Source organism: Cynocephalus volans, chromosome 8 (genome assembly GCF_027409185.1).
Source record: "Cynocephalus volans isolate mCynVol1 chromosome 8, mCynVol1.pri, whole genome shotgun sequence".
NCBI lineage: Eukaryota > Metazoa > Chordata > Mammalia > Dermoptera > Cynocephalidae > Cynocephalus > Cynocephalus volans.
Genome location: NC_084467.1, coordinates 138,283,249 through 138,397,287, shown reverse-complemented (window position 1 = coordinate 138,397,287; position 114,039 = coordinate 138,283,249). Strand labels below are relative to the sequence as shown.

Below are 114,039 nucleotides of genomic sequence, written 5' to 3'. Positions count from 1 at the left end.
GGGGAAGAAAAAGAAAGAAAGAAAAGGAAAAGAAAAAGCCCTAGTTACATGTAACAAGTTCTCCCAAGGACATAGCATAGCTTTTTGTTTCTCTTTATTTTTGTAATGTTAGCAAGAATATCATATCCTAATGGAAGTCACACTTTAATATATGCAAAATCAAGTAGTTCAGTACCCAAAGGTATAGGTCATAAGGTTTAAACGCATGAGCAAACTATTGTTTGTATAAATGTGGTAATATAAAGCGATTTCTTGTAGTAGTGTGTTAGGGTTTGGTAAGAAGCAGATGCTAAAATGGGATGAGATGTGCAAGAGACTTCTTGGGGTAGGGAGCCAGAGAAGGCAGGAATAGCCTTCAGACTGTGATGCAGGGCTGACACCAGTGGAAGGAGAGATGGGGGAAAAGAGGGTAGGATACGAAGAGTCTCATTGGAATGGGGTGGGGGTGCATCACACGATCCACTCTATGCCCTTTAGAAACTCAGCCTATACTGTGAATTGTGGGGGAGACACTGATCTTTAAAAATATGGTAAGTCCAGAGATATAGCAACACCGAAGGGGGACTCTAATTTGGGCTGAGGGGCTTGAGTGTGTGTGTGTTTGTGAGTGTGTGTGTGTGTGTGTGTGTGAGAGAGAGAGAGAGAGAGAGAGAGAGAGAGATGAGGCAGGCAGGAGAGTGTGTCAGAAAAGTCTTCCTGGGGGACATGGCACCCGATCTAAGCCTCAGACAAGTAGGGCTTAGAAGAGAAAGGCAGTAAGAGGCTTAGTACTGGGCTTCAGTCCTCTAACTCTTTTTTGATAAGTGGAAAGGGCTCTGGGACATTTCTTCTATTGTTATGCAGTATCATACAATCATCATTACTTAACTTTTTCTGCTTTTATTTCTTGCTCTCCATTTCACTGCAGTGTTCAAGGCAGGCACCATGTCCTGTTCCTTTGTTTTTCCACAGTGCAGAGCATAGTGCCTAACATCTTCAGACCAAGAAGGTGGGATTTGAACATTTTACTCCCTTCAATTCTCCTTTGTTTTTTAAAAAAATATATCAAGGTTTTACATTAGATTTTGTTTGAGGCAATTCAAGTTTGAAACTAACAGGCATAAGGGAAAGAGCTTGGAAGATATGGTGCACTGTAATTGGTCAGACTGGCCACATGTACCATATGGAGCAGAAGGTGGAGCCCCCGGCTCCTGAAATGTGAGTGAGAGGTGGTCCCCAAAAGAAACTCCCTTTACCTTCTGGTAAGGATGTCCTTATCAGAAAAGAAGAAATAGATTTTATACAGCTGAAACACTGCTGCACTAGGGAACACCCATAAAGGAAGGAGATCTAAGTGAGATTTTGAAGTGTTGCTATCCATTGTGGACCAAAAAAAGGTCTGTCAATAGGCAAACAAGAGTCCTTTCCATTCAGTGTGAAGAACAAATAAGCAGGTCATAGTTATAAGAGTTACTTCTGGAAATTCTGGCTTGTCTGGGTGTGTCAGTGGGACTTGTGGAAAAGCTGGGGTTTATTTTTGCATCAAAGTCCAGAGATCTTCAAAGAAGGGAGCAAGCCATGAGTAGGTGACTAGGCTCCCAGGACAAAGACCTTTCCCCTTTAGGGTCTACCTTCTAAAGGCAAATGCCAACTAGTAGAGGGACATCTCTTTAGGGGAGAAAAGTCCTAAATTTGGTTTCAGAGATCCCTTTGGGGTCCCTTTGAAAACCTTTTGGGAAGGGACAGTTTTGAGGGCAGAATAGTGCAGTCATGCTGAACTGTCCCCTGTCTCCTCCTTTAGTGAACCCATACAAGGTTCCTAAGGAGAAGGGGCTCGAAAGAAAAAATGAATTGGACAGAAGAAATGCACTTCCATATTTGGCATTCGTAACCTGTGATCTGTGACGCCAGGTTTTTTGTTTTTTTTGTTTTTTTGTTTTTAAATAGCAGCTTTATTGAGATATGACTCACAGAGGTCTGAGTGCAGTGGTATTTACAATTAATTGATCACAACCGGTTACAGATTTCTTTGTCCCTTCTCTACTCCCACTGCTTCACTTGACTAGCCTACAAGAAAAGAAAAGAGGTAATTCACATACCATACCATTCACCTATTTTAAGTATACCGTAGTTCAGTGGCTTTTAGTATGTTCAGAGTTGTGCAACCATTGTCACAATCAACTTTGACACATTTTCATCACTCCTTGCAGGACCCATTAGCAGTCACTCCCCTTTCCACTCTCCCTCCCAACCCCAGCCTAAGCAACCACTAATCTCCCGTTTCCATAGAGTTTCCTATTCTGGACATTTCGTATAAATGGGATCATACACTATGTAGTCTTTTAAAAAAATTTTTGTTTTGATTGGCACATGATAATTGCACATATTTATGGGGTACAATGTGATGTTTCAATACAAAAGTACACTGCGTAAAAATCAAATCCGAGTATTCTCTCTTCCAGCTATTTTAAAATATATACGATACAGTATTGTCAAGCACTTGATATTCTTTCCTTCCTTGGATCTCCCACTGCCTTGGAAACTAGATAATTAAACCAGTTAGAAATATATGTAAAGTAAAAGTGAATAGGCCTGAAGGGCTGGCCCACAAGGAGCCTGTAAGAGCACAGATTCCTTCACCCCCATTTTCATGTTACAGTAGCCCCATTGCACACCTCTTCAGTTTATGTTGTGTCCCAGACAGATGAGTGTCTCATACCACTGAGTTCCAAGCAAGTGAAGTGCAATGAAACTTGTTAGAAGCAAGACACACACACACGCACGATTTTTATTTTCTCACTGGTGTTGACCTACCACACTTAAAAATTTCCATCAGACTCAAAAATTAATTTTATTTCTGAAGAAAAGAAATATTTGAAATATCCATTTAGTACCCATTTAGTTTTTGTTTATACTGTTCTATTGTGAAGAGGTTTTTTTTTCCCATAATGGAATGTGTTTTGGGTTCAGCCATTGCAAAAACCTTTGCTACACATTTGCATAGACTTGTCATTGATAAATCTTTCCTTAAAAATAATAGAACATGAGCACAACTTTGAGTTTTAATGTTCTAGAGCCTCGATGCTTCATGTATAAAGTGCAGGTCAGTAAAAACTAAAAGGAAATAATATAGTGTCATTGGCTTAACTCACGACAAAGGATGGCTGTTATTTGAACATGAATTCAATTGAAATTCCAATAGAACAATACCAGTAACAATGTATTTACTATGTAGCTTAAAACATTTCTTACTCGCATTTCCTTATCTACTCAGTGGGAATTAAAGCTAGCCTGTTAGGCTGCCTGACAAGACCACTGAATGTTGGTAGTCAGCTATATTCTATCCTCTCAATGAACAGATGGCAAATGGAGGTCCAGGGAGTTTGTGAAATTTGCCCACAGACAGACATCTACTTTGGTGGCTGAGCCAAGTCTAGGACCAGGGCTCTTTAAATCAATACAAATGTCTCTTTCATTTACATGGCCCTTCATGTTTACAAAGTGCCTCGTCAGCTCCATAACCTTGTTTATTATACTACATCATGTGGCTTATGGAAAAGGCATTTTTTTTTTCTTTCTTGTCTTTGGGAGATTTTTTTACCTTCTCAGACCTGTGTTTCAACAGCTGATTCTATACTGAGCCTTAAATTATTTTATTTATACACACACACACGTGCGTGTGTATGTGCACATACATATGAATATGTAAGTCTCCTGGATAACTCAGTGCGGGCCACATCCTGGCAGTCACAAAATACAAATGGGGCATGGTCTTCCCATCTGAGTTGCTTCTGACAGTTCAATGCTAAAGGGCACAAAAGTGTTTATTTTTTGAAAGAGACCTGGGAACTCTTTTTTAAAAATTTTATTATTTATTATTAGGATATTCATTCTTACAAATCGCAAGATATTTCTTTATGCCCTTTGCCTGACCTATCATTTCCCAACCCCCCTCCCTCCCTTTCCCCCAGGGTGCCCTTTAATGAGTCTCATTTTGAAACAGAATGGCAGGGTTGGCCAGCTGCTCTTCATGTAGTTTTTGCAGTAAATCCTTCAAAGAATGAAGAGAAAAGACAATTCATTTCTCCTGGAAGTTTTCCTTATTATGTTTCTTTTTGTAAGGTTGTTATATAAATAAAAGATAAGGGATAAAACCCCAAAATCCTGAAATTAAAAATCAGAACTTGGGGCGGGTAGGAAGCAATACATTCATTTCACGGAGCTGTTACATACAATGCAACTGCCCTCAAAAGCAGGAATGGCAAGAAAAAGACACTCGGCTGCAGAATGAAGCTGGGGTCTTGGCCTGATAGCTTTTAATGTCTTTAAAATTGGGCTGGGCATCAAGTACCTTTTATGGAATAGGCCAAGGAAGGTAAGTTCAATTTATTTTTTGTTTGTTTGTTTGGTGGCTGGATGGTACAGGGATCCGAACCCATGACCTTGGTGTTATAACACCACACTCTAACTAACTGAGCTAACCAGCCAGCCCGCATTTTGGGTTTTGATATTTCAGTGAGCTCTGTGGCCAGCAGCTCATAGAGGGACACACTGTTGTGGGAGCACACACGGTTTTTCCCAGTCTGGTCATAATTCTTGGGTCCACTGGATAGAGAAGATAACCAGATGTGCTTGTTTGGGGTCTGCTTGTTGATCACTAGGTTTCTAGATCCCTACCCAGTTTAACTGTTAAGACACCACTCCCAAAGGAGACATCATAGTCCTCAAATGTGGAAAGCTTGTCTGCAAGGTCTTCAAAAAACTCTTCCAAGGAGTCCAGTGTTTCCTCTGTCAGTCTTTCATAGGTTGTCTTGTCTAGAGAACCTGGGTTGCCCCAAATTCCCAATTTCCTCCAATTCATCAGATAGACACTCTGCTTTTTTCCATTCAGAATTTGATTGAGGCAATGGAGGTTCAGATTGGCTTGAATGCAAAGGCCCTGGTGGCCACAGAGTAGGACAAACTCCTCTGGCCATGGGTCTGGACTGGTCTGGGGCACGAACTGGGTGGCCGACTGGGTCAGGACAGTGGCCACTACATAGTCTTTTGTGTCTGGCTTCTTTCACTTAACATAATGTTTTCAAGGTTCATCCATATTGTAGCATGAGTCAGTACTTTATTCCTTTTTATAGCCAAATAATACAGTCATGCATCACTTAAAGATGGGGATAAGTTCTGAGAAATACCTCATTAGGCAATTTTGCCCTTGCATGAACATCTTAGAGCGTACTTACACAAACCTAGATGGTACAGACTACTACACACCCGGGCTCTATGGGATAGCCACCAACGTATATACAGTCCATTGTTTTCTGAAAGGTTATTAGGTGGCATATGACTGTATTTCATTGTATGGATATACCACATTTTATTTATCCATTTCTCAGTTGATAGACATTTGAGTTGTTTCCACTTTTTGGCTATTATGAATAATGCTTCTATAGCAACTGCAGATTTTAACCTCCTGGAATTTTGTGGTGTCCTTTATTTGGTGGAGTTAGTTTATAGCATTCTGGACTCTGTTCAGTTCCTCAGAAGTCTCAAGTCCTTACCACGATCACTGCTTTTACATGAGCCCAGAATGCTCTTCATCTGGCTGACTACTACTCATCCTTCAGATCTTGGCTCAAATGCAGCCTTCCTAAGAGGAACCTTACGCAGATCCCCCCGAGCTAAGTGACATTCTCCTCCTAACACCCAGTTCTTTCCCTTCCGTTCACAACTTATTAGTGTGTTTGTGGTCTGTTTGTTCTGTTCTGTGTGGCATACGTAGTGCCTGTACTCCATAAATAGTTGAAATAGTATGGAATGCAGAGTGGATATTGATAACTGAGGGCAGTGTGCTAGCTCTGTGGCCTGAATGTAGACCTCATCATGGGAGAAGGCTGCTCCCCTGATGACTGGTGTTAACAGAGGAACCTATCTGGCCAAGAGGGATGGTGTCACACAGAGAGTGGGAAATGAGAAAGCAACTGAGACACAGGACTGGAGGAACAGGACTATCATGCCTCTTTGAGAGCACGAATGGAGGGATTCCTGGATTAAACCTGGGAAACATTGCCCCTTTGCTGACTTGTGACCCTGACTTCCTGAATTGTATCTCTAGACTGATGTGGCCAATGGGTTACATATATTTTTTTGTCACCACCTAATAATGGGGAAAACCTTTGAAAATTTGGGCCTAGTTTGACTATCAGCAAAGTCAACTATAAGGGTACCACAGATTGTACAGAAGAGAAAGGTAATAAAATTAGTTTTGCTTAGCAGGGCTTCTTGAATAATATTCAAATAATTACAGAGGCAAAACTTCCTTTTGAAGGATGTATTAGCTATTGCCTGCATGAGCATTAGGGCTTTGGAAAGCACACAAGTGAGTTATATTGTACTTGTGACAATACCATAAAAGATTCCCTGGAGGACCTCAAAGAGTAATAAATGAGTCTTCTAAAAACATCCCAAAGCTCAATAGCTGCTCATATTATGACTAAGGCACAAACCCACCACTAGGTGACAGTCTATCAGCAGAAATTGCTTTCTCTTTTATGAGTTTTTTCCAAACTGAAAGTTTCTGGGAACATCAGGAAGTAATAAAAATATTAGATAGTATATATATATATATTTTAAATATTTTATTTTATTTTATTTTGTCGATATACAACGTGGTTGATTATTGTGGCCAACTACCGAAATAGATAATATTTTTCTGCTCCCATTCCCCATCCTCCTCCTCAAAAATCTGTGCAGTTTACATTTTCAATTTTAAATGTTCTTCTTCATTCTTTCTCTCTGTCAATACTAAAATAACAAAATACTGATGTATAGAAACATAGAAATCAGACAAAGAAAATGAAGTATCCCCCACTCCCAAATACTGATTCTTTGGGTCTTAAAGATAAAGATGGCTATAAAAAGAGTACACCTGGTGGTCTTGACTTTTTGATATATAGATTATGCTTAAAAATCTTGTTCAAGTTTAGTTAATAAGTATTTTCTCTCTCATAAATAAAACACTATGCTTCCTTCAGCATTTGAGGTAAAGATGAGACAATTAAGAGAAATATATTTTAGCTGTTTTATGAAGAATTTCATTTTGTGCCCCTTTTGAATTGAGGGAAAATTTCCTGGAAAGAATTCAGTGAGGTAAGTGAAATTGAAAATTTAATTTGCTTCCACCCAAGGCTGGTTTGATTCTGAGTAACAGCTGAATTTGGCTGCTAGTAGTCTGGGCTCTGGGAGGCTTGGGTCCCTCCTGGGCACCCAGGCAGATCTTATTGATCTAGTCCTTCCTCTGCTTTCTTCTAAGACTCCAGGGCACAGCCAGCCTGAACTAGTGCATTCAGATTCCAGCCTTCAGAGTCAATTCCACTGTCCCTAACAGCCAGGTTCATGTGGGCCTAATGGAAAGCTCCCAGAGCTTATTCCAAAGTCTCACTCTTTATTTCTGTGCCCCATTCCTCAGGTTAGGCGTCTTAGCTATAGTCTGAATTATGTTATCTCTGAAAGAAAAACATGCACTCTGTATTTGGCCATGCATTTAAAGGTGTACCAAGGAGGCTCAAAAAAGCAAAACGCAGAAGAGTATTTATTCAGTTATTTCATTGGTATTAAAAGGAAAAAAGAGAGACATGTGGGAATATATCTGTATATGCATAGATATCTCTGGAAGGAAAACAGTGATGTTCAAAAAATTTCACAACTGGTTCAGCATTGGCAAGCAGGGATGGATGCTGGCCTTACAGCTGGATGGATCCTGGAGGTCCCCTAATGTCTATGCTTTGACCCTTTAATGATAGATGGAAGCTCTGGGGACAGCACTCCAGGGGCTTGAAGCAGTGGCTATTTACCACCCTGTCAGGAAGTACTGAAATATTCAACAACTGTGTGGGTCTCTACTGGTGCATGCCACCAGCTACCAAACATTTCTCTAGGAAAGGGGACTGCCGGCAGGAGGGACTTATTTTTCATTGTGCCCTTTAATACCGTTTGAAACGTCTTTTGTTTGTTTGTTTGAATTTTATTTAAGCAGGTGCATGTAGGTGGAATTTCATATTGTTCAGCTTGGGGGATAAGTCTCATTTTTAGAATTTGGTTCTTGACATTTCTGCCAAGTTATCTGACTTCAGTCTGTCTCCAGCCTCAGGGCCGTTTCCTTTAGCTCCATCTTGCTGGATCCTCCACTGAGAGCTTTCCTGAAGCTCCTCTACTTGTGGGGAAGCGGACGCCTGGCTGAACTCCCCCTCACAATCACTCGGTCCCCCCAACCCCCAATGTTGGGGTGAATCTCCTTTTGTCACTTATCTTGGGCTTCTTGTCTCTCCATCTACCAGACCTCAATTCCATCATTAACCAGTATAGACATCACTCTGCTTAATCTTGTGACCAGAAATAAGCACTTCGTATGTGTGTGTGTTCCCACAACTTGTGTGTGTACAGAACCTGCATTTCCTATGGGTTGAATTGTGTCCCCCAAATTTTCATGCATTAGAAACTTAATCCCCACTGTGGCAGTGTTAAGAGGGTGGGAAATTCTGTTATAGTAATTGAAAGGTGGGGCCTTGAAGAGGTGGTAAGATCGTGAGGACCATGCCCTAGTAAATGAATTAATCCATTGATGGTTTAATGGTGATCATGGGCATGATTCTGGTGGCTTTAAAAGAGAGCAAGTGAGAAGCTTAGCTCTCTCTTGCTCAGCTGATTCTCACCGTGCAATACCCTGCCTTGCTATATATGGAGTTACACCAGGAAAAGGCCCTCACCAGATGTGTTCCTTGGACTTTGGACTTCGGACTTCCCAGCCTCTGAAACTGTAAGCAATAAATATCGTTTCTTTACTGAAAAAAAAAAAAAAAAAAAAGAGCCTGCGTTTCCTTCGGTTGTATCTACACAGCAGCGCTGATAGGAGGAGTTATTAGGTTAGTGTATAACTCACATTGCATTGGCTGTGCCTCCACCTGCCTCGTGCAGAACCCCTCCCTCCCCTCTCCACATTATTTCTGGGAGATACAGTGGTACCTCCAGTGTGCTGCCTCCCATCCTTTCCTGCTTGCACTCTGAGCTCCTTGTAGATGTCCCCTGCCATGAGGCCACTGGGGGGCAGTGTCTCACCTCAGTCACTCTCAGCCAAGGCTCCTCTAGCCCAATGCTCCCAAGGCTGTCAACCACACTGTCCTTAAGTTTGTGGCAAGAAGCTCCTTTTCTTCTACTTTGCCTCACATTTTTTCACGTGGGTCCAAAAGCAGCAAGTCTTGTGTTCATTGTCTCACTGAGCCCCTTCCCTTTACTCGCAGGTTCTCTGGCAGTAGGGTTCAGACATGAGTCTATGACAGAGAACCAAAGGTGGTGGTGGTGGGCACTCTGGGCTCAAGCCGATACCCCTGCCTCACATATTCTATTCACGTCTGTATCCTCTGTGGGAATTGTCTGCTGGCATGTCTGCTTCCCCATTAGACTGTGGGTTCCTTGAGTGTGTGAATTTGATTTCCTCACTGTGTGGTATTCATCTTTGTATCTCCAGCATGTAGTCCCCTGCCTGTTACACAGTCAACCTTGATAAAATTTTTTGAAAGAATAAGTGAACACAGCCAAGTAGCATAGACACTCAACAGGAAATGGCCCATTGTAAAGAAACTCAGACAACACATGCGGAGGGAGAGAACCTATTCTTTCTTTTTCTTTTTTTAGGGCTGGTTGACTTGAAGGAATTTAGTTAACCTTTATGAGCTTCTGTCAATTGAAAATATAATAGTACCTGCCTCACAGGGTAGTTCAGAGGTTTAAAATGAGATGACCCATGAGATAAAGCATTTCTTGTGGGTACTGAGGTTGGGACTGTTGTTTCTGCTGAGCAGGCCTTGGGGGCCAGAAAGCCCCCAGGCAGAGTCACTTGCTGTCACGTGAGTGTGTGTGGCCTGCTACAGCTGCATTTCTGCACCCCTATTAGATGATGTGAGTGATGGGGGACTGTTCTGAGAAGTGTGTAAACACCACTAAGAATTCTCAAAACCTCTGGAGAGGGAAATCCTTGGAAAAGACTAGATAGACTTCCTGAAGAGCTGGCAGGCATGGACGTGGAGCCATTGTGATGTGGGGTTTTATGCCAACGGTCCTGGCCATCCTCCCAGAGGGCTGACCCTGTAATGTGACTACCCCTCACTGAGGTTACGCTGTGCACAGAGCTCTCTCCCCTCTCCTGGGCAACACAGTTCAGCGAACGTTTCCTCACACAATTAAATACTCTCTGGACTTCCATCTTACCCTTTTGCTTTCTCGACGTCACGCATGGGGCTTGGTTATTTTAAAGAGAGATGATTCAGTTAAAATTTATTTTGCAACTCTGAGGTGTTGACAAACCTGAACAGCGAATCCCAACTATTTTAACTCAAAAGTAATAAGGCTTAAGGTATTAAAAGTACTCTACAATTTAAACACTTTCCATTTTATTTTATTTATTTTTTAAATTATTTATTATTTATTATTAGCATATTAATTATTGCAAATTTTGATTTTTCTTTATGTCCTTTACCTGACCTATCACCCCCAAGCCTCCTCCCTTCTCCCCCCTCATCTCTAGCTTCCTTAGGTTTGTTCCCTCCTTCTGTAAGTTCAATGTATTGTAGTGGTCTTTCTTTCTTTCTTTCTTTCCTTGTTTCTTACTTTCTGCCCAGCAAAGGAAACAATCAACAGAGCAGAAAAACAACCCGCAGAATGGGAGAAAACATTTGCAAACTATACATCCAACAAGGGATTAATATCCAGAATATACAAAGAACTCAAACAACTATACAATAAAAAAAAAGTAATCCCATTAACAAATGGACAAAGGAGATGAATAGACACTTTTGAAAGGAAGACATACAAATGGCCAACAGGTACATGAAAAAATGCTCAGTGGGTCGAGCCCGTGGCGCACTTGGGAGAGTGCAGCGCTAGGAGCGCAGCAACGCTCCCGCCGCGGGTTCGGATCCTATATAGGAATGGCTGGTGCACTCACTGGCTGAGTGCCGGTCACGAAAAAGACAAAAAAAAAAAAAAAAGACAAAAAAAAAGAAAAAATGCTCAGCATCACTAGTCATCAGAGAAATGCAAATCAAAACCACATTGAGATATCATCTCACCCCAGTTAGACTGGCCATTATCAACAAGGCCAAGAATAACAAATGCCGGCGAGGATGTGGGAAAAGGGGAACTCTTCTACACTGTTGGTGGGACTGTAAATTAGCACAGCCATTATGGAAAACAGTATGGAGATTCCTCAAACAACTACAGATAGAGCTACCATATGATCCAGCAATGCTACTACTGGATATATATCCGAAGGAATGGAAATCATCATGTTGAAGGGACACCTTCACTCCCTTGTTCATTGCAGCTCTATTTACAATAGCCAAAATAAGCAACCAAGCTAGTGTCCATCAACAGATGACTGGATAACAAAAATGTGGTATATATACACAATGGAATACTACTCAGCCATAAAAACGATGAATTTCTGCCATTTGCAGCAACATGGATGAGTCTGGAGAAAATTATCTTAAGTGAAATAAGCCAGACAAGAAAAGAGAGAAGCTATTCTTAAGGAGAATCCTCTATCTTACAAAGTAACCGTTCAAGTTTCTCAAGGCTCCTTGGGTCCGCAGGAATAGAGAAGACCCAGGGTTATAGCACCACTTACAAGAGGAGCTTAATTGATCTTATTTTGAGAGAATAACATGTTCAACAACTATTTGACTAGTTAAATTTTATTGTGTACCTGACAGTTGACAAAACAAGGACAAAAACATGAAAGGGTACAGTACAGCAAAACATATTGATCAGAAGGGGGGAAGGCAGATGACAAAGGGACAGAACATTTTATTTGTATCAACCCAAGTTCAGAGAAATATGGCTAACTCAGTGCTCAGTTCACCTAAATGTTTAGAGCAGAAGTAAAAGTGACAGACTAAGGCATGGATTTGTTAATGCTGGGTATTGGGTGTTCTCTTATTATATTTTTACTAGAAATAAATGTGATGTCATGTGATAGACCACTGGTGTAAATGACTTCAACCGGAAAGATAAATTGTGCAACTCTATTTGACTTTATTGTCCACATTTACTGAGAAGCAAACCCATGAATCACAGCCTTGGCAGACACTGTTCAGGTGGTGTGGGAGACAGACAGAGGTACTAATTGTATTTACTATGTTAGTAATAATACTTAACATTTCCAGGCATGATAGTTGCAGAAATTGGGAAAAATAAGAATACTCCAGCAGACTTATGGAGACTCAGTGGCAGTATCACAAATAATCACAGTCATTGGGATAATTTCAGCAAATAGCAATCAGAGTTTGAGAGAGATAGAGAAAGAGAGAGAAAGAGAAGTTAAACAATTCATTGAAAATCACACAGCAGGTAAGAAGTCGCTCTAATTCCAAAACATGACTTCTTTCCTCTACACAGAAATGCCTCCCCAGTTGAAGAATGTTATAATGTAAAATCTTCAGATGAAAAACATGTGCTTCCACATGATTTTAAAAACAGTATTGTCTGGTGACTCATTTTGGTTTCCCTGTTCTATATACAAAGAAAAACTTAGGTAGAAACTAAATGAGCTGCTGGGTAACAAAAGATGTCAGACTGAAGGACAGTGGCTGGAATGGCTATGGTGCCCAAGTCCTCTGTCACCCAGCACCTTATCTATTTCCTGCACTAGGTTCTAGATAACTCAGCCTACCTAAAGCCCATCACGAAGTCAATCTCCCAACCTAACCACCCACCCACCTACCAACCAATAAACCCACCAGCATTTGTTGAAACTCTACTTTCTTGTGCCTGGCCCAGTGTTTGGTGCCATGGGGAATGGCAAAGAAGGACCAGGCAGGGGCCCTGCCACCCTGGTGCTTGTAATCTAGGTGGAGTGATAAGATAAAAATACATGACACAATTACAGAATCTGACAGAATGTAATAAAGTGCTAAATTGTGTGGTACAGACAATTAGAGAATAAGACAGTATATAATAATGTGCTAATTGTGTGGTGCAGACAATAAGTATAATAGGAGTTCAGTGGAGGGATGGATGAGTGTGGGCTGCAGTCTTCAGGGAAGGCTTCTCATCATGTCAGCGCTGCTGTGTTTATCCAGTGCATGATGAGAAATGGAATATGAAATAGAAGACGGATTAAGAGCAGAATAATGGTGCTGCACCGTGGTATCTCTTCTCAGACTGGATGAGGATAGAAAGAGAAAGAGTCATTTGAGAGGTGGCATTTTCCATTAAAAAAAGTCAAATAGAGAAATACATTATTTTCTTTATTAGTTGTGTTACAGAAAATTTCCACAGAAACTTAAAATCATGTTTTAAATTGAATAATGTTTTAAGCGTACTGGGAGAACTCACTGTTTAAAGGAACCATGTCACAAATTTTTTTCATATACAGAGAATAATTTTGCATTATAGATAATTACTTAGTTTATCTTTATACAAGATTCCTCAAAGCAAATACTAAATAGGTGCTCTTTTACACACTGGTGGGATTGATAAACCTTTTCAAGTTAATTTAGCAATGTGTACCTTAAATCTTGAAAATGTGCATGTTCTTCAGCCTATTAGTTCCACTTCTGGGCATTTATCCTAAGGATGTGATAATCATGGCTGGCTGCAAGAATAACTTTTCTACAAGTGCAGGGGAATTGTAGAAAAATATAACTTTAATATATGCAGTTTTGTAACAAATGCTTGCTAAAAACATTTTAAGTAAAGCAGCTTCTAAGGGGCCATATAAAGGTCAGGCAGGGTTGAGCACACTAAACATTCCAGGAAGCGAATGACCCCCACCCGGCTCCAGGAACTGACTAGTTCCTTATCTAAAGGCCACCTGGCCAGACCCCGGGGAAGATAAACGATTGAGAAATGCGCTGTTCCTTATCGGGGTGCCAGCCAGCCTGCTAAAACCTACCTGTAAATCTAAAGGCGCCACAGATAACCAACAACTCATCCTGTCACAAAAAACTGTATAAAAAGTGCTTGTATTGTCCAGGAGACTAAGTGACCCCAGCATGCTGGAATAAAACTCCTCTTGCCTGATTGCAGCGGTCTCTGTCTCATGGTCTTTGTGGAGTGAGCCATCCCTGCGTGTGTGGGATTTGTGCATGGTGCACAGGTCTTACACAACAATAATTACCACAGAGTTAAGAGAAACTGGGGACAATCTAAATGGCCCCAAACAGAGGACTGATTAAATGAACACATTTATGAAATGGAAAGTGTAGTCACTAAAATGGTACCATAGAAAAATATTTAATGTGGTGAAAAATGTTCACAATTTATATATAAGTGAGAAAAGTAAGTTCTAAAACTTGTAGAGTATGATTCCATTTTTGTTAAAAATGTGTTTTATGCCGAAAAACACATTTTATTCAGAGAAACATCTAAGTGGTGAGTCGATATGTGATTTCTACTTTATGCTTTTTCCAAATGTTTTCCAAGTTACATAGTTTACTTTGTAATAAAACATATATTAAAATCCTATAGTTTACTGATTTAATTTCTTTTGAGAGTTTAGGTAAGTCATAATTTAGACTGTCAGCCAGAGTTTTCTTAGAGTGGGGTGGACCTAGGGGCAGTACTCCCTCTAGGAGTACTCCAGACCCAGGAGGTGGAGATGGGTTAGAGCCAAAGATCTCATGGAACGAATAGGTTCTGGGTCTAGGGATAAGTGTCAGAAGCATTATTCCATTCTCTTTTGAATTATAAATAATTCCTATTAGCAGAATGTGAACTCATATCCATGTGGGAACTGTTTGGGAGGGATACACATGCTTCAAGGCTTACACAATGTGAATTTTTAGCAGCAGAGCCTGACAGAGGGGCAGAGAGCCTAGGGCACTGATCAATTTTTAAGACTTCTGAAATATTAAAAAAAAGAAAAAATTAGATGTATCAAAAGAGAATTTCAAAAATTGTGGTATATTTAAAATGTTTATCTTGAACAACCTGATACTTTTAACACACAGAATATGAGAACAGAAAGTAAAACTTCATTGTGAGATTGTATCAAGGGTCTGAATTTGAGATTGTTGGTGAATATGGGATCCAGGCCAAATTGGGCTCTGCCTGGAAACCATGTGAAGGATGTGGAATTACTGAAAAAAGTAAAAAAATATGTGGAGAGGATTTTGGAATTTTGGGTTCACGGGATTTTCCAAATCTAAAATGAAAACAAGTCTTCTGTTCCGGGAACTTGTAGAACTGTTTTGAAAGGAGCCTTTCTCTGAAGCATTTCAATACAAAACCACTGTATTTTTTCCTATGACTCGGTGTCTTTCATTTTCTAGGTTTTTGACTAATTTAAAGTCTTAGAATGAACCTGTTTCAACCTGTTTTAGTTAATCATTTTCTATTTTAACCTCATCATCTAGCTTCTTATCTTTTCGTTGGCCCAGTGGAAATAAAAATGCAGGAAGTCGAAGTCAGAATTTTACTTCCTTTCTTATGCCTAAAGAATAAAAAGAAGATCCTTGAATATTCATATTTTGGGGAAGTCAAACCTTAGCTAAAACTGGGACATGTTTGTCTCTCTTTGAAGAATCCATTCTGTAGAAAACTTCCTTTTGCTGAGATGGGCAAAAGTCATGAAGACTTGTTCCTGGGCATTCCCTTGTCATTCAATTAATTTGGGTGAATTAACTGCTCCCTGCTACAGTTTTTTTTTTTTTTTTTTTTTTTCCCATTGGACGGCATAGTACAGTGCTTAGCTGGATGATGAGGGCCGTGTATAAAGTAATTAAAATATTTCTGACAACGTGGCAGACTAACTGACATGGAGAAGCCTTCCCTCCTACCACTGTCACTTAGAAAATCTAGATAAAATGTGGCAGCAATTTAAAATGTACAACCATTATTGAGAAAAGTAAGGAAAATATTCCCATTCTCAGTGTGAAAAGGGAACTCAGAGCCGGAGTGATAACTGTAGTTGAAGTTGCTGGGATTGCATCCAGGTGTCAGGATCTGGGGGCTGGGCGGTTGAGGCCCATGTGGGTATAGGTCATGTGGTCTCAGGCCATGTTTAGGCCAGGCTCTATGAATAGGATTGTCAGCTTTAGCAAATAAAATACAGGAAGCCCAGTTAAATTTGCATTTCAGATAAACAGTGAATCATCTTTTAGTGTATGTCCCACAAGTTGAATGGGGCATACTTATACTAAAATGTGTTGTTAGTATTTGACATTGACATTTAACTGAGTTTCCTGTATTTTATCTGGTAATCCTGTGACAGGGTTCTGTCAATAAACTCTGGAGCCCAGGTGGAGGGTTGCCTCATTCATGAAGAAGGGACCGGAGGAAACACTGACAATTGTAGTGGGGAAGGAGGAAGGAAGCTTGTAGTTGGTCTGGGACTGCGGGTGGGAAAAATGTAATTGTCCCCAGGCCTTATCACGAGTAGATGTAGTATTCAAATTTATGCTACTTGGGAGATATAGAAATCTCAACCTGAGAAATTACCATAAAAATTGGCCCAGGACCTTTGAACCCTCAGAATTTCACTAGAAACAAACTGCTGTGTTTGCACAATTTAAGCACACAAGTATCCATTGGGATAACCAGTCCTGCTAAAGATATACTCTTAATAAAAAAATTGTAAACCAAATGAGGAAATGAATCACCTTGAAGGGGAACCTGAAGATAAAAAACAGGAAAATTAGCAACCCAAGAGCTGTGTTAATTTAAAAAATCTGAAAGAAGCTGTGAAATAAGTATTGTCTTAGTCCGTTCAGGCTGCTATAACAGAATACCATAAACTGGGTGGCTTATAAACAACAGAAATTTATTTCTCACAGTTCTGAAGGCTGGGAATCTAAGATCAAGTCACCAATGGATTTGGTGTTTGGTGGGGGTCCTCTTCCTGGTTCTCACTGTATTCTCACATGGACAAAGGGCTGAAGGAACTCTCTAGTGTCCCTTTTATATGGACACTAATTCCTAATCAACTACCAAAGGCCCACCTTCTAGTACCATCACATTGGGGGTTGGCTTTCAACATATGAATTTTGGGGGTACGTAAACATTCAGTCTATTGCAAGTATCTCTTAAATGTCAGAGACATAAGGAAGGAATAGAATGAAAGAATAGTTTTGAAAGAAAGTAAGTCGAGATGCTGGGTACCTTTCAAGCTTTATTAAAGAAAGAAATCTGCCCTGAAAATGGGGGACAGCTGGAAGAATGGGTTTTCGAGAGTTTATATTAGTTTTTGGGTGCAAAATGTACGAGGGGAGGGACCATTAGGTTGATGTAACTGGGTGGAGAACGGCGCTGATGCAGAAGCTGGAAAGTTGTTTCTAAGTCAGGAGGCTTCTTATAAAGGAAAGGAGAGAGGGGCTTGGTGCTGGAGTGGAAGATGGGCCGGTGGCTATTTTGTGCTGGTGCTTATTTTGTGCACAATGGTGCCAGCCACGTCCAAAATCCATCAAGTTTATTGTGAAAAAAAAAATAACAGATTTATTTGAAAAAGAACCAGATAGAAAGTGTAGAGATTAAAAATATATTTGTTAACATTAGAAACTCTAAGGGACATGTTAAATAGCACATTAAACATCTGGAGAGAACAAATGAACTAGAAGAAAGAACTAAGGCAATCACCCAGTATGCAGGACAGAGAAATAAAGAGATAGAAAAATATATGAATAGGAGAAATAAAAGTTAGAATGTGAAGGTCACATGTCCACTTATGTATACACACACATACATATTAAGGAAAGAATAAAAAAGGGGGAGAGTAGAGAGAATAGGGATACAATTATTAAGATGATAAAAGTTACTGAGAGAGAGAGAGAGAGAAAGAGAGAGAGAGAGAGAGAGAGAGAGCGAGAGAGCGAGAGAGAAAGATCCCAAAGTATAAAAGCTTAAACAAGACAGAAGTTTATTTCTTTCCCATATAACAGTCTAGAAGTCAGGGGCTGGTAGAGTGGCTCTGTTATTCTCAATTTGTGGTTTCTGTTTCAGAATCCCACATGCCTAATTTAGCTCTGGTCCTCAGGTCTGCATCCCAGGCAAGGGTGCAATGGGAGGAGTTTGCAAGGATTACAAAAGGCGCATACAAGCCCATATCTTTTAAAGGTATTATCCAGAGAAGCACATATCACTCCTCATATCTCAAAAGCATTAGAGAGAGGTTCTATCCATGTTCCCAGAAAAAAAATCTGATAGTTCTATTCTTAAAGGAAAAATAGAGAAAAATGGGCATTGGAGGGCAACTAGCAGTTTATCTCAGAGAGGTGAGTCAATATTAGAAGAGATTATGACTGAGCATTATCTAGAACTGATCAAAGACAAGGGTACTAAAAATGAAAATCAGAGCATGTTCCAAGCAAGATAAATAAGAACAAATCTTACATTTGGGTAATACTGAAGACCATCAAAGTAAAATTAAAATATTAAAAATAACTAGAGGAAAAAACAGATTAACCACAAAAGAAGGATATAGGTAGATCAATATCAAACTTCTTATCAGCCACAACAGAGACCAGAAAACAATGAAATAATATCCTGAAAGAGTGGACAAAAAATAATTTTCAGCCTAGAATGTATATCTAAGTAAGCTACCATTCAGGAATGAAGGAAAAATAAAGGCATTTTCTGATAAATAATTTAAAAAACAGACCCTCGCTGAGAGAATTATTAAAGGATACTTCAGTAAGACAGAAATGAAGTACAGAAATAAGGTGTGTGATGCAAGAAATAGTGGTAATCTTCTTTCTCTATAATATTCTTGAACCTAAATGCACTTAAAAATTAGTCTGAAAATACATAAAGCAAACAGTGACAGGATTATGAAGACGAGAAGGCATCACTGAAAGCACTTCATATTACAGATCAGAAGATTTGGATTGTCACCTCTGCTTTGACACTTTATTGCTCAGAGCTTCAGGTTAGACTAGATACTTCTATAATTTATTCCAATTTTAAAAAACCTCAACTCTGACTCAGTTTTATGACCTTGTGGTTATACTCTTTCTGGTTTAGAATGTGGGCTTTGCATTATGACAGCCCGGGTTCAAATCCCTGATCTGTCTTTGACTAACTTTGTGATCTTGAGCAATTTGACCTCTCAAAGCATCAGTTTCCACATCTGAGAAATAGGAAATGTAATTGTATTAGAGTTCTTGGCTCCAAACAACAGAAGCTGATTCTTGCTGAATAAAATCACTGTACAGTTTCATGCATTTCAGTGCTATAGAGCCCCCCAAAAGCAGATTCCTAATGAAAAGTTTTGTCTCATGAAAACCTGCAAGGCTTTTTTTCCCCTCAACTTCCTGAGAACTTGCTAATTTAAATGAAACGGAGGCAGAGACATTCTTTTCAGCCCTTGAATGAGAAAGATGAAGTGGCTTCTGCTCAAGGTGGGAACCCATTCTGTGAATTCATGGGTGGAGGAGACTTTCTCAACTATATAGGATAATTTATTACATTTATATGGCATTTTATAGGTTTTTTTCCTTCTGATTGTCTATTTTAAAAAGAAGAAAGTGAGCTCATCAAATGGAAGACCTGAGATTTGATTCTTTGGATTCCGAATCTGGTGCTCTCCCCATTGCTCCACACTGCCTTCCCAAGGCAGCCAGAGACTTTCCTGGTTCCCCTTCCACAACCCAGCTCAGACAGGATGTTTTCCTTTCACTGCCAGGAAGCTTCTTATTTCATCATCCTTTTTCACTTTCACAAGGAGAAATTCCCTTGGCCTTTGATGGACTTGCTATTTTTAGTGTCTTCTTGGATCACATTCCTGCCAAGGCCTTTCTCCACTTGCAGATTGACTCTGAGTAACCCCTTGCAGATCTCTTCTGGGAGCTGGGATGTCCCACATCCCATATCCCAGCAAGACCAGAGGGATACAGTGCTTGAGAATTACCAAAGGAAACTAAGTTTATCTCTACAGGTGACATGTGCTGCCATTCCAGTAATAACATTTATCCACTTTGTTAATATTGCTAATAATGAATTTTTATGATAACAGTGATTATTGTAGTCTCTGAGATAGCTCAAAACCTTACCTCATTTGGCTTTAGAAGCAGCCACAGCCACAGCCATCACTTAACAGTTTCATATAAAGAGGGGAAAATACCAACTGCATGGGAAGCTTGGAAAGCTCAAATAGCAATTAATTAATGAATTCATACATTAACCAAATGTTTATTGTGTGTCTACCATGTTCATGGTTTTATTGTAAGGCCTGAAGACTCTAAGGGTCAAATAACTGCCTTTGCATTCCTTATACTTTGGCACAGTGGCGAGGCAGATGTACACACTGACAGTGTAATTGAGTGTGATATGTACTACAAAGGAGACAAGTGTTAGCATGGAAGAGGAGGTGTGTGTCTCTGCCCAGGGGAGTAAAAGAACCTCCACAAGTGTTGAAAGCAGGTACTAGGACTTGAAGGACAGTAATAACACCAATTATGTCATGCTTACTAGGTACCAGAAACCGTCCTATTCTATGCATTTTCCAAATATTAACCTATTTAATTTTCCCCAAACCCCACAAGTTTGCTACAATTATTATCCCTATAGGAACCTGAGTCACGGAGAAGTGAAATATCTTGCCCAATGTCTCTCAGCCCGGGAAACGTGAGCTGGGATTTGAACCCAACTGCTAACCTCAGCACTACATTACCATGACTTATACTGCTGGGATTGTGGGGTTGGTTAGGGGTGGAGGGGTGGAGGACATTCCAAACTGAGGGAACACTATGGACAAAGGCCCAAAGATGTGAGAAAATATGGCATGTTTGTGATTTTTGTTTTGAATTTCAAAAGGCAACATAAGGGCATTGATCATTCATGCATCATTTTTCTTTTATCACAGAAATTTTTCTAGATAATATTTGGAAAATGATTTATCAATGCCATTTTTTAAAATTGGAGTGTTTTAAAATGACTGCTGTCCAGTTGGTCATCCTGATGAGTTGCTGGCTGAGGGTTGTTTAAAATACATCCCCAGGAGAAAGACTAGTTTCTTGATTTCTGATGATTTCTGGAATTGATTTATTCTAATGCTGCTTGAGGCCAAAATTGGAAGATTGATTCCCACAGAAGACAGCATAAAATTCTTTGGTATAATCACAAAGTCTATTCCTGATCACAACTGAAGTTACTGCCAATGCTGGCTATTGGTCACCAGGTGGAAAGGGGGGCATGACCTCATGAGTACCTCACCACTGCTTCAGGTTATGTGACAAGTACCTGAATACATGTGCTTGAATGGCAAAAACAAAGTGTGGCAGAATTCAGACTAGAACAGCACAGCACCTAAATGAAGGATAATCTGGTCAATTCCAGATTTCTTGCATAATTTTCTGCTCTTAATGCACCAGAAAGTAAACCATTCATTCATTCATTCATTCATTTAGTATTTTCTAAGTGCCTACTACAATAAAAGCTAGTGAAAACAGTTAACGTTTAGCAGAGAGCTTACTATGTGACAGGTACTGTGCTAAGCACCTTAAAATGATCACATTTAATCCTCACAATAAGAATAACGTTATCTCCATATAAGAAAACAGAGGGACTAGGAATCTTGCTTTATACCACGTAGCTGGTTGAGCTGGCAGAGCTTGATTTCTATCAGTATTAGTCGAAAACCTGTGCTCTCAACTGCTGTGCCATGTCATCTCCTTATGTGTGAGGTTCTGCAGTAGGCATGGGTAGAGATGCAAACAACAAACCGAAATCAAGTCAGAATGAAATGGGTGTAGAGCACTGGTTCTCAGCCTTTTGCCCTCTCTGTCCTGTGCCGCTGATATGCCTGCATGAGACGCATTCTCTAGAACAACACCAGCACTATTTTCATTCCATTCCTCTCACTGCATCTCCTCCCTGCCCCAGGAAAGCATATTGGAATGCATGTGAGTAAGACTGACATTATTATAGGAATGACATTGCATCAGTTCTAATTTATGAAAGTGATGAATCCCTTGCACATTTTTGTACAAGAGGATAGTGGGTGTAAATCTTAGGACACTCATGAAGGTATCCAAGAAATATAATATTTCTGTTTCCATAAATCAACTTAATTTTGGCCCCTGATCCCCCGCCTTTTGGGCTTGCAGGAAATTTAGCCTCCGTCATTGTGGGCAAATCCCCCTCACATCCTAAGAACTTGCGCCAAGATCTGGGGTCGTATGCAGGGCAATTGTTGGACAATTATCTACACTGGTTCCAATGAGACGGTTGCTGGCTTTAGCCCACAGGATTCCTTTGGCCCTTGGACCCCTGAAACCCATGAGGAGACTGGGAGCCCCGGACCCAGAACCCAGCTCCCAGATTCATACGGTCTTTTCCTCCAAGGTACCTTGGGTTTCTCTTCCCCCTCACCTAGGGCCTTTTTTTTTTCCTCAGTGGGAAATACCGTCCTCACTTTCCCTCTGAGGCACTTTCCTCTCATCAAACTCTATTCTTCTCAATGTATTTTGCTCTTTGGGAAAAACAAAAAAAGCCATGAAGTAAAGTATCTTTTCTGTTCTCTTTCTTGCTACAAACTTCTTGCAAGGGAAGTAAGCTTGGAATCTGCTTGAATTGGGAGAGGAAAAATAGTAACAAAAGTAACAACTGGTCATTTGAGCAGAATTTACCTGGAAACTTATCCTTCATTCCTCTTATTCTACTCCTCTCCCTCTCCTTCTTCTTCAAAAATTGTAAACAATGTTGTTTTTAATTATAAAAGATGTCATTGAGCCAGTTAACAGTAGAGATAACTACAGTTTGGTATGTATTTTTTCAGACTTTTTAAAAAATGATGCCTGTATTTAACAATATTCAAGAAATATTTGTTGAATGCTTACTGTGCCTTGTAAGATTCAAGAAGGAGGTTGGATTTTATTTGAAGTGTCAACACTTTGGAGAGCTCTCAGGGCAATAACCTGATCTTCTTTACATATTTTAAAGATCACAATGGCTGTCCCAGGAAGAGTGGATTGTAAGGACAAGAGGCTATTACGGCAATCCGGGTAAGAGATGATGGTGCCTGGGGAAGGGTGGAAGTCACGGAGGTAGAAAGATGAGCAGGGATTCTGGATCTGGCTGGGAGGGCAAGCAGACAGGACTGGCTGCAGACTGAATAAGGGGGTCGTGGGCAGGGAGGAACTGAGGATGATACCTCGGTCTGTGGCTTGCGCAGCTTCATGGATGGTGGCGCCGTCTACAAAGATGGGAAAGGCCAGGGGATGGTGATATCTTTAATTTCTCAAAACTCTCCTCTAGAACAGCACTACCTAACTTCCTGGAGCTCTTAGAGTCTTGAGCTGTGAATCTAGGGGGTGAATCCTGATCAGGGGAGACACAGATGATTTAATGGGCTTCAGGAAGAACATTTAAAACTTCTATTTAAACTTGTTTTTCTTCTCTTTTAAATTTATGTTTCTGTATAAGCCTTACAATATGTATATTAGTACAGTGTTTTATATATATATATACATATGTATAACATTTATAAATAAATAAGAATGACTGAATAAAGGAATAAATTGAGAGTTGTGGCAGACAACTAGCTGTTCATCAAAATCTGTCTTTCACTGCAGAATATACAGTTTAGCTGGTAGGCTGCTGCCCAGACAGAGGCAACTTTTCCTGGATCCCTTGCATGTGGGTGTGATCAATTCTCACACTGGGAGGTGAGTGGGCTTGATATATGTCCGTTCTGGACCGAGGCTGTTAAGAAGCGGGCATGCCTCCTGTGCATTCTTTCTTCTTCTTCTTCTGGCTTAGATGCAGAAAATTGCCAGGCCCTGGGGATATTGGAGGCCTGAGATGAAAGAAGCATTTATCCCTGAAACACTGCTGGGAGGGGAGCTGCCCACTTACCAGGAATATCCACCTTTTACTATTATATGAGCAAGAAATAAACTTCGGTGTATTTCAGCTATTATACATGTTTGGGTCTCTTCATTACTACAGCCTAGCATACAAGGAGCATGCTTAATATTTTTCTGTTGGCTGTGTGCATGTGCAAAATATTTGCAGGCCACTGGTCTAAGCACTTGCCAAATGCAAATGAAATACTCAGTGTAGTCTTTTCTTGTCAGACCAGAGGATAGCAGCTCACCATTTCTAAGCCGGATATCCCTTCATGTAATCAAAAGCTGTAATTATCATGGAATGGTGTTTAAACCAGCTGAGTTTTATTTTTGCAGAACTGGAAATAGTGAAATTTTTAGGAAGACACAAATTTAGATTACCATTAATCATAAAAAATGATTAGTTTTATTGGTAATCCAAGGATCATCTTACAAAATGTGGAAATAGGACTGCCCGGTTAGCTCAGTTGGTTAGAGCATGGTGCCAATAACACCAAAGTCCAGGGTTCAATCCCCATACTGGCCAATCACCAAAAGAAAAAAAAAAGAAAAAGAAAAAATGTGGAAATATTCAACGGACATTATTAGAAAACATCAGTGAAATTCAGCAAGATGGAACATTTGTTTGGCACAGATTTTGCTCACATTTGCAACTACTTTAATGTCCTCAGATTTTAGCTTACATTGTCTTCCAAGGTCCACAGACTTTTAAGATTCAAGAGTTGTTCAGTTACCTTTGCAAATGGGCCAGCACACTTCTGTGCTACTCAGTTACTTCTGCAAATGAAAGAAGAGTTGAGTGCCTCCCCCTTATCTTCCTCCCTGGGGTTTAGATGGTGTGATTCAGAAAGCCTTCCTTATAACGTTCAGCTTAGAGAAGGAATGGAATGATGTGTCAAGGCAATATCCCTGAAAGCTGAGATCAACAGACCATTATTAAAGTCAGCTTTCAGTGGTATTGGCTGAGATTGTCACACCAGCTGCTTGTAAACCCCACAAGTTGATGAATGTCTTACTGTTATCCCTCCTGCTCTCCAGAATTTATCAGCAGAAAAGAAAAATGGGGAAGGGTTAAAACTCCTAAAGGTTCCAAAATGCTCTTTGCAACGGTGAGTGGTAAAGGCTTGGGGGTCTGCTGTGAATGAATCACTGGGCATTTGTGTGGTGTAGAGAGGAGTGGCATAATCTTGGCACTTTACCCTGAAGCAGCAAGAGCACCAGGACAGAAGGGTCATACTACAGATCCATTCATCATTCTAACATGAGAATTTTAGCCCATTACTGTTGAGGGAAAACTCATTGTTAATATTAGGGAAATAAAATTCCGTGGCCCTCATTCACTGTGGGGAAGTGAATGGTTATAGGGAAAGGAGATCCTGCTTGGATTCAGAAGTGGGGTGCAAGAGTTCTGGCATCATGGAACTGTCAAAGGGCTATGTGGTTGGGGACCCAGGGGCAGCTGCCTAGGGAGGCAGAAAGATAGATTTGAATCCATCATCTTGGGTCTTGGTGCTAATATCCTTCCTTTTTCCTTCCCTCTCCTTTCTCCTAGTAAGTGAGCTAAGAATAAAAATGCTGGAACCTGCTGTTTTATTTTTCACTGAAGAAACTGATTAATGAGGGCTGCTGGGTTAAATCAATGGTTGTCTATTTCAGCTTAGAAAACACTATTTTGGGGAGTGGAAAAAACATTGGCAATCATTCACCTTGTGGAGAGTAGAATTATTTTGCAAGTGGTTAAAGGAGCAGACTTTGGCATGAAAGAAGCCTGGGTTAGGATACGTGTTCCTCCTGGGGTAGGATATTTACTAGCTGTGTGACCTTGGGTGGTTACTTTGCTTCATGTGAGCCTTAGTCTCCTCACCCAGGAAATGGTGATACTAATAGCTCCTGCCTCTTAAGTTTGTTGTGGAAATTGAGAAAGAGCCTTTTATATAGTAAATGTTGGATAAATGTTAACACTCTTCATTATGTTTCTTCTCTCCTTTCCTATTTTCAGAAGGAAGGTAGAGAATGCATTTGTTTACAGGCACTTTGGTTTCGATCCCCTGCTCCTGGTTAAATTTCCTGCTGAATATTTTCTGAACTCCTACTCATCATAATTGAATCTGGAGAGCTAACATCACCCTGTTCATTTCTGTCTGGAGCACCCCCCTTTCTTGCTTGCTTTAGGAAGTTAAAAATGAACTGATAATGAAGGGAATTTTGCTTTAATTTCCTGAAGAGAAGCTATGGAATAATAAATTGAACACTTATTATATGTTGAACCTGGTCAGCATTGGGCATCCTTATGTAGATTTTGCAGAGGTGCCATCTCTGTCTCAGGACTATGCAATCTGAATGAGTAAGATAACTCTAGTGCACAAAGTCAGCTTTCTGTTCATGGACGAGGTGCACTAATGCCCCAGCCAGCGACTGTGTGAGAACTTCGTCCAAGCACTGCACCATCTTAACCTCTTGTAGCCTGACTTCTCTGTGTATCTGGAAAATGGAAAATCAGCCAGTGTTTAGTCTAGGAAGAAGAAACTACTCCACATATTTTAAATAGAAGGGAGATTAATATAGGAGATGAGGTGCTTAGAAAATTGCTTGAAGGATTAATAGGAGTGTGCTCTAGCCTGGTTAGAACTAAGAACGGCTTCTAGAATATTGCGTAACTCACCGCAAGTGAAATGATTGCTTGTGCTTAATTAGGAAGGGCAGCCAAAGGCTGAAACTATTGGTTTTAATGACACAATGGCATAGCTGTGATCTAGAGCTCAGAGAGACAGCATTAAGAAGCTTCTACTGCTGCTCCTCCTCTGAATTGTCTGGGTGATGGAATGTGGAGTCTGGTGATTTCCCTATTGACCAAGCACCTCTCAACACCCATGAGGGCAGAGACTGGCTGCTAACAGCACTAAAATCTTCCCTGCCAGCAGAAAACAGCAGAAGCAGCAGGAAGACAGCTTCTTTCCCACTTCCACCTCCCAAATTTCTAAATCCATCTAATTGGTGGGACCTAAGTCATGTCTAGTCCCCTAACAAGATTCTGGAGAATGTAGTTTTTTGCTTCCAGCCTCTGCAGCATTGGAAATAGGTGAGTATGGATGCTGAGCCATAAACAGCCACATCCTTCACACTGCCTTACTCGAGTTCCATTATTGAACATTGAACTGCCTCTAATTCAGCTACATATATTCAGCAAAACCAAACCAATTCATCAAGGGAGAGAGACAGATTTAAATGTGAGGGCAATTTTGTTGAACACTCCCCTCAAGCAGTGAGCATCCGATCTGGAGTGAGTGTGAGATGAGAGACAGGGACCTTCTGTTTCCTCAGCTGATGTCAGTTCCTAGGTACCTCTCACAAAGTGAGAATGCTGCCTCTGAGTCTGTACACTCTGAATAAGTAAGTAGAGTGACTTAAGAGCCATATCTTTGTCACAATCTTTCCCCTAACATAAGGCCAACCTCTTTGCATGTAGAAGATAACATGGTAAACACAAAGGACACTCTAGGAGGGTAATTTTCTTTTTATCTGTTTATGATTTTTTGCCTTCCTGGCTGAAATTCTAGACCCTTCCTCCCCACCTTCCCATAAGATCTAGCTTCATTGCACTTCACAGAGAATCAAATCAAATGAGCAGTCATGTGAAAGGATGTCGTAAACTGTGAAGTCCTATATAATATCAGGTATTATTGTCATACATATGCCTTACATGTGATGGGTACTTGTAACATTTTGCCAAATTTGCTTTATAATTTTTTCTCTTATATTTATTTTTCTGAACCATTTGACGAATTTCAGAAATTATGCCCCTTTGTCCCTAAATACTTTAGAGTATATCTTCTAAGAAGAATATTCACTCAAAATATTTAACATTGATACAATATTATGTAATCTACAGATGTTACTCACATTTTGCCAATTGTCCCCATATTTTTTTTATAGTAATGCTTTTATTCAATCCAAGATTCAATCCAGAATCATACATCTGGAATAGTTTTCTGGCCTTTCTTGGATTTTCAAGACCTTGACATTTTTGAAGAATTTAGGCCTTTTTTAAAAATAATGTCACTCAAATTGGTTTTTGTCCTATTATCCCTCATGATTAGCATCAGATTATGCAATTACAGAAAGAATATTAAATAAGTAGTTAATTTTTTTTTTTTTTTAGCGAAATAGAAAACACAACCCAAGAGATACACTAAGTGGTAGTTTAAAGATCACCTGATGGGGAGTCAGCCCAATGCAAAAACCAAAAACTAGACTGAATTCTGCCATTAACCATGCAATCTTGAGTTAAGACAATAAAAATGATAGTGATGATAATAGTAATAATGATGACTTTATTTAGCATTATGCAAAGTGATTTTATATGCATTATTTCATATAATCTTTCAACTGCCCCATGAGGTAAAAATGATTCTTATTTTATGGATGAGAAAACTGAGACTTGTTGAGATCAAGTGTCTTGCCTAAGGTCATACAGGTGGAAAGTGGCAGAGCCAGGGGACAAACCCAGGTCTTGAAAGCAGACCCTGAGGCTTGTGCTTCTAAACCCACATGCTGGAGTGAAAGTCACTGTGCCTTACTGGGAATTTATCTTTAAAAGAAGAGAAATGAATAAAATGAAATGCATAAGGTAGTGCTTTCCAGCATTTGGGATTTCAGAACAATGAAAATAATTTTAAAAATTGGGGACCAGATGCAGAGCTTATAACACTTTATACTGCCAAGTAAGGATATTAAAATACAAAAACAAAATGTTTTCTAACATCAGTACTGTTTCATAAAAGAAAGGATATTTTAATATTAAAAAATATAGGAAAGTCATAATCTCGGAAAAAAGAACATTCTCTGAAACTGGATGTATTAGTTTTGTAACATACTTGGTACCGTGTCATCAATTCTCCCAGTTCACTGTGGTGTTGTGAAGGATCTGCCCAGAACAGCTCTGATCTGCGGCTTGGCATTTGGGGAGAACTGTGCTCTGGTGTCTTCACACACAGTCACACACCTCCTCCTCCATGCCTTTTCCTGAGAACCTTTTCCATGAGAATACTCTGTTCTCTGGGTATGCTCAGGGAAAAGTTTTGGGTGGGGTCCAGGTATCTTTTCAGTGCTACGCAAGTAATTTCCATATGTTACCAATTGTTGAGAATCACTGCCTTGGTGATTTGTGAGTGCTTAATGTATGTTTTATACCCACAACTATAATCATCATCATAATCGCCATCGACTTAGAAGTTTTTTCTCTCCCACTAAGTTTCAAAATGCAGCTCTCATTTAATGTTTTCTTGGCTTCATTTCCCACTTTATAAGAAGAGAACAATTACAAAATCTCCACCTCCTTAATGAGGTGATGTATGTATTAATGAGGAAATGTTGGCAAGAGGCTTGCAATGTCTGGAATCAAATGTATTTTGTAAGAATAAAAATTGTTTATCTTCTCCTGGAAGATAATTTATCTTCTCCTAGAAGAAAAGAGGGCAGAGATAGATTATAAATTCCAGGGGTGGCTTGTAAACTGCTAATTCACAGGCAGCGATAAGCAATGTAGGTCTATGTGTGAGGATGTGGGACAAGCGGGAAGTGAGTATTTGCAGGTGTGAGTTTATAGCCAGCAGATACAGCTAGCAAAGCAGGGGCATTAGAATCTTAAAGAAACAGTGACTCTCAAAGTTGGGAGGAACTTTAGGGTCCTCTATCTCCACTCTTTGCCCCATTCTTGAATCTCTGTAATCATATCCAGTCAGGGCCACATAATGATTTTTCTGAGTCCCAGGCATGTTTGGTTTTGTAGACCCTTTGTTCCGTAAAGATATTCAAAATTATATTTTATGACTATATTGGTATAAAATAAACTATAATTCAGACTGAATTCATTATGACATATTTATTGCTATTACATTTATTTTTCTTCTGGTTTCAAAAGAAATTAAAATTAAAACATTTTTGTGGGCTCCTAAATGAATCACGGGCCCTAGGTACTTGCCTCCTGTGTCTAATGAGAAGTTGGCCTGCCTCCAAAGAGGGAATGTGCAGTCTTATGAAGCGGCCATATATTTCCATTAAAGACAGTTTTAATCAATAGAAATTTCTTTCTTATTTTGAGGTGGTTTGCTTTTTTTTCTCTCTCTAACTTTTATCCTTTTTTTCCTTGTTCTTTTCCCTAGAGACCATCTATTCACTCTTTCTCAAGCCCTGTGTACCAGAGCCTGGCTATTCAAAGTGTGAGCCATGGACCAGAGACATTGATATCACCTGGAGGCTGGTTAGACGTGCGGCATCTCAGAATTCACCCTGGCCTTACTGAATCAGAATCTGCATTTTAACAAGCTCCCCAAGGGATTCATATTTACATAAAAGTTGGAGAAGCACTATGCTGAGGAGAATAATAATAGCAAACATTTATTGAGTGTTATTCTATGCTGGAAATCATTTTAAGTGCTTTGTGTGGATTGTCTAATTAATCCTTTCAACAACTTTATTTATTTTTCCCATCTCACAGATGAGTAAATTGAAGCATAGAGAAGCCAAGTGACTTGCCCAAGGCTCATCTATCAAGGACGTGGTGTGCAGGAATTCAAACCAGGCAGTATGACTCTGGGAACTATGCTCTTTATCTCTGTGCCAGTCTGCCCATCCTCCTTTGAGGAGAAATTGCTGCTGCCCTGCTCACAGCCTAGATTGCTAGGATCGCAGCAATTTTTTCATGCCACTTAAACCTACCCTCTTGTTATAGCTGAGGACGAATGGATCTGTGATCCATGGTAATCCATAGCTATCCTGCAACCTATCACTCAGACGATCTGCTAAAATGATAGTAAGCCAAGGCACTTGGACTCTCACTCAATGACAATTAAATGAAGCAACTTGGAAAGAATTTGCTAGTTGTCAGAGGAGCAGGAAGAAGCAGATGGGTGGCCTGTAGATGAGTCATGTTAAATGTGACTTATCTATAAAAAAGGCGTTAGAGCTTTTGCTACTTTGGTGTCTAAAACATCTTCAATCAATTCTCCAGGATTCCCAAGCCTATTATGGCTCCATCTTTTGAATTTCACCAGGAGTCCCTTTACTGTACCACAAGAAGCCCTACAGTAATCTTGCTTTACTTGAGCTAGCTCAAGTGGGTTTCTGATTGTTATCATAAAAGCCAAACAAGAACAAGAACACCCATTCACATGTTTGAAAGCACCTGTGCATCTCCCTGAGCTTAGGGAAGCAGCCCCAGTTCGTTCAGCCAATCTCATGCCATGTGTCCTCTCCCTCTCTTGGTCCTTCCTCTCTGGACCGACCATATAGTTGCAGCCTTCAGAAATGGACTAACATGGAGGCTGGAATTGGAAGCTACTTGTATGGAGCAATTTGATGGGAAAAGAATGAGCCTGCTAGCCCCCCCAAATTTCTTCCTTTGTACCTGGTAAGACTCTTCCTTTGAACCCTAAAATTGGTACTGTTTATAAGAGGGTACAACATAACTGGAGTTATAACTAATAGCTGAGAGCAAGGCCCCTTGCAAATGGGTAGACGTAGGCCCGTTAAAAAAAAGCAGCATTAATCAGGGATGGGGAGAAGGGCCAAAGGGGAGTTTCCCCCAAGTCTGCACTGGATTGAAGGTATTTCGAAGGAGAAACCCTGTGTCTCCCAAACCTTTGGGAAAGAACTATCTGCAATCGGGCAGGCAACTAGTTTGCAGCAGCAGAGAGGAACTCTGGCCCTTTCCCCCTTGTGGTTGTCGTGTTCAGGTCAGTACTAACTTTAGCCCTGCAGTCCTCGAATGGGGACAGTCCACTAGTGGATTAAATCCTCCTTTAATGACTAAGAAGCTTTTAGCCAGATATCAGAAGAAAGAAAAGGAAATTATTTTGTCTGTTCTCTGCCTGGTGCACGAGGACTTCCAGGGAAGGCATTCTCCAGTGTTTTGCAGTATAATAACACTTTCTATTCATATAGCATTGATCTCCCAGGAGCTCCAAGTTCTCCAAAAACATTTTATCAGCCACTGTCACCTGGGATACTGGGGATGAGGGAGGAAGGAAAGACAGCACTTGCTTTATTTTCTTCCTGGCGGTCACTCTTTTGGCTGAGACCTCTGCCCCTCTGAAGGAGAGGGTAGGCAGAAGCAAATGCGGGAACTTTCCTATTGTATAAATAGCTACAGTACTGTCCCTCTTCTGTCCCTCTGTCCACCAGTAGGTAATTATCCTCATTCCATCATTTGTTTGCCTTATTTCAACATGGGGTAAATAACTTCATTTTTGGTTGGGGAAATTGAGGCACAGAGAAGCTGTGCAGGATGACTGAGTTCTTATGCCAGGCCACTGGTGAGCCTGAAGCAAGTGTTATCAAATGTCCAGCTACCAACATGTCCCTCCACTTTCTTCCTGCCTGCAGTGAGCAGGCAATAGTTCCAGAGCAGAGGCGAGCTGTGACTTTCCTAATCCAGGGAAATTTGTCCTGAAGCAAGAGGATAAAGGTATGTGCACTCAAGCTAGAAGGCATGACCCCAAGTTGGTTGGCCATCTTTCAGATGTGCCTCTCCCCGGACCCACATCCTGTGCAGTCCTCATTGGATCAGGCTGCCTCTCTGGGACTTGAATATTTCAAAAAGGATCTGAAGGGCCTTTCAAATGGTGCTGGGACATAAATAGCTTTCACAGAAGAATGTTGCCTCAGTGATGTGACGACGGAATCAGCACAGCATTGAATTAGCAGCAATCTGGTGCTCAGGGTATTTGAGTGATGATAAATGAACATTATTACATTTTCACCCTGTGAATGAGGCCTCAATAAAAAAGACAAATGGCTGCCAGGTGTCTTGCCACAAGATTTCAACAACTGAGTCACTGGAGCCTGATGGAAGAACAAGGGGCAGCATAGAATCTCCTCATGATTCAGCGGCTGCCAACTTGGATTGTCCCCAGTTCCAACTTTAGCATCTTTCTTTAGTCACTGTACCGCACAGTCAGTTCCCCTTGTGCAGATGCACAATAGGAGGAAATTCTAGTGAAGGGACAAAGCTGCCACTGTCCCGTATGACCAAACATCCCCAGAGAGAACAGGCTACCCATGCCAGGAAAGGCTGTTCCTGCCAGGAACCACCTGTGGATAGTTCACGGCAGGGCCTTGAGTTCCTGGCCTTGATGTGCCGACTCCTGTGGTTGTCCAGGGTGCGGGATAATCCCTCAAGGAGGTCTGGTCAGGTGGCTCGGCCCAGCCTCTGCTGTCATGACAGGAGATGGGACGAAGTGGATGGGGTATCGGCTTGGAAGTCTTGTCTCTGTCATTAACTAGCTATGTGACATTAGACAGGTTAGGATCTCTCTGAGTCTCAGTTTTCTCATCTGTGGGGTTAATGACCAAGAAAGGAGTTGGGTAAGAATCAGATGGTAAACTCAATGCCTCTGGGGGCCACATAGGTGGGATAAATGTGAGCGGTGGGGCCTACAGGAAACTAGGAATAGATGCTTTGCCTAAAGACATTCACATTCAAATTAAAAACAAAACAAAACAAAACAGCATCCCACAATGTAGGCCAAATAAAAGGCCGCAGGCTGAAGTTGTCTGGTGACTAGAGTTTCCAACTTGTTCTTGAAGATTGCGCCTAATTTTAATCATTTAGCCTTTATCTGGAAGTATGTGTTCTTACATATAAGAATTCCGAACTCCATTATATGAGGGTACTTCAAAAAGATTGTGGAAAGATTTGTATTATCTTTTAATTCTATTTTTCCACAAACTTTTTGAAGTTCTCTCATATATCTGATATATCTTTTTGAATGTGAGACAGCATAGGCATCTAATACTGAGAACAAAATTCAGGGGAAAGAGACCTTTTATAGGCTGACCATAGTGAAAGTCATTGATTTGAAGTTATTGGCTAGAAGAATGTATTAAATGTAGACGTTATCAGGTGGTAGGATGTTACTCAGAGGTCATTTGAGTTCCTCTGGGCCACAGCTCAGGGAGGACAGGGAAAAGGAATCCCCTTTTATCACACACCCCTCCTGTTCAGAGCCTAATTATCTTTTATCCCATTTGTACGTAAGTACAAATGTCTGTTTTGTTAAACATTGTGTATGACCCTGACACTTAATAAGGGCTCGATAAATATATGATGAATGAATGAATGAATGAAAATAGTAGTAGGCCTCTAGGTTTCAGTCTCTTCTCTTTTAAATTATCCAGTAAGCTGCTGATTGTGTAATTTATTTTAAAAGTATAAATGTAACAGTGCTAATTCTTTACTCAAAACTTTCCAGAAATGCTACCTTGCCTCCTTGACACATTTCAAACTTCCTTGCATGATCTTCGCTTCTCTCCATGTTCTGATTCCTTCTTCCTGTTTAGTTTTATCTCCAAATGACGATGCTCCCCCACTCCCCTATATTCTAGCCCAGCTTAACTAGTCATTGTTCTCCAAACAAGCCCTCTCATTTCCATGGCATTCCCTCTGTAATGCCCACCCCTTCTTTCTCTCCATCAAAATATTATCCATCCTTCAAGATGCAATTATCCTCTCTCCAGGAAACCTTCCTTTATTTTGAAAACAAATCAGAAATAATTTCTTTCTTCTGTGCTCTTTCTCTATATCTAAGTTACAGTGAGTGTTACATTCTGCCTTGAGTTGTTGCTGTGTATTTGTGTACCCATATCTTCTAGATAGTAAACTTCTTAAAAACATGAAGTATGTGTTGTTCTTCTTTGCCTATTTCATAAATATGAAGGCATTCAATGCATGTATGTGGAATGATGAAACTGAAAAGTCTACATTTATTTATTTATTTTAACCAATGGAGGAATTTTGGGGGGCTATGGGTCCACAGTTAGAGGAACCCCCAAACAGATGTGTTTAGTGAGAGAACAAGATACTCCACAGAAAAAGTGTCACCTTTTGTGACCTAATTGTATGAAAATATATAGAAAACCTTCAGAAGCAATCCAGCCTAAGATACTGGGAATAGTTTGCCAGTGAGCTTAAGTATCTTCCTATTGATTATAAAGAAAAATCATCTGTAAAATCAGGGATCCAAAGTATTGTTGATTGAAAGATGGGTAGTGTTACAATGACAAGTGCCGGGGAAGGGTGTTGGTCTGCCTAGAAATAGAAAACTTGGACATGGAAACTGTCACCATGTCTTTATTGTTGTCCAGGAAAGAGGACAGGCCTTTCTTGATGACTGGTCCCAGTTCTTTAGACAGAGAAGAAAAGGACAACTCATTAGGCTTCCATCACCCGAGGAAAAGAGGCCTTAAACATGCCTCATGCCTGTGTTCTGATTCTGCATTCACCAAACAGTTTTCTGATCTGTCATTTGTTTGTTAGTTACTACTAATGAGCACCTGCTATGTGCCTGGCCCTGCTTAGTACATTTTATGTGTAGTATCTAACCTAACTCCTCACAGCAAGGTTTTGAGGTAGGTATTAAAAGCCCCATTTTTAGATGAGGAAACAGACTAAGGGTGGTTAAGTCATTTCCTGAAAGTCACCCATCAGAAAACGGTGGAGCTGCGATTTAAACACTGCTTAGACTAACTGTCAAAGCTTGCTTTCTTTTCTGCATGCTGTTGCGCACTGGAAGGCAACTTCTCGATGCTCGTTGCTTGCTCCACTCTTGTGCCAGAGATGTCTCCCTGGCTGCAAATTAAGTAGTCGCCACAGTTGGTGGGACCCAAGCCCCCAAAGCTGGCTCACTTCTTGGTGAAGTGGTTACTGTGTTTGAATGTAAGGATGGAAACAGTTCAGACCTTGAGCTGCAATATACTCATTAAGGTAGTGCCTCTGAGACTCTGACAAAAATAGGCTGTCAGTTCTACCCCTTATATTATAGCACCATTTAACCACTGGAAGGACTTGTGAAAACACAAAATATTCTCTGCGTGGTATCTTTAAATGGGAAGCACACTGAAATTTACTTTTTCTCCTTAGGAAAGCTCCAAATTCAATGGGCAAAAGTAGCTTGGTATTATTGCTTTTGTTTTCACAGCTGCTAAAATAGCTCTGGCTCTGCTGGTTCAATTCATGATAACTTCAGTTGAAATTACATGTGTCTAAAGATAGGAGATGCAGGTCAGAGCTCCTGAATGGATATTGTCTTTTGTTTAAATGGGATCTATTCATTTTAGCTCAAAGCGGTCCCTGACCACAAATTGACCACAAATGAATGTGAACGCCTACAGAAGTCCCTAAGTAGGGAAGTTTTCCTTTATATACTCTCAACGGCATCATATACAGACAATCCCCAACCAACAGGTTTAACTTATGATTTTTTGACTTTACAATGGGTTTATTGGGGTATTAAATGCATTTTGACTTACAATATTTTCGACTTACGATGGGTCAATCAGGACATAACTTCACGGTAAATTGAGGAGTATCTGTATTGTGTTTGCATTCAAGAAGTTATCCTAGCAACTAACAGGAGGCATGTATGGTCCCTTTTTTCATTTGAAACACATTGGGAACATTCAAAGTTAAATGTCCACATTGCAGGTTTGTACTGAGGGATAGCAGTGAATTGATGGATGACCAGAAAGGTGGTAGTGGGGGTGGCAGTAGTGTAGGAATATAGCACAGACGGGGTTTGCAAATCAAGTTATAACATGGCCTGGAGGTTGTTTAACCCAGGAAGGAATTCCTAGGCAGGCATGCTGTCTTCAGATGAGACTCACTTGCTCTGGACAGAAGAAATAGGTTTCCTTTCTTTTACTCTAGAGAGTAAAAGAAAACTTGTATTGTACTAAAAGGTCAGTACAGGGAGACAGTCATGTACAGGTGGGATAAATCTTTAGGATAGCTGGGGAGTTTATTAATAGAAACGCTATTCAAACATTAAAGTTGTTTGAAATGATGGTGGAGTCTGCCTTAAGTAATGATGGTCTCCCTGTCACTGGTATACACTCAGTCCAGGGAAGCTATGGCACAAATTCCAGCAGTGGGTGGAAGGTAATACCCAATGACCTAAAGCTCCATTCCAACTCTAAGAACTTAGTTCATGGCTGAATTTATACCTCGATATCAGCTGCTCTTATGTGATTCAAATATGACAAATGATTTAACACTATTTTTTGGAGAAGAGAGTATCTATGCAGTAGAATCTCTCTAATTTAAAATAATTGAAGGGGAAAGCCAGTTTGCTTAGTGGAGTCAATTATGAAGTGCTTGAAAATAATAACAGGCCATTTTGTTAATTTCAAGTCCACTATGTCTACCAAAGTTGCCCGATCTAGGTCCTACTGTAATGAATAGAGAATGATTTGTAATCAGTGTATCAGAGCACCAGGCTTGCTGGCCTCTGCTTAGATTAGAATTAAATCATTTCTAAGTCAGAGTGTTTGAAAACAGTTGGTCCTCTTAAGTAAATAAAAAGGCCGCTCGGAATTTCATTTTAAGTATTTATTTGTCCTGTCAACTCTTCCTTTTTTCTGTTGATAGAGCAAAGGGAAGCTTCTGTTCATCTCCTGTCAAAATGTCACAATTAAAAAACAAAGTGCATCATGAAATGGGATTTTTGCTGTATTTTTGCCAGACCAATTTTCTGTCTTTTAGATTGAATGCTAGATTGCTCAAAACTCATGGAAGGAAACTCTCTGAAGGGCTATTTATATCCACAGGGTGTGTGAAAGAATTGGATTTAACAATTTGGTCATACATCAAAATTTAACATTCCAAAGACCACATATTGTATGATTCCACTTATATGAAATGTCCAGAGTAGGCAAATCTATACAGACAAAAAGTAAATGAGTGGTTGCGTAAGACTAGGGTGAGGAGTGGTAGGGTGGCTTGAGGGGACATGGGGAGTAACTGCCAACAGGTTTGGCTTTCTTTTTGGGGTGATAAAAATATTTTACAATTGATTGTGGTGATGGTTGGACGACTCTGAATATACTAAAAACCACTAAATTGTATACTTTAAATGGGTGAATTCTATGGTATCTGAATTACATCTCAAAAATTATTGAGTATGTGTTAGGTGTCAGGAACTGTTCTGGGCACTGGAAATACAATGTTGAAGACAAAATCCCTGCCCTCACAGAGCTTACATTCCAGTGGGGGAGTCAGATAACAAACATGTGAGCAAACATAAAAACAAAGTTTAAGGAAGAGTTTCATATTTCTCTGAAGAAAAATAAAGCAGGATAAGGAAATGGGGAGATAGGTGTGTTCATGCATATATGCGTGTGTTTGTGTGCATATATGCGTGGGTATATGTGTATAGTGTGTCTATATGTACGTATGTGTATGTCTTGTGCATGTGTATGCATACCTGCTATGTGTCATGTGTGTGCATTGTGTGTATGTGTGTGCATTGTATGTATGTGTACACATTTTCTATTTTAGAAACAGTGTATAGAGAGGTCCTCTCTGGGGAGTATAATTTTTGAGCAAAGATCTGGATGAAATGAAGGAATTAGTAATGCAGATAACTGGGGTAAGTACATTTCAGGCAGTGCAAAGACCACGAGACAGAAATATTTTGGCCTGATCAACCAAGAAGAGAGACAGAGAGCTAGCTGGGAAATGAACTTGGAAATGTTGGCAGGGGTCATATCACAGAGGTAATAACCATTCTAATATCTATTAATTATTTCAAGAACCCAATCTTAGCACTAATAATAACCACTAACTTTGCATGACACATTACATAGCCCATGAGTCTTTTCCACAACCACTACCTTGTTTGATGGTCATGACAATCCTAAGAAGTTGCTATTAGTCTTCTCAGTCTATAAATAAGGGCATCGTCCACAATTCTCCCTGCACCATGAGCCCATGACCCACTTCAGGACGTGGCCTAAGTCTGGTAATCTTATTTTCTCAAATGCTAAGTCAGTATTTGCTTCAAGACATAGGTGCAATAAATATTTATTCAATTGACTTCTTTGAGGTCACAAAGTGAGCAGACTGCCAAGCCAGGACTTAAGCTCTGGTCATCTCACCTCAGATCCCATGCAGTCTGCACTGACTCACATGGCCATGTTGCTTTTCCCTTTGAATCACAGAATGACAAGGATGACAGAGTCTTCAGGGGTCATCTTCCCAGTAGGTTGACACTAACATCCTCCAAGGCCTGTGGGTGTTTACATAGTTTTCCAGGACTCTGCTGAAGGAGATTGATCAGCCTCTCTTCTTATACTATACCACTTTAACTTAGGAGGAAGTTTTTCTTAGCACATTCCATCAGATGACTTTAGTGTAATTAACTTTATCCTCTGATTCTTACAGTTTGGTAATTTTCATCTCTGCCTTACCATCTAGGCTCCCTTTTAGCAAATTCTGCCATCTCTTATGTTTGAACTTTATGAAAAAGTAGTTAAAAACATGAGTTCAATCCTAGTCCTACTCTTAATAGTTGTATGAACTTTGACAATTAGTCACCCTGAGCCTCAGTTTTTCTCATCTGTAAAATGGAGATAATAATATTATTGATCTCATTGGGCTGTTTTGAAAGTTAGATGTCTGCACAGTACTCAGTGCAGAGCCTAGAACAGAGTAAGTGTTAAGTAAATGTCATCTATTACGAGCTAGTATGCTCGTGTCCCCCTCTCTGGTAGCGCCTACTGTAGACTTGCAGCTAGAAAGGCAAGAAGTGAGGTAATTGCTTGTCAATGCTTCTCGGTACACAGCATTTAGGACTCTATTATGGCAGGATAGTTAGGTGGTCAAAATACATCTTCTGACAGGAACACAACATATGCATAGATGAAAACTAGGGTTGATTAACTCCTGAGCATTCTACACTGGTGTTGGGGGGGGGATGATTATTGATTTGCCCCAAGTACACTATTCCATACGAATCTCTGTGACTGTAATTAAGCTCTCCAATTGGAGGCTATTTTTACCAGATGATGATAGAAATGGGGGGTTGGGAGTTGGAGCAGAGAATGTGTGATTACAGCAAACAGTATGGATGGGTATGAAAAGCCATTGATAAAAAGAGCCAATTGGCCCCCTTCCCTTCTCTTCTTAGATTCTGGAAGGGGCAGACTTCTCTGGTCCCCACTGCTGCATTGTCACCTGTTAGCACGATTGTCATGGTTGCCAGCTAACTGCTGGTGCAGGGGATTCTGGACTGGCTGCCCACTAGCTGGGTTTGTGGGATGGAGGTTCGAGGAAGCAGAGGTCCAGGCCAAAAGGAACGGAAACAGCAATGTCTATGCACACCAATCGGGGCCACTGAGATCCCCTCTAGCCTTATGGAAGAGGGGGACGTCTGAAAACAGAGATAACAAGGAAATCTTCAAATAAAAAGCCAGTAATATATAATACCTTCAAAAAGGAATAAACAATTTGGTTTATTCTCTTTCTCCTTTTAAAAGAAACCTGAATTCCCCATAAATTCCAGAAAATGTGCGTGTATGTAAATGACTGCTGGCGTGCCTTTAAAATCTCCATCCAGAGGATGTCAGCTCCTCCGTCTTGGTACTCAAGGTCAGATGCCCAGTGACACTTACTGTCAGCGTTAGGGAGAAAATAAATCGTCTCATCAGACTGTGCCAAGCCCCTCAGAAAGCCGTCTTTCAGGTTCTTTTTCCTCACACGTTAAGCACTGATTCTCTTCCTAAACGAGAAGTAACATACCAACACCAGAGAAAGAGCAGAAGGGGAAGCCAAATAGCAGCTGATGGAAGCAGCATATGTCGTTGTTCATCTGAAAGCTGAGTATCTCCCAGCACACTTGAGGGGGAATAATCCATTTTTAAATGGACAGAAACCGTGAACGTCAGCTAGAAAGGACGGGAGATGATCCAGTAAGTTTCTTTATTTCAGGAATGAGGACAGACCAGAAGCTAAGTGTTTCTCAAGTTGAGGGATGACCGCAGATCTAACCCCCCACTAACTGTCCCCTTAGTTCACTGTCTTCCACATTTTTCAATGTCCTTACCATTAACCTCCAGCCTCTTGTGCCACAACACGTTTCTGAAACTGTCTTCCCAGTCCTGCACATGATCCAGCCTCTTCACTCTGTCCTAGCCCCTAAATGGACCTGCCATCAATCTCTGAACTGTTTCCCACACTCATACGTGGTTTCGAGGTTCCTTACTGGTTTACATTTGTTAAATGATGACATCATCTCTCTCCATCAATAAATTTTTCACTGACTCTAGCTAAAACAATTTGGTTTTGATTTTGTCCTGCATTTTTTGCCTCCATATTTTATATTAATTACAGGATTAACCATAGAAAGAGTGTCCTGAGTACAGGTGGCATGGCCCATAGCAATGAGAGTCCATTGCTGGATTCTTTTAACTTTTTAAAATAGCACCAAATAATTGACCTTAGAGAAACTATAATTTTATTTAAAAATTTGAGATGCTAAGTCTAAAATATATTTAATGTTATTTTATTTATTTAAAAATGTGTTTTCTTAACTTACATGAAAATAATATAGGCCACTATTTATTGAGCACTGGCTATATGCCAGATCCTGAACAAAAGGCATTACATGTGTCATTTAGTTAAATATTATCAACAATACAATTGGGAAAGAATCATTATTTCCATCTAATACAAGTGGAAACAAAGGCTCAGAGAAGTTAAACCACTTGTTCCAGGTTGCCCAGTAAGTGGGTTTTTTCTAACTCTGTAGCTTGTGCACTTGTTGTGATATCAAGTTGACTCCATCTATTCATAAAATAGTTTTGGCTTGATTGTCATCTTAGATGTGAATGCAACGTAATAAATTTGCATTTTATGAGCTGAGAGCAAAGCCACTGTTGGTGTGTAACAAATTACCCCAACACATAGTTGTTTAAAAAAGCATTTGTTTTTTCACAGTTTCTATGGATCAAGAATCTGAGCATGGCTTACGTGGGTCCTCTGGCCCAGGGTCTCTCCCAAGGCTGCAGGCAGGGCTTCAGCTGGGCTTTAGTCATCCATCTCAAGGCTGGCCTGGGAGAGGGTCTGCTTCCAAGTTCACTCATGTGGTTGTTGGCAGGCCTCAGTTCCTCGCATTCTGTTGAACTGAGGGCCTCAGATCCTCCCCGGTTTTTGGCCAGGAGCCACCTGTAGGGCGGCTGAATGGTTGCCTTCAGAGATGTGAAGTCCTAATCTCTGGAATCTGTGGATGTTACCTTATATAGTAAAGTTAAATTTTTAAAAAAAAATTGTGGTAAAGTATACACATAATTTACCATATGGGAACGTTTTTACCTATGATATTAAGGCTTTTGAGATGAGGAGGTTATCCTGGTCTATCTAGGTGGGTCCTTTAACCCATCAGAAGTGACCTTATAAGAGAGGATGCTTAGACACAGGAGAGGAGGAGGCAATGTGACCACGGAGGCAGCAACTGGAGCGATGCAGCCACAGTCAAGAGATGCTGGCAGCCACCAAGAACTCAATTGTAACTAGACCCTCCAAAGGAAGCATAGCCCCACCAGCACCTTGATTTTGGCCCAGTGAAGCTGATTTCTGACTTCTGGCCTCCAGAGTAAATTTCTGTTGTCGTAAGGCACCAGGTTTGTGGTCATTTGTTACAACAGCCACAGGAAATAATGTACAGCCCATAGTCCCTTGCCACAGGGGCCTCTCTGTAGGGCATCGGCATCTCACAACACAGTAGCTGGGTCCATCAGAGTGACAAGCAAGAAGAGCCAGAGAGAGGGTGAGCAAGCTGCGGTCACAGTTTTGGAACCTAATCTCAGATGTAACACCCCATCACTTTGGCTGTATTCTATGAATTAGAAGCAGGTCACTAGGTTCAGTCCACACTGCAGGGCAGGGGATTACACAAGGGCATGAACACCAGGAGGCAGGGATCACTGGAGCCAGTTTGGAAGCTGACTACACAGCAACCTACAATATTTGGTGTGAGAGAAGGGGAAACCACTTAAGTTGAAGATGGGTTCTTGCTGAGGTTTTTCTGCCTCTGCCTTGGTCCATGGGCAGAAGCAGTGTTGAGCTGCAGGACTTTTGTTAGCAATGGTCTTATTTCCTACAGAATCCATTCCAGTTCACTCCACTTTGTCAGAAGGAGTACAATCCCATAAACTCTCCCCCTCTTTTTCACACCAACCTTAAATCTCACACCTTTCACATACAGCGTAATGAATTAGCATTTCATGATTAAGTGGAAGTTTTATATAGATTTCCGGTACTCTAAGCATAATAAACACATGACCTTTATCTTCTCTAAAAGAAGGGAAAAACAAAAAGACCCTTCCAGAGAAATAGTCCATCTAGGGCTGATATATATGGTTTTATTTATAACTATCCACGGAGAAATGATTTTGTTGCTGAGTTTATGCTGAACTGAGTGGATTGTTGCTTTAAGCCTTGTTCATCTGGAAAGTCCAGTGAACAATGCAGTGGACAGAGCGGCTCTTAGATACCTGCCCTCCTCACGGCTCTCTCCTCTACTGTGGAATCCTGCTGCTAGCCCAGGGCTGTAATCAGTAACACGGGTTTCTGTGTCTTGCCCTGGCTTGTGGTTTTGTGTCCCAGAGTTTCTGGAAGTGTGCTTTGCTGATCCACTAAATCCTAATCACCCAAAAAGTTTGATAAAATGCAGATATCCAGGCCCAAACCAATTGTACTAAAACTACTAAATGTGGTGTGGGACCCAGAAACCTATATTTTAAATAAGCTTCCTAGGTGAATCTTATGCATTACAAAGATAAGAACTCCAACCCAAACTCTGTTCCCTGCTCAAGCAATTTTCATAGCTATTTACTTGTGAATGCTACATTTCTGCTCTCTGATATTCATGTTTCAACTGATTTTTTTTCTTTTGGGGGGTGGGTGGTGGGAATAGTTCTTTAATCTAGTATTTTTTCGTTAATGGTAATTGTATCACTGGTGGGAGGTGAAATGATTTCAGGTGTTACATCAGTGACAAATTAAAACTTTAATAGTGATATTATCTTTAGGGTAACTTTCTATTTACAGCAAATAACATTGGTTTTACTGTTTGGTAGTGATATAAAGTTTCTTTAATAAGCATATTTTTGTAAAAAAAAAAAAGGCGAATTGAAGAAAATATATTAACTAAGCCATAGTATAGGAGGTATACAGATATGGCAAAAACAAAACAATGCCAGTTATAATCAAATGGTTGAAGTATGGGATACACTGTCCTAACCCAAAGGAAGGCTGTCTGTGGACTTCAGGCATCACAGTGGAAAGCAGGGGAAGCATTCTGGGGCAGGAAGACCTTGCACAGACTACTAAGGTTATTATGGCCTGTGCGTTGGTGTGGGGCAGGCCCTGATAATCAGCATCAGTCGTGAAGCTGGTCAGAATCAGCAGGTGAGCCATGCCTTCGGTTCTGTCCCCCATGAATGTAGAAAAGAGAGGGCAACAGCAAAGAACTGCAAACTGGTGCCATCAGGCTGTGTGGAGGCACAGACTGATTCAGTATCAGGACTGGTTCTCAGCAAACATGCAATGGAGGTGAAGTCCTTTCCCCTCTGCCTTCACCAGGGTCTTCTCTTTACCACTGGCACAATGTCCTACTGCTCTCTTCTTTCCTCTCTCTCTTTCCCCCTTCTCTTCCACCCTGACCCTATCAAATCTTGCTATCAGGCATTTCATTTTTTTCAGAGCTGCAAATGACCCCTGTTATCCCAAAGCATTAGTCTTCAAGTTCTGTTGGACTGAAGCACTCTACCACCTTAATTAATGGATATCTTTAACCATTTTATTTCTTTACTTTTAGTTTTCAATTTTCCTAATTTTATTTCTTTATTTTTAGTTTTCAGATTTTCTAAATCGAATTTTCTTTTTAAAAAAATATAGCGGTGACTTTTCTTTAGTTATAGATGATTGTAATACTCTATAAACAATTTAATAAGATATATGTTACAACCTTTTGATGTTTTTGAAATTTGAATCATCATATGATATATTCAATAAGTGCTTTTTTCTGTTTGAATTCACTACCCATTTGAGATCTTAGTACTGTGCTACCCAGTATGGTAGCCACTAGCCACAGGTGGCTACTGAATATTTGAAATGGGACTAATCTTAATTGAGATGCATTGTCAGTGTAAAACACACACTGAATTCCAAAAGCGTAGTATAAAAAATGAGAATGTAATATATATGATTATTATTAAATATTGATTATATGTTGGAATAATATTTTAGTTTATTGTGTTAAAATATACTATAAAAATTAATTTCACCTGTTTCTTTTGATCTGTTTAATGTGGCTTGGCTACTAGAAAATTTTGAATTATGTAAGTGGCGCACATTATATTTCTATGGACAGCATTGCCTTAGAAAATACTAATCTCAGCTTGTAGTAAATGCTGAACTTTTGTTGACTGGACACAAAGTGATCACAAGCTCTGAACCTCCCAACATGCTTCCAGTACCAACAACACAAAGTTATAACTTCTTGGTTCCTAACTTGGGTATTTAGGTCAATTCCCTCACCTCCTTGGTTAATATTAGTGGATTCTACTAGAAGAAGATTGTCTTGGTCAAGCCTAATATGAAACTGTACCTTATAATGGGACAACACAAAAAATGCATGGAAAAGTATTGGGATCAATACTTTTGATCTACAAAGTCAAAGAAGGACATAGGAGTATCAGGATCTTGAAAATGTGTGCAACAATCCCGGGATTCTTTCAATTATTTTTTCTGTAGCTTATTGATGAGAATCTTCTAATCATTTTCCACTGGGCAAGTATTATCACCATTTTAGGTAGGATGTTTTCCCATAAACCTGTTGTCTTCTCTGCTACCATACACTATGCATTCAAAACCATAACTGTTGTCCTTATGGTTGAGTTCTTTAGTTTCCAGTCAATTAATACCCACTATGAACTTGGAGAATCAGAGCGTATCAGAACTAGTCATAGTGACTAATGTGCTTTTTGTTTACCTAAATGTGAAGTCAAAATAAGTAATTTGGCATCTAGGGCTGTGTCTTTACTTCTGGCTATGCCATCAAACAGAATACTGTTGGCTTCAAGGATCATTGTTAGTCTGTCAGTGTTGGGCCTGCACATACTCCTGATTTTATCGGACAGTGTAGACAAACACAGGAGATGGATTTTCCTGTGTCTCCCTTCATTACTTTCTTCTTTACCATGAACTCCAGCTGTTCCTTGACATTATTCTTGGCTCTATCTGCTTTGCTTCCTCAGTCCTCGGGCTGTCCCTGGCCTGTCCCTGGCCTCCTAGTGCTCCAGTGTGGCATCAGATTTGAGATATGGGTGAGAGTCAGTCCCACACACTGTTCCAGTCCTGTCCTGGCCCAAGCTTGTGCCTGGAACCAAATTCCGGTTCTAGATTAGCTCCTACCTGCAGGCTGTATTCGTCCTATCCTGTCAAAATTTCTTAGTCTTTTGATATCTGATGCTCCTTATTCGCTACAAGTTTTAGCAGTCAAAAAAACCAGTAAACATATAACAAATGGATATTAGAATGCAGCAGCATCATCTCTGCAATCCTTCATGCATGCCTCCAGGTAATTAATTTCCTAGAATATTTGAACATGGCATCTCATTTCTTACTCAACACGCCTGGGAATATCTGAAACACTGGACAAATAATATTGCCACAAAATTGAGATTTACTTAACAGAAAAAACTATATAACACATGTATCAGACACTACGATAAACTGCCTATAAACATAGCACTCCAATATCTGAGTATCTTCTGTTGTGAAGTCCTTTTACCTCACTCACAACCTTTGACATTTGAATTTGTTTTTAGAGCAGAGGATGAAACCATGAGGTGCAGTTGCTTCTGTGTTCGGGTTTCCTATGTGTTCCATACATTGGGTATTTTAAGTTATCAGAGCAACCATTCAACTTGGTTGCATTAAGCCGTGATGGCTTCACATTGTCATTTCTGGAAAGCTATAATAGCATTTGGCTGTCTAGCTAGGATTCTGCCTGAAGCTTGTGCCATAAGAAATCATCTTCAAAGGTGCCAGAGTGAAAGACTCTCGATTCTTTTCCCTCTTTGTCTTCAAAGAATCCTCTGGGGGCTTCTGCTCAATCAGCCTTTCTTTATTCTACTACTACAGCACATCCTTATTTGTTGGTCCTTACTAACATAGCATACAACATTCAGTTTATAATCATAAAATTATTTCTAGCCCAGATGTTTCACAACGACTGTCAGTACTCTTAAGTTCTCTGCCACCTCGGTAAGTCTGAGAACCCTTTTTCTGAAGTTGTATTCTCTCCTGAGAGATGGTGGCTGAAGGATTTAAATTCTGTTGATGAAATTTTGATATCAGCCAGCAGGAGAAAGAATTTGGAGTAAATGGCATGAGTCTTACCCAGGCTTTTAAAATCCTGCCATTGGGTTGTTTCTTATTTGTTCATTGCTCATTTATTTATTCAACAAATATTTATTTCGTGCTTACGATTGGATAGGCTCTGTGTGAGGCACTCAGAATGTAGCAGCCTAGAGGAAGACAGAGCATTAAGGGAAGCCTCGGCAGTACTACGGTGGTGTGTGTGTGCATGTGTGGGTGTGTGTGAAAGAGAGTGAGAGAGAGACAGAGAGACTCCTTTGCTTACCTTATAGCAAAATCCCTCACATTTCTTTGGAGATGGAATTCACAGTTTTCACAGAACACCAGTTAACATCCTGCGAGTGTCATTTTGGAAAATACCCAGTTAGTCACCACTCTGGTTCTTCCTGAAGTCTTCAGTATCTGTCCCTTTTCACTCCCACTGCCAGTAATCTAGTCTCAGCTCTTTTCTGCTCATACCTGGGTCATTGCAATAGTTTTCCAACTGGTCTTCCAGCCTCAGTCTCTCCCAATGTGAGCCATCCTCCATCCTGTACTGACACGGGCAGCCTTTTATTGAACAATCTGCTTTAGTTGGAACCAAGGCTCAGAGAGGTTAGCTGCCACAAACAAGGTTACATAGGTAACAAGTGGCAGTGATGAGAATTCTTTCTATTATATTGGTGTTTTTCAAATTGTGATCTGCAGAACCCCAGAGGTGTAAGCCCATTCTAAAGTATTCGGAGGATTTTTAAATTTTGCATTTTTACTTAAATCATAGTTCTTTAATCATGAGCATGCTCTAGACCACCTGAATGAGCTCTTATTGCTGAGAATCGGGAATCACTTTCACTGTGTGTGTTGTGCTTATTGTAGTGTTAAGACCAAGCAAAGTTACATTAGCTGGGATGGGCTTTTGAGAAAAAAGCAGATTGAAGATTTTTTCAGCAGTGATTTCAATAATCTTGATCTGGAAGAAGTCTTCTTTTCCGTCCCTAGAAGTCCATCTTTTCTAGCTCTAAGGAAATGTTTTTACTCTAATTGGTGGGTTTAGCCTATTTCCTTAGGGTAGGATGGGCACAGATAGGTGACATAAGTCTTGGGAAATAGGTAAAGGGGAATTACTTTACAGTGTCAGGTAAACAAAACAGTGGAACGGAATCCAACTGCCAATTAACAAGCAGCGGACTGGAGAAATGAGAAATATTATTGAGGAGCCAAGTGACTTTGCATGGCTAAGTTTGTAGAGGACAAAGGTGCAGGATTACTGGGCTAACTTCTATCTGAATTCTCCAGAGACTGCAGGTGCCTTTCTGAGTGACTGTCAGAAGTTTCCGGGTCATGAGCCGGGTCATGAGCCAACTAGGGTCTGTGCTTGAGAACGAAATGACAATTAAAAGTCTTTGAGAATTTTTAGGGGCAAGTGATGGGTGAGAACAGGAGGATTGAATGCAGGTCAGAGACACTCTTTTCTTCAGAAAACCTGTCCTTGGTGGGTTTTGCTGCAGAAGGGAGAAGTGAAGTTTTCTCTAAACCCTTTAGTCTTTCAGTGTAATGAAGGGATTTTCAAATGTGGGTCAGGGGATGAGTTACATCAGAATTGCTTACAGTGCTAGTTTAAAATACAGCTTTCTGGTGCTGAATCAGAATCTCAGAATTTCAGGGAATAGGACTGGTCAGTTGTGTTCCAGAAAATTCTTAAGCATGTTAAAATTTGAGATCTACTGGCCTAGGGACTTTCTCTGCAAGGTTGGGGGCAAGATGCTGAGAGGACTCTAAATTTTTCTTTTTTAAACCCAGTCAAACGCTTTGCCAGAAAAAGTGATTACTTTTTAGTGTGATAGGTGTGCATGGTTTAAACTTCACTGTTGCATTGCATGGGCTTAGCTTTGCTTTATACAACTATTCCTGTTTTGAATCATAACACCACCCCCCTCCCTGCCACCCCAGGAGGGATAACCCATTAAATCTCTACGAGCTAGAGTGAATGAATTTCTTTGGGACAGCAGAAGGGGCCTGGGCTCCATAGTGAGTCAGGGTTGATGATATTGGAGGGCAGCTCAAGTTAAGAAAAGGATATTAACAGAAAGGGTAGGGAAGTAAAATTCACACTTCTTGGTCTTGCCCATGTGCTCTCACCTCCAAGGCCCTTGGCTTATTATCCCCACTATCTTTTCAAAACCTGACTTTGGATTGCTGTTGCTTTTGCTTCCAAGTCAGGAAGACTTTTTTTTCCTTTATCATCCCTTCTTGGATGTGTTTGGAATTTTGCCTAAACAAGGTCTGCCAAACCTGGCTTGTGTTATTTTTAGTATCTCCTTTGCATATGTGCCCTGAGGAAGTGGGATCCTCCATGCCTTCTTTCATTTGATGAATATTTGATTGGCAGCCTTAAAATTTTTCTTTGTGTTTAAATTATAAACTCACCGCAAGCACAAGGCACCTCTCACAGTCTTTTAAACTACATGTCAATATATGTTCTTGTAGAGCTATAATTACCTATTATTTCGTAGCTTTCAGAATTAAATATTCATTCAACAAAAGCTGAAATGGTATTAAATCTATATAAAATTTTTAATGTGCAAAAATTACAAATCAGTATGTTAATGCACCTTCATCAGGGTTCACTTAGGTGGCAAGGAAGGACACTCTTTTTTAATAAAGGTTTGTTTTTTAAAGCCATTCACATTTACAGAATAATGCACATTTTCATAGAATAATGACTTTTTATGTGACTGAGGGAATTACTAAATGTAAATGAGAAACAATTTCATTGTACTGTCTTTGGAGAAAGGATGTGATTTTTAAATAAAAATGGAAGTCTCCCACTTTTGCCAATAATCAGATTTAATATTGCCAGTGGAAGGAAGCATATTGGATAGATATGGGCAGAAGAGCTGACCTATGATATCAGAAGCATAAAAGAAATTTGTCACTGGCCCAAACTATTCCCATGCATCCCAAGGTATTCTGGGGTAAAGAGTGTTAAAGTTACACACAAGCCAACATCTTTACCATACATGCAGACACGAACCTCCTAGGGAAAAATGTCTCTAATGCAATCAGCCATTTTATTTAAAAATTTTTATCCGGGTAATACATGAAATAAAAGATCACGCAGAAATCCTTATAAAGAAGTAAGTGTCTTGCTTTACCCCATTTCTGCTTGCTAGAGGCAAACATCTTTAAGTGACTCTGTTTTTAGTGTTTTTGGTAGTTCACTTTCTATTTCTATATAATACACTTGTCCTGCTAATTTTCAATAGATTATTTTAGGATTTAATCTATTGATTCCCGCCAACATGTAGAAGGATGACACCATTCCTTTCCTCTTCCCCTTCTAATTTTTAATGCAATTGCTTTTAGTTCTTCTGTGGATTTCCTTTGTTGAATCTTTAAAGAATATCTTTAAATATCTTTTTAAAAAAATTGTTGTTCTATCCACTTTAGACGTTGCCTCTGAATACTCCCTCATTTAGATGAGGATTTTAGCACACTGACTCTTCTTATACTTTTTCTTCCCCCTTTTTAGCTCCATTAAGTTTCTGCTCTTGGATTTCTGCATTGCTCAGTGTTTATCCTTTTACTAAACTTCTTTTACCTGTCCCAGCTGGAATGGGTCTCTGTTCTTCAGAATCTAAAGTGTTCATATGGAAATGATTTGAATCATATTATTCGTATAATTAAATATTCTATTTCCTTATGTACTTTTGCTGTCATGAGCATTTTCCCCCATCTTTAGTTTTTTAGACTGTCACCTTTGTGATTGCATACTGTTCTACTACATTAGAGATGAACTAAAGCTCGGCTTTGGCTTTGGTATTCAGCCAGAATATGCTATTCAGCTTTGGTTTGGGCTTAGTCTTTGGAAATCCAGATGGATAAATATCATTTGTGATATTCTGAACTCGAGTGTGAGCAGTCATTGTGTGATCATTTTGTTTACCATCATAGAATATCAATTTAACAATATCTATACAGTGGACACTACTTGCACTTGTTAATATTGGAATATCAGAAGAGTGGGATCTTCAAATACAGGTAAGTTTTATTCTAGACATAACTTTGGAGTAAAAAGATCTCTTTATATGCTTTATTCAGTTAAATTTCTCAGTCAAATAAAGCATAAATATATTTATTATTGCAAGAGTAAAATTCTGCAATCATTAACATGATTGTGAAGCTATTAATTTTATAAGTAAAAACTACTAAGAACTTTAAGATAAATAGGGAAAGAATGCAGATTAATATGCATAATAAGAGAATACCTTCGCTAGATTACTTTAGAAAAAATTATACTTTTTGAACCTAAAATATTTATAACATTAAATTAATTATAATACAGTAGAGAAATACAGAATAGATAATATCATAACTGTAATCTTTATAGAATTATTTGGTGTTCTGAAATTCATAACGTTAAACAAAATAACCTGTAAGAACTGTATTTAGTCTTTAGTTATCTAATTCCATTTGAGTCTTGAGTGAGTCTTTCAAGAAAAGGTTCTATTTGGAAATTCTTCACATTTTGTGACAATAAATAAGGAGCAGAATGTCTATTTCACTCCCTTGAAATGTCACTGAGAGAAAAACTCCAAATCCTAAAAAACAAAGTGCATAATAAGCTGTCTTCAATCCAGAAATATTGTTAGCCAATAATTAAATTGTGCTTATTATGTGCCAGACACTGTTCTACATGTTCTTTCTATATTAACTCATTTTATTTTCCTAAAAGTCTCATGAGGGATGGCTATTATTGGCTCATCCTACAGATGAAGAGCTAAGACACAGAAAGATGAAGTTATTTATCCAAGGTCACACAGCTAGGAGGTTGTAGAGCAGAATTTGAACCCAGGCAGTCTGACTTCAGTCCATGTACTTGACCATGATATGATCTATTAAATGAGATATACCTGGAAAATGTTTAGATGGAGTTCCTGATATACGGTAAGCATCCATTGAAAGTTAGATTTTATCACAGTTGCTGGAATGGGGCGGAGAATGTTGGAATGAGAGAGCTGATGAGTTATTCACCTCTCACTGTCTCAGCCTCTGGAGGGTGTACTGGCCCCAGGAGGCCAAGAAGCCAGCTGCAGCCAGGATGGTCCACGATAACAAAAGCCCATATCAAAAGCCTCATGCCTGTCCTGGCTTTAGAGCTACTTGGGGCTGGGGACCTGCTGCAATGCACAGGCTGCTGTGGCTGGGTTCCGTTGTGGGTTTTCCTTTTCAGTTTTTAAGGCTGACCATGAGGATGGCTGCAACATTTCTGTTTCATTAACATCAGGCACATTACTCACATTACTTTCTTTCATTTTGTATTTTTTTTTTTTTTTTTTGGAGGGCAGCTGGCCAGTACAGGGATTGAACCCTGGATCTTGGTGTTTTCAGCACACACTCTAACCAACTGAGCTAACCCGTCCAGCATTACCTTTTGGCTTTGTTTGGGAGGACCGTGGTGGAATGGGAATTACAGTGGAGTGGTACCTTTTCAGAGCATTGAGATTAGGGGGCTGCACAGATTTATCTCTACCTCTGGAGAAAAAGAGCGTTACCAGGACAGCTTAGAAGATGCTTGTAAACATTCTACAGAGAAAAACTTAGTAAAACCCAAAGCAGTTGTCTTTAAAACAAGGAAGTTTTGGAAACTGGAGGATTTTTCTGGGATTAGCATTACATAGGCACAAATGCAATTCTTTCCCAGGGGCAATCAGTGCCAGTTACTGCAATTAACTAAGAACTGCGAACTGCAAGCTGCTGAGAAGCCCCTGAGGAGGAGCACTGGGACTAGATATTAAAGATCCGGAGGAAATTTAAACAGAGCTAGTAGCAGTTGTGGAAGCTGAGACAGCTGCTTGACTTGTGCCTGACTTCATAATTCATTAACTATCTTCTCTATACCACATCCAATGTGTGCAAATGTTAGTTACTCATGAGTTGTTCGCATTGATATTTTGTTACTTTAATGGGGTGATGCTTTATTTATTTTTAAAATTCAATTAATGTATCTTCCTTTTGCCTGTGTCTGGAAGAAGCCTGGCTGATGGAGTCACATTACTGTAACTTCGGTCATCACACTACCCAGCAGAATTCCAGACATAGAGTCTAGTAGAAAACACACTACCTCCAGAACACCAAGAATACCAGCCTCCGAACTCAAATTTATAAGATGGTGGCATGTAGCACCAAGTTTGGCTTTTGGTCCTTCTCCCCACTCCTAGGGGTCAGAGGGTCTCACAGCTTACCTACCCCCTCTTACTTCTTGTCCTCATATGAAGAGGCTCTTGGGTTTCTGTCCCATCACTCACCGTAATTCCTGTCCCCATGTCCCCTCTCATGAGTTCTTTCTCAGGGCCATGCTGGATGACCAGTTGACTTTGTTAATTTTGAAACTCTGGGAGAGTTCCAGATACTCTTCTTGTCCTAGGAAGGGTACAAAGAAACATTAAGACACCTAGTCTGGTCCACGGGAAGTTAGCAGTAGTCCTGCAGGGAGTATTGTGATCATCTGCTATATTGTTTGGGTCTGTTTTAGTAATTAACTTCATGGCACACTTCTGTAATACTTCTAAAATTTAGAATCATCAATGATTCTCAGTAAAATGCAATTTAACCTGAAATTAATGCATACCAAAGAACAATTTAGATACACTTAAAAATTGCTGCCATGATGTACCGAACTGCATTTTCATCATGGGAGGCAGCCCTCAAAGTGGCCCCCAAGAACCCTGGCTTCCTGGTTTTCACACCCTGGTGTAGTCCCTTCCCACACCGTACCAGAGTTGGTCCGTAGGACCAATAGTATAAGTAATGGTATGTCACTTTTGAGATTAGATTATAAAAGATTGCTGTTTCTGTTTCCCTTACTCTCTTACTCCCTTGCTAGTTCTATTTCTCTCTCTCTCTGGCTCTCTCTGTCTCTCTCTCTCTCTTGAATAACTGCTCTGGGGGAAGCCAGCTTCTGTGTCATGAAGAAACTCAAGTAGCCTATGGGGTCACACCCATGTGATGAGGAACTGAGGCCTCTCACCAACAGCCAGAGAGAAACCAATAACTTCGCAAGTGAGCTTGGCAGCAGATTCTCCAGCCCCGGCTGAGCCCTGAGATGACTGCAGCCCTGAGGCTAGGTGGACTGCAACTTGGTGAGAACCTGAGCCAGACCCATCTAGCTAAGCCACTCCTGGGTTCTTGATTCTCAGAAACCGTGATGTGAGATAAACATCATTTATTCTAAGATGCTAAGTTTTGGGGTATACAATTGGTTGAATACTGTCCCCTCAAAATTTATATGTACCCAGAATCTCAGAAGGTAACCTTACTTGTAAATAGGGTCTTTGAAGATGGAAATAATTAAGATGAGGTAATGCTGGAGTAGGATGAGTCCTCAATCCAGTTGGTGTCCTTATAAGAAGAGGAGAGGACACAGAGACACAGGCAAGAAGGCCAGGTGAAAACAGAGGCAGAGACTGGAGTGATGCAGCTTCCAGCCAACAGTTGTGAGGAGCCACCAGCAGCTAAGAAGAGGCAAAGAAAGAGTCTTCTCCTCCAGAGCCCTCTGGAGGGAGCATGACCTGGCTGACACCTTGATTTTGGACTTCCATCCACCACAATGGTGGGAGAATAACTGTCTGTTGCTCTAAGCCACCCATTTGTGAAAATTTGTGACGGAAGCCATAGGAAACAAACATAGGGTAATCTGTGAGGCAGCAATGAGTAAGAAACACAATTATAACGAAATTACTCTTTTACAATATTCATCGACTTTTCAGTGATTAAGTATGTGAAAAAATATTTGTTTCCCTGGCCTATTTTTCTTTTTCTTTTTCTGGGGGGCAGTTTTGGAAAATTTTGTCTAGAACTACCTTCTTCATCAGGACAGGAGGGACCAGACATGCTAAGGCTTCGTACGCAGGGATGCATAAAGCCTGAAACTTCCCACACACAACCTGTAGTGCTGCAGGTCTGTGCCCAGAAACACGGCAATTCCAATATGTTTGATCTTGCCTATCTCCATCAAGGAGGGGAAAAAGACACTGTGGTACTTTTATAATTGTTTTCGCTGTGTTGGGGAGTGTACATTTTGACCAGATATTAATGAAACCAACTTCTCTGCTTGGAATTTTGCATGTATGGGATTGGAAGAATTTTCCGTAGACTAGCTTCTGACTCTGGAAGCTTCAAACATCACTTCTCCCCTACTGCCCACATACTTCCAGTGCTGCTCATTTTCATGTGGTGATATAGACTCTGGGTCTGCATCTTTGCATTGTGAGGCTGAATGACTCAGCCCAGTGGGCGATAGGAGTATTCCTGGAAGCCATTCCCATACCAGCTTGGCTAGAAGTGACTTAACGTACATGAAAGAAACTGATACACATAGAAAAGCTCAAGCTAAAAGTCCCTGGCCCAACCTACCCTCAGCAGATCCCTAAAATGCCCTTTCCCTGGGAAAGAAGCACTATTTTATTTGGCATTATTGGCTGTAGGATGATTGACGCATAGTGCTGCCCGTGGCCATTATTTCTGTCACTCTGTGAAGAAATCCTGTCAGAGAGTGAAGCATACTCCAAAAAAGCAGAATTAAGATAAATATTTTAGGAGAGATAGATGGATAGACATTCATTTATGATGACATCCCCAGATCCAATTGTGACAAACCAAATTTAGCTTTTCAATTATATGATCCAACACATACCCCCCACCCCTGCTTTTGCTTAACTGAACTTGAATTGTTTGTCTTTTTGTGTCTTTTTCACTGTGGCATCCCAACTTCTAGAACCTGGTACATGATAGATACTAAATAAATATTTGTTGAATGAATGACTAAATTGAGGTTCTGTCATTTTAAAGCAAAGGAGGCCTTCCTAAATCAGGGAGATTAAAATTTTACCTATATAATTATAATCAAGGTAGAATTGAAGTGCTGCAGACCAAGTGCTAGAGATAGGCTATTGATAAGCATGCGTGGTTAAATAGACAGGGAGGGCCCTCTGGTCATTATAAGCAAAGTCCTAGAGGAAGAAATGCACTGGACATGCGTAGAACATGGAACTGCGGCATGTTGGTAGTGAGTTTCTGAAGGTGGTTATGCGGATGATACTAAGACGGAGCTGGCCCATCTCTGAGAGCTTTGAAAGACCTTGAGAACTTGGAATTTATTTGATCATCACTAGTGGATGATTGTGAGCACAGAAGTCAGATATTTTCCCTTCCATGGATGGTCTGATTTTTAACAGAAAACCCAATGCTTTTATCTAAAAGGATATATACTCTTACACAGTAGGAAGTTGAGTTCAAAAAGCAGGTTAGTGAAGATTTTTGTGAAAGAACTTTCAAATTACACCATGTAATCCGCTGCTGTTTTATGATTAGTCATTTTCCTGTGATAATCTGGGTTTAAATCCAGTAATTTCTCAAAAATCTACTTGTAACTTTACTTTCCAAACATAGAAATATGAAGGACTGAGGGGAGATAAAGGAAAGAAAAACAAGGGGGAGAAAAAACAAACGAACAAGAAAAGCCTTTTTAATTTTCAGGTCAATTTTATCTTTTGGAAAAATTTTAAATGATGAATAAAATATTTAAGATAAGTTTTCAGCAATGATAAAGTGATCCAATGATTTAAAAGTGAACATTTTTAAAACATCTTTCTAAAGAAGCAGAAACTGTGTGAATAGCTCAGAAACTGAGTCCAATTATACAAACCAGTTGGAGCCTAGAATAAGTAAAACGGATTGGAAAAAATAGGGTGTGGTCAAATTAGATACCGAGTTGAGAGGGAAAAAAATGATAATTTCATAAGGAATCCAAGTCATAGTATGTAACATATTTTATACCCTTAGCTAACAAAAGTGACTGTAAATGGTATAAGCATATTGCATTTATTTTGATTTCTCTGCAACATGTTTTCCTTTTTCTCTCTCCCCAATCTATACAAATGAGTGTTTTCCTTTTGCTTTTGAAAATTTCCAGAAATTTTATGTTTCTAGTCTCAAGGTATCCTGGTATTTCTCCTGCATTTACATCAATTAACAAAAAATTTTTTTGTGGTATACTTTGTAAAAATGCGTTTATTATTTATGAATAATTTTTTTGAAAGAGTCTAATTTTTCACTCTCTTCTCACTTAAAACTGTTTTTCTGGTGACAGAGGAAAAACAACCATAAATGTTAACACTCTCTTTCCAGGAGGAAGGATACTTTGTGCCGCTCAGCTCCTGGCCTTTGTGATGGTGGGTGCAGTGAGGGATAGAGACAGAGAAGACAGAGCTGGGTGTAATAATGAGATGCCTGGGATGGATGGGGAATGAGCTGTTTAAACAAGAAAGAAACTGAGAAAGTATGGGCAGATTTCAGTTACTGCTGATGGTAGTTGGGGTAAGTAGGAAAGATTTTTAAAAGCAATCTTAAGGAACTGTGTATTTGGGGTAAAAGGTGTCACATCCACCCTGAATGAAACAGTTTCATATCCATTTGATGCTATTACAGTCAGATTTGTGAATGCGCATGAGTTTTTCTAATTTCCCAATATGTTGAGATTAGATTCAAGGTGAGAGGAGAGTTCCTTAAGATGGCCCAGTTTTATCTGGGTTACTTTTTTTTTTTTTTTTAAAGCACACCATATTATGGTGATTAAAACTATATAAAGAAGATTTTCTAAAAGAGGGTCAAGACAACAACTAGAAAACAGTATTTTGTTCTCTAGTCCCTCTCAAATTTCTTGCTTATTGTTCTAAGGTTCCAGATTCTATGTTGCTTAACATGTGCTCGTTAACTTGTCCTCTCAGCTGTCATGTGGAGTCCACCAATTTTCTCCTTTCTAGACAGCTTAGATCATGGTTCTGAGGTCACAGCGATGTCATGGCCACCATCCTGTCAGAGATGTGCACTCACAGTTCCGTTGCTGGTATCCACCAAGGTGCTACCCACCAAGGCGCTGATTTAGTAAATGCTGCTCACGTCAACTGATGGCGTTTCCACCACTGCCTTATGAAGATGCTTCTAATGCCTCTGAAGGTACCCTGGTCTGCCCACATTTAATATCACCTTTGGCATCCCCTTCTAGATGCAGATGCTGGTTGTTCACTGCTCCAACTGCTGAATCCATTCTGTTGCCTTTTGGGTTTTACCTTTGTCCCCTCTCTCTGAGATATAAGTCCCTGGTTGTAGGACTCACGGGGAGGCAGAACCTGGCTGGCCTCAGAAATATTCCTTAACACTGGTTTGTCCTGCGACCTTTCCTGTATATCTCAACTTTCCCTTAGGACGTGTTCTGTCCCAGAAGGTGCTTTGGTTCCTCATGTGAGACTTGTTACACCCTTGATCATGCTCAGGCATGTCCAAATTTCAGCACAGAGTTTAGGTCCTCAAGGTGAGATCCCAGCCAGGTGGATAAGAGCTTTCATAGTCCTTTCATTTGTGTTCTCTCCTTTAATGAAGTGTTGCGTATACCTTTAGTATAAGTGGGGTGCTATCTCATACCCAATAAAAATTCCAGCTTGGAAAAAAATATGAGCCTGTCTCTGTTATTTAAATAGCCATTCATTTATTTCTTCATTCATTCAACACATGATCAGTTAGTAACTATTACACGGCAGGGACCATTCTAGGGATTGAGGACAGTGAGCAAGGCAAACATTTTTCCCTTCTTGGAGTTCACCTTCTTATGGGGAAGGCAGACAATGAACAAGCAAACTGACATTGTAATTTTAGATGGTGGTAGTTTCCCCGACGAAAATACATGAGGAAAAGGAATCAAGAGTGACAGGGGGTGCAGAGTGGGGGACACCCTTTGAGACAGGAAGATCCATGGAGGCAGGCCTGTCTGAGACTCTGAAACACCAGGCTTTTAGTTCTTTGAATTGCAGGTAAGTCCCTCTTTCCGGGGTGTCATTGATGAGCTAGAAAGCTCATTCCTTCTGTATGTGAGGTTAGATGAGTCACCTTATTTGAACAATTTCAGTTCAGAATGATCGGATGTAAAGGGAAGGAGACACTCTGTTGGTTTCAGGAAGAAAAATGAGCCTACCTTTTTCCTATGGGAAAGTGATTGACGTTTCCAGTAGCCTTTTCTATCCAACCTCAGCCTCAGTTTTCTCCTTCTGTTGAGGTTTTAGATGAGGATGATTTTTACTTTCTTATAACAGGACTTAGGGTGGCTTTCATTTAAATGTATACAACTATAACACAGCAGGTTACTAAAATAAAAAATGTACCAGGCATTTTCTCAAAGCTTATTTAGTCTTCCTAACTATTCTGCAAAGTCCTGGTTTTATTGATGAGTGTCCTATGTCACAGAGCTGGTAATGGTAATGAGAGCTACCCACATTGACTGCCTACTATGTGCCAGGGATAGGGTAAGTATTTTAGCACATATTTGCTTCAAATTTCCTGTGAGACAAGTATTATTATGTTCATTATACCTTGGAGGAAGTGGAGATTGGACATATTAAAAGGCTTAGCCAAGTCACATTAGCATTAAGCATAATTTTCTCCCTGACTCTAAAGAGCATTTGCTTTCCTCTAAACTATGATTATTCCCAAGGTGAAACCAGATGGTGGCATTTGCATTTGATTCCAGGTGATTATATGAGGCACAGAAGAGTGGCAGCACCAGAATTCAAACTCAGGTCCCCAAATTGCATCATAGCTAAGAGCATGGGCCATGGGAGTCACACAGATCTAGGTTTAAATCCTGGCAACAGAACTTACTGGCAGTATGAATATGGGAAAATTTTGCAGGCTTTCTAGTTCTCAATTTTCTCATCTGTAAATGGGCATAAAAAATGTCTACCTCGAAGGATCATTTAGGAGAGTTTAAAATGTATATTCTGTTTTCAGAGCAATGTTTGGTCCATAGGAAGCTGTCAATACATTCTAGCTACTTTTATTCTACTTCACTGTGGCAGACCCTAATATTGCCAGCCTATAGCCATCCTGCTGTTTCTTACTAAGAAAACCACCATTCTGAATAGCTCTCAGGCAACAAATATACCTGTCAGCCTTGGCCCCTTCCCCATCCCTGGTAGGCAGATTATAATTGGTCTAAATCAGAGGTTCTGAAAATGTGGTCCCAGGATAAGCAGCATCAACATCACCTGGGAACTTATCATAAATGCAAATTTTCGTGTCCCACTTCAGATCTACTGAATCAAAAACTCTGTGGGTAGAGCCCAGCAATCTGGGTGACTCTGATATGGGCTAACGTCTGAAAGCTGCTGATCTAAGCCCATCATGAGAATCTTACTCCCCTTTCCAATAACTGGGATAAGCATGGACACATAACCCAGTCTTGGCCTCTAGGACCGGAGAAATCAGATGGGGGAGGAGGGTGCTAAGGTTTTATCTTTATTTATTTGCTAATTTAGAGAGGTGCCTGAGCATAAAATCCTTCTTTGCAGAATGCTATTTGTTGTGTATGTGATACCTGGATGATTTCTATCACTGAAACTGTAAGGAAGATGTTTTCTAAAAGGCAGAGCAGAAAATTAGAAAGTATCCAAGTCTTTGCTGTGGCGCTGTTGAATAAGCCAATCTCCAGACTTCCTCTTACATGCTAAAAAATTATCTTTGATGGGTAAGCCATTTTCAGTGGGTTTTCTTATTTGCAGCTGAAAACAAACTCATGGATAGTCTCATACAACAGTTGTCTCTTAGGTACACTAATGCTCTTTGGAATGTAGAAAGATTACGGTGTATTGAAAATGTGGGCTTTAATCACACCACTTATTTATCTTCATTTTCTCTCTGTATTGTTGGGGCAAAGCATTCATTTCTTTTTTCCTTTAGACTATGAATGAACCAAGAAAATGCCAAATGCCTGATGAAGACACATTCAGTTGTTCACATGTGTCAATTTGATCGGGATGTTCGGCTTCTGAAAATGAAACATGTGGAGCACAGATGTTTTCACTCTTCAGCTATATTTTGATGTTATATGGAAACCATTATTAAAACCAGGAAGAAAGGATTTATGTAAGAAATAGGATCACCCAAGGCCACCACTGGCAAGCTGTCCTGCCCATATATCAATCCGTTCATTCATTTTGTCATCATTCAAAAGAATTGAATATGTACCATGTGTAAGACACTGTGTTATGAGCATGTAATTATGATTTCATATGTAAATATGACTTCATAGACTTAAAGACATTTTTGTCCTTCAAGACCATATCGTTCAGAGGTGAGCAACAAGTGTAATAGAGTCAGTTGACATGGTAGAGAGTGGTAAGGTGTTAGTGGGGGCATGAAGAAGGATTCTGGCACGAGTTTAGTTATTCAACACGTTCATTGTGTATTTAATGACATCGGATGCTGTTTCAGGCTATGGGCATACAGTGATAAGCATGACCAGTCACGGTCCCTACTCTCGTGGATCTTACAGCCTTTGGGAAAGAAAAATATGAATGCATAAACATACAAATAAATATACAATTATAAATTCAGATAATGTCATGGAAGAAAAGAACAGTGTGCGTCAGAGAGGGTAAGTGGGGTGATGTAATTTACTTTGGGGGGGTTCAGGAAAGGACTGTCTGAGGATGTGACATTTAAGCTGAAACCTGCAGGGTGAGTGGGAGTGATAGATTAAGTTTGGGGAGATGAGGGGGAAGAAAGGTTTGAAAAGTCTTCTTAATAAGAAGTGGTACTTGAGTAGAATCTCAGAAGTCAAACTGGAATGGTAGAAAATGTCTATATATGTGCACATAAATAAGAATGTAAGGAATACATCAAAATGCTAAGAGGGTTTTATCTCTGGGTAATGAGATTATGTGTACTTTGATTTTCTTGTTTCTTTTTCTTTATTTATTATATGTTTTGTGTACTTCTTTCATAATAAAAAAGTTGCTTAAATAACTAATAGTAAAAGAGAAGAGAAATAGGTCTTTTTCAAACAGGCCGTGCTGGAGTCAGGGTTGGGGTGTATATGTGTGTGTGGACGGGTAGTATTTTCAGGCAAAGGAAATGGATTAGGCAACAGCTTGAGTATTTAAATAACTGTTCATTACTAATAGCTTCTTACAACTACAGCATGGTAGTGGGGTGGGGGGTGACAGATGAGACAGGAAAGTGTCAGATCAAAGAGGCCTTTGTGTCATCACGAAGAATTTGTGTTCCTCTCGTAGTCAATGAAAAATAAGGTGATCGGATTTTTGTTTAGAGACATCCCCCTGGTGACAGTGTAGAGATACATGGGACAACTGCAGTCATCAAGGTGAACAACATTGGGCAGGACAGGGAAATGTATCTTTTTAAAAACAGAATATTCAAGGGAGTGACCTGAGATTTATTCTTAGTTGTTCTCTATGGCTTGTTTTGGGATAAGTAATTTAGATATTTCTTATCTGTGCAGACCAATGTGGCTAACTTGCCTGATTACAATGTTAAATTCAAATGATCAATTTGACCATCCTGATGCCAAATAACCAAGTGGGTGAAGTTCTTTATGTTTCAGCCATATAGTTCTGTGCACTCCAGCCCCAGGCTCCCTTTTTCATGGTCTTTGCCATGAGTCCTGTGTGGGTCTTAAGAGGAAGAGAGAACCTGAACTTTTACTTCCTTAGTGAGAGATCAGAATGAGGGAACGTCTGTAGAATGACTGATTTCCTCAGACACCAATACCACTGAAATGTAAACTGTCAGTATTATTTGCTCTGATACAAAATTTTTGTGTGGGTTTTAGTTTTGTCTATTCATTTCAACCCAATGTGAGATCTCCATGACTACAATAGAAGAACAGAAGGAAAAGAATACTTCTGTGTTGGAACATTCTAAATGGTATTGTTTATCATAAAATGTGACTATTTTAAAGGATGCTCACATTTTTAAAAGGTGTAAATGCTGTTCATATCGTGTTCCAAGCCAGAGACATTTTTATGGAATAGCCATGGGTGATATGTGAGCACATTAAAAAGATATATCAATAAGGACTTTAGAAACAGACTAAAAAGATAGCTGGATTCTATGGTTGAATTCAGATAGAATGAGATGTGTTTATTCACTTAGACTCAAGGATAGGATCTGGGCTGTCTGTGAGCTGTTTATAAGGTCAAGTGTGTTCATGGACTGACATCCAAGTAGTTGTATGAGTGAACACTCTGAATGCCTGAGTAAAACTTCAGGAAGAATGGTCACGTTACCATGGGTCCTTCACAGGTGTATGGCAAGGCTGTCCAGCATAACTAGGACGTGGCAATAAGTTCTGGATCCTTCTCCAAGAGGCAGTGAGTGTGTTCGAGGCACTGGAGTTAGATTTAAATTCTAGCTCTGCCACTTACCACCTGTGTGACTTCGATTTCCTCATCTGTTACATAGAAGTAACAAAGTCCAACTTGCAGGGTTATTGTAGGGGAGTAAATAAGTTAATATTTATAATTTAATAAGCTCTCAAAAATTGTTGGCCCTCCTGTTGTTATTATTCACACTCTAAAGCTACAGTGAGCGATGCATAATACAACTCAAGAATTTTGATTTCTAAACAACACAAATTAGAAGAGCTAGAGTGTGAAAAGCAAAGGAGGAAGATAGGGATTAACGTGGAGGGAAGATCAGGTTAGGGTTTCTTGGTGGTCACAGAGCCGAGATCCCAGGCCCTGTGCAGCATCTGCAGATTCTGGGAACTTAGCCAGTGTCTGCGGTCAACATATTCCTGGCTGCCAGTGCAGATGCCAAGTCCTCGGGCTCCCAGCAGACAAAGGTTAGGGTGTTGCCAGGCTGCAGCCACATCACTTAGCTGGATGCTTCCATAGCTCAGGGTGGGGGCAATGCTGGTTGACCCTGTCCACTGAATAATTGTCTCAATGCTTGTTGCTGACATGTCCCCAGCCTCTTCTCAGCCCTCCCTTCCTCCCTCCTGGGCCTTGTCCTAGTCAGGTGTTCTGCTTCCAGCCAGGTGCCCAGCCTGTGTCCTATTTTGGCTTTCAGCTTAAGGAGAGCAAACCTCTGCAAAGGTAAAGTATTCACTGACAACATGGGGCATGTGTCATTTTGAAAAAGACTCCGAAACTGGAAGAATGACATTTTCATGGAAGAATGATAGACAGTGGGTTGGTATTTGGGGTCTGGAGTTCTGTCTGGCACTTGTGGTCATGCTGCAGCAGCCACACTATCTACTCAGAATGCCTCCTTGCCAGGAATAGTGTTTTTAATTGACCTAGGTGAGGTAAATAATCTGCGGAGTGGTTCAATACTGGGAGGACTGGCTCATTACCTGCTTACTTCCAGCCTGGTGCATTTTGGGCTGACAGTGACTTTATTTGCAGAGATAGGTGTTCATGGGAGCCACTCCTTGGGCCTCACCCATCTGCCCAACTCAGGAATCACATGCAAGGGGGTGTCTCTGGCAGTGTCTTTGCACTTCTTGCATTGGGACCCACACCTGTGGTTGCACTAAAGATGCCTTTGGTTTCCTAATCCTTGTTGCTCCGCACTGCCACAAAGGGGCTGGGAAAAGGTTGCAAGGGATGGGAACAAAAAGTACTCTACAAAAAGTACGCAGAGAAAATGCTGCAATGAGAATTTCCTTTTCAGAGACTTTGTTGAATTCCATGACAATGTAGAAATGATATTACCACTGCCTGCATTTTTAATGCCGTTCTGTTTCTCAGGCACTGTGTTAAGCTCTTTTCATGATGTATTGGATGCCTGCTGTTTTTGCTTGTCCTGCATTCCTCCTCATCTTCTGGTAACAGCATCTTGATTTTGCTTTAAGAACCCACCCATCCCCTGATGCATGTAATCTCTGGGAGCCTCGTGTTTTGCTTGCTTCCTCTTCGACGCCATTGGTGAGGAAGGGATTCCTGTTCTAGGGTTATGGGGATGGCTGGACACATGATACCTGACACTGGACAGACTACATTGCCAGCATTTTATTAGTCACATATACTCACAGCCTGGGGGAGGAGGACACCACAGGCCACACAGGGCCACATGGGGGGTTGCATTTGGGAATGGAGTGAACAAACAGTGGCTGTGGGAGGCAGACTCTGTCGCATCAAAAGGGTGGAGTGGCTCTGTTACCATACAAGAATGTGATTGAGTTGTGTGGATAATTCCACGGGCTGGCAGGCAGCTGAAACCCACTGCTCAGGGATAAGCAGGAATTGCACTTTGGTCATTTGAGGAGGAGGGTTGTTTGGTGAGGGGACCGTATTTGCAGAAGCAGAGAGGGAGGAGAATTTGCAGGTAGGTCACTGGAGGCCCTCCCTATTTTCCTGAGATGTCAAGACACACATAATATTGGGCATAATTTTAGGCTTTCTACCGCAACTACAAATCAAAGTTCTGTGTCCTTCACTGGTAAAGAGAATGCATGAGTGACCTATACTAGACTAACCAGGCTCTATTTCTTGGAAATATACATCTGGAGTTGAGTGAAACAAGGATGGAAAAATGACTGGAGTTGATTAATCCTGACAGAACTGCCCCAAAGAAATTGTCCATTCCTGTAACCCAGAATCATGATGCTTCTCTGGTCCCTGCCTTTTCTGGGGCCTGGGCATTCGGTTTTTCTCTCTTGGGTCTGGAAGCTACCTCATTAGTAAAGTTGCCCAGAGTTGGATTTTTTTTGCTTGCAACTGAGAACTGTAACTGTTTCACATTTATTTGACATAATAACCCCAAGGATAGGTTGTTTTTATTTTCCCCATTTTACAGATTATGAAACTGAAACAAAGAGATGCTAAGATTCCTTGAGTCCACAAAACAAGTAAGGGGCAGTGGGGAGAGGTGAAAAATTAAGAATTAGGTTAGCAATAGTTCACAGGTCTGCACCTTTTTCATAGACAAGGAATAGAGATAGTTTGTCAGAACTTTAAATGCTAACTAGGCAGGGGAGTGTCAGTGAGAGAGAGTGTCATCCAGTGGCCACAGCTGGTACACCCCCGGGTATGTGCTCATCCAGTCTTTGGCCCTATAAAGTCACTTATGGTTCACCAAGAACAAAGTAAACTCAGTCCCTGAGTTCTACAGGTGATTAGGTGTGAGGGGCCACACTGATGTGGAGATCATAATTAGAGAGAAAAAGGCCATTGTCTTCAAATGGCTCTGGTGGGTTCAAGCCAACAGTATTCTGGCCTGAGTGGGAAGGATGTGTGTGTGTGTGTGTGTGTGTGTGCGCGCGCGCGCGCGTGTGTGCGCGCATGTGTGCTTGCTTCATAGCTCAGATTCTTGAGTCTTTTCTATCAATAAGCACTTATGCCTGGAATTTTATGAGCAAAGACAGAAGCGCTGAGGAAAACAAAAGTGGCAAGGGTGGCAATTATGAGACCCTAGGTTTTCCCAGTAAGGAATAAGACCCATAAAATTGGGAAAGTGAGACAAAGGTGGACAGTGCCCTAAAGGGGATAAAATAAAGACAAAACCCCACACATCCATGAAAGCACCATCTACAGAAGAAGGAAGAAAATCAGGAAAAGGAAGAGCCACTAAAACCAAAGAAAGGAAGGAAGACAGGAAGGTGTGTGCAAAATGAGAAAAGGCACTTTGGTGAGGCCGCACTTTCTAGGTCAAAGGATGTCTGCCGTCCCAGCGTCCCCACAGGTGGTTCTTTCCCTTCCCTATCTTCTCTGCCTGCTTAGAGCTGCTCAGGGAGGGGTGGATCAGTGAGCAGATGTTGGGAGCAGCATTGTCTCCTTGGTCTTCAGAGGTCACCACCTCATGCCTGTGGTTAAAGACAAATTGGCTTCCTGCTGACACAACAGCTCTAGAGCATGTGGCGGGAGCTGGTAGTAGCCCTGAGCCCTTTTCCCTCATGAGGCCCAGACTTAACTCCCCAGACTTTGAAGTCTATGGTTCTTGGCAGGGTCTCAGGGGCTCAGTGCAGAAGGACACAATCAGCCTCTGTCTGGGAGCCAGCCTGGTGGCAGAAGAGATGGAGCTGTGCTAAGACACACAGAGCTAAAATTATCCTGCCCTTATTCTGCAGCTGAAAGACACATACTGCTAAAGTCATGGGCATTACGTTGTCAGTCCACTGATGGCTTTAAACCCCTTGTCTGAGCCATTATTTCATCTCATGGGTGGGGGAGCGCATGCCTTCAGAGAGAGGACTGCTTTTCAGTGCAGGGGTTGTCAGTGGCTGTGAGCTGGGTCTACATCTCCTTCACACATGTCCCCCCAGCACACTCTGGGGCCCAGGCCAGGGTCTCCTTTCCACTGCTGCCTGGGAGGTTGTCTGGGGGTACTCTTTTCTGACGTCACTTTGTGAAGGGATGAGGCCTGAGTAGAAGACTCACAGTGGGAAACAGACCTTTCCTGGTAGATTCCTTCACTTGCTAGCATTTCTTCCCTCATGTTGCTGCTGCTTAACCTATTGGTGAAGAGTTTGGAGTCAGACTGCCTTGGTTGAATTCCAGCTGCACTGCTTACAAGCCATGTGACTGTGGCCTGTTACTTGACCTGTCTAAGCCTTAGTTTTGTCATCTGTACAATGATAACTTTACCTCATCGGTTGCTATGAGGATTGAAAAAAAAAATCCACATGAAAAGCTTACCATGATGCTGGCATATAGAAAGTACCAAATAAATGTTATTTATTGTTATGATGATGATTAAATAGTTGTCTTAGTTGCTAGTGCCCTTCGGCTTTTCTTGGCCACACCATGGAGATCATCTGGCCTCAAAATCAGGAGTTATTGGAATGAATCTCCTAGTGGTGGGGGTGGGGGAGGGAAAGGAGTAAGGATGGTTTGAGAAATATTAAAATAAGATCTTGATGCCTCAGGCACACTCTGCCCTGCTTTGTACTTAGATTTGGACTTCTAGGTTTAAAGCCAAACTCAAATGGCCAATGTTCTTCGAAAGCTGGCTCAAACCACAGTTGGCTCCAGTGTTCTTAGTGGGCAGGAGGCCACGTTCCTCAGCTGGACCAGCTCCGAGCAAAGCAAAGTAAAAATGATTGTCTTTGCCTCTCCACCTCCTTCCTCGAGGCCCCTTTTGTATTAGTAGGATCCTCTCAGGCACAATCTTTTCTTGTTCCTGTCAACACCTGGTGTTAGAAAAGGATCTGAAACAAATTCATACTGAGGTGTAAATGACTGATAGCCTAAAGTGTTACCTCTTCAGGGGAATTTTGAGTTTGATGTAAAATAATATACTCCCAAATTAATTTTGAGAGTTAGCCCACAGGCAAGGAAGGCATTCTGGGGGCATTGGTCTTTCTACATAGGTGGTTGATTACCTGCTGTCTCCTGGTCTTCAAATCTCTTCTCTGTAGCTCAGCCCTAGCAGGTTGCATAATTAGCAGCACCAGTTGAACAAAGAGCCACATTATTGTCCTGGTTTACAAGGCACATCTCCAACAAGTTTCTCAGGGATACAGGAGAACCGAATCTGGCACCTGTTGTTCCAGTGTCCTTTGCCCCACCCCCACTTACTCCTAAAACTCTTCATTTATCGGAGAAGCTATGGAAGAAGACTGCTACTGACTCTTGCTGAGTCACGGGGTCCGGAGGCATTTCCGGGAATGTGAAAGCCATGCCAAAAATCAGAAGGAACTGACGACTCTCCTATGCACAGCCTTATTTAAAAAGGAACTTCAGGGCTGGCTGGTTAGCTCTGTTGGTTAGAGCATGGTGTTGATAATGCCAAGGACACGAGTCCAGATCCCCACACTGTCTGGCTGCCAAAAAAATAAAAATTGAAAAAATAAAAAGGAACTTCACCTTATGCATTCCTTGTCTTTTTATTTATGTTGTCATTTGCTTATACATGACGCAGATATTACTCATATCTTAGTATTGACTCAGCAAGTTTTATAGGATCATTCCTAAGGCTTTCTGCTTCACGCACATCTACATCAATGCTGTATTCTAGGTAAAGCAGCTCTTTTTTTTTTTTTTTTTTTTAATGTTGTGATGGTTAATTTTACACATCAACTTGACTGGGCTAAGGGATGCCCAGATAGCTGGAAAATATTATTTCTGGATGTGATGGTGAGGGTGTTCTGGATAAGATTAGCATTTGAATCTGTAGACTGAATAAAGAATATTGCCCCCACCAATGTGTGTGGACATCTTTCAATCTGTTGAGTGTCCGACAGAACAAAAAGGACTGGAATTATACCACCAGTTTTCCTGGGCCTTCAAGTTACAGGCAGCAGATTGTGGGGCTTTCTGGCCTCATGATCACATGAGCCAATCCCTCTTAATAAATTTCTTTTTATAAGGGGGTACTTCAAAAATTCATGGAAAGATTCATATTATCTTTCAATTCTATTTTTCCATGAACTTTTTGAAGTACCTTCCTGTATCTGCATATATTCTGTTGGTTCTGTTTCTCTGGAGAACCCTAATACAACTGTGATACGGAGTAAGAATTTACATAACGTATGTGTTGTTTCACATAACAATACTTATCCTTACTATTTCAAAAGCGTTGTTTGACCTCTGACACTGATTTCATATATCACAACCTACAGTTAGGAGGCGGGGCCTCATGTTAGCACCTGGCTTGCTCCTGCACGGTCGGGCATGTATAGCACAAATGCCTCTGACTATGGTGCTGATAATAATACTGGCCCTTGGTAAGCCTGGCTGGAGGTGGCTTTTGTGAATTCCTTACTCATCCCTAGCATGCGACCACCCTCCAGCAACATATCAAGGATGTCTTGGGACCAGTGTGGTCTTGCCAGGAGTGGCGGCACTGAGGGTGGGTCTGGGATTCACACCCAACAAGTGACACACACACAAAATCCTCATTGCCACTTCCTCATTCCATTGTGGAAATTGCATAGAGGGAGTTGAAATGAACCTATTTTAGTGGGGAGAGTCTGGATGAGGGGCTAGCACTGTGGAGCTACGTCTTTGTCCCACTTTGCACATGAGACCATGACGACCCCTGCCTCTTACCTGATTTTTCCAACTTGGCAATTTTTTCTCCCATGAAGGACTGAATTTGAAAGGCTCCTACCCAGTGAGGTGTAGTGTAATGCAGATTTTAGGTATAGACATAAGCCAAAAGGAAGGCCTGCAACAGAGCTTGCCTGGGAATGGTTTAACTGAGGACAGTGTGATACATGGAGTATTTGCTTCTTCAGTGATTCACACAATACATCCAGACATGCAATCTCTAGGTGAAACCTTTCCAATTCATTATGACGAACTCTCCTGTACCTTGGGAAGTGATTTCTCTGCTATTTCATGCATGCTGAGGAACTTGTGTTTTATGTAGCAGAGAAACACAGAAAATTGTAGTTATGGTTATTGGAGCAATCACTATTTGTCCGAGTCCCATTAGATCAAAAACCACCCAGACCCTGTGGATATTTGGGTTAAACAATGCTATTTAGACTCATAGTTAAAGCTACAGTGAAATCTCAATGGTATAAATGTGAAGTCTTTATGTACCGTCTTCCTAAGAAGATGATAAACTTCTTAAGGGCAGAGGCCATCTCATTCCTATTTTACATCTCCTGTGAAACCAAGTGCCGTGCTGTACCATTTGTTGATGTTCGATAAATCTCTGTGAAATAAATGATACAATTTGTGATTTAACTCCTACAAATTCTTATTTCAAACCAGCTTTTGTCAACATGTAGCCCACTCCATACCACCCCTTCCTGATTTCCCAATCCATGTGAGCTGAGGGAATGCAAACAAAAGTCATTAGGAAGGTGAATCTAGTTTGAAATGCACTTGTATAAACAATGTAGGCCAAAGGCAAATTTAAATGATTTTCAGAATTGTCTGTGGTTATTATCCATGACCCTGTGCTGGCCCAATTTTCACAGATAATCAGGTTATAGTTGATATTGGTTCTGTATTTCCACTTTAGAATAGAGGAACAAGGTGGAAGGATACTGTGAGCCTAGATTAGGAGAAAAGTGAGTCATCAAAATCCTGGAGTTGTGAGTTGAAGACACAAAAACAAAGGGATATTATTTTTCTCAGCTGAAGTCTATGTATATTTACCTTCACGCCACCCCTCCACAAGTTCCAATTCTATTTGCTATCTCATGAGGTTAGTTTGGGCTGGGGGTGGGGTGTGGGGGGCAGGTAGAATTTGTGGCACAGAGCAATTTGTTATTCAGATTAGTGTAATCTCCTCTTGAGATTACACAATTTTCCCAGTCCTTGGGGAAGGGTACTTACCGCTGGTTTATAGCTTTTTTTACCACACAAGCCTGTTTCCCAGAAATTTGGATTGCAGGAGAAAATGCTCCTTTCTCTTCAGAGGGAACATGCAGAGAATTTGTAGAGAGTAAGGGATGTTTGCGAAACTTAGGTCAGTGCATTGGCTTGGAATTGTGTACTCAGGACCGTTCAGAATCCCTTACCTTGTCCAGCATTGCAGAGTGCAGAGAACATAATAGGTACTCAAAAAGGATAACTCCATGAATGAATGAATGAATGAATGAATGAGTGAATGAGTGAATGCATGAATGAACTTGCTGGAAACCTTCAAAGTGTTCCTTTCCTACTCTTTTGCTACTGCCTGTCCATTGCAACGACCCGTTACACTCCCATTTAGAGGAGGTGACTTACTGGGCCATATACTTGCAGTTAGGTGGACTGTGAATGCAAGTACAGTAGGTAAGTACCTATTTGGTCTAAATCAAGGGACAAAAGTTTTCATCTCCCTCAAAATATTGGGTCATCTTCCAGTGACTCGTGCCTTTGACCTGGCCTGAAATTCCCATCGTTATTATCTCTTAGGGGTTAGTGGCAAAGCTGAAGAACTGAATTTATTCAGGAAGTCTGGATAATGTACATATTTTACTTAGGGCTGGATCATTAATCCTCTCCCATTAGCTAATCAGGTTATCTGGTTGATCCTTTTGTCGACATGTGTAAGAGATATAAATAATACAAATATTTTTAAAGCAGAGAACCCAGCGGGGAGGGAGGGAAGACCTGAAGGGAGATGACAGCTTAAGCATTTCAGCTCAAAGATTGACTGGGCCCCTAAAGGGAGACCCCCTTTGCCTCTGCCTATTCAGGTAGGGGTTCTGTTTCCAAATTTCACCTGGGTCCAGCCCCATGCACAGCTGGAAGTCAAGATCCTTTCTGAGCAGCGTTCAGTTTTCCAGGCTGCTGGATATGAAGCTGCATCTAAAGAATAGCCTTGAGTTCAGCGCTGTAATCTTAGCTCCTCCCAGTCATGGATACCTCTAAGTGCTGTAGGAACCTCCCTTACAGTTTACTTTAGAAGGCAAAAAAGTTGCATTTGTCTCAAAGGAAAATTGAACATGAATATGGCCTAAGAGAGCTGATCTGCCTTTTCCTCTGAGTCTGCAATGAAGTGTCCTAAAATGCTGCTATGATGCCACACTTCTGCTCAAAGACATCTACTCGTTCCCTACTGTCCACCGACCCAATTCTCCACTATTCCACCCCTGTGCCACCGGTTTTGCTTACTTGCCTCATATGGGGTCAGAGCTATAGGTAGGTGAAGAAGAGGGCCCAAATGTCTCGTTTGACACATTTAGTCAAACACGTTGGGTACATTTGCATGGGGAATTTGTTACAATGATTCACAATATATGTAATTCATGCATTAAAACTGGGAAGCTTGAAAAGCATGTTGAACTGGGGTTTGGAAAACTTGAACTTGAATCTCAGTTCTGCCATATTACTCACTATAAATCCTTAGATAATTGGTTTTTTTCTGGTGTCTCAATTTCCTCCAAGGTAAGCAATTGGCTGGATTGTTGTGATGATCAAATTAGAAGATTGTGAAAGAGTCCTTTTGGATACAAAATCAAATTCAAAGCACTTTCAAATACAAAATTTTATCAGTTAACAAAATTAGAGAGAGCATAAATTTTTAAGTGAATCACTGTTCAAGGTTTGTGTGATAAGATGAGAAATCTAACCAAAAGCATTCGCTCCTCCTAAGACACCCATGACTTCTAGCAACTCTGCTATTTCATGAAGGCAGTGGAAAATTAGAGGAAGATCAGTCCTGCCTCTTCTGCAGCCAGGGTCAGCCCGAGGGCTTCCATTTTCTAGGGCAAATGGCTTTTTTGAATTTGATTCCTTCCTCTTGAAAGAGAAGCCAGGAAGAGTGATGCTTTTGTTTATGTTTCAGGGGAGGAATGGTAAGACTGTGGAGACTGGTGTGCTCCTTGAAATATAGACAGTCCCTGACTTACAATGGTTGAACTTATGATTTTTTGATGTTACAATGGTGCAAAAGCAATATGCATTCAGTAGAAACCATACTTTGAGTACCCATTCAAACCATTCTGTTTTTCACATTCAATACATTACATGAGATAATGAACCCTTTTTATAAACTAGGCTTCGTGTCAGATGATTTTGCACAACTGTAAGCTAATGTGAGTGTTCCGAGCACGTTTAAAGTAGGCTAGACTAAGCTATGATGTTCAGTAGGTTAGGTGTACTAAATGCGTTTTCAACTTAAGATATCTTCAATTTATGGTGAGTTTATCAGGACGTAACTCCATCGTAAACTGAGAATCTGTACACAGGGACAAAGTAACCCACTCAATTGTAGAAAATGTGTGTGGGGTGTTATGGGGGTCAGGATGGGGTGAATAGTTACACCTGCCTCCTTCCATTTTGCAGGGCAAATGGCTTCAGCTGCTGCCCAGCAACAGCAGTTTCATAAAAGCCTTTGAGAGTAGCTTTGAAAATGTGTTAGCCAATAGCCAACTAGGACCCAGCCTGACAGCTGAGGGACCCCTCCCCCTTGCTGGAGCAGAGAACTGGGAAGGAGCAGATGGAGGCCTTTCTCCCCTGGGCTGGCTCTCAGGGCACATTGTTATGCACTCAGGACTCAAGCAGAGACCATGGCAGACTTTTCACCGGTCTCACCCTTGTCCCAAAGCTCCGGAAGTAGTAGGAGGCTCTCTGTGGCCTCTTCTGTGGGGTTTGAGGTTCCAGATCTTATCCAGGGCAGGCACTGTGGAAGGATTTGCTCTCCTGTTAAATTTGCCTGAGTCTTCTCATGTCGTCATCAATCAAGCAGCTGAACCGTGCTGGCACTGCTAGAGCACGGCATTCCTTATAGTCCCTGAGGGATTCCTTTCTTTAGATCCCAGAAATTTTGGCTACAGGAATAGAGATATCCGTCCTGCCAGGAAGGCCCCAGGCCTGCTGCACATTGCGGGCCACTCTAGTGGCTTTCCTTGCATCCCTCCCCGGGAGTTGAAAGCCCCATGCAATCCCCAGGGCCCTGTGAATCCCCCTGGATTCCTAAGGTTCCTGCGGCAACGAAGCAGACTTTGGGGAGCCACAGCACAGGGAGAAAAGTCTCCAACAGGGATCCGTCTAAAAGTTTCTGAGGACACAGCTGTATGGAGCATGTCTAGCCTGTTGTGTAAAATGTTTTCCACTTCCCTGTGGCAGTATCAATCCCTGGGAGCTGCTTCCCTCAGCCCCCTGCCTCTGAGGCCTGGGTCCCCAAGCTAATCTCTGCTCCTGAGAAGACGGGAGGAGCTGTCTGTCTGCAGAAGCCCACCTCCTCTCTTCATTCCACCCCCTTCCACACACTCCATGAAAGCTCCTTCTTTGATTTCTGAATACTGAGACTTGCCAAGAAACACCCATTCCGCCATGGCTCCCCTTTCAATGTCTTTAATCTCAGATGGGATAAACAAAGTGAATGAAGGCCTTATGCCTCTGTGGTGATGTGAAAACCCCCCTGGCCCAGATGGAGGTGTGCAGGGTGATGAAAATACCAGGACGAGAGGCGGCTTGTAATATGAAAAGAGGAATCAAAATGCACGAGTCGTAACTCCCTCGTGTAGTAACCTATCTTTTGCCGTGACCTCTTCAGAATCATAAAAAGCGGTCTAATTTCTTCCAAATAAATAGTCGTATGTCTCTCTGGGCTCTCTTTTTCATAGACGTACAGTAAGTCTCTGAGCACTTGCACAGACTTTGTGAATAAATGTAGCTACACGTTCGTTATAGAGATGTGTGCTCACAGTTACACACACGTGTTCTAATGTCCCTTGTTCTAATTTATGCAGTGAATTCTGTGCTTATGAAGTGATTATTTCAAGGTTGAACAGAGTAATGATAAGCACCTGACTCTAACTGGGACAACTCTGCCTTTTTCTTATTCAGGACTGATGAAATTTTGAATACTGAAAAAAGGAGTATTCTCAGAAGCGAATTCACCCTTGCTTAAATAATATCGCTGATTTTTTTTCACCCCCCCAAAGCAAAGGTCTTGGGGAAAGGGATGTGTGGCTGTAATCTTAGGGAGGACATAATTAAGCTTTAGGTTGCTTGTAGGACTATATGGAGTTATTTTTCGGCTTTCTTAAGAGAAGGGATTATTCTTCTCCAAGGAAATTTCAAGTAGAAGCTAATAATAATAAACTCTTGAGTGTTTCTATGTGGCAGATATTATTGTAAATGTACAAATATCAACTCATTCATGATCCCTGTTTTATGGATACAAAAATGGAGGCACAGCAGGGTTAAGTCACTTGCCTAAAGTCACACTGCTTTTAAGTGGTGGAGCTGGATTCAAACCAAGGCAGTCTGGCTCCGGAACCTGCTCTCTTAACTACTGTGATGGCCACAATAAAACAAATCAACCAAAGAAACAAACCAAACAATGACCAGATGACTCTGCCTCCTTACTCAAAAGCTGTCAACCAGTTTGGAGATTTTGCATGGCTTTGGCTTCTTCCTTTTCCCTGATTTTACCTTTCTCTTCATTGTCTAGCAGCCCCTGTGCCAGAGGGTAGCAGGGAAAGGGAGAGATAGGGGAACTCAAATCCCTTCACTTTCAATTATCATCAGCCATTCTAGTAAAGTCCAATCAGGGAAACAATTGGTTATTTCCAATATTTCCAGTTATACCTCTGATTCCCTGAATTGGAGACATTAACACTGAAGCTTTGGGAACTACCCTTTCTCGTGGCCTCACTTTTCTTCCACTTTCATTTGATTTATTCTAATAATCACTCAACTGGCATTTGGAGTTGAACTGGCATGAGGAGTGAATTATGTTTGTAATAGAGCTTTATTTATAGAGGAGGATTGGCTGGGGTGAGCAATGGTCACCAACCTTACTACATTATAGGTACACACTAACTGTAAGACATCTTGGCTATAGGAATGCTAAAATGTAAAAAAAAAGTGTTTTAGAATTGAGAGAATATGTTATTTTATTTCTGCCTCTTGGCAAGGATTGAGTCTTGCTGTGGTAGAATTTGTAAGGGTTCTTCTTATGTGGTCTGCCCTCTCTGGGTATCAGAATTTTGATTACAGTTGTCAGCTGGAGTTCAGCCTGGTTCAGATACCTATTTTTAGCAATAGCTGAAGGGGTTCTTTTTTTTCAAGACAAGAGAAAGATTACTTAAGAATAAGAGAACTGACTCATGGACTAGGTCTGAATTTCCTTGTTATCAGGAAGGGGTTGGCTTCAGAGGTTGCTCCCTAATGGGCTGGAGATTGAGTGGAGATTCTTACCTGAGACAGCAGGGTTGGAAAAGTCAGAAAAATGAACCAGGTTTGACATCACCATGGAAAGCTGAGAGATTCAAACTCTAGAAATAAATTCAAGTACCAAGATTGTGGTAGATTCATCATGAAAAATGGCCCCAATCCTCTACCTCTTCCTATATCCATGCAATTGTAATGTGACTTTACAACTTTTCTCTTCCAGATGTGGAGTCTGTTTTGCTACGGGGCAAGCTTTATGGCTTGGTTTGGCCAGTAAAATATGGCACGGTGAGGTTGTACCAGTTCCAGACCTGGGCTTCAAGAGGTCTTTACACTTCTACTGTTTCTCTTGGGACCCCTACTTCTGCCATAAAAAGAAAACAAAATAACCTTGGCCAGAGGAATGATGCAAAACATGTGGCCCAGCCACCACTGTCCCTCCAGCAACAGAGAGCCAAAGGCCAGGCATGTGAGTGAAACTATTCTTATCAGCCCCAGCTGATCGAACAACTGACTTCAGGTTCACGAGCCAGCCAAACCTGGCCCAGATCAGCAGAATCAGCCAAATGACTCTGGGATACTTGATCCATAACATGGTGATTATTTTAAGCCACTAGGTTTTTGAGTGGTTTGTTACACAGCAATCGCTAACTGGTACTAAGAAAGGATTAGGGCACTAGACCTAAAAGTTTAGAATCAGACAGAGAATAGGTTTGGAGCAACAGCATTTCAGAAACAAAGAGGGGCATAGAGGGCTATTGTTGAGAGTAGCCTTGGGATATCTATGAATTGAGTAGTTTGTGGATCCTTAAATTGGATGGATTCTGACAGACAGATGGAGGCAGGGTAGGGAGAATGAAAACTAGAGAAGAAACCAAGATTGTTTTGTTCATGGGAGTAGCTGTAGTAATGGTATTCTTAGCAAAGTGCCTGGCCCATAGCAGGTGCTAAATAAATATAAGCTGATTAAATTAATAAATAAATCCTCTTTTTGGCAGAAGTTTCATTCATTCATTCATTCATTCATAACAAATTTTATGTTGAGCTCTATATGTAGGGGCAGATGCTCATAGGTGGGCAAGAGCTGTACAGCTCTGTTATGCAATAAAAAGGTGAGTTAGTTACAGCCTCTGCCCTCTGATAGCTTATAATTGAATGGGAGAATTCATTTCAACTGAAAGAAAAAAAAAAAAGGTGTTAGATGCTACAAGTTTCTCATACATCCAATCTCTCTAATCTCTTCCTCTCAGGACTCAAGTCTTCCCATCCTAATAAAAAGAATAAACACCCTAACTAAATACTGGTAAGTAAATTAACGAAAGGATTTGCATAATAGTAAAAGGTTTCTGAAACCCTGCACCTACCAGGCAACAGTCTATATGCAGTTCAGAAAATATTCATCATTAAGTCTGTGTACATGTACAACAAACTACAGTGTAGATGGATATTTCTTCCAATCCCTCTTCACTGAGGAATTGGTGGAACTCCTTGGCCAGGGATAGGTAGAGAAATGTTTTTGCCTTCTTAAACCTGGATTTCTTGTTTTATTTCTGTATTTTCTGTTTCAGTTCACCTCGTTCTGTGTTATTTTCAGGCAACAACTACTCCCACCTCACTCCCTGAAACAACCTCACTGTGATATTGCTTCATGCTAAAGCTAAGCCCCTTCTTCTCAGCCAAACTGCTCAATTCAGGCTATTCTAATACATATAGAGTCCCTGTACACGTTAGATGCTTACTCAGTGCTGGAGCTACAAAGATGAAAGAGTCCTTGTTCTTGAAAGCACATCCATTTTTGTTGCTTTGACAGCCTAGCCATCCACTCACATTTTGCTATTTGCCCTTTTTCCTTTAAGCCAAACCTTCCCAACCTGTTTGCTTGGTGTACACTGCTGAGTGCTGACTTATTTCTTCCCTCAGCCTTTGGGCAGCCTGACAGGACCCTGGGCTCCATTTACCCCAGTGCACTCTATACAACAATTATTTTCTGTGTGTGCCATGATGTGCAAGACTGTAAGCCAGTGGTTGTCAAGTGCGGTCCCCAGACCAGCCACATTAGCATCAGAGGGAACTTGTTAGAAATGCAAATTTTCAGACCCCAGCCCTGACCTACTGAATTGGAAACACTAGGGGGTCAGGCCCAACAATTCCTGTTTTAACATTTTCTAGAGGATTCTAATGCTCCTTAAATATCCACTGCTCTAAGCCACTTCTCAGTGGTCACCAGTGACTGAAAATCCAAGTCTGCCATCTTCATTTCATTTCTCACCCATGTTGGCTTCTCTCAGGTATCTTCTTCTCAAAAGCTCATCCTTCCTGGCTTCTGTGACCCTTCGTTCTTCTGGTTCTCTCTCTCTCTCTCTCTCTCTGATAATTTTTTTTTTGCCATATCTTTGGTTGGCTCCTCTTTCTCCACTTCTCCTTTACATGTAGTCATTTCCCAAGGTCCTGTGCTCAGTCCCTCTTGTCCTGCTACTCTTGAGTGATTTCTTCTCCTGCATCGTCTCTTATCTGCAGGTAGAGAGCTTCCACCTTTCAGCAGAGCTCAACCAATCCCGAACCAAACACATGTAAGGTTTTCTTTTACCAACCCAAACCTGCTCTTTTTCCTGGTCCCTTAGTCTTTGAAACTAGTTTGCAAATGGCAGATGATTCAGTCATTCTCAGCAACTTCCCACCCTCCCCATTTGGAACTGACACCATCCACGAGGGGCGACATGAGGTCAAATCCAGTCCTGCTGATTCGGCCTTCCCAGTCTCTACTTCGTTCTTTCCTCTCAAGTCCATTGTCACATTTTGATGCTCACCCTCTCTCACCTGGAATTTGCAATAACCTTTGACTGGCTTCGCTTTCCTCTAATCCCTCTTCACCCAGTATCTTCTCAAAACACAGATCTGAGGATGAAAATGACTTGACCAACACTTCTTTATTTAAAGTTTTTGCCGTCTGGTCTCAATGAACCCTTCAGATTTCACTCTCCACTGAGGCCTCCTACAGCACTCGACTCTCTACTCCTGCCTCCCTAGAAAGAACACTCACTGTTCCCCAAACACACCAGCCGCTTCTAGACTCTGCGCCTTTGCCCGGGCTGTTCCTCAGCCTTCAATTCTCCATCCCAATCAACTCTGCTTGTCAAACTCCACACACAACCTTCACTGTGCAGGTTGGGGGACACCTCCTCTGAGAAGACTCCTCTGACTTCCCAGTTGGACTTAGCCGTTCCTCCTCTGTTCTCCCCCAGCATTTCCACGGTACTCTTGGAGTACTTAGCTCAGTTGTCTGTGCTTTAGTGTCAGCTATTTAAATCCCTCTCTCCTCCTCTGGATCACCTAAGCCATGACAAGGATGTCTCAGTCATCTCTGCATCCCCCCTACAGCACCTAGTAGGCACCCAACAGTTGTTGGATTGACCTTATTTTGTTGAATTGGTGCAGTGTTTTATGCAGCAGTGAAATGGTGATATGAACGACTAGAGGGAGTGTCCTCAGGGTGGCAGCCATCCCCTGCCGGGTCATCTCCTGGGTCAGCGCTTATCAGGACCTCTGAAGATAGGCCTGACTGAAAAGAGCCAGCTTGTAGTTCCCTGGAAATCTGTAGCAGTCGAGTTCTCTGCCCCCTCTGCATCCTGTCCCCTCCCTCCGGAGAAGGCCCTTATTTGCCAGCTCTTTTTCCTTCATTAGCTGCGCTTGTTGAGAGTTCCCCAGCTGCAGCTGGCTTTGGTCTTCTCTGGCTTCCACTGTTTGTTTATTTATTTCCCCGTCAGCCTCTTTCTCTGGCTGTGGTTGTAAATAGAGCTGGTGACTGTCAGCCCTGGGCCTGTGCAGTGAACCCCCCGCATGTGGGTGGCAGGTTGAGTACACTCTCGGCTCTATGAGCAGGGTTATCCCTCACACTCAAAAGCTGCTCTGGGCACTGACCCAAGCTGTCCAGAAGGTTTTGCTCCTGACCATCCAAATGGAACTATACAGACAGAAGCACCACATGGCACACTATCCCTGTCCCCCCCGATCTTCCCTTTTGCTCTCTTTTTTGCTACCACAACACCCCAATCACAGGTTGGGCAGGTGGCAGAGGGGGCTTCAGGCTGGCCTGCAGCAAGGGGTGACAAATGACACTGAGCATTTCGTGCATTGTCCTCCTCCATGTCTCATTTATTTTCTTCTCTTTGAAAAAGTTAGAACTGTGATAAAAATTGATATAAATTGCCTAGCCATTCCAAATCCTAAGCCAAAGGGGCCTTGCTGGTGGTTATGAAAGGAGAGACAGACAACCTTGAAGCCAGGCCAGGAATATGGGGTTTTGTCCTTTCCCCCTTCACCATCTCATACAGCAAAGGTGTCCATCCTGGTCTGTTTTTGAGCAAAAGCAGGTCATTCCTTCTCCTCCATGCCAATTACCCTTCACCCCAGCTGATCTCCTCCTGCCATCACCTCCACCCTCTGCCACCCCCTCAGTGCTGTGCCTTTCCCTGGATTCTGGAGAACCACTGGCCCCTCGGAGGCAGCTGCCAGTGAGCGAGTTGTCAGCGGGAGAGCCTCACTGGCGGCAGTGCCATCCTGCTGGAGCCTGCGGTCCTCCCCCGACTCTGCGTGGCAGCACATATTGGCTGTCAGAGTGCCCCCTCCTCTCCCTCCACGTCCCCACCCCCTCTCCTGAGCTCGCTTGCTCTTTCCCTTTTCATGAGATGCAAAGCCTGGAGAGGAGCAGCGCCAGCGAGAGCTGAATGTTGCAGACACGATTCTAGGGGTGCCGTCTGCCACCCTCTCCCATGTCCCGGGAGGAGGCGGCTGATTCTGTCACTCAGGGCCTCACGGAGCCATGCCCAGCTGGGGCCCATGCCGGCCACACCTTCCCAGCTGCACTGCCCACCGCCATACAGGTAAGAGAGAGCAGCTGCTTCCAGCAGCTTGAAAGCGTTCCTGATGGGCCAGCCTGAGATACGAGTCTTGCTGGGAAGTGCATGACACCACAGGACAGAAAAGGCTTTGTGCTCCTGTCATAATCCCCATATATTCTTCAACAGAGCTCCTCAGAGCTGGCTAAGCATGCACCCTCACCGGGAGCAGGGATGCAGGAATGTGTGCATTATTTTCCTAGTTAGTAGGTGCTAAGATGCAAATGCCTTTTTTTTTGTTTTCTAACCTCCTAACCCCAACTCCTCAGGTCCTCTGAAACCTGCTTTCTGGTGGAGATGGATCCTGTTTCTTCCCTTAGAACCCTTAGGCAGCTCTGAAAATATTGTAGGCTGATATCTGGACTATGACATGGTCTCTATTTTTAGTTTCATTCATGTCTTTTTCTGCTATTGTTTTAAACGGGTCACCTGCACAGCAGTCTGGCTGCACAGAGCATCTGTTTTGTTTCCAGTCAGTGTGTAGGTCTTCAGTACTGCTGGTGACTAACACTGGTGACACATTCTGATGCAGAAGGACTTACAACCACAATGAGCTGGAGGGAGATTAAATATGTTGGAGGTCACCAATTTCTAAGCAGTAGAGTTCAGGGCACAGTTGCTCCTGCTGCAGGTGTTGAGTCCCTGGAATGAGCTAAATGGCTCTTTCTCATGGCTGTCTAGTTAGTGACTTTTTTTGGAACATGGGGAAGAGGGTGGCTCTTTTCTTTCTGTGTTAGAGCCATTCATTATCAATCCATTGTTTGACCACGTACTGAAACCTGGATTTAAGGTCCCTGCAGGTCTTAGCTTTGGGGGGCTTACAGTCTAATGAAACAATAAAAGAAAGTTTACCTCATCCTGCAACTTGAGTTAATTTTGGTTTCTACAGATTTGGAAAACTTTAGAGTTTTCTTAGAAGATGGAGGAGGTGCTGGAAAGTGGGAGTGAGATAACTGTACTAACATTAAAAGCACTAAACATGCAACATGGTATTATGCTGATGGTGGCTGTTTTTATTTTGAAAACCATAGCCCCATGAGAAATCCATATAGTAAACTAGTTTTTATGAACTGTTTACTCTCCACTGTTCTTTAGAGTAGGTTTCCTGGTAGAAGTGTGTGTTAGAGGGGAGGCAGACGGGATCGGGGAAGTGGAAAGTGGCGTGTAGCGTGGCCCACATCCCACCATGGCAGGCCAAGGTAAGCAGTCCCTGGGTATTAGATCCTTTTTGCTTTTTCTTTTTTAAAAAAATTTTACACAGTGCCTAACCCACAAAGTAATCTGAAAACTTGCTTATATTCTTTGTCTACTTGAGTTAAACCTACTAAGGAGGCCAAGGTCTTTCTCCCAGGGGTCAGTGAACTCTCACCTGAAGAACATGGTTCCATAGCCACAATAGCCATGTCATAAAAGCCAGGTACTCCCAGGGGGCTGAGTGACAGTGTGGATGGATAAAACCCACTGTACTTTCATGAAGAAAATCCCTCCAAATGTGGATCTCAGTGATGGGTCAGCAGCAACAGCGAAATATGTAGAGATGCTGCAGGGGATGGAGAAAGCACTGGAGGTCTTGAGTTCAAGGCTTCCTAGGGCCATTCATTGAATGACCCTGGGCCCTTTGCTCCGGGCCACTGAGCAGTTTCAGTTTGGTAATCCATAAAATGGGAGCAATAGCCAGTGCCCATCTTACTTTCAAAGGTTTTTGTGTGGATCAACTAAAAGGAATAATGATAGCTCCCAACAGTCAAGATGTGCTGAGCAACTCTGCTAGGTATTTTTCTTACATAATGCTACTTAATCCTCCCAACTCTCTGGAACACACACTGAGGCTCACAGAGGTTAAGAACTTGATCAAGCTCAGCTAGAGAAGTGAAAGCACTTTGTAAGTTGTGATTGTGTGATGTATGTTAAGTTATGCATAATGATTTTATTGCTTAGAAATTTTTCCTGTCCATCCCATCCCAGGCTGTTTGTGCTTTCTCATGTCCTCTTTGTCCAAACACTTACATCTCTAGAGGCGTTAGAAATGCCCCTTTGTTCTACCTCTGCGCCATTGGGATTGGGATATTTTTCACTGTCCAGAAAGCATCAGCGTTCTCATCAGGACCTCTGTCAGTGTTCTCTGGGTGGAATTTCCAAAAGGCTTCTGAAACCATCAATAAAAGGTCCTGGAAGGGAGTGGGTCTCAGAAAGGCTGAGTGGCTTAAGGTAGATTCCTACCAGGGCCTTGCCTCTCAAAGAAAGTGTCAGGAGAATTTGCTGAGCATCTCTCTGCCTCAGAGTGCACCCACACAGGCCTGTCTCTCCTCCCGCCCCCAGCACAGACGTTAATATGCACCAGCACCTGCCCCAAAGCAGGGTGTCTCACTGAGAGCTCTCATTTCCCAGAGGGCTCTGTGAATTAGGAGCAGATTCCAGTGGGAGAACTGTCCCGAGAGTCCAGTCTCCACTACTTGTTGCTGCTGTTGCTGTGGCTAAATCCCATTCCTGGGTCTGATTGCTGTGGATTTTCCTTTCTGCATGATTCTAGGTGGCTGGCTTGAGTGGAGCTGGAAGAAAGGACATAAAAACCATTGCCTGAAGTCATTAAAAATGAAGAATTAGAAAGAGATTATTTTATCTTCAGAGGAGGGAGAGAGTGCCGAAGCTGCTTTCTGTCCACAGCTGTAGACCTTGATGGCAAATGGTAGAGCTTTTGTTACTGGCTAAGGAGGGGAAGAGATTGATAACCAGCTCCCTGGCACAGGGTGATAGGAGGAGAGAGCCGTGTCTCAATTGCGTGGTGCCTCATGCTTGTCCCTTGGCCATGAGGCTTCGGACATGAGGCCCCTGCTTCTCTGTCTCTGGCCACGCTGCCCCTTCACTGCAGTGTCCTCCTCCACCCCCTTTTGGTGTTGGCCTCTGCCTTCTCTGACTCATGTCCTCAATGTGACTTAACATTTACATAAGGTGGAATAATTTACAATCTATGTTTGCTTATATATCTCAATGAATTCTTACAGTGACACAGAAAGCTGGCATTGTCTTAGTAATTCTGATTTCAGAGAAGAGAAAGCAAGGTCCTAAGCCAAGATGAGCTGCCACAAAGGAGCAGAGTTGGAGCATGAACTCTTGTTCCAGTCAGTGTGTAGGTCTTCAGTGCTGCTGGTGACTAACACTGGTGACACATTCCGATGCCATTTCTGGGACTCCATGCTGCTTCATTGGCCAGCATAGCTGCTCCAGACAGGGTCTCACTCACCTACCTGCTGGCTGGGTCAGGTCAGTTCAACAAACATTTACTGAGCATCTTCTTGGTGCCAGCTACTGTGATAAGTTATGGAGATATAGAGATGAAAAAAAATCTTTTACCTATGTAATGTACATGGGAAATGTAATGTACCCATGCCTGGCACATTGCTTGGCACATAGGAGATTCTTAAATGTTAGTTGAACGAATGAATGAATACATGTTCCCTGCCCTTGTTGAGCTTTCAGTCTGCTTAGGAGAAGAGAGTTGCAAGTGCCTAACTATGCCAGATGCTGAGGTAGAGAAGTATGCCTGGGAGCCATAGAAGCACAGGGGGCACTTACCAAACCTGGCGTTCACGGGAGGCTTCCTGGAGGAAGTGGCCCTGGAGTGCAGCTTGAAGGATGACTAGGATTTAGTCAGGTTGAGGGCATTCTAAGCAGAAGGAATGAATAAAAGAGGCCCAGAGTTGTGGAGCCCTGTGATATGTGCTCGAGCCTGAACCACGAGTTGCTGCTGGAGCCCAGAGCACAAGGTAGAGGAGTGGTGGGCGACTCTCAAGGTAGGGAGGACCCCGATCTTGGGGTGTTCATGTAACAGGATCTTTATTAAACTTGACCTTTATCCGCAGGCAAGGGGAGCTTATAGGTGGTGAGGATAAGGGAATACAGTCATATCTGTGATTTAAACAAGCGATTAAGGCTGCAGAATGGAGCTGAATTCAAGGAGGTAGACTGGATCACAGAAACCAGAGACCGTGAAGACATGAACCTGGGACCATGAATCAGAACCATGAGGACATGAACTAGGGCAATGGTAGTAAGGATGAGAGGAGGAGGCAGATCTGAAAACTATGAAAGAGATTTAATCTGTATGGTTTGGTAATTGGTTGACTGTAGGAGATAAGAGGTAAGGAGTCATCTCTAAGTACTTCCCCACTTATGGCTTGAGTTACTCAGTGGACGGTGGTGCCAGAGACTCAGATCAGCAATTCCACAGGAAGCCAAGTTTTATGTGTGTTTGGTAGGGGGGTGGGGGTTGGGGGTGAATAAAATGAGTCAAGAAAAGAAAGGGATATGATGTGCTTGACTTTTAGACATATTTGCACTTGTTGTGTCTATGGGATGTCTGGGGGGTCTTTTCAGCCACCCATGGACTATAGGAGTCTGTATGATTGGGAGAGGGGCCAAGGTTGGAGAACGATATTTAGAAACAGTGAGTATACCCCATGCAGTTAGGACCATGGGCAAGGACGAGATCGCCCAAGCAGTATGCAAGGAGAGAAGAGCAGAAAGCCAAGGTTAGAAAGGAGGGAGAATATGGAAGAGGTCCATTAAAGAAAAGTACTGAGACATCCGTTGGCCTCGCAATGTGGAGGTGGCTGTTTCAGAGGAGTGATGGGGATGGAAGCTACATGGCAAAGGACTGAGGAGGAGATAGGAAGGGAGGAAACAGAGAAGACTCTTTTAAGCCACTTCTGTAAGAAAGGGAAGAACACCTGAGGGAGAGTTTTTTTTTTTTTTTTTTTTTTAATGAAAGAGGCTTGAGTATTTTTATTGCTAAGTGTAGAATAACATGGGAGAAGGGGAGAACAAAGACAGAGGAGAGAACTGATATAGCAGGGTAAGTGGGGGAAGGATTGGCTGAAGGTCACGGGAGGAAGGATTCACCTAGAGTAGAAATGTCTGAGAGGGGTGGGAAGGAAGCAGGCATCTGAGTAAAAGTGGATAGAGCTTTAGGGGTCAAGAAGGGGAAAGAGGTCCAGGTATTTTGCACCTGAGGCCTCAGTGATCTTGATGGAACAGGAGATCAGGTTGTGGGTGTGTGAAGGACTGCGTGTGTTGCACAAGCTCTCTGTTTCTACACGCTACCTTCCTGCCCTTTAACTGCCTTCACAAAACCCAGCTGGCCACTGGGAAGCTAATTTGTAAAAATCAAGAGCAATGTTTAAGGCTGAGATCATAATAGAAACAGAGAGCAGTTGGGAAGGTAAGCAAACATGCCATCATTTGTATCCTCGTCCAATGTGGACTTATTGGATTCTGCATGTGTAGACAGGTAGCCCTGCAGTGGGAAGAAGGATGTAGCTGCCTCTGCACCAGGAGCTCTGGGTTGGAGTACTGTCTGTGCCTCTAAGAAATGTGACCTTGGGCAAAATCTGTACAGTTTATTTTCTGCAGGTGAAATCTACATTCTAAACATCTATGAATTTTACCACCTGCTTCCTAGGTGACAAATAATAGGTTTTTCTGAAAATGAGTTTATTCATAGGGAAGGAGACTTACAATGGAAAATATATAGAAAATCAATTCCGATTTAAATCTCCTCCTATATTTTAGTTTCCTTGCACTAATAATTTACACTTCAAAGTTCGTTTTACTGAAACCACACTTTGTCACTGGTCAGACTATTTTAAAAACTTTTGTTATGCACAATTTCAAATATACACAAGTCTAGTGAATAGAACCATGAGCCTCTATGTACCTATCACCCAGCTTCACCTTTCCTCACTCCCCACCCTGGATGATTTTCAAGCAATTCCTAAATAGCACATCATTTCACTGACGTATATTTCAGAGTGCATCTTTAAAAGATGAAGTCTGTTAAAAAAAAATCACCTCAATATCAATACCACACTAAAAAATTAACTATAATATCTTAAGATCATTAAATATCCTATCAGTGCCCAAGTTTTCCCGATTGTCTCATCATATTTTTATAGTTTTAGATTTGAATCAAGATCTAAAATAAAGTGCATCTATTGCACTTGGTTGATGTGTTCCTTGAGATTTTTTTTTTTTGAAAACTGATGATCATTGTCTGAGAGACAGCCCTGTGGAATACTATAACATCTCCCAATTCTGTGTAATTTTCCTCAGTGTCAATATACCATTTAATTTTAGGAGAACTAAGGAACAATTGCAGGTGTAGGTACAAAAGCCTCCAAGGTTTAACTTTAAAATTCATTTCTAGACACATTTAGGAGGGTAACTATAAAGATAGTGAATAAAAAAAGAGGATAGAAAAAAGAAAAGCCTGCAGTGAGTGTTATGGAGACAAATGAAGGCTCAGGAGGAACAAAAGAAAATGAGAGAGGCAGCGGAGACTTGCATAAGCCCCATCCACCGAGAAGCTCAAAAATCCTTACCAATGTGTTATCTTATACATTTTTGTATCAACTCAGTGAGCAGGTGGTAAAAAAACGAATCTTTCAACAAGAACATTCTACCTATAGCACTTTCTCCAAACAGCTTAATAAATAGCTGAATAGACATCATGTAACTAATCCTCTGTGTAAACTAGGGAAGTAGTAGGAATTCTAATTCCCAGGTGATGGAACTGAGTTGATGAGGCTAATAATCAGAAGATGGGTTCACACTTAAGTCATTTGCCATTTGTCAAGCATTGTGCAAACATTCTATTACATCATCTAACTTATCCTTGTATAAGCTTATGACATTGGTCCTGTTGATATCTTTATTTTACCCACGATAAAAATGACACTGAGAGAGGGTGAGTAACTCTCAGATTGAGAGTCAGATCTAGTTACAGATCTGGGAGATTATAGAGATAGGATTGAAATTCAGGACTGTCAAATCTATTGTACTCCCCCCCCCCAGGTCCAACCACTCTCCACTAAGTCAGATCATAGACTTTCTCACTGGCAAAATTTCATTGAAAGGGAAGCTAAGATCATCTCCAAATGTAATAATAGGGCACGGTGTACTGAAATTTACAAAGCATTTTCTTACAGACTTTCTCATTTCTTTCTTCTAAGCACCCTGAAACATAGACAGGGCAGATGTGTTCATTTGTGTTTTATACATGAGGAAATGGAAGTTCAAATCTCTTGGTCATGTTAGTTAGAGATCACAAAGCTAGTAAGGATAGTTAGTGTTGCAGAGCTAGTTAATGACAGTGTTAGGACCAAAGATCCTTTCTCCTGATTCCAAATCCTGTTCTTCCCTGATTTTCTTTGCAAACCTCATGGGCTCCCCACTTTAGCTGCTGGCTTCCCTTCATGTCCCCTCTGATGTTCCTTATGAGGAGCTGAGCAGGGTTATTACAAATTAAATATCTGGATGCTTGAGCTGATGAACAGGAAATGAGGCTGCTAATGCTCAGAGGAATGAAATCGAGATGCATTTTTTTAAAAGTAGAATTTTGGGCCAAGTGACCTCCTTCTGTCCTGCCCTTCCCTGTGTCCTTCCAGTCTCCATGGAAACCCCAAATCAATGCAGCATATGTTGATTCATGTTTCTACTGTTACTAGGATGCTACAAAGTGGAAATAGCTTTTAAAAGATTTGCGGAAGAGCTTTAGCATGCTGACCAGAATTCAAATCTAATATCCAAATGACTATTTTATTAAAAGCTTTTAATGTGGTACTATCTTAGGTGGTATGTTGATTAAATAAACACACAGGAGGCTTTTGGCAATAAACCTCCTCCTCCACTACCATGGCTTTTAAAAATATTATATTGCAGATTTTAATTCCCTTTATCTTCAATTTAATCACATTTTTGTGGCCTGTGTGACAATGCCAGGTGCTCCTTTTGCTTTTGATTAATCTCACCCTGCCCTGACCAGGCTGTTGGGCTAGTTTGCAAATACCTTATGCACCTGTTCTGCTGTTGCAAGTGTCATTGGCATTCTGTTAACTTCAGTCTTTACCAGGAGACCACAGAAGTCTAATACGTTTCTGCAGTAAGGAATCCTTGGTGATTTTTTTCCAATTTTTTCATAAATTCAAAATCAAATTCAGCCAACACTTATTAAACACCTCTCCAAACAAGGCAATGAGAACTGGGAGGGGAGTAAGTCGTTGAGTCTGTCTTTTTGGAGCGCAAAGTCAGTTGGAAGGAGCAGAAAACAGGAATCATAGGGATCAGCTAAGCCTGTGATGGGGACTGTCAGAGAATCATACAGCAAGACGGTGGTATGGGGATGGAGGGACCCCTTCTGATTGAGGGAGTTCTGGAAAAGCTTTGGAAAGGAGAAGTTCTAACTTGGAGGAAATGGGTTTAGAGAAGGAGCTGGGAGTTAACAGGCAGATCCAGGGTGGGGACATTCTGGGCAGAGAGAATAGCAGAGAAATTAGGGGCGCATCTGTGTGAGCAATGGGATACAAACTAGATAGGTAAATAGGATCAGTTTATTGTCAGGCAGGACAAGGAACAGGAATGGAGCCCATCAAAGGTGACTACAGATGGCCCAGTTCATGGTGTCTGTTCAGTGGGTAACTCCGGCGGTGGTGTAGTGAGTGACAAGGTCTGCGGGCGGGCAGGGGGAGATACAAGGCAGGGACATCAGTTATTTAAGAGGGGATGGGTGGACATGCACTGCGCTGGGAGAAGAATAACCTCTGACATGGCAGTGTGAATGGATGGGAGGCGCTGAAGATGAGAAATATTTCAGAAATATAGTGAAAAGATTTAAAAAGCAATTCAGCAAAGGAAATGGAGAAAAGAAGCCAGAAATATCTGCACTTGTTACCCTGAGGGACGAGGACAGAGTGATGTCATGAACTAATATAGGGACTCCAGCAGGAATGGAGGACTGGGAGGAGAGAGGTGGTTTTTCCACTAGGGTTGTGGGGCTGTCCAGCAGACCTCTGGAAAAGCAGCCTGGAGCTCAAGAGAGGCAGGACCTCTCTTCTCTGGAGAGAAGCAGTGGTTGGTGCCCTGAAAGAGGGCAGGTTTCCCAAGAGAAGCAAGTGTAGAATGGGAAGAGAAGAGGGGTGCCAGGCAGCAGGAGAAGTGAGAAGCAAGAGCAGGGCTTGGAATTACAGTTTTCCTGGGAAAAACCATGGGTAGTGGCCAGTTGAGATGTCTTGTGCCCAGTCTTCAGCCAATAAGTCAAGAGCAGTAACCGGAAAAGAATCCAGGGCTCAGTATTCCTGGGCCAGGTGCTAAATCCGGGGAATGCAGAGTCCAAGCAGACCAGTTCCTTTCTCACAGGAAAACAAACCTGCCTGCCTTTTCCTGTCTTCAGGAAAGTAGACAGTGCTAGAATGCTTTACTTTAGTTTCCACTTAATTCCAGCCCCCTGGAATTCTTTATGCCCCTACCTCTTTGGAAGATGAAGTTAGAGTCCTTCCATGGGATGGGGCCTGTATGGGTCTGTGCTTTGCAAACTGGGGTGCTTTGGGGTTACTCCTTGTGTTTAGGAGTGTTCTGGTAAAAAAGTTTGACTAGTTTCAATTTCCTTCTTTCCCTCATGTTATGCATGTCCACACATTCTTGTCCCTCTGCTCTTCCTATTCCTGCACTTTCCTTTAAAACTTTATTAACTACTTTATCTTTTCTTAAACATTTGACCTATTGACTTCCTTTGACTACATTATTCTCTAAAGGCTCATTGAAGATTATGATGTCTGCTTAATATCGATCAGCTTCCACTTAAAGACTAAGGCACATCTGCAGCCCTGCTCTCTCTGCTCGGTGCCTTTAGATCCTGGATCCCAGACTGGGCAGCATGAGGCCTGGAGGAGGCCTTTATCCCAGCATGTCAGCACTGGTGGACAAGGCTCCACCTTTGCATTAAAGCGAGAGGCAGAGCAGAGGCTGGAGCACCGAGTTTGGTATTAAACACCACTTCTGCCTTACAAATGACTTGTCTCTGTTTTTCTATCTGTAAAATGGGGATGATAAAGATGTCAGCCTTGTACATTTTTGGGGGAGAATTAAAAAAAATAGCACATGTGCAATGTTTAGCACAGTGTCTGGCACATACTAAGTGCTTACTAAACGTTAACTATGTGATTTCACCTTGGGCTATAAACATATCTCAGATTAGGGAAGTGCTTATGAATGGGCTTTTATTCATCAGTTTAGCTGCGTACCCATTTCTTATGGTACAGTGTACCAAAAAAATGTCCAGAAGTGAAGCATTCTCTTTCTGCTTAAGCTCTAAACCCCAGCTAGCATCAGGGTTCAAGAAAGGGGTTATAAGGAATGGAAAATTTTTGCATCTCATTTTACAACACAAAGTTTCCTTTGCCTAACAGAGGGGCACTGTGGACAGCACCAGAGATAGACAATGAGTCACCCCAGAGGCAGGATCAGAATTTGTATTTCATCCTGTCAGCAGGCAATGAGCAGTTGTGGCAGAATCGTTTCACTGAGAGAATACAGGTTATGCACCAATAGATCTGCCAGGAAAGACAGGTCCCCGTAATAGAAACAGTTCTGCTGTTAGAGTCATAAGACACAATTTCTGGTCCTCGTGCTGCCCTTTACATATTGTGTCACTTTGAAAAAGGCACTTCACTTTTCTAGCCTCAGTTTTCTCATCTGTAACATGGGAATAATAATACTCTTTCTATGGCATGGGACTGATGAGTGGCAGCACATGAAAACGCTCTTCACACTTTAAATGGTTAAACAAATGGAATCTGTTACCTTTGTTATAAAGCCACCACATTCTGGAGAGATTTCTGCTGCCTTCTAAGAGTCAGAAATGACTTGCAGCAAAGGCAAGGTATATTTGGAACAAGTTCCTGAGTGAGAGTGGAGACTCAGCCTTAGTGACCTGGAGCATAATGAGAAGACAAGCATTATCCCAGGGTAGTGTTTGCAAATTTTATCATGTGTCAGAATCACCTGGGTGGATGGGCCCCACTCCCAGAGTTTCTCATTCTGTAGGTCTGGGGGTGGGACCTGAGAATTTGCATATCTAACATGCTCCCAGGTGACACTGACGCTACTGGTCTAGAGACCACACTTGGAGAACCACTGTGCTAGTGCCACAGGGAAGAGGATCCTCCTGGAGCTAAAGCAGGCAGTGTGAAGATCCATGTGGGTAAGGAGGTTTGGAAGAAAAAATGGAAAAGAGACAGAAAAGTAGGGATAATGTACAGATTGGGCAGAACAAAAGGAAAAGTCTCACTTCATAACAAATGCAAGTAGCGGGGAGTTGCTAGGTGATGGCAGAGGGAGAGGTGAGTTTCTAGTGCAGGAAAAGCCAGGTGAGAGGCAAGAGCATAGAGTTGAAATATGTGCATTTGGGGAGGCAGAGGAGGTGGAAATTTTTCATTAGGAAGTGGGGAGTGGTGTGGTTGGCACTGGTGGGGGCTGGGAGTAGAGATGGGCTGGGGGAGCAATGCCTCTGTAGACTAAGGGGGACAGCTGAGATGTGGCAAAGAAGGGTAATTTCAGGGCTGTGTGGTTTGGCTTGGTAGTGCAGCACAAAAGATATTGGGAGAAAGGGGGTGGAATTTAGATGTGTGACCTGCCCCGTAGCTTTCTTGCTCTCTGCATTTATCACATCACATCACACCCAGCAAGACAGCCCCCCTCCTCCTAGCTCATTAGGAGATTTGATTCAGCTTGGCTCCTGCTGTCAGCAGCTGTCTGGGGCAAGATCTTTATGCTCCCTGCTCCCTGTGCAGCAACCAGCCTTCGGCCAGCAGCAGAGCTCATGAGAAGAGGGCCGCCTGGATTCTTGGTTTGCAGCTCATTGGTGGCTGGAAAGAGTTAATACCTATTCTTTGCTGCCCCCTGCACAGCCTCTGGGTGCAGAGGGAGGCAGCTGTGGGCTGTGGGGATTTCTCCCTGAGCCACAGCCAAAGGAGCTTCAGGTTAGTGAGGCTGAGGAGGAAGGTGCGGGAGGCGTGCCGGGAGAGCTCTGCTCAGGGGCACCTCCTGCATCCTGCCAATGGGGATGGGCGTGCAGACTATGCCCAGGAGCCAAGCCGCCGCCCGCCGGGTGTAGGCTGCTTCAGTATTTACTGGATGTGACAAGCAGAGAGAAGAGCTTACGGCGGAGCCGCTTGCTGCCTGGCTCAAGTGGTGGGAGGTGTGTTGTGCATGCATGCGTGTATATATGTGTGTGTGTGCCTGTGTGTTCGTGCACACATGCCCTTCACCTGCCAAGGATTTGACTGCTAATAGAAAGATCTACTCTTTCCCCAGAGCTCCTTAACCCACAGCTTCTCTGACCATCCAGTTGGCAAAGACCTGCAGGCCATGAGGACTGGTCAAAGACAGTGAGTATTGCTTTTGCTTTTCTCTTTCCTCTTTGGGGTTCCTGTGTGCACTGACTGCATTATCCATATTTAATTAACCTGCCTCTTCATGCATATTTATTGCTTTCTCCCTGCTGCGGCTCTCAGTTTTTCTCCCCCTTGTTATAAATCTTTGCTCTTTGTTTCTAACCTTTGTTTTCTCCTTGAGTATCCTCTCTTTCAATTATGTCCCATCCTGTCTGCCCCCAAGTCACTTATAACTTGCAGCCCATCTATAAGGGCACATACACTGTGGGTGCAATGACACCCTTGAACTTCCTGGGCTCTGGGTTATTCCTGACTCTGTCCCCTATCGGTCTAGGGCCAAACAAGATAAGCGCCCTGAGGTGTCAGGATGGACAGGGCAGGTAGGTCAGCATATCCTGCTAGTTCTTATTTAATGGAGTCCAAGGCTGAGCTAATCAAAAGGGTGGGGAAGAAGTCAAGGGGCAGTTTGGGCAGTGCTGGATCCGGAAGAGAGAGGCAGGCATCTGAATGGCACAGGCAAGCCGGTGTGGGCTGGCAGTGGGATGAGAAGAGCCACAAGGCAGAGACAGGAGGCTGGCAGTTCCCCTGCCCCAAATGACCTTGCTGAGGTGTATGTGGGTAGCAGAGGTTTTGCTCAGCTCCAGAGTAATGAAGGCCCCTTGCGGGGGCTCCCCGTTACCTTGGGGCCATATCCCACAAATAAGAGAAAATGAGAAAGAGGTGCCCCAAACATGATTTCTACGGACACTTAGAAACTAAAGGGCTTTGGTTTCCTGACTTCTGGGCAAGCAGGTGTAAGCCCGGTTAGGACGAAGATTAAGTAAATGTCCCTGTCAGGGAATGCAATTCATGGGTATGAGGCTTTATACAAAGTCTAACTAGTTTATTTTTGTTTGTTTTAACAAAGCAATCTTTCTATTTTAGTAATTACAGTATTATTAGAGAAGCTATTTTAAAAGTATTTGTGAAATGTTCGGGGTAATATCAAAATAATTTAAATGGCGTAGCTTACATAGGAGGCTTATCTATCTAAATTAGGTTTCTTTTAAGATGGATTCTATGTTTGGTGTCAGAGTTCCCCCGGGGAACCCTTTATGGATAGCTGCTCTCTTCACACTTTCTTCCTATCTGTTCTTTTCTGTGGGAACAAAGGGTTTGAAGCACTGAGAATGGGACCCACAGGAGAAAGAGACTATCAGTCAATCGGCCCTCAGCCTCAAACCCCTCCCCCCATGTCCACCCTGCTTTGGGTCAAGAATGGGCCAGTCCCCAGGCTGAGGAAGGTCATGCAGTCTCCATCTGGGCAAGAGAGGGTGACCTGCATTTCATTTCTTCAGCCTGTGCCTTTGATCCCTGCCAAGGAGCAAGCCTGCATGGTGACATGCCTGAGGAGCCTCCTTCGGAGTTACTCCAGCCTCCCTCCCATGCCAACTTTCCCAAGTCTCCATGCACTCCCACCTGGGTTAGGTGCCCTTGGAGGGAGGCGAGAATCAGAGCAGCATCCAATCAAATTATTTTGGAGCAAGTGCCAACCCCCCTTCCCCACCCTTACTGGCTGGTCACTTGGGCCCCATTCTAGTAAGAGAAAGAGATCAGCAATTTTTGGTCTGCCAGGCCCATGCCTCCCTGGGGGCACATGTCCCACTTTACTATTGATGGCCAGTGGTTGGGGAAGTAAGAACTCCTGACCCACAGGCAGCAATGGGAAGCCACCCAACCATCAGTTCTTGCTCATTCTTGGTTGGTTGCCCTTGCTAAGGGCAAGTGGACGTTTGTGGGGACTGGGGTGTGTGGGGGGAGGTGTTCCACTGACGGAGAGCCATCTAAGAGGATATGTAGTGCAGTCAGATGAGAGAGGGTGGCCCCTCTTACAGCAGATTCTTTGATTTTAGGTGAGAGGACGTGAAAGGGTAAATCCCTGAGCCCCGCAGTCTTATTTCCTGCCCTGACGTCCCTGCAAACCAGCCTAAGGGTTAACTGTAAGCGGATGCCTGTATGGCTGCCTTACTGATGCCACGCAGGTAATGGATCGATGACCTGTTTTCTTGACCCTGCCCCTTTCCCCCTTTCTCCACCTTCCCACCTCCCCTGCTGTTTGAGCCTGGACCAAGCCTTCTAAGCCCAGGAATGGTCCCCTTGCTTCTGTACCCTAGGCCTCCTGCGTGGACTGTGCTGTTCTTGCCTGCGTGCTTCTTGCAAAGTCGTGGCCTTGCAAGCTGGACCTGCCTTGGCTCCAAGCCCTTGCATTGACTGGTGGGATATCTTGGTGGTGACTTATGGGGTGGTATGAGGGACTGTGCATGAGCTCATATGGATTCATTTAGAGACCTCCCTGAGCTACTGGGACAGAGAAGACAGATGAGGGCAAGCCTTGTTTTGATTGTTTTATTTTCAAGTAAACTTAACCTTTGACTCTTGCTTCTGCTCCTATTATTTGGACATAACTAAGCAGATTATAACTCAGAGCTTGGCTAGGAAGATGGAAATAAAAACCGTTTTACCAAAATAACATTTTGTTGAAGATTTTTGCAAAGAATTTGGAAGAATTACAGTTGTCTTGGTAACAAGTAGCACCTTTTACACTGGCCCCTGCTAAAAACCTTGTTAAATAGCTCGTGTAGTTTTGCCATTTTTTTGACAGTCCTTTTAATTGCTCTTTGGGGACAGTGACCTGACTGTTTTATGACTGATGATCCCGGGGCACCGAGGAATGAACTGACTAGGGAAAGTTGGGTTCAGGCCTGTGGTGTGGCCTGAGCAGGACCTTTACTTGAATTCGTGGAATGTGATGACTCAAGGACCCTTAATCAGTGGCTTGCATGGCCTGGTGTCAGGCACCCTGTGATTTTTAAGAGTGAGTGGACACACGAGATGCTTGCTGTCTCAGAAGAGAGGATAACTGTAGTCACCGTTCGGAAAAGCCATGAAATAGACGGTTTCACACTGTGGTCTGGCTGAGATTCGAGGTGGGAAGAGGGGACAAGCAGGCGCAGTTTCCTGCAGGAGAGAGGATATTTCTGGGAACTTGAATGTTCCAGCCCTAAGAGGCTCTTCAGAGATGTGCTGTAGCATACAAATGTTATCCATCCCTGACAAATACAATTCTATCCCAGTAAGCATCTGTTGGATAAGATTTCTGTGGATAAAGGCAATTACCAGGGATGAAAAACCATTTGAAGTGAAAGGAAGTGATTGAATTGGGTGACCTGTAAGGTCTCTGCCCAGCCCTAGGATTTGTAAAAAACAGGGAGGGAAAACCAGGCTGGAAGGACTTCCTTTCAAGATGGAGAACGGCGTCTTCTAGGACTGTTTCCATGGCAGATTGTCACCACTGTGCACATAGTTCACTTGTATATGTCACTCTTAAGTCCTCATCTGATTATACCAAACACTTTCCATTTACCTTTGCCCTCAAATAAGGAGTTGACAGTTAAAGGTCGGGGGCTAGCAAACTTATTCTGTCAAGGGCCAGAGAGCAAATATTTTCAGCCTTGTGGGCAATACAGTCTGTGTTGCAGATACCCAACTCTGCCCTTGTAGTTGAAAGCAGCTTTAGACAATAATAAACAAATGGTGGTGTATTCCAATAAAACTTTATTTACACGAACAGGCGCCTTTGCAGGGCTGTAGTTTTCCAACCCCTGGTTAGAAGTAAACAGGAGCTAATGCTGGGAGTCAGAAAGAGACATTAAGATAGTTTCTCATTAGATCATCCATAACAGATAGCTATTTAAGTGCCTGATGTTATTATATGGGTCCTTTGGACAATAAAAAATATGAGAAATTTAAACATACATGCTAACAATTTAAATTTGCTTGCTGAGATGTCAAAATATAAATAGGACTTACAAGAGCTTAGTTAAGCAAGTATAAGAACTGACGAAGGGGACAGAGGTTCCTAATGGGTGATTGTATCAACTGCCCTTCTCCTCACCTGCAGGCCGGTCCTTGCTGATAATCACATCTGTGAGGATGAGTGGGGATGACCTGAGTCAGAATTGACCTGCCTTGAAGCCCCATACTTTGCCTGTGCTCTGAGACTCTCTGACGTGCACCCTTGCATCCCGCAAGCCTCCCTCTACTCTCTGTGTGGGTTCCACTTCTGGGGCTTTGCAATCTGGAGCTGCTGCTGCTGCTGCTGCTACTTTGCCCCCTGAATGGGAAAGCAAAATGTGGATTATTATTTTGTCATAACTGTATTTCCTTTCCCTACAGAGAATCCTAATTTAGACATTCTTCCAAGCTAATGACCTTCATTGACTTACCATCCACTTGCTGTGTCAGCTTTAAAAAGCATTAAGCCTCTAGAGGTAGGGCAGGGTACCTATTACTATTCCAGTAGGCAAGATAAGGAGTGAGTATATCCCTTGATTCTGCAGGTGTTCTCTCCTTGTTAATGAAACCTTTAGGGGCCACATGGGGAAGGGGAAGGGACAGTGTCGTGCTGTCTCCTGCAGCCGTAGCTCCAGAGACCCTTCATGGAGATGACAGCTGTGATCATGACAGCTCCTGTTCTTCTGCCCCTGTGCTTGTTGCAGGAACAAAGGGATGAGGACTCGACTGGGATGCCTGTCTCACAAGTCAGACTCCTGTAGCGATTTCACAGCTATTCTTCCCGACAAACCCAACCGTGCTCTCAAGTGAGTAGTATGGCCACATGGCATTCCTGGGGTGCCTGCCATGGGGTACTCACCATGGGGCTATAGGACCCATTCTTCTCGGGGAAGTTGCTGACCAGATGAATCACAGGACAATAAATCCCTCCCTCTTGGCAGTTCCTTTTGTATTCCTGGATGTGATTGAAAGGAATGTTTATTTTCCTTTTCAAAATGTATAGCTTAGTGATCTCAGAAAGGAGACTCTCCTTTGCCTCCTAAGAAAGCCGTATCATCCATCACTCAGAAAGCTGTGGGTGTTGAAGGATACTTCTTGGTTCTACTTAGTTGTCAATCTGAGCTCTCAATTTGGAAATAACTACTCAAACTTACTCTAAAAATATGCTGAGGTTCAGATAATCTGGATTCAGCACCTATTCTGTGCAGGCGGTCTATTATATGATATCACAGATCCTTGTTTAACTCTCACACAGCTCTGTAATGGGCATTATTATCCTCATTTCAGAGGTGAAGAAATCAAGGTGACAGTAAGAGGAGTCAGGAGCTCAGCCTAATTTTTCTGACTCCAAGTCCAGTTTCCTTCCATTGTTACCCTGATGTTTTTCTATAATGCTCTTACTTAGCTTAGTTCTTTAGACTGAAAGCCAATATACTAACTCCACTGAATTCAAATCCTGATGTTTTTCAATTAGTTACTTAAGAATGTACAAATTGAACAGTAAAATGATGGCAGGAATCCAGGTATGGTCTTTATGTGCCCCCAATTGTTCCCATTTATTCTCCTGAGCAAATCTCGGTGGTCGTCAAGGGAGAGGAGGTCATTTGAGAAATATTCAGGAGAGATGTTTCTTCGTTCCTAGGAGACTATCCACAGAAGAAGCTACACGATGGGCAGATTCCTTCGATGTGCTTCTCTCCCATAAGTGTAAGTAGAATTCAGGTCACAGCATGTCGCAGCAAATCATCCATTTAGTAAGCAACGTACCGAATGCCTATCATGATCGAGCGCTGCTCTAGATGTCCCAGACCTCTGTGAGTCCTGCCCTCTCCGAGCCTCCTGCCTGAAGGAACACAGAGATAAGAGAGCGGACAGTTTAAATGCAGTGAGATGAGGACCTTTTTTTTTTTTTTCCTTCTGATTTCTGGGTTCAAAGTATAGTCCCAAGAAACCTTCCTGTTCTCAGCAATTTTAGCAAGAAAGAGTTCGGCTTGGGGGTTTGGAATGATGGAATCCATGGGAATGAGAGAATCTAGATTTCAGTCCAGATCTTGTTTACAAAATTAAATGACCTCCCCCCAAGTCGTTGGAGAGTCTTGGGCTGTTCATAAACAAATGAACACTCTGTGTGTTTTATTAGTCCGTCACGTGGCCAGAGTTGTGAGTTTTCTTGTGGCTTTTTATTTTGAGGGCTTACTCCCCAGCAGCACTGTATTCCTCATTTCTGACTCAGTATAAATTGTTCTAGAGCACAACTTCTGCTGTCTTTCCTCTTTCAGTTTTTCCCTCCTTTGTCTGTGATGACTTCTGTTTCTCACCAAGACAACAATGTTGTGCACATTGGTGCATGGAGAGGGCAATTTGACGTCAGCCAAACTTTTCAGCTCCTGCTTTTTTCTCCTCATGAGCAAGTCCAAATTCCTTGGGTATTGAAATCCCAGTGGCATTAAATTCACAGGAGTGGCAGAGCAGGGGCGAGGAAGAGAGAGGGGTGTTCTGAGGAGGCAGGAAGGTTTCAGACAGATATTCGGTGCTCCTCTTAAATATGCCACATCAGTGTGAGAGTCCTAACTGACCTGGGAGCAGAAGGGCTGCTTTTAGTTTGGAGTATTGTTTCCACTTATTTGGGGAACATGGTTCGGTACAGTTAGGTTAAAAGCATTGGGTGGGAGTCAGACCTGTGTTCTTGATTTTGGCTCAGCTTTGCTACCAGATGGGTGGCCTTAATAGAGACTCTTGGTCTTCAGAAGGTGACTTCAGAAGGGATTTTGCTTTCAACTTGATGAACAGGTCCCCCTGACTCTGTCCTTGATCCCAATAATTAACAAATGCTTTTGAATAGATTTTAAAGTGAAATGCAAAATTTAAGAATAAGCACGTGTTGTAGTGAGTGATTTTGTGAGACAAATAGTCATTTTAGTGTTCTATGGATTACAGTTAGGAAGAAAAATCAAACAGCATAGATACAGCATATATAACATATGGCGTACCCCAAACAGCAAGCTTGTGTAATGAATTTGCCAAGGTAATGGCATATGTATGATAACATTTAGGATTTGATAGTAATGTTTTCTTTTTGAAAAATGAGGCTATTCTGACTTTTTGTCTGGAATCATATTAGGCTAAACAAAGTGTTACTACCAATTTACACCTTCTTTTCCGGCTGGATTTGATTCAAGGTCATCTTGAAGTTTGGTTTCTATTTCAGCCTCAGGACTGACTCACTTAGTTCAAGTCCCTGAGGCTGTCTCCTCTTCTGAAATGGGATAGAAATACCTGCTTGCTACCTGTTGCCTGCATATGAGAAACTTAATAGACACCTTTAGATGATTTAGGGTTCTCTATTCAAAGGTGGTTTTATAAAGATATGGTGGCATTTTCAAAAATTATATATTTATTTATCAAATGCAAAATAAATGTTCCTTGAGAATTAGGTTCAAAACTTTGCTGCCAATTATTAATATTAAACCATTATAGACAGAATTTATGGTGGTGAAATTAGTGGTTGGATGCCTAGGGTATATTTGGATTACTGCAGTGATAAGACCTGGAGATTTAAGAGGTTTAATTTTATTTGTTTGATTCGATGACTTTTAAATCTGAAGACAATTAATTCTCCTTCTTTCAGGGATATTTCTGGTTTCAAGGAATGCAATGACGCTTTTCTGATATGGGGATTTTGCTCAGGGGTCACAAGCTGACACCAGATTGCTTTGTAAAACAACTACAGGAACGGGCTTTTTGAACTTTGAAGTATTCTATGATCCTTCTTGGAGTCTGATGTTCTGTCTTTATTTCTGTTTAATAGGAAAATAAAAAGCCAGTGGAGTGAATGTCTCTGAGAAGATGGGGATCTGTATTCAGGGGTCACTGGCAGAATTTCAAGCATTTAGAATTTGAACATTTACTTTCCTGTGCAGGCTACAGAGGAGTCAGAGCCCTGGTTACCTTGAAGGGTGTTGACAACTTTCTAGAAGTCTAATTAATTTGGGTTGGTACTGTGACTCAATTAGGACTGATTAAGCTTTTCCAGAGGGATTTGCACGTGTTCTGGTCCCTTAGGAAGAACAGCGTTGATCAGAGGTATGCGGAGCTTTCAATTAAGACAACAAAAACGTCCTAAGAAGTAAAGAGTGGAGAATCCCTAAATGACTAGGCTCCAGAACAATGCATGTTAGTCTAGAACCCACTCCCTGGTAATTCTCCATACCTAGGCAGCTGCTCTGCCAAAGTTTCTATTTCAGAAAATCCAAATAATTATCTTTTTCCCCATTCTCGATCTATAGAGCATCCTTGGTATCCCCGGTCTGCCTGGCTATTTTGGGCACTCATTGATTTTAAAACAGATGTACTTACAGTGTTTATTATGTACAAAATCTTTGCTAAGCAGCTTTGGGGAGAGCACAAAGATGAACAGAACACAGTCCATCCCTGGTGGAGAGTGCAGCCTTCTGAGAACACAGGCATGCATACAAATAACACAAGAAACAATACAGTGTGCTGACTACACACTAGGTGGCTTCAAGATTTCAAGCAGAATCCTGACATTCAGTGATCCTCTTAAATTCCATTTTGTCGGTATTAGACATTCTAATTGATCTGGAAGCAGGAGGGCTGCTTTTAGTTTCAAACCTGGTTTCCAATTAATCAAGGTACATACTTTTGGACAATTAAGTGAAGAGCATTGGCTGGCAGTCAGATCTGTGTTATCAGTTTTGACCCAGCTGTGCTACTGGATAGCTGGGTGGTCTGGACGAAGTCCCTCAGTCTCTCGGAAAATATGATTCCTCATCTATATAATGAAGGATCTGGAGTAGGAGGTGTCAGAGGCTGGATCCGGTGCTACCTTGTACTGGGATGCTGTCTGTAGGAAACCGAGGCTGGGCAAAACCCAATCACCTACAGCAAGTAGTTTGACTCAGTGCTGTCTGCAGAATTATGTAAAACTGCTTCAAAGTGGAAATGGCTCCAGCAATCAGAAGAGGGGTTGGGATGCCAGGGTTATTAGTCTTCTCCCCTCCTTGGCAGAACACCTCGTGGGCTCAAATCTCAGGCAAAAAGAAAGCAACTTTACTATTTTTTAGACGTTAGATTAAAACAAAAAATCTGGAGGTCAAGTATTTGGAGGAGTTTTATTTCCAATTATATTTGTCTACAAATGCAGTAGAAAGCAGAAGCACCCTCTGTGGTCTGGGAAGTAACCACTTGAAAAGTGCTCTTTTTCTTTTTTTTTTGACTAGTGAATGAAAAATGAAATAAAATTGCTGATGGCTTCATTAAATAGGGAAGAATTTCTAATGGTTGTTAATTTGGCATCTTTTTTCTGTTATCCAGTAACAATTAGACTTGGTGTATGTGAGTTGTGCACGTGGTCTACCAGCGAGAGTGTGCACGTGGTGTATTTGTGTGTGTCTGTGTGCATGTGTACACACCCAGAAGACTTTCTGCTCTGCAGCTCATACTCAAGAGACTGAAGGCTCCTTCCTAGTTTGTGGGAGATCTTTTCTGACAGGTCACTGCCGAACAGGCACAAAATTGTGTGTCTTCTGCTTTTATTTCTCATGAGGTTCATGCTTGCTGTTTGTCCAGCTTTTAGTGGGATGCTCAGTCCTGAACTCTGAATCAATTCTTCCTCCCTCCCTTTCTCTCTCTCTGTCCTTCCTTCCCTCTTTCCTTCCTTCCTTTCTCCTTGCCTCACTCCTTCTGTCCCTCCATTTTTTATTGGGTATAAGAGTTGGAGTCATTCCAGTTTTAAGGTGAAGGTATAGGCAGGGTTCTTTTCCTTTTTCCCCTTTTCCTCTCACTTCTCACACCTGACTCCATGTCTGGATGACTGAGCACCTTGCCCTGAGCATTTATTTGGTTATTAAGCTTTGTTTTGTTGTTTGCACAGAGCATGTAGGGTCTGTGCTGATCTGTTCCCGCCAGGCCCAGGGAGTACTAGGTTAGTGGAATAGTACAATTGAAAGCTCTTTTGCATCTGCAGAGTTATTATCTATCTCTCAGAAAAGGAGACCAATAAAAAAAGCTTTTAGTTTTAAAAACTTAGCTCTTTTTGAGATAATGGTTGAGATATAGAAAAATATAATGACTTGAGCTAGTCACACAGCAACCAAGGGGAAAACCCAAAACAAACAATCAAATAAACAAACACTAATATTATCAGCTCATGGAATTCCTTAAATTATTCATCTAAATGGCCTTCAGCTCTAGAACATACAAGGATACTTTAAAAAGTTTGTGGACAAGTTGAATTAAAAGGTAATATGAATTTTTCCTTGAAGTTTTTGCAGTACCCTCGTGCAGTTTAACAATCAGGCTTCTGTTTAGCACACAGCCCTCTCCATGTCTGTCTCCAAGCCCAAAGGTTCTAGAACAAATGTTACTCAAAGTGTGATCCAAGGAGGCAGCACCAGCAATGGCCATGAGCAATGAAAACTTTGGGGGTCCTGTCTCAGACCTACTGAGTTGGAATCCTTAGGAGTTGGATCTGTTTTTGCCCATGCCTTCGAAGAGTATTTATGCACATCACAGTTTAAGAAGCATTGCTCTCAGACACAAGTAAGTGAAGCCATGAATCTGGAGCATCTTGGTGGGACAGGTGGCCCATGCTTTCCAAGAAACTCATTAAAGACTGCCGCTTGGATCACAGCTTTCTGAAGTACTCAGGCAGCACAGCCCTTGAATGGTACCTTGTGTATCACAGATTCCACATATATAGGGTGGAAGTTTCCATATCAATAAACAAATACAGCAGGTATGCTTTCAGGATAAACTGAGGATAAGAGTTAGAAGTAGATGTGCAAAGTAGAGACGGGTGGAAAAGAAACTTCTTTATTTCTTTGCCATCACCACATTGTTGTAACTTTTATGGGCACCCAGGAATGCAGGTGCATTTAGCTTTTATAGGAGGAGTGCCTGGAATGTATTAGGCAACTGTGAAAAGCTTGTTGAAGGTCTGGATGAAAGCAATCAGATAGGTCTCTGACACCCTTTCTGCTGCTTGCCAGATATATGACCTTAGGCAAATTATTTAACCTCTGCAAACTTTGCTTTCTTCATTTGTAAAAGGGGAATGGTAAGACTTATCTTGCAGTTGTGAGGATTCAACGTGATTATGACTCTGCAATACTGTGCATGATGACTGTACGTAGAGGGGCTCAGCAAAGGACAGCTATTTTTATTATTTTTGCTATAATGCAACATTAAATTCATTGAGAAAACATGCATTTCATGCCTTCAATATGCCAGAGATGGTGGCAGCTCCTTTGATTCTGCAGACAGCTTGAGGCCATGGATTGGAGGTAGCATTGGAATCACTGGTGGGGCTTATTCAAATTCCATAACACCTCACCCCCTTTGCCTCACGAGCTTCTGGTGTGCCTTCCTCATTCCCTCCTACTTCCCCCCCCCCCCCCCCCCCCCCGCGTATATGAGAGAATCCCACCAGGGATGTGGTTTTGATAAGCCCAGTAGGTGACTTTAACATTTTCCCTCTTTAAGAGTCCCTGCAGTATTTCTCTATCAAACCAACTAGGCAAATATTCCTGGATAATTAATTTTTGAAATCCTTTAGGCTATGGACTGGTGTGCATGAGGTTTTGCAATACTTCTTTGTTAAAAGAGTCTTTTGTGAATGCTAAATTTTCACCCTGTTAAGGACACATCTTCTTTGTCTCCCCCTCAACAGAAAATTCCTTGCCCATTTCTTATAACAGTTGCAGATACAGGCTCTACACATTTTTTTCTGATTACTTGGCTCAGCTTCTGCTTGATAAGATAGGAAAGAACATTGGAATAGGAATTGTAAGACCCAAGCCCTCTTTACTCTTCTGCTACCACATCTTAGGAGTCAGAAACCATGCAACCTCAGAGCCTTGTCCTTTCTTTGTGTCCAATGTAGGGCTTGATCACAGGATCTCTAATGTCCTTTCTAGCTCAGACTCTAACAACTTTTAAGTCCTACTACAATTATAATACATCATCTTGCTATATATATACTAACAAAGTAAAGATCATTGAAGAAAATTACGTTAATCGCAAGACTGAAGTATAATTAGCATACCAATTGCTTGCCATTAAATGTCGTGTCTGGAAATAGTTTGTTCCCTAAGTAAGCTCCCTACCTAAATCGTACTTAAGCCCAGATATTTGTTTAAAAACCTTTATTATATGGATAACACAAAAGAAAAGCTCTTATCCTGATGCTCTTCTCATCACAAATTTCAAATCAGTGGCTTGGTTCCGAATCAAAGAGATTTTGACTTCACGATTAGTATATGTATCCTGGATTTTATAAATGTATTTTCCTTTCCTACACCGTGTCTAGCCTTGGAACCCATTCACCAGTTTTGTTTTCTCCAACGGATCAGGGATACAAGAGGACTCTGGCCTTTGGTACAGCAGTTTGGCAAACGGAGAGCTTAAAACAGTTTTTTTCTCATGCTCTCGTATTTTTCCAAGCCCAGGATCTGAGCTAGGCTCAAGCCCACCCCAGGTACCAGCTAAATCAGGGCTCCTGGACATTGAACTGTTATCTAAGCCCCTTCCCTGCTGCACCAGCTGCACTGCTCATTCATAGTGACCCAGTTTCTTTTCTTATATAAGCACCCTGCATCAAAGAGCGCCAGGGAGCAAGCCGCAGCAGGCAGCGTGTGCAGCCGCGATGTGTTCTTGGAGATTCTGTGGATGACGCTCGGGAGGATGCCCATATTCTGCCCACTGTTCCAGGGATTCTGAACACAAGCCTTCCCGTTCCTTCTAGTAGACAGACATCGATCTCAAAACGTTTTTAATGTTCTTAGAGCCTTGACTCCTTAGAAAGTCAGACAAAGGAAAACAAACTGAAATGAAATGACAAAAAGCCAGGTTCCCCTGTTTCTCATTTTCCTGAATTGTTTCCTGAACGACCTATCACCTTTAAGTTGCCAGGATTTTTGGGGGGTATTAGGTATGTTATGTTCTTTGCGGCAACTCCTTAAGCCACCAAAGGACAGGAATAATATTCACTAACGCGGACAGAGCACTCACTGTCTGCGCCACCCTGTGTGTTGTCCACATGTATAAACTTGCCCCGTAACCCTGTGGAGTAGGAGCTGTGGCTATCTGCATTTCACAGGTAAGAGAATGGAGGCACAAAGAGATTAGGCCTTCTGCACACTTAACTAGTGTGCACCAGAGCCAGGACACAGGCTCAGGCAGAATAGCTTCAGGGCTCAGAGAGATCACTCTTTCCAGCCACCTAAAGTCTGTGCGGGTGCTGGAGGGGGGCTCCAGTTCCCTGGATGTAGGGAAGGGAGTGGGGTTTAGGGCATATGGGGCCCAGGCAGGGCAAGCACAGCCAATGCAAAGCCTGAGAGGTGCCAGTTTGTGCTGCTGGGGCTCTCAGAGATAAACCAGCGTCTTTCACTTTGCACCCATGGCAGTTTATGGACAAGCAGAAGGGAAGAAGAGGGTCCTGGTGGAGGGAAAGGGGAAAGATGGAAGGAGAGGAAGAAAAAGGACAGAGTACAGAAGTAAAGGAAGAGGGACAGGGGAAGATGCTGAGGAGTTAGGGAGGGGAGCAGACGAAAAGCTTGTGGGGCAGGAGGTGGGAGGTGGAGGGAAAGGGAGAAGCCATGTGGGTGGGAAGAAAACCCCCCGTGGCTCTAGTCCAACGCAATTCCTTTGCTAGGCCACATAAGCAGGAAAGGTGGGCCGGGTGGGGGCAAGTGGTCTGTGCACAGAGCCCACTGCTGCCATCTGCTCTGGGCAAGAGGAGGGAGGGTGCCTTCACCCCCTTCCCACTTCTGTTGTTCCAGGGTGAAGTTTCTCTTTGCATGGGGATCCTCCACGGGATGCCGTGCTTAGTGCCGGCCTTGGGAATATGAAAAGGATAGGGGGGGGGGGTTGGAGCTGAGAGAGGGTGGGCAGAAAAAGTGAGTGAGCAGAGGAGGAGGGCTGGGGCAGGTCTGGGCTCTGCAGGCTTTTGTCATCTTTGTCTACTGGGCGTCTTTGCTGCAATCTATTCTCTGCAGCTTCTCAGATCAAGACCCTCCCAGGCCTGGCCCACAAGAACCAGGCCATTCTTCTGTCCTTCCCCATCTCTCAAGCTCTTTCCTTGAAACCCCTGGCAACTTCCAAGTGCCACGTTTTGCTTTGGTTCCCCTCCCACTTCCTCTGAGCACACCCTGAACATGCAGGCCATCACATTTTGGATTGAGCCTGCCTGAAAGAACACAGCATCTTAACAAGGTAAGGTCGCCTGTCTGCTCTGTGAGGTGTCACAGCATCCTGGGCAGAGTCAGCACTGCAGAAGAGAGTTTTGGCAGATTCCAGGTTATTGGTGGCACCTAATGGCCTCAGTTCTTACCACAGAAGAGGTGATAGCAGGTGTCCTCTTGTTGGAGAGTTTCCAGGTCTGTGAGCCAAATGGCATGTTTGCTGGGCTGTGGCATGTGTTCAGCATGTTTGTCTGATTTTGGACTAGTGTCCATCCCTCCTTTAGAGGAAGTGATACTCTGTGGCCCCACAACCATCACCAGAGGAGAGACAGGCAAAGTGGTCTCTGAAGTCACACAGATGTGTGTGCAAATCCACTTCCCACATTTTACTGGTCAAGGGACCACAGACCAACTCTCCATGTCTCTCCTTATTTGCAAAACAAACTTCTCTAAGAGCTAACATTTATTGACTGCTTATAATGAGTCATTAGGCATTTTTATGTGGATTGCCTCATTTAGTCTTCATAACAATCCAGTGCAGTAAGTCCCAGTATTATTCCCATTTTACAGATGAGAAGACTCAGGCTTTGAGATGTTAAGGCATTTTTCCAAGGTTGTGCAGAATTTAAACCCAGCCTGTCTGACTCCAGAGCCTCTGCCTTCTTAACAGAGTTGATGTAAAGATTAAGTGAGTTAATGTTAAACTAGGCAGCACAAAACTTGGCCCGGAACAAGTCCTCGATGTATGAGGTCACGATGTTGGTGAGGAGCAGGGAATTACAGTTAGCCGAGTCTGATGGAGGCCAGTCGAAGTTGTGATGGGGCACAGAGCAGAGCGCTGACTCTACCTGGGAAAGTTCACCATAAGCTGACACCTTCACTTTACAGGTGAGGATGCAGAGATGCAGTGAAGGTGAATGTGTTCTCCAAGGTCGTACAGTTAATTACGGCCTGACTCTTGATCAGAACCGATGTTGCCAGCTGAGCACGGTGTTGCTTCCGCCCCAGGTGGTGAACCTCTCTGAGGCTGCCGGGCCCTGACAAACTGGCTGTGAGCCCACCACACCTTTTACTCCAAATCCCCATCCTCACTGAGTCAGCCTCCACTGCTTGCCATGTCATTCAGTCGGATTCTGCTGCTCATGCCTGTCCTTGTTTCTGTGTTTTTCTATGCTTGGGTACTCCCCTGCCCTCCTCAGTGACTTCTTTCCTCTTTTCTCACCTCACCTGTTGCATCATTCCTGGAAATGTCACCATCCACAGTGTTGCTGGTGGCCTTCTTGTCTGGTCCTACCATGGGGTTCCTGTCTCTCCACCGCGATGATCACTGGCACCGACATCCCTTAGGCCCCATTGTTGTCAGACCTGGAGACTGGATCACTGACTGACACACACAAAAATGCTGGCTTGGTCGTTTGAAATCCTTGCCACTTACTGACTGTGTGACCCTGGGGAAATTATTTAACTTCTCTAAGCTTTGTTTTTCTCTCCCATAAAATGGTGAAAATATCAGGAGCTGTGCAATAGAGATTTGCTCTGAGGGGCAAGTGCCACAGGGTTCCCAAAGCATTTGGCATGGTGCCTGGCTCAAAGTAAGTGCTCAATAGATATGCTTGCTGTGGTTATTTTAAAATCCCTTCCCTGACTTCAACTTTTTTTTTTTTTAACTTCCTGCTTATCCTTCATCTGCGTTCCAACTGTCAGTTCCTAAATCCTTGCTGTTCTCCAGATTCCAGGTTCACTTGCCAGCCTGGAACTGATGGTCCTCTCTTTGCATGATGGCTGGTCCCCTAAATTACAAGTTCTTGCTTCCTTCTTGGTACATTGCAACCCTCTCCAGGAACTGAAGTCCAGTCCTTCACAATTGTTTGCCTGTTCCCTATCACGTTCAAATTCATTTTCCCGATGTAGCTATTTCATACCCTTCCCAGTCTCTCAGGTGTCCTCACCATAGCGCACACTGCACGTGTAATTGTTCAATGAATTATTTTAAATGATCACTTAACGTACATTAGACTAGCCTGTAAGTTCTGTGAGGCAGCGACCTTATCTGATGTGTTTGTGCCATAGCCCCAAAACCTGGGATGTAGGCACAGCCCACCTTCACAGTGACCTCACCCCGAGTTGATAAAGACGATCAAGGCTATTGAACTTGACGCATTTCAAATATGTCAAGGAAATGGTCCTCCCTGACCACTTCTCTCTATCTTTATCCACCACTCTTTTTCTTCACTTTTGTCCTTAAAAAAGACAAGTTTCTTCCACATTTTCTTTGTCTGTCTCCTTCTCTAATATTTGCTTTCACCAACTACTATTCTTTTGCCTCTTTAATCTCTCTCTTCCTTTGCTCTTTCCCTTCTGCCTGCAAACACACCTGGGAAGAACTTACTTTGGACTCATATGGACCTGGTTGGGAATCCCGGCTTTCCTCTTGCCATCTGTGTAATCGGGCAATTTATTCAACTTCTCAAAGCCTTAACTTCTTCCTACGGAAAGTGACAGTGATACCATCTCACGGATCAGCATTGCTGTGAAAATAAATTGAGCTGGTGTTTTGCAAAATCCCTAGCAAAAAGCAGGACATACAAGATTTTCTGCCCTATATCCTAAATAAGTAAGTAAAAATACACCCCTACCTTCCCTAGGTCTTACTACCTTCCCTAGCTAATATCAGACAGAAGCTCCTCAGTCTCCTGACTGAACTAGAACCTTCCCTGCATTCACACACAGCCTTTCATCTTTCTCACCATCCTAATTCTGTTCTCGGGCCTGTATCTTCTACCTTCTTAGGGGCAACATTTTGACAGTTAGGCTCTTTCTTTCTTTTAACATTAACTTCTCGTGCTCACCAAGTCTTTTCTGATCAGATCAACATTTAAACATACCCAAGGCTATCTTAAAAAAAATATGTATCTTTCCTGTCCTCACGTTTCCTTCCATCTGTGCTGTCTTCTCTTTACTTCCTTCTCTGCCAAATTTCTTACAAAAGATGTCTAAATTAACTGTTTCCACTTCCTCCCCTCTCACTCATCGCTACACACACCACAGCATGGCTACGGCCCCCATCACCCCACTGAAACTGTTCCTGCTGAACAGGGACTGCTGCATCTATTGGTCCCTTCTCAGACCGTATCCAGCTGGACCTCTGGGTAGCGCTGGACACAGTGGCCCCTTCCTCCTTCTTGAAATGCCCCCTCTGTAGCGCTGTGCAGTCCTCTCTCTCTCTTGCTCTTCCCTAGGCCTCCTGGTGTGTACCTGTCCTATAAGGGGGACTAAATAATTTGTAGCCGTATTATTGTTAAACACCAAGTCTTACTAGACAATTTCTAATTACTCAAATAAACTTTCTAAATTCTGGGCCTTGTGCGTATGGTTCCCTCTTCCTGAAATTCTCATCTCCAACTTCCTTCCTTCTTTTGCTTTGCTTTTTTCTCCTCAACTTCCCATCTCAGCTGAGAAGCCTCTTCCTCCCACAGGTCTTCCCTTCCCTCCTTAGGGCTGGCTCAGGCGCCCCTTCTGGGTCCTTTCATAGCACCCCATGCTTTCCCTAGCATATAACTTATCCCATGAGATCATAATTACCATAATTATGTTTTCTTGGCTCAGACTGCCCTTTGATGGTGAGTTCTGTGAGACCACAACTGTGTCTGCTTTTAGCACCTAGCAGAATGTGTGGGTCACATAAACGGTGAATGAATGAATGAATGAATAAATCAGTGAATGAATGAAGATGGCACTATTACTATATAGGGCTGGGAAATATACCTTAAATTAAGTTTTTCATGCTACATTTTATTAGTTGTGTGAGATCAGGCAAATCCCTTCTCTCGGCATCAGTTTCCTCATCTATAAAACGGGTGGAAACAAAACAACACTCCTAAGAGCACTTTGCAGTTGTTATCTCTTTTAATCCACACAAAGACCCAACAAAGCTGAGACCTATAATAAAAGAGATAAAAGTCTGCACCTTGCCCAGTAAGGGGCCAGACAGAGTTTGCTTAGCAGGGATATCTTCACCAATACCGTTAAGGGAGGCAGAAAGGTCATTTTTCCCCGTATCTATAACTACATTGAACTTGCTCACAGGTGCCTGTTTTTGTTCAATGAAAAATATAACAAAATCTGACACAAACAACAATCTTTCCTACTGAAGGAATTTAGTCTGTTCTGGTTTACAAACAGAAATAGGCTCTTCCAAGTTACTCTTGCAAGCCACTTCCTAGCTACTCATTTATTTAAGTGCAGTCTTTTAGGGACCTCCTTGCACCCCTTTCCTTCTCACTTCCTGACTACGTGTTAAGATGGTGGCAGCAGGGGAGAGCCTCTGGCCTGTGGTCCTCAGGTCTTCCCCATGTCCACTGATAGTGTAACTTGTAAACTGGTTGCTGAACCAGCCCCTCCTCTGTTCTCAAGGGCACCGAGTCTCCTCGGAGGCTTCTTCTATGGATGTTTTTCCATCCAACCTCTGCCTGTAGCCCCTGACACAGGGGCCCCTTCCACAAGCAGATACACTAGCTCTCAAATCGGAGTTCCCTCTGGAGCCTGTAAACTTCTGGATCTCCTCCCCGAAGAACCTGGAGGGGACAGGGTGTGTGTGTGTGTGGGGGGCGTGGCAAAGAGAGTATTCATGAGGGATTTAATGGGCGAGGGTTTTATGATTTCTTCTCTGATGTATCCCAAGAGCTTGAACTGTACTTTGTATGATAGTTGTTGTTTTAAACATTACTGAGTTGAATGAATGATTCAGAGAACATCTCTGCCTAAACATTGCCATGTCATTGTTTTAGGCTCACTTTGATCCTCAGTTTATCTTGGGTTTCTACTCCCTTCTCCCAGAGTTTTGAACCCAGTGTAGGAATGGGGTGGGAAGTGCCCTGAGCAGACCTCTCATCTGAGTCTAAGCTGTGTTACTTTCCTCTTCCTTCCTCAGCACAGAAACAATTTTATTTCCATTCTGCCTGATGGGAGCAACCTTACGTTACATTCTGCTTTCTCTGTACTCCGTGGCTTAGAATGAAGGTGATCGTGGGTACTGGGCTTTGCCGTGTTGGTCATGGCTAATGCCTGTCATCCCGTGTAATTAACAGTCGTGCCCCTTTACTCTAAAAAATGTCCTGGCTTGCATGGTAAATTACATGGCCATCCTACTTTTCATAAACACTTTTAGCTCAGGCCTCCAAACTTAAATCACTTTACGATTTAAAGCTTAGCATTGGGAATCCCATAAAAACCCTTTTCTCTCTCAAGTTCCTGGCTCTGGAAATTATAAGTCTTGGCTTTTTTGACTATCATTCTAGTGTGGACATTAGAATGTTTATTTTGAAAGACAAAAATATACAATGACTTTTTATTAGGAGACATAAAAATATTTCAGAAAAGCAAAACTAAGCATTTAAATACATCAGCAGCGTGGTACCAGCAATCCATCACATGGTCTTGGCCAGGGCACTGCCTAGGTGCATATCGGATGACATCAGATGCCCCGGTCATCTCATCATCTAGAACTAAGGCTTGGTAACATTTGGTCCTTCTGGTGAGTTTTAGAAAAGAACTCATTATCTACAGAGTCATTTTTAATCATTGCAGTGCTTCTTTGGTCTAGGTTATATCTCTCCTCCCTGAGGACAGATTATAGAAAACTAAAGCTGTTATTCAATTAGAAGAGAGTGTGTTGAAGGTTGAATTCATCTATAAAAAAATACTTTAAAAGAAAACATGGACTAGATGCATAGGCTAGCAATAAATGTGATTTCCCTTTCAATGTGATGTGGTGACACTGTTCAACTTGTGCTGGGCCACATGCATGACTCTGCTTAATAAAAGTGAAAGGATGTATTAATTGTTAAATCATTTGTTAGGAAAGTTATAATCAATCCTAATTCAAACATATAATTTGATAGTCAAGATCCTTTTAAAAATAAAGAATGCCTGGAATAAAACATCAAAATACAGGGCCTCAAAGGTTTTGTAAAAGAGCCTTGGAACCTCGGCGACATAACAGAAGGGCACGACTAACTGAATTTCAGCTGGGTGCTTACTTTTGGATGTTTTTCAGGTAGTAGTAAAGGATTTGCCCTGAGGCATTCATACCCGCCTCTAGTTTGTCTGGTAACAGATTGTGTGTTTTCTCAGGGCGGTTGACTTGGATTGGGATAGGGAATGGATTATGTGCATTACCTTGGCCTAATTAGCAACACAGTCTCACCAGTAGACCCAGGGCACAGCCAACTCTGCATTAGGGGACGGGCAGTGACCACTGAGGGCTGATTAGAAGTGACTAGACCTACCCGCATTTGTTACTGCTCTGGCTTCCTAAACACTGCTCCCTGACCTCACTAGGACCCCTGAATAAGAAGCCTGGCTTGCCTCTGCGGGTACCTGTGTCTAAGAGAATCGAGTCCTCACGGAGGTGTGGAGGAGCAGTGGGCGTGGACAATTAGGGGATCCCCGTGTTATTACTGCCCCTTTCTTTCTTTCTTTTTTTCTTTCTTTCTTCTACAGTTCTTGAACTTAA

At 42.1% G+C, this 114,039-nt stretch overlaps 1 protein-coding gene and 1 pseudogene across 2 annotated transcripts in view; one reads left to right on the top strand and one right to left on the bottom strand.

Annotated features, from left to right (window-relative positions):
- Nucleotides 1–4,322: 4,322 nt before the first annotated feature.
- On the bottom strand, nucleotides 4,323–80,972 carry LOC134384395 (frataxin, mitochondrial-like; annotated as a pseudogene).
- A 12,443-nt stretch (nucleotides 80,973–93,415) lies between these two features.
- Nucleotides 93,416–114,039, top strand: part of RGS8 (regulator of G protein signaling 8) — a 22,119-nt gene continuing 1,495 nt past the window's right edge. The window contains exons 1-3 of one of the 2 annotated variants that reach the window (XM_063106472.1): nucleotides 93,416–93,483; nucleotides 98,028–98,129; nucleotides 98,966–99,030. In XM_063106472.1, coding sequence (XP_062962542.1) covers nucleotides 93,464–93,483; nucleotides 98,028–98,129; nucleotides 98,966–99,030 — 187 coding nt within the window. In that variant the 5' untranslated portion in view covers nucleotides 93,416–93,463. Of the gene's footprint in view, nucleotides 93,484–95,484; nucleotides 95,511–98,027; nucleotides 98,130–98,965; nucleotides 99,031–114,039 lie in introns of those variants that run through there. The other variant, XM_063106471.1, reaches the window with a different exon arrangement.